Raw genomic sequence first — 121,896 nt, 5'->3', positions numbered from 1 at the left:
TCTTTTATCCACACAATTTCATTTTCCTATTCATGGTCAGACACATGCTCTTACAGTCGGTCTTTGTATATTTCAGCTGTAACCTAATGTAATATAAGTCACTTCATATCCAAAGGCCATAAAACTTATTTGGAGTGTTTAAAATAATTACATGTTTTATGTATTGACTCATTTATTTGTGTTATGAAGGCATGTGCACCAACTCACATGCACAGTATACTCACTCTTCCTGTCAAACACACATACATGCAGCCTGTCGCTCCTTTGCTGCCTCAACTCTCACTCTCTTACTGTCAAACACACACACCCATGCATGCACTCTCTTCCTCCCTGTCACACACACTCACACACACACACACACATCTAAATGTAGAGCAGCATTAATTCTGTAGCAGATGAATGAGTGTTTTCGGCGGCGCTTCCCTCCAGGGAGCTGGGAGCAAAGCGAGAGCGTTGCTATTTCAGCTGCGGTGGAAGAGAAGGGGGGAAGCCTGCCGGGGCTGACCGCAGGAAGAGGGCCGCTGCTGGGGCTGTGGCCGAGGCCCCTGCTACTGACCCAGGGAGCAGACAGTAAACCCTCGGTTTATGGAAGTTCAGAATGCGGTGGGTCCCTAATGTGAGGGCCCTTGTATCACTTTTGCAGAAGTAGGTTAGACAGCAGAGGTGCCCTGAAAAGAAGATCTTATACATGTCTGCGATGTCCAGCCCACTCTGATCTGATGCATCTCCAACAGGGGCAGTCGAATGCAATTACAGTAAGTACAAATACTCAGGTATTGTACTTTTAAGGTACTCACATTTCTGAGATTTGAGGAACTTTTTATTCTTTCCCCCTAACTTCTCAAATTGTATAATTTTAATAACTATTCAAGGCCCTGAGAGATAAACCAACCCATAATTTCACCAAATCACAGATAAGAGAGAAGTCCACAGTGTGAATACAAATTTGTGTCTCAGAATTTATCTTTTTACTTCTGTCCGTTCCCCTTTAATCATCTCACATTCCTTCTGATTTATCTTGTGACCTGTTGGAGGGGTCCGGGACACTGCTCCAGGCTAACTTTATATACAATTGTTAAAGCAACTCCACCTCAACCAGCTACATTACACATTAAAATGCTACTTATGAATCAGTATTGACAATCAAATGTCACGTATATGCAGAATGATTTAATTTACTTTTGGTCCATTTAGCTGATAATTATCAGCACAAGTGACTATGTGTACATTTTCTTGTGTATAAGTGTAAGTTCTATAAGGAACAGACAGTGTATCCCATTTACAGAGGGAAAGAGGTTACATTTTCTTAAAATGTAGACCGTATTGCCCTATATTCTCACCACCACTCCATGTTGTCCCCAGCTTCCAGAGATCATGTTGAATGATAAGTCTTACAAATCTTATTGATAGTTGAACATGTCCACAAATGGGATAGACAGAGAAAAATAGAGAAATACAAGACTTGGTTGATGTGTAAGGGCTGTGGGCCAAAAAGAAACAAAAAAACAAAACATCAGGGAGTCATGGAAACAAGGGGATTTACTGAAACATAGAGCAAAATCAATGCCGGCTTGGCCATGTTTGTCAGGTAAAATACAAGAAAATTGTGTGTCCCCCCCCCCCTGGAAAGTGTGTCTGTACAGGGGGCCACGGCCTGGGTGATTAGCTACTGTTTCCACATGTGCCACAGCTACCAGTGAAAATGACCAGATGACAAAAGACAAAACTTGCCTGTTTCCATTATGGAATTTACACTGTGTTGCAGCCGGGGAGGGGAAACAGTGACGACAGGTTCAGGGTTTGGAATTAACAGAGAGTCGGTTTGTGTTTTAATCCCCCCAAGGAGTCACCTGTGAACAGTTAGGCTCAGGAGAATGGGGCCACTTCTGCTGCAAGGCCCCACAGAGCAGGCAGATCTGGTTTAAGTTAATGTGCATGTAGCTATTGTTGACCACAGCCAGTCCCCAGGTAAGAAGAACAGTGAAACTACTATTTTTATATTATTTGAATAGAGAACCATGACAAAAATTATGATATTATGAAATAATAATCCTTTATGTAGTGTTAATATCACAGAAAATACAAATTATAACACGTAAGATTTTTGGAACATTATAGACCTAAATAGAAGATGTAGTACCATACTATAACGTACTGTAAAGTAAGTAAACAATATGTATGTACAGGAATATTGTTGGTTTGCGTGTTTTTGCTGGAGAATAGAAACTTTTTGTCCGTTTTTGTGCCAGAAAGTTTCAGATTTAACTTGCTCAAGAGAGGAAAAAAGAGGGATCCTGCTTATATTATACTGTATAGACTACACGCGCACGGTCCCGGACGCGCGCTGAAGTGTTGGAATGAGGTGAAGTGGGCCGTGTCCATCTGAGGAGAGGCGTGGCCAGGGGCGGCACTGTCGAAGCGCAGCCAAGTTGAGGATAAAATGTGGATAAGTGATGCTTTAGCAGCTTTGGTGCAAGAATCCCGAAAGAAGAAAGACCCAAGTTTCTCTTTCAAACAGATGAAAAACGGGAGTGAAGCGACCACATCACAGCTTTGAATGATATCACATGGCAGCAGCAAGCGACAGTCATCACCGCTCCACCTGAGCCCTGCAACTTTGAAGGCGGATTTTCTTCTCCTTCTTCTTCCCTTCTTCTTCTTCCTCTTCTACTTCTTCCTCTCGCTGCAGAAGTTTTCTCACAGCCAGGTCTCTGTCAGGATCTGAAACAGCGGGCTCAATTCCAATTCATTAAAGGTAAATTATTTCCAAAGTCTACATTACATCACACCACTCCATTGCTATTTCAATATGCATTACTCTTCACATTTTTCCATTAGGTATTGGCTCGTTTTACCAGCCTCTGTCAGCATTGCAGCATGCATACCAAAAAGCTGAAACTATTCATACCTAGGCTTCAATATTGTGGTGACATTAGCAACATTATGAATTATGAATCTGAGCACTGAACTACATTTGTTATTATAGCTGTACTTCTTGCTGTGATTTGAAATGCAGCGTTCTCTCTAGCAGCCCTTCCTCGCTGCCTTATGATTTAAGGGAAGAGGGGAGGGAAAAAGTTGTAAAGTATTCAAGGAAGTTCAACACTGGTAGGGATTTCTTTCATCCACTCTTGAACTAGTCATCTGCAGCCTGCCAGCTTACCCTCAGTGAACCCCATGAGCTTACCCGTGGCTCTGCACCAGACCAAGTGTCTGCAAGCCAACGCACTGTCCTCACCAAGTTCAATATTGACCCAAGTTATTCAGCAAATTTGATACAGAACACCAATTCCAGTCCGTCCAGTAATCCTGTTTTGCTCTCTCTCCCCTCGCGGCGCCATTGCCAGCCCCTGGCACGCAACTTAAACCAAGCCATCCCACTTGAATTTGAGAGGATCACCGTCAACACCATTACCAGGCATTTCCAAAAAAGATGAGGCGTGTATCCCTGCGCTGGCTGAGGGGCGTGTCCCTGCTGCTCCTGCTCCTCCACACGGCCACCGCCATGATGATGCTTCCCAACTCCACCGGCTGGCAGCAGATCCTGGACAAGTATCTGGATGAAGACGGGGACTGGTGGGAGGCCAAGCAGAGGGGGAAGAGGGCTATCACTGACAGCGACGCTCAGCTCATCCTGGACCTTCACAACAAGCTCAGAGGGCAGGTCTACCCCCCTGCTTCCAACATGGAGTATATGGTAGGTGGATTGGGAACGCTGAGATGTTGTTTGTTGTTGCAATAGTACAATACTTCATGATGTTTATATATCTTAAAAATGCTCTGACCCCCTTCTGAACTCCCTTACACTTTTTTTTTTGCACACTTGTGGGCCATATAGCTCAGTGAACTGACCCAGTCACCAGACCACTCTGGCACTCGTCCCACTTGGCTCACTCGCAAGCGGCATGCCAGCATCTAAGCACCTTCACACATGAACCCAAACACACACCCATGTGACTTTAGTTGTTTTGCCAGAAGAGAAGAATTCCACCAACTTGCCAATGATCACATTACTACTAGGTTTTTTTAACTCATGCTCAACAGATTTGTTTTACTTTATCCTTTGGCCATCACATGTGTGTACAGCGCCAGATCACTTTTCACAGTGCAATTAGAATCAGAGCACAGCAACGGGGCTTGTTTTACCAGCTGTCTCACCCCCCCACCCACCCCACTACCACCACCACTAAACACACACATACTCACACAAGGCACACCACGCCTTCTAAAAAGTTACTGCTCCACGGATCTGGAAGTTTTCCAAATACACAACATGTGTAGGCGCTGCTTGACCGCCGCAGAACATTGCCACCAAATGCACTTAGGAGGTTAAAAAATCAATACAGTGTGCAGAGGATAATGAGGGTTTATCATCCTTTCATCTCCACTTAAAGAGCTGCAGAACAAAAGGCAGCATTATTCTATGGTAAAGGCAAATAAACAGTTCATGCTGGGGACAATTGCTGGACTGTGTAATTGTATAATTGAGAGGTTGGACTTGAGGAGCCTTTATATGTGTGTGAGAGTATGATTGTGTGTGTGTGAAGCTCTGCCCGGCAGGCTTCTGGTTGAGGCACACTCTAGTGGAGAAATGCTGAGCCAGCAGTGAGCAGCTACTTTCTACTGTCTCCTGTTACAGTTGGCCGTTTTTTTTTTAGCTGCAGGGGCACCCAGGGGTGAAATATGGAGAGAGGCGTGCAACAAGAGGACGTGAGGTGAGAGACAGAGAGCGAAAGTTAGTGAGGAACACAGGAGGTAAATAAAGACGGAGAAGTCGAGGTGTGAAGATGATGAAGGAGATTTGCAAATAGAAGGGAGAGGTGATGAAAAACAGATGAGCGAGAGGGAGAAAGAGGAGAGCGAAACAGGTGTCAAAATAATTGAAAAGAAGATGAGGAGGTTGAATAAAAGTCGTGAAAATAAGGAAAATAAGAGAAGAAAAATTCAATTTGAAGGGGCGCACAGTGAGAGGAGACAAAGATTAGTTCACATACAGTACAGCACCTAAATCTTATTTGCAGGTCTGTTGATGTCAGTAGCTCTCAGGCACCAGACTGTTCAGGTCAAATGTAAAGGGAATTTTCAGTACGTTATTTTGAAAGGGGCTCCATATTTCTCAGATTTTCCCCTCTCTCTGTTGAACTGCTGTCACCTTTCAGAAACCTCACAGCTTCACTGTACTGGAAGACTTCATAGACATGCTACTCTGCTCTCTCTACACACTCATGCATGCAGATGCACACACACATACACACATATACACACACTCACACAAATCCTAGTGCAGATACATCGCCATTTGCCCATCAGCTCTGTTATTGTCTGCCATTGTATGAAACCATAACCCGAGTGACCCTCTGTGGCAATCATCACAGAGACTCAGAGATAACATCAATTCAAATCCCCCTTTTTCCTCCCCCTTCATCTGTTTCCTTTTCTTGCCCTCTCTCTCTCTCTCTCTGCCTCCCTCTCTCTTATCCCTATGGCTCCGTTCCCATTCTGTCATTATCCAACACAGAGGCCCGAAAAAATTCCCCGGATAAGCATTCACACTCTGTAGCGATCCACAAAGCTTCAGTAGTGGTGGGTAGGGGGGGGGGCAGCAGTTCTGCCTCTCACTCAAATGTTGACCCACAGGTATAAACACAGAAGTGTCAGTGTTTGAAGTCCTGTAAGACAAACAGATGGCATCTTGGGAGAAAGGGCCCCACCTGCCTTGATGTTTAACTTGGCCTTGCCGGGCTGCACTTGATGGCGGTGATGTTTGTGGTTGTACCATGAAGCTGTATTGACAGTTTTTTTCTGCACAGGATCATTCTGAGTTGTGCTTCAGATATCTGTCACTGTAATTCATCATGCTGGATAATATGACTGTTGTGATTCACAACATGTGAAGTTCAATGAGACCATAATGAAGGTTTCAACTAACAGTTAATATTATCTAAGATGTTTAATTATGGGCATGTGGACTGGCATTTTAAACAGTATTTGGGCAGTTTCACTGATTGGAAGAACTGGTTTAGACAATTAAACAGCAAAATTAATTCATTCATTTACAAAGTCATCATTAGACTCCTGTGATGAAAGATTAAGCAGAGGTCCAAACATCTTTTGTCACAGCAATTTTGTTCAGCTTCTTGTACAGATGTCTAGTGCCCTCAAGCCAAGATGGAGACTCTTCAATGTGTTCTGGGTCTACTTTATGGTCTCCACTCAGCTGGTGTCCATGGAGATACTGTATGAAACAGGTGCTCAAAATAAATCAACTTCTCTAGATGTAAAAAGCAGCAGCTGGATACTGTGGTATCTGTAGCCTCTGAGAGTGCTCCATTCACACACGGACTCGTGCTCCAGCGATACCAAACAATTATTATCCCAAATAGCAGAGATGCCACCTTAATGTCACCAGACTGGACGGTCGCCAGGCTCCGTGTGCAGTGGCTACATTGTACCCACAAATATTACAGACCGGGAAGGGCAACAAGTTGTTTGAGTGCAAAGCCCCAGCTGAACATGCAATGTAATGCCAAGAATGTAAACATAGCTGCTGTGCCAAATTCACTTACAGTAAATGTGCCTCAATAGCACCTCTCCTAAATACTTCAGGGGACATAGTCATAAAACTTTGCAGGGGCGCAAAACATATGTAGTTCAAATTAGCAAATTCCAGTGATCCCATGGATGCGTCATGCCTACATGAAGTTACGTACATCCCTTAAGTTAAGGCTTAACACTTTCCCTAATGTCTTCTTTGCCTTTCCTTGGCATACTCTCACTGGAAAACACCTCCTGGTTGCAGTGTTTTTAAAATGGGGGGCGAGTGCCCCTTTGGCCATAGATCAAATCAAAATCTTAGCTCTGCATCCTGTCCAGATGGGAATGTCTTTTGCATTTAGGAGCTCCTCAAAGTCTTGTTCTCTGCTCCTGACTCAACAACTTTATGTAAAAACCACTGTGGGAGCACTGATTCTGGAGTTGGATGTGTCAGCAAGACTGGGGAAAAGACTTCCTCCTCTTCAGCTTCTCACTGCTAGTGTCCAGCACCAGGGTCTTGGATTGCAGCAACAAGCACCAGCCACCATTATTGATTAATGAAATGTGAAAAGGAAATGTAGAAAACAGAGAGCTTTTGTGGAGCTGTAGCTTAGAGGTAGATTTTTGTACCTGATGGGCTTTTTTTATTGTTATTATTATTATTTCCAAGATAAAATAAAGCCAAATATCAGACCAAACCAAAATAGCAGGCTAACCCAACCATTTACTTGTCTGACTCACTTATGGTGCCACTAAGTGAGACAGCTTCCTGTTCACGTTCAGTCTACAATAACTGGCTGGGCTGTTCTTTGATGTGAGTTGATGTGGGCTGGAATGCACTGCACAGAAAATGGCACAGCAAACATAGGCAGCACTTTGCATTATACTCTATGGTAGTTTGGGCAGGGAAAGCACATACATATGTTTTATTGTCATATACAGTAGGCCTATTATTCTTTATTAGTTTCCTTACCTTTCAGCTTTGTATTAAATCACCCCTTTAACTCCTTGTCTTCATCCTCACACCATTCTTTTGCCTATTCTCCTCTGCTCTGTCAGACTTTTTTTTTCTCTCAGCTTCACTTTCTCCAATTCCCATATCTTTCTCCTTCTTTTCAGTACTTCTCTGCATGCACCATTGATTATGAACAGGAAACCCAAACTTGCAAAGGAAGTACCCCTCCATACCCTTCGGAATGCGACCAGATGACCAAGACAGAAGAGGGGGGGAGAAAAAAAAAGAAAAACTGGCCACAAATGAGGTGTTAAGCGAAATAAACAATGCAGCGTGCATGGTGCTGAAAGACTTTAGCAAGGGAGGTGTTTTTCTTTACAGGCCCCAGCAGAAGTGCGGTTTGGGTGGGTGGGTGGGAGGCGGGGGTGTCTTGGTTGTGAGGCCTCCCCTGCTAGGCTAACTGTACAAACAGCAGCTTGACAAGCCGGCTGAACTCTGTACCAGATTCAACAGCTGAAACATATGTAACGCGGTCGACACTTCTCTGAGCCCCGCTCTCTCTGCAGGTTGGAAGACGTTGGAGTGAATTCCTCCACTGGAAGCGTAGACTGTTTGCATTTTCATAATTTAAGACATACTCCATGGGCATCACAAATCATGTCTCTGCGATAGAACGCATAATCAGTAACATTCCTCAGCAGAGACGTCGTATAGCCAGAATCTCTGTGATTTTCCTCTGGAAACTAACTGTAGTTGTGGTTTAGATAAATGTTTTCAGACCTATAACCGTTCATTAATGGTCAAAAGCATTATTACGTTGACCCCGCTCCAGTACAGAATGTCCTATGTGCTGTGGTTAGCAGATCGTTTGGCTGTTGCCCCAGCTCAATATAATGTGTTCCACTCTGCTTATCAGTGTAAACATTGATTATTTTATAGGGCAAGGAGGTCGCTTGTCGAGAAAATCGAAGAGGAAGATTATGTGGACAGAAATCATGGTTCTCTCTGCTACTACTACTGATGATGACCAGGCTTAAATGTTTTTTTTTTTTTCTTTTGCTGTTTCTGTTTCAGCATCATTAGCTTTTTGTAGGAGCGAAAAAAGGGAGCGGTAGCTACAATGCTGACATACTGACACTGATTTGCAACTCAATGCCAACAGAGGTAATTTCTGAGCAGAGATACAGTTTCAGGTAAACAAATTCTGATTCCTCTTTTAGCCCCGGCCCTGTCAGTCATCATTTATCAATATTGTGCAAGACAGACCACAGGCAGCCACAGATGAGGTGGCGACACCGCAGATACACTCCCTCTCAGCAGGTGTCGAGATGAGTGAAAATTATACTCCACACCTCCAGCTGTTTATCTGTTCTGTGTGCTGGGTTACGTAACAGGTCTTCAAGGCTTTGTCCTGAAATCTGACATAACGCACTGTATGAGAGTCAGTCAGTATTGTGGGTGTTGTTGATTTGAACAAAACCAGAGTGAAAGAACCTGCTTAGAGGCAAGAGTTAATTTTCAGCACTGCCAGACATCCTGTTGTTAGGTGGCTGCGTGTTTCTGGTGTAATGCAGAGAACAGAAGTTGTTGCTGCTGGGACTGAAAGTGGGTGATGGACGACAGAGGAGGTGGTGGTCATAGTGAAGGAGTTATTTTAGTGTCTGTTATTGGATGAGAGTTCAGAGAGGCTAAGGTATTGCTTCCAGGCCCGATGTGTGAAATGTGGAAACTTCTGACACCTGCATTGGTATACCAGTGCATGTGCGCACACATTTATACACACACATGCAAACTAATTAAGTCTCTCGTAGAAACCTGGTGCATTAGAAATCCCGCTCCAAAGCTGAAAGTGAAGGTGTGCAATTAAAAGAACATACAGTGTCCTTCAGAAGAATTACAGCTGGTGTTATTCTAACATTTTTTATGGTAGAATTTAGGTCAGCAGAGAGGAAGGACACTCATTGCATTCCCAGAAAACCCCAGAATGGGAATATGATCCCTTAGTATCCAACCAGAGCCAAACTTGACTGAGAGGGCAATTTAGAGAGAGGTAAAGTGAAACAAAAGCTTGCACCCAGACATCTCACTAGAGACATATGGAAGGTATTACTTAAGGAAAAACAGCTTTTGCATTTTTTGAATAACACCCAATCTTACGGGGGGAAAAAACCCATCCAGAGAAGTAAGAAAGTCAGAAAGCTCTTTATATTGCAGCAGCAGCAAGAGGTCAGTATACTACAGTTTTGCATTTAGTTTATAAATCAGTGGAGTTACTTAGCCACAGCAGCTCCTAGGCTTAACTCCATGGATAAGACAGCACCTCACATCACATTGAGAGCTGAACCCCATGCAGGGGTGAGGATCTCCAGTTATCCATAGACATTCCTGTATCTTATGGCCAAATAGCAATCTAAGCGGCATTGGATTGCACTGTTTATTTCAGTTTGTTTCCTCCACTCTTCACCTATAATCCAATAACCACCTCATTTTGGTTTGCTGTCTTGTCTTCTTTGCAGGTGTGGGACAGAGAGTTGGAGCGAACAGCAGAGGAGTGGGCTGAGACCTGTTTGTGGGAGCATGGTCCTGCTGGTTTACTGCCACAGATTGGACAGAACCTGGGAGCACACTGGGGACGGTAAACAATAGCTTAAAATGTATAGACCACAGACAGTAGCCTATAACACGTTTTATCTAATAAAAGCTAAAGGGTAAACAAAAAGGTTATGTTCGGTGTTTAAAACCAGCACTTGTGTGTGACTCAACAGACATTTGCTTCAAACAAACCACATACAGCACAGTCATCGCAACTGAATATAAGATAACTAGAATCGCCAGAAATACAATAAGTCACATAGTTAGCTATTCCTCATTAGTTATTTTAAATAGTTTAAAATTATGAAAAATATTAGCTATTTGTAGCTACTGTGGGCCCCATTACCAGTGTGAAAGTGGAGCTTCCCCACAGCAAACCCTCATGGGGCCCCAAAAGGGCAAGACTTCTGCAGGCCCCGCATGGGCAAACCCATATGGCGGCCTTGGGCATTCTCTGGGCAAGCCCAAAATTGGGCTTTCCCAACCTAGGCCAACCTAGGACATATATGGGTTTAGAATTAAATTAATGAAATAAATATATTTATAATATCACATAAAACCACAGTTTGCCATTTTTGTGCAATTCTATTTGTGTATTAAAATGCTAATAAAATGTAGCCATTGCTAACAGGTGAGTTTTAGTTTAGCACAACTGCAAGCTAGCCTGACAACAGCAGGTTATGTTTTAGCTTTTATGCTGTAAAGACACTTCTTACATTTTGTAGTAGCATTTCAATACGCCAAAACACCAACAAATTCACACACACTTTATATAGCTAAGTCTGTATAGCTAAGTCTCTCATGACCTGGTTGAGCCCGGTTACATCTCGAGTAGAATGACACACTTTACAGACACTGTTACATGTTTTCATGTGTTCATTTGCTCAGTCAGCCTCCCCACCGGGCATCTGAAGACAGCGCTGCTTCACACAAGAGACTCTTGTTCCACATTTAATCATATCACTCCACAGATGAGACGTCCACTTGATTCTAATTAGATTAACCAGCAACACCTGGTGCCAAATCAGTGTCAGTCCTTGTTGCACTTTCTTTAAAGAGCACACACGCTTGACTGCCAGCTGAACAGCAGCCTCTGATGTGTTTTCATGGCTTTGCAATTACTTTCTTATACATATTCTGTATCAAACAAAGCAGATTTTGAACCTAGGACTTTGCTAGGAAAAATATTTTTATAAACTTTGTGGCTTTGGAAAGGATTTATGTGAACGTTCATTTGTTGTGTAGGTAGTTTTGCAGTAATTTAAATGTAAGCCCACGCACAAAGGTCAGATAGCATCCAGATTTCATGTATGCATATGGGTTGTTGTTAGAGGACCTTCAGTAAGCAGAAAAGAGCTTTGATGCATATTGCCGACTCCCACACCATCAGAGATGTACAGTACAGTAAGACGTAGAGATTTTGCTTTGAACATTGTTATCTTTTGTTACTCATCTCTCCAGGTATCGTCCACCCACATTCCATGTGCAGGCCTGGTATGATGAAGTGAAAGACTACACCTTCTCTTACCCTCAGGAGTGTAATCCATACTGCCCCTTCAGATGCTCTGGCCCAGTTTGTACTCATTACACACAGGTAACGACCAAAGGATCATATCATTTTGTATATTCGAAAGACTCAGGTGACTTACGGATGTACAAGCAGACATGTAATTTGTATTTCATTGTCTGTCTGGTTGTATTTCATAGCTGGTCTGGGCCACCAGCAGTCGCATTGGCTGCGCCATCAACATGTGTTACAACATGAATGTGTGGGGACAGATTTGGGCTAAAGCTGTCTATCTCGTCTGCAACTACTCACCGAAGTAAGCACATTTGTTTTGTTGTACTTTCATAGATACATGACTTAGTGTAGATACATGCTACAAAAGAACAAGTTGTCCTTGTGTCATTTTGATGCAGTGGTATCATTTTAGTTTGCAAAACATTATGCAATATCAGTTTTCTGCTCTGTTTAATAAGCCTTCATTGTCATGCGACCTGAACAGGGGAAACTGGTGGGGGCATTCTCCTTACAAACATGGCACCCCTTGCTCTGCCTGCCCCCCCAGCTATGGAGGTGGCTGCAAGGACAACCTCTGCTACAAAGGTATATATGAGTAAAAGTAGAGAAGGACAGAGTAAGAAAGCCTGCGGACATTTTTACTCATTGTACCTATTTGTGACTTCACTTTAAGATGACAGTTCCTATCCTACACAAGAGGAAACGGAAGAAAACAACTTCATTGAGCAGGAGGCCCCCCGTACGCCGCAGAAGCCCTGGTCCCGGCCCTCCAAACCAGAGCCTCCAAGTCTCCCTGCCCCAGCTCCCACCAAGCCCCCCACGGAGGACCTGCAGAAGAATGAAGTGGTCAACACACAGCAGATGTGTAAGCTGCCATTCAGCTGTTTATTCTGGATCCAGTTACATCTCAAAATGGGGGGTGCAGGATCTGGTTTTAGGGATGGGAGGTGCAGAGTGGTAAAAATTATAGGACAATATATAGTGTAAAAAAAGAAGAAAAAAAAATGGCAAAACTGCTTTCAAAATTGGGTTAAAACCAAAAGAATTGTGAATAACTGCCTGCTCAGTGTTGAACAAGCAATAATGGATAACAAGGGCAAAAAAATAGGCTTTGACCGGAAATATTTTTCTTGCAATTTATCTTAAATTGCCTTGATTTTCTGTACTCTTTAACTGTCATCTCCCTGATCAACCTTGACAGTTTCTGAAGTGTACTTAATATTGCAAGTCACTCTTTGGAGAAGGGAGGGGAGGTCTATTTTAGCATGATCCCCTGAGTGTGTGTTTGCTTTTGGCTTGGCTGAGAGGGGTTGAGGGGTGAGAGGGGCTCGCTGTGGTTTTTAAATGGCTTCCTCTCCGCAGTGCAAGGGGCCTGCACTTGAAAGCTGAGACACTTCCTCGAGTATTGCTGACCACCCTGAACCTTGCGGCAGGAATTCTTCTCTTTGGTTCTTGAAGCATCACAACAAAAGTCCTCGCTGAGCCTCACTCATCTCAGGCTTTTTAGATGTTATTCATCTGCATCGGTGCAGCCCGTTTATGCGTGTTGCTTCCTGTTATGAGGGCTCGAAAAACCTTTTATTTGTGTGTTTCAGCTCAGCTTGTGACCTGTGACACTAAGCTTCGAGATCAGTGCAAAGGAACGCCCTGCAATAGGTACAATTAAGATGAACTGTAATAAAATCATCAACATAAAATGGCGTACACAGCACATTTCACCTTATTTCTTTGTATAAATCTACAGATATGAGTGTCCTGCTGGCTGCTTAGATGCTACAGGAAAAGTAGTTGGGACAGTATACTATGAAATGGTGAGTACACACGTTGTGTTGTCAGATTTGGGTGGGTTCAGTATTACACCAATTAGGAGCTGTCAGTTGTGTTCTTGTCAAAAGTGTCTTTGGGTAAGACATCAAATGTCAAAAATCATAAATGTTCTCCTTTGCAGCAATCCAGTGTGTGCAGAGCTGGTCTACATGCTGGTGTCATAGACAATGATGGAGGATGGATGGATGTAACCAGACAAGGCAGAAAGGACTTTTTCATCAAATCCAACAAAAATGGGGTCCAGTCTTTAGGGTGAGGCAATAATAGCATTATTAAATTTATACATATAACTCAAACTGACAGTATTTGACAGCAGGATCGGTCAAATATAACGATACTAAGTGAAAATAATGTCATTTCACGTCAGTGTTGTGTGTTTTCTCTTGACAGAAAGTATCAAAGTGCTAATTCCTTCACAGTTTCCAGAGTCGCAGGTCAGTCTGACAATAATGTGACACTGTAATTACATATATGTTACATTTCACATGAAATCGCTCATTAAAAGCCATACTGCAGCTGTGTTTGTTGGCACTGACTATTTCTTTCCTACAGTCAAAGCCATCACATGTGAGACCACAGTTGCACAGCTGTGTCCATACCAAAGGCCCACAAAACACTGTCCAAGGTAAGAAACTGCAGTGTCTGGCTGCAAGTCACTCTCTTCTACAAGGTTCCCACGTTTATGTTAAAGCCAGTCATTACTAATGTGTAATTGTTTTCTTTGTAGGCTATACTGCCCCAAAAACTGTGTAGAGGAGAATCCACACATATCCAGAGTGATTGGCACAGGAATATACTCTGATGTAAGTCTTTCTTTCTTTTTGAAGTTGAAAGTAAATTTCTTCATGGTTTTTATTTATTTAAATGAATTTATGGACATAAATGAAACAACACTTCCCATGTTACCTTTCCTTTGTAGAAGTCCAGTACATGCCGGGCAGCAGTCCACTCTGGAGTCATCAGGAACGATGTGGGTGGATACATCGATGTGATGCCAGTGGACAAACGAAGACACTACACTGCCTCATACCAAAATGGCATTGTCTCAGAGAGGTATGTGATGACTCACACTGCCTAATCTGCAGTCATTGTTTGGTGTGTGTCAGGCTGTCAAGTAGCACATACTGAATTAATCTTAATTGTAATTCTTTTGTGTAATTGACATTTAAACCCACCATGCCACTTAATAGCACAGCTGAAGATACTGATAAACCTTATGTGGGGTAAATTCAATATGGCAAAACAACTTCACAGTCAACATCAGTGGGTGTGTGGTACACTATAGGATTAATTGTTTAAGGAGATTACTAGTCCTATGTCAGCATTTCTTCTCAGATATTGGGAGAAGAGTGAAGGGGTTAATTTGTTGGGGCCCACAGAGGAGGAATGAGAAATCAATGGCTCTCAGGTAGAGAGAAATCTATCCACTCTGCCCTCCCTCGTGGACCTAATCTTTTTAAGATGCAGGCAGTTCATTACATCTCCTATGCAGTGCACATGGGAGGGTGATTAGCATGCTTCTCGTTTAAGATAATTAATTGCTTGGCAATTAGAGTGGAGAAGACGAGTGCATCTCCGTGTTGTTGTGAGAGGTGTTTGTTATTTTGGTAGAAAGCCAAACGGGGGCATCAGTTGGACAAAGGTCTAAAGCTTAATATAGTGACTCAGATAAAGACAAAAAAGAAGAGGCCAAACCACATGCACTGAGAATACAGAATCTCATAAGGGATCAATATCGTATTAAATTTTAGACAGCTTTCGCATAGTCCCACTGATATGGTCGATGAATTCAAACCAGATGAGGTAACAAAGAGAGAATAGATTCTGTGTCAGACCCATTGTTTTTGTGAAGACACATATTTTAAGTCAAATGCAGTCTTTCCAAACAAAGCAACAGTGAAAATCAGGTTATATTGAACAGAAACATATTTTGCACAAACACTAGTCCTATAGTCTATAATTTTGTCGAGTTACATTTAGATGGACGTTTAGTTAACTGTCAAAATGTGATGCGGCATACTGTATATTCTCCAGGACAGAAACTTCATTTTTGATATATAAGATAAGATAAGATAAGATTACACTTTATTGTCAGATCACTCTGAAATTTGTCTTGCGTCCCATGACGTCCAAGGTTTCACACAAATAATAACAAAATACCAAAAACATACATTTACAAAAAAGCATAAATGTTACCCTCCAAAGTCACATTTAAAGAAAAACACAAACTACCTCCTATCTCCATTCACAACATAAATCCAACATTACAATGTGTCTTTGGTGCAACACCCAGTGCTCAGTCTGTACATGAACCTTAGGGTCTACTTAGAGCCCAAACTCTGATTTAACAGTTTGCCAGACTGAGGGACAAAAGAGTTCCTCAGCCTGTTCAGTCGAGCTTGTGGAACTCTAAACCTTCTGTTTGATGGCAGAAGCTGATATTCCTCAAATAACACATGAGAGGGGTCAGATGAGATATTACTTGCAAGAGACAACATTCTTTTAGTGTATGCGGCTTGAAAATGTAACTCCAAAGTTTGACCCACAATCTTTGAACAGATATGTAGCAGTCTGGTTAGTTTGGTTTTAAGTTGGACAAACAACTAAACCAGACACTAATTCCGTACTGCATAACACTCTGCACTATAGATTGAAAAAATAATAACAGGATGTGTTTGTTTGCTCCAAATGACCTCAATCCTCTCAAAAAATAAATACGTTGTTGTACCTTGCAACAAATAAAGTCTACATGTACACTCCAGGACAAGGTAGCGTCCACGTAGATGCCCAGATATCTGAGATGAGTCCTAGACATTTCTCTTCACAGGCTATTGATATTGAAGTTACCTTACGTGACTTATCCAACCAAACTCTTACACTTTTTTAGAAAAATTTATCATCAGAATAAAGGATTGAAAATAGTGAAAACATTGATGATTCTGTAGTTACAGGATGTTTTTAATATTGCATTGTCACAGTGTGGTTCCACCCTTGCACTCATACAATCACTGAGGCCATAGTGACCATGTCGGCAGTGTGCAGTTGTGTGCATTATGTGGAAAAAACAACAACATAGGATCAAGCAATTCAGTATAAAATAACAGGTTTGCAAATAGAGTGCTGCGTTGTCGGCATAGAGACATATCTTTGTTTATATCACCCCACTGTTCTTTCACATCTACTCCAAATGGGAGGGGTGAGAGTGGGCAACTTTATTTGGTCCCATGTGCTACAGTAACACAGAGTAGGAAACAAGAGACGTAATTGGTTTGTAAAGTGGCTGTTGGAATGTTAAGAAGCTTAACCCGTGCAATGAAGTACTCACCCAATTCAAATCTATGCACAGTGTGTAACCAGTAGTCATATAGCTCTTCTGCATCAAGAAGAGTGTGTATCTATCTCCTACTTCTTAAATTAGGATATGAATTAATAAAGAGAAATGTGTTGTTATTAATTAATTTTTTTTGGTCAGTTTGAATTTGTTGATAAGACTCTGCTGTTTCTAATAAAGTGAGAGCACGTGCTGAATCCATGCTGTACCAGTTTAGAACAGCATTAGGTCTGTACCAGCCTCTGTGCAAAGCTAAAAGTGACCCACATACTATAGAGTGTGTTCCTTTACAGATATTAAATTGGACCAACTTTGAATTGTTCTGTGGTTTTCAGAATGAACTATTGTCAACATGACCTGTGTAGAGGGGAGACACACACACACACACTCTGTCTCCTGGCTTTCCCTCTTTCTTCTCCTCCTCTCCTCTCCTCCCCTGTCTCTCTCCACCACATTTATCTTTGTCACTCTGGTGAGATGCCTAGCGTCTGTTATTATCTGCCCATCATTTATCTGTCTGCTTTAACTCCACAACATGTCTGTCTTTTGTTGGATTAACACGTGAAGTCCCCCCCGTGTTTGTGTAAAAATGGTCGGTTTATCTGTTTTCTCAGGGAGCGTCAGCCTCTATCTGTTTGTGTCCAATCTGTCAGCGGAGTGTCAGACAACACACTGACGCGGACGGTTCTCCGTAAAAACCCCGAAGTCTATCTGTTTGTGTGTGTCTGTCATCTACGTCTCTCCGCAAAAGGCTGGGACATGTTCTGTATCTGACACATGCCGCACCCAGGTTGACTCTCTCCTCTTGTTTCTCTCTCCCCTGCAGCCTTCAAAACCCTCCTGGAGGGAAGGCGTTCCGGGTGTTCGCTGTGATTTGAGTGCCCCAGAGGGCGGCTTCGCCAAACAGAAAGTGCACTTGTGCTGTTGAATAGGCGGTAATCAAGCCCTGTTGTCAAACTCAATGAGTGAAATGTTTCTGGCTTTGCTACACTCCAGGGGTTAGGGGTCGTCTCCATGACAGCGTAAACCCAGCAACAAAAACTTGACGCATACACAATAAGAACCTGTTAGCTCTCCCTCGCATGGAGTTTTAATTTTGTCATCCTTCGTGGGGAATTTTATAAACTGTAAATATCTCTGAATGGATTGCTACAGTAATAATTTGTTGTACATATCTGTTAATAATACTACACACATTGTGTCTTTGTGCCATTGCCTTTTTAACAAATAGCTCTGTATGAATACTGATTATAGAAGTCCTATGATATAACATTATAATGGCACTTAAGGATGAATATCATTGGGTAACACTTTATTTTAAAGGGTCCTTGTTCCTGTGTATCTACCTAATTAATTACAGTGTAATTACCTATGTAACCGTATGTAATAACATGTACTTACATTGTAAATACATAGTGTATTTTGGTGTACTTACAGGTCCTTGTTACACTTGTAATAAGAAATGCTTGTGCAAAGAGAGAGGCCACTTTGGCATTTCTTATTACAAGTGTAACAAGGACCTGTAAGTACACCAAAATACACTATGTATTTACAATGTAAGTACATGTTATTACATACGGTTACATAGGTAATTACACTGTAATTAATTAGGTAGATACACAGGAACAAGGACCCCTTAAAATAAAGTGTTACCTATCATTGTTGTTGTCTGGCACATTTTTACTGGTGCTCAGGAGAGGTGTCTTGTCATGTTTTGTACTTTTTTAATGATTGGAAAACAGATTGTTATACATATATTTTTATATGATTATGCTTTACATCGATATGATTTATAAAGTATGCTGCTATATGTTCTTTTTTTTGTATTGTTATTGTAATTACCAGTGTGATGGGTTTTGTTTTGTTTTTTTATTGTTTTTTTTTGCAGATAATGTGGTTTAGTTAAAACTCCCTGCAGGTCGGGAAGTACACTCATCCCTCAGAGTTGTCATTCTCTTTACAAAACAAAAGCTGATGTACCTGAATTCACCATGCATTGCTGGATGCAGCTACCCCAAAGTTGTTTTCAGGTCGTATCTATTCATCTCCCTTTGACACTGATAAACAGAATACAATACTATGCAACAGTTTTATTTCATGCAGTATGTCGGGGGAGTGATGATTGTAAATCAACAGATATACCTGCTCATATTTTTTACCAGCTCTCAGCTTTCTTTCAAGCTGCAGTCTTTATAATGGGCAATTCATTGTATTGTTGTCTCTGTTTCTTTGTGCATTATATATATTTTCCTACCTCAGGTTGTTAGGAAAAGTTCCTTTTGCAATAAAATACTACAATCTCCACAACTCTCTCACACATTTGCTTCTGGCAGTTTGATATTCCTCTGGTTTCAAGGCATTGTGCATCACACGTTAACCATATATAACGGATTATACTTTCATTAGGATTTATAACCCTAATCAATATCTGATGCCTTTCAATCATGAATCATCCAGGTACGATAAATAGTGTTTGCTTCAAGTATGTAGCAAATGTGTCTTCCAGACTAATGTTATTATTGGATTTCCTGCAGTAATTCTGTGGTGGCAGTGGGGGTGGTGCCGCATATTTATTTCTTTTCTTGATTTTTTTTTGGTAAGCAACATGAACATAACTCAGAAGCATGTTTACTTGTACTGATTTATCCCAGCCTTGCGCGCCACACTGCCTCAGATTATTTCTCTTAGCACAATCTTGAAAATGAAGGCGTAAATAATATTTTGTCGCTGGGGACTTTGACAGGGAAATCTTCTCTTAATAGTCCACAAATGAAAAAGCGACGCACAATGTATCTTAAACAGTGGTCCTTGAACAGCTCATCTGGTGTGGGTCAATACAGGTCGTCATGTCTTCATATTTCAAAGGACAACAATGAACTAAAACTTGAACAGCAATGACTCATTTCACATTTGCTCTAACATGCAGGCAGTGCCAAAACACCAGAGATCAAAGTGCTGCAGGGAGCCACTGAAGTGGTGGGCTTTGTGGGTTGGATGAAGACTGAACCCAATCCCCCAGACTTCCAGGTTTCATTGCACCATTTGAGGGCGAAGCCTTGCACCCCTGATGTGAAACTCTCTCAGGATGTGACGCTCACCCCCTGCTTCCCCTTACATCCATACCAGCTAGCTATTCCTTAAAAACCATGGAGAGCGGAAGCATTTGATTTCAAATGTCCCAGCTTTCCTTTTTTGGATCGTCACCAGGGAGCAGAGTCGTCACTCCTCATTTGCTTCTGAGCAGCAGTGGAGTGAAATGACTAATCCATAATAGGTTCCACCATATCGATGTCCGACAGTGTTATGATGTCTGCAGGGCTGCAATAAGTTGTGACTCAGGCTGCCAGTCTTTGTTATTCCCCAGACAAGTACCACTAAATCTTGATGGGTTGAATATACAGGAGCTGGCCCAGTGACACCATGTGAAATAATATAAATACAATCCTGTTAAATTAGTTTTCCGTGTTGTCTATTTACATTAGGAAGTGTGAGGGTAAAGTATATGCTGCATTCATGCTGAGCCTCATAATACATGAACATTAACTTACTGGTCATGAACTGTGTTATAAAGGAGATATAGTGTGTGCGTGCTCTGTTGACGCTCTGACATATCATGTTTAGATTAAAAACAGTTACAAGTGATTGGCGAAGCTGTGCAGGAGAAGGGGCTGCAGAGTGATTGATAGGCCATCTATGTGCACCCGGGCCCTGTGAGAGAAAAGAGAGGCATACATCAGACAGGTGTCAAAACTCACAGCAGGGTGTGGTGATAGGTGGCGTTCAGAGGCTCTGAGGAATGAAAGGCAAGAGGACGAGGAGGAGAGTGAAAAGGAGAAAATGCAGGAGGGAGGTAAAGGGCAAAGAGATAACCTGAAGGCTAGAGAAAACAGTGTGACATTTGGATTCTGACTCCTTCAAGAGCATGACATTGGGCTGGAATATCATGTTTAAATGTTAGAGTTTGGGAAAACAATCCAAGAATCAAGTTAACGTAAAGTTATATAGGGCCGGTTTTTGGAACATTGTTGTGTGATATTATATTGTTGGATGCTGCTGGCTTCAAATAATTAAGGCATCGGTCCAACACATCAGTTAGACGTAAACTGACAGAGCGACAGCCACAGACCCATTAGGACCAAGGAGAGTGCAGTGAAGACAGATGGGATGAAAGACAAGCTTGCAGCTAGCAGGGTCTGCATGCTGCCACCAGTGTTTTCACACTGTCGTTTAAAATAAGGAAGGCCATTAATAACCTCCTCACTGTGCCCTGCTCTGCTGCAGTCTGGCGCTCCTTGCAGAGCTAAATGTGGCGCTGCATGGCAGCAGACTGGCAGACTGTGTCAAAGAAACCATATATACCTGAGGAGAGGGACAGGGAGAGAGAAGGCACACAGTTTGTGTGTGCTTCTGCATTTTGTGTGTGTGCATCTGCCTTACATTTAGGTTTAATTGTATTTTTTCACTTACTCACCTGTTTGTTTATGTGCTGTGCCTGCGCCCGCCTGTCCTACCATGGTTGGATGGGAATCAGATAGCGGTGATGCAGTCAGGGAAGCCGTCAGCACCGAGGTGAAAAGTTATGGTTGCCAGTGGTAATGACTGTGTTCCTTCTTGTCAAACCTTTACTTTGGCAGATGAACAAAACATAAAATTTGACAGGGAGTGGGTTTTTTCCCCTCATGATCCAAAAATATTACATGTACATAGCCACACTGTGAATGTGTTTTTGCAAAGATGGAGTGGGTACTTTGGTGGAGAAAAAAATAAGTTTTTCCTGAGTGGCAAGGTGACTCATATAATTATTTAGTTATTTTAGGCCTCTGTGCTTTTAAAACAAACTCAGACAAATCTTAGACATTTGATTTATAATAACCATTCATTTCCAACGGGCTCTCGTGCGACTGAACCACCCAACTACAGGAGCAAAATTGAGAATCTTTAAGCAACAGATTCAAATTGCATTTTCAAGTGAATTTTACCAGTAGAGCAGATACTTTAAATGGGTCAAAGGAGTGTTAGTGCTGATATGTATTTAATGGTTTTTGACTTGCCTGAGCTCATGTGAGATAATTACTCCACCATGAGACAAGATGACCCCACTGAAAAACAGATCATCTTCAAATGTGTGTCCACTGTTACAATCCAGGTCTCCTTAAGGGAAAAAAAAATCATCATGGATTCGTGATTGGACTACTCTACGGAGGTGTGAGCAGTGTGACCTAATACTGTCAGAACAATGGTTCTCTTCATGGGCTATTCTGGTGTCATTTGTAATGTGAGCATAAGTGGCGCATATTGAATCCGAGGTCAGAAATAGCGCCTTTTGGTGTGTTGGATTCTCAGCAGCTACACAATGTCAGGAACTCAGGCCTTGGCCAAGTGTGTTGTAGCAGGTTAATTACAGGAGGCAGGGGGATCAAACAGTCTCTCTGTTTTTCAGTCCAACGCAAATAAAGGAGATTTTCCAGGAGAGAAGGTTCCCTTGTTTGACAGAAACCTAAGACACGTGCGCGATGATTTAGTTCATGTGAGTAAACCCAATTAAGAACATCTGGCACAGCCACTCCTTACAGATTATGCTAAACGTGTACATCTGCATATTTACATGTTATGTTGTCTCTCATTGTCTGCCTCCGTCTTGCACACAGGCATCTTTGTATGCACACATTGTCGTACGTGCATTCATCTTACTTCAGTCATGACAGAACGCCTCATTACTGAGGAAATATCACTCGATTTATTGTCAACAATTTGCACACAAAAGACGCTAACGCTGACATTTGCTCGTGTATAAATAGGTGTCAGTGAAGCAGTTTTATGCTCTGGATGCAGATGTGAGCCACATGTAAAAGCCTTTCCTAAAACAAGCACTGCGGAATAGGGAAAGTTGTGCTTACGGTACCTCTCCAGGAGGGGCTGGCTGCCTCCCAGACTGCTCTGCTGTTAGATCTGCCCCTCAGAATAAATAATGACAAGTCTGAATCAAATCTGGGCATTTAAAGAAACAAATTCAGATATTTCCTTTGGAGGAGTTTGAAGCCTTCCAGTTGTCTCCAGTTGTTTTACAGGAGACTTACTTTTACAGACGGACGTTTCTATAAGTCAGCTGCTTAGATTTCCTATGTGTCCTCCCGATGTGGATCAGCTAGGCTCGCACTAATGATAACAATAATAACAAAAGTGTTCTCAAGAATGTGGCATGCAGAGTTTTCCTATATCTGAGGGACAATCAGACGGCCTACATGTCCAACAAACACTTGTTTGCAAAGGAAAGGAAAATAACTGTTGGGAAAGAACTGGAACAGAGAAGAGATGCCTGGCAAGACAACAAGGAACAGTCTGAAAAGCTACATACAGCACTGCTGAGGGTCACGGACAAACAATAAGGCCATGCATGGCAGCCAGGCACACACACTCCTTTGCAGTCAGTCATAATACAAGAAAGAGGAAGTGGGAGAGTCTTGGGCCAAGGCCTAGAGGGCCCAGGGGTAGTGGAAGAAGAGCACAGCATGAAAAATTAAAGAACTCATGAAAAACTACAGCTCATGGTACACTACCTCAAAAGGAATCCCAAAATAACTTTATTTTTAAGTTTTTGTCAAAGTCAGCGAGAATGATTCCTTCTGTAGTTGTGTGCAACACGTGGTGCAGCGCGGCAGAGCAGCGGGCGATACACCAAACACACCTCTGTGACAGAAGTGTGTGTGAGTGCATTTATATTGGGATCATGGTCAGGGTGCACAGGGTGCAAAATATAAAGAGGTGCAACGAATCAGGCGCCGATGATGGGCCACAAAATCACGGAGGAGGCTGTCCCCGGACTCTGACGTCATCTCTGACCTTTCGTGTATTTACAGAGGAGGTTTGATTTCCACTCTTTTTCCATGCTCACACATGAGCCGTTGTGAAGTGGGCCCGGGAGGTAAAATAGTAGCTTTGTCCCGACCTGGACGGTGAGCACTGGAGTCATGTGCTTCTGCCAATCCCGACGAAGGGCCCACAAGCCATGACCATTGAGGAGAGCACAAGCATCACCTGTTTTATATTAAATCAGTCAGATTAAATAAGGAAGCCAATAACCTGCAGCTCTCAAGGTGCCATTTTAGCCAAATATGACCCTCAGGTACTGGGATCACACTTAAACCGTTCTCACACAGAGCAGAGGCTCACGGCAGATACACTTTGCAAAGAAATTCATGAATCTGCACCTGACCGTTTGATGCAGTGTCGTATTAAATGAGATGCACCATGATAAAGATCCCCCTCCTCAGTATTTCAGGACTTCACAACAACAAACTACACAATATCTCCATTTTATGCAGCAACATAAACAGCCTGATACATGGCTTATATGGCCTCATTCATCACCTTATGGAGTGTTCGAACAAGCATCTCATTATCATACAGTTGAAACATGAAGACATTTAAACAGCCCCTTCAAAGTACTCCTCCTAACGCTGCAGACAATATTGCCCTCTACAGGGCATACATATTAGTCACGCTTGTCTGTTGCCCCCACTTTTTTTTTTCTTCTTTTTTGGCCAAGAGGCTGTGATGAGTTAAAGAGCCACAGCACCACATGCGCTGATGAATGTATAATTACACAGTGTTTATAGAGAGATGGAGGATCAGGAGCTGCAGAGAGGCAGAGTGAGGGAGGGGGGAGAGTGTCCTGTGACCTTAAAGACCCTGGTTCACACCCTCTGGACTCCAGCTTCTGTCATGCTGAGGTTGCCTTTAGCATTAATCCCGCTTTAGTTTAAGTATGTGGAGCTCTGTAGTTGACCTTAGTCTGGACGGAGCGAGATAAAGAGGAAATTTACAAATCCAAAATAAAGCGAGGTCATTATGTCGGTCTTATTATGTCAAGTTAAAGTGTTGACAACAATAATAACGTTTAAATGGTGTGAAATTGAAGAATAGAAGACTCATCAGAACAACACCTCCAAAAGACCTGAATATATGAATGAATCTCAGCAACACGGGCGCCAATTTATCAAGTGTCTGTGAGTATGAATGGCGATTAAAATGAATGAGATGGTCGCATGAAGGACTTGGTCAGTGATCCAAGACCGGCCACTCCCTCACTTAGATAGTTTGATGAATCCACCCTCTGGTTTCCAAATTAGCTATCTATGTTGCATGAAAAAAAAAACAGAAAAAGCCAAAACAGGCCTCTCATCGCTCTTGTGGGTGTGTATAGTGAGGCAACTGTTTTGCTCCTCTATATCTTCCACGAGGAGCTGAGTGTGATGAACTGTGGATTCAGCCTCCCCTCCGGTCATTTTCTAAAAGAAATGCCACAGCAGCAGAACGGCTAAGTCTCCAGAGATCCACCCAAGGGTTCTGTCATACTGTGACACAAGGCGGACCCCAATTTAGGACACAAAGACTGGGTCAAAACAGCAGGAGGTATAGCCTGTCTCTGATAGTGATCCATGCCTTCTCTATTCATCGTGTCCACGTTGCTGCCTCTGTCTCTTATCCTCTTCTTTTTTTTTTTTTGCATTCTCTCCTCTGCTTCACCCTCATCTGTCCTCATCTTCCCCCTCAATCACTTTCCTTACTCTTCATCCTCCTCCAGTTCGTATAATGATAATTTGTTTACCTGCATAGTTTACCTAAAGTTCATTGTCTGACTCATGCACTGATTTGCAATTTTAAATCTTCTCTGCATGTAAATGCTGCCTCGTTTCAGATGGCTGGAATTTCAAACGGACAACCATGAAAAGGTGCATCTCCCAGATCGCCTTGTAAATTAATTTTCCCAAGCAGACACACAGCTGAAAATTAAATCTTATCCTCTTCGGATAAAAATTATTTGGTTAATTTGGTAATGCATGGGCCCCTTATAATAGGCTTATACACTCCACTCATATACTCGTCTGTGAGTGAAGTAAAGGACCCTCTCACATCGCCCACTCTCATGACTCACCTTCTGCAGAAGGACAGAGAAGCCCTCCAACCACTTCTGCTTCTCACTGTTATGGAGTAAATCACAAACATGTCATGGCCCGTTCCTCTGGGACTACACACAACCTTAACTGTCCTGAAATGTGTGACTAACCAATGTCCTCCTTGCATGGCCAAGGACCCACTGAGCCCAAATCAGCCCACATCTCTTATTCTGAGAAATTAGCTTTTTTTTCTCTCTCTCTCTCTCTCTTTCTCTCCTTCCCTGTCCATGCTCTCTTGTTTCCTCCAGGCATTGACATTTAATCAAACCCAAATCCCATTGTGCCTATTAACATATCAGGCTGATACGGGTTGCTGTAAAAAAAAAAGAAAAAGAAAAAAAAGAAGAAGCATGAGTGCAAGAACCTGCAGCAGAGCATTACCATAACTCTGCCTGTGAGATCTCTATTTTCTCTCCTCCGCCTCATGTAAAAAAATGCTTACCTGGCAAACAACTAAGCACGGAGCGGCATTTCTCTCCTCCCTACACTCATTCACCCCGCTTATCTTTTTAGAATGTGTTAATTATTTAGCTGTTTGTGCTTGCGAATGTTTGCCAAATAGCACTGAGACAAGCTGAGCATCTAATGCAAAGGCAATTTTAATATTTCACCAGACCATCAAAACAATTTAAAGTTTGCTTTTTTTTCTCTCCCTTGGCTGTAACTGAATAAACAGTTTTTTTTGGGTAGTTGGTTAGTGCCTGTAACGGATGGCATAGTTTCTCTGTGAGCAGCTCAGTCTTCCGATTATTAATCATCGCAGACATGAGGGGACTTGGATGTGAGTATGCGACCGTGAAAGATGTTGACGATTATGAGGTCAGTGCCTGGTAAACAGTTACACTGGACTAGAGCCGTTTCCCCACAGCTCAGCAGTTTCTGGCTTGCTTTTTGCTCCTGACCTTGATGAGGGTCTCCCTGCTCTTGAGCAACTCTCAACACATCTGACCCTGTTGCCAGCCGTTCAAGTATGTCAGGGCCATATGTTGGCTGGCGTGGCATCCTGCACGCTGAGCATGCAGCCTCTCTACCTGAGACCAGCCGAGACCGGGCCGGTTGTTGGTCTTGTATCACAGCAGGCAATTACTTCCCCCGAAAGTAGGACAGTTCTTGGTAATAATGACAGTCACCAGAGCACAATATTTAGTGCAATGAAAAGGCATTGTTGCTGTCAGCATTGTTTTCTTCGAGAGAGGATGACAAGGCAGTGGGAATGGAACAGGGCCATGTTGTACAAAGAGGATTATGAAGACAAAACAACTTTGACAAGTCAGGAATTTGAGGACACTTCCAGGGAGATATGAAGACTATCAAAGTCAAGCTGTTTGTTGAGGGGGGGTGGGGGGTGGCAGCTTGCTGGTGTGTGTCTGTGTGTGTGTATGCCCTTGTGAATGTGACGAACACGACGGTAAAACAGAGACGTCGAGTTTTACCTCAAAAGACTCAAAAGCTGACACTTGAGTGAAAAGCTCTTCTCAAAGTGGCAGCCATCTCTGCCACACTGAACAAAGGCCAACCTCTGTCTCTGAAGAGTTTTTTTTTTTTTTCTCGATGCGGCTCGACAAATAAATAAATTAGTGTGAGCAATAGGATGTATGTGCAGAGCTACAAAAGACAGGGTATGCTGCAACGTTCACGTACTCATTTATTAAAGGAAATCTGTTCTCTGATGCTGCAACATTAATCTATAGAGTGTAAAATAAAGGAATCGGTGAAGAGGGTACTCTGGAGGACTCTGATCTCCACTAAATCATATAGCTGTTTGCATAACTCTGTTACATAAGCAATCTCTCTTCTCCACATTTTAATCAACAAAAGTAATAGCAGCTCCTCGTATCAATATACCTGAGCCATCTGCTGTCTAATACCAAGGATTTCAATGAGTGCGGTTACACAACCCGAGCCACACTTGTCGCTCCATCCCGATCAGGATTATAGCTTTGGCAGGGATCAAAATTAGTTTCTGTGCCTGTTATTTCTAGAGCTTTTTGATTGCCAATCTGCAGCATTGTGTCTACAATATACAAGCTGCAGGCGGTGGCTGAGAGCTTTGTACAGTCTGTTTCACTTACAGTTTATTTGATCCTTTAATTGGCCACTGGACTATCTTGTTTTATTATGCAGCAAATCAAACAACATCAATTCACAGACACCTAATAATGACAAAACATGGTGCTCACACACTGGCGGTCTCAAATTGTATTTCCTTATTAGCGGCCTGTCTGGTTAAAAATATGGAAATTATATTCATACTCAGACAGGTAATAACCAAAAGGCAAGGTACAAAGTGGGCTGCAAATTAGTCTAAATACCAAGCTCTGTTATATTTGCATATTTTCTTTGAACATATTGTTGGGGGGGGAAACAAGAGGCCTGGATTTAAATGGTTGCTTCACATTTCAAAAGTTACATCAAAATTCACTAAAACATGTAGTCTTATTAAACACTGGGTGTAATTAATGATCAAGGCAAGCACCTTGATCTTGGCATTGAGAATTCACTTCTACATGATTGATGTGATCAAAAAGATCAATGACATGCATCCAAACACAGTAAAACCAAGGTTTCTGCAGGGTATGCCAAAAAACAAACAAACATCAAAATAGTAGCCTACCCGACTAGAAAATAAAGTTTTTGCCAATTCGTTCTAGAGATTCACAGTCACGATCAATGTGTCACAACATATAATATAACTATGGCTGCAATATACGATTGAAATCAATCAGTTCATCTTATTATTTTCCCTTGATATATTTCATGGTTTCCAAAGCCAAAGGTTACATTCTTAGTTCTTTCGTCCAAAACCAAAATAACATTATCACATCAGACAAAACAGCATCTCCTAACATATTTGATGTTGGAACAGTTAATATTTGTCATTATTGCATAAAGTGATTAATCGCCCACCCATTATCTATACCACTTCAGGTTGAGGCTGGAGCCATGGGGCGAGGGAACCAGCCAGCAGGTTTGAATCCAGAACCTTCTTGCTGTGACTTGATAGTGCCAACCACTGTGCCACCATGCAGGCTTTCAATTAATCAATTATTATCAAAATGGTTTCCTTTTAATTTTCTGCTAGATCAAGTCTCTAATTCTCCTCAAATACATCAATATCCACCCAGTAGTGTCTTCAATAGTCCATTATTCTACAGCCTAGCCTCCTGTAGCCTAACAGACCAACCAAATTCTTCATAAACTGCTCCTATCATAAAGTAATAGCTGAAAACTGATTTTTTTTTCTTCTAATCTGCAAAGTTGACAAAATAAATCAAGCTCATGAGTTCAGCTGAACAGCAACCATTAAGGCCATTAGTGGCTGTTAGTGACCACTGTGGGGGACAATGCTAAAAGTGTCGCTGGAAGAGAGGATTCGTAAAGTCAGAAAATGAAACCGTGTAGCCTAACTATCTGTTGTGTAAAAAACTCAATAAATAAAAAAAGAACTGATCATAAAACATGCAGTTAAGGGACAATATCCACCTAAAGTTGGCAAATGTTCCTATATAAGCCAACATGAGCATTAAGGGGCTGAGTCATTTCTCCACTCAGGGGTTAGAAAGGTCACTTTTAAGATCAAAATACATTTTTAATTGGCTATTATTTCACTCTAGATATGTGACTATGATATTATGACTGGGCTCATTTTTCACATAAATAGTGGCCCCCTCCTCCTCCTCCTCCTCTGATTTAAAGATGCCCCTCTCCCGCCCTCCTCGGTCGCCACATATCCCCACCCCCTCCGTGTTTTCGGGGATGGTGTGGTCCAGGAAGCGCGCCTCTCCTCTCCTCTCCTCTCCGCTGCTCCGCTCCGCTCTCCTCTCCTCTCCTCTCCGGCTCAAGTGAATCAGCTGACGAATGGTATCTCCCTCCCTCCTCTCTCCCGGATGGATCGCGCCGCTGAAGCCGGGCAGCCTGAGCGCTGACACAGGAGCAGGTTGCCCACCGCTCGCTCTCGTCCTGCCGGATGTCGAAACGACCGAGCCTCGCGTTTTAAAAGACTCAGCCACCTTATAATAGAGGTTACTTTGTTTCATCTTTCGCCCCGGGCAGGAAGCTGCCTGCTTCCCCTCACCATGGCTTCCAACTTCAACGACATAGTCAAACAGGGATACGTGAGGATACGGAGTAAGAAACTGGGGGTGAGTACTGTTGCACTTGCTTCTTGCGCGGCGGAGGAGACACGGGAGGAGGAGGAGGAGGAGGAGGAGGAGGAGGGGAGTGAGGTTGTTGGAGGAGGATGAAGAGGGAGAGGAGTTCCAGTTGTTTGCGGTCTTTAAGCATCAGGGGCGGCTGCTGGATTAAGAGAGAGGGGCTTTAATTTGCTCCATAGGAAGCTGCTCCCGCTGTGGAGCTCTTCTAGAGAAAAGACAGATTAGAGCAGTACGAGCAGCGGCCAAGTTTTCACTTCTGCTTTTATGCAAAGAAAGAAAGAAAAAAGAAATCTACTCATGCTGAGATGCTAAGATGATTGACAGCTGGGTGTCATGTGCGTGTCTTTGTAAATTGTAAATCACATCCCCACTAATGCTGTTTTCAGTTTCTGCCATGTAACTTTGAGAAACTTAACACCAAATGTTGTGACTTTGTGAAGCCGCAACACTTTTTTTTTTTTAACCAGAGGAATAAGTCAGAAAGAGAAAATATCATAGAGCAAATGATTCACTTTTGACTGACATGTTTTGACAGATAGAAACCACACAATAACATAGGCTACAAACATTCAATTTAGCTATCATACATCATACATCACAGTATGTATGTCATTATGAGTTATATGAGTCCCAGCAACATAATAGAAAAACTAGGAATGCTGTTTACCACCACTCATTCTGTTATCAGTCAGCGCAGCCTCACTCTACTTTAACTTTCTTTCAGCCTTGATGAATTATGCCCAGTAATGAAAAGTGTCATTGAACTCCAGCTGATTCGGTGTGATTGCGGCTCCTTGGTGCCATGATAATGGATTTCCTTTGAGATACAGCGAGTAGAAGGCACAAAAAGAAAAAAAAAAAAACGGCTTAACTGCTTATGTTGAAATGAATGATATATATTCAATTATGTGTGCCTTATTGTGTGACTCATAAAGCCATCTGCTTTTGTTCATACTTCCAGCTCATTACACTAACAGAGCGGGCACACTCCCTCTCCTCTGATGAAGTGTGATGATGGAGGCTAATGATGTCTGCCTCCTCACATCATCACCTGGTCTCATCAGCACTATTCTGCTATTGTTTACCGCTGTTGAGGCTATCTTTGATTACTCTTTGAGAGTAATCATTGTTGAGTAAGAGAAACCTCCACTGCTTCTGCGCTCAACATAATCCCAATTATAATAGATGAAAGCACAAGACACTTGTAGTCGTTAACATGCAAATGAACTCGCTCCTATACAGTCGGCTCGGTTTATTTACTTCTTGCATAATGTTATTAGCTCAATGCATTCAGAGGAACAGGACATGTGCGTTTGGAGAGGCTCTGACTTTGCGAAGCTGGTGAGGATGCACGGCACGCTGTGTTGGGCTGTGCTGGAGGTATGGATGCCATATCTCTGCCAGTTCCACATCTCATCCTGCTGTTTGTGGAGAAAAACAGTTTGTGTCCTGATCGCCCACTCCCTCAGCCCTCCACCGCTCACTGCTGTTTCATCATAGAAAAGCCATGCTGCGATGGCCTCAGAGGACCTTGGTGGGGGTAGACAGAAAATATTTATCTGTCTCTTTAGTTATTCCAGGCCAATACTCATTCTGAATCAGATACAAAAACAACAAAACTGAATAGGTGTTTGTACGCCTCATTCAACAGGCAGTGATATGCCTGTGATTATTGCTCCTGTTTGATTAGTGCTTCTGTGGAGAGAAATAGCTCGTTGGCGCTAAATGGCATAATTTCAAGTATTTTCAACAGAGATGAAAATCCAAATATGTGACAGACACACATGCGTGGGTGGACTGGAGAGATACACATCTGGATGGAGGGGAAATTATATTCGGAGTTGGCTAAAATCCAGAAAGTGTTGTTTTGTGGCCCATTTGCAACGTGAACCCAAACATCATATTTACTTCATTTTATTTCTGTCTAATTTTTTGACATTCATCGATGGCTCAATAATGTTTGTGGTTACTGAGAGAGGCATGGAGCATCATTATTCTGATTTATGCAGACCCACATTCAGGGTTTGTAACATGGAAAGCAATGTGCTCCCTTTTCCTCCTCATAATAATGCTGCCAAAAGTGCAAACCACACCTCTAATGGTCCATCCTCTCACTAGGACTGGTATCATTTCATCAAATGTTTCAGTACTCGGCAATATGATGGGAGATGGTTTCTTTACTGATACTAAAACTAAAAGATTTCTTTCAACAAACTCCCTTTTTTCATTTAAGATACTCATACAAGCTGGTCTGCAACTAGTCATATATGGATTAATCTGTTAATTATTTTCTAACGGATTAATTGTTTGGTAAACAAATGAGCCAAAGGTGACATCTTCAGATTCTTCTGAACTCGTAGACATTCAGTTTCAAAGAAAAAGGAAAATGAAAGGAGAAATCGTCACATATGCGAGGCAAAAAAAAAAAAATTGTGTTTTTGCTTTAAAAAAAAAGGTTCCTTTTTCTGTCAGTTCAGCTTCAAAACTAAAATCTTAAATGTTTAACTCATAAATGTTCAGGAATGTTGACTGAAAAACAGCCTTATTTTGATCTATCTGTACAATTAGTGTCATTACTAATCAATCTGCAGGTTATTTTCATGATATATCGGATTCATTTGTAATAAAATGAGAAAGCACTGTTTGCTTTTGTCTGTCAAATAACTCAAATATCCTGTCCACATTGTGACATGAGAATAAGAAAAGCAGCAGAGAAAAGCTGGAATCAGACAATGATTTTGCTTGCAAACAAATAATCGATAAGCAAAGTGGTGGCGTTCATTTCTTTGAATGAAAGGCTAATCATTTCATTTTTAGGTGCCACTTTCGGTTTTTGACAGTTTCTGATGATCAGTGCTACAGACACATTTCTGTTGCTACCAGTAAAGCACTAGGGTTTGACACCCCGCCCTACCTGTCAGAGTAACTAGATGTACCTTCTCAAATGGACTTTTAGGCCAGAAAGGTCCTGGCTGTTTTCATCCTCATGGGATGGTTATATCATATTTTTTTATAAAGTGTGTTTAAAGGTCTTTCAAATATCACATATCAAGACTTTGCATCACAGTTGACCTTCTAATGCTCCCATCTGGCTCTCCATTGCAATGCTGTGTCATTTAGAATGTATTATACATTATTTTTTATTAGAAAGTGGTACAGTCGAATGGTTCTCTTTATGCGATACGTATTAAAGTGGCCATGCCAACAGCAGCAGCTTTGGCTGAATTCATCAGCATCCGTCAATATGATTGGCTCATTTCCAAACCCCATCATGTGTGAAGGTTGAGGCCACGAGGTCAGGTCTGTGTTCTGCAGAGTGATCAAAATTACCGAGCGGGGCACTTTCTCTCCTTTCGCTTTCTCTTTGTTTGTCTTTCTCCCTTTCTCCTGGGACATGTGTTTTCTTTTTCCACGGACATGAATAGGAACGATTTCCTACATTAGCCAACTTCTTTGTCTCTTTGTTGGCTGAGGAGACAACAGTGCAGTGTTCTTGAATGCACAAGTAGTTTCTCTCTCTCTTTCCTCTCCTTTCTCATGTTTCCCTTCTCTCCCTCACCTTACCACCCATTCTCTCACCCCCCCCTGTCCCCCTGTCCCCCGCTCCACAACCCCGTCCCCCAGCGTCTCACCTGTACTCCCCACACTTCACAGTGTCTCTCTCATCTCCCTCTCCCCTACATTATCTCTCTTCCTTTTTTTCCCCTCTTTTCTTCCCCTTTATCTGGCTATCTCCCCTCACCTCGTCCCCCTTTCTCTCTCACCTTTCTCTCCTTCACTGGTTTGCAGACAGTTGAGAGACTGAGCACAAAAGCATCCTATTCATCACCCCACACTGCACCCTCCATAACCCCAACAGGCTATTCCCCCTGACACCGAGCAAAGGCCCATACACACACAGACGCACACAAACACACACAAATTGGCTCGGTTCAGCATTGACGAATTGGCACACACATGCACCCGACAAACAAGTAAACAATCTGCTGCCAGAGAACAGTGTGTGGATTCTCAATTAATTTTAATCCTGTGGCTTTGTACCATACAGTATTTTTTTTAACTACATGAAGACAAACTAAACGCTCACGAGAGCAAAAAATAAGTGAAATATCTCAGCAAAGAGAAAACCATAAAGTCTGGCACAGTCTGAGAAACAGCAGTATAGTGATGTTGCCATTTTGCAGATGTTATCTCTGAGATGGACTCGTCTTGAAAAGCTGAATAACATGACCTTAAGATGTGTGTCAGTCTCAGCCCAGGTGCATGTTTCCCAGGTTTAGGACCAGTGTGGTAAACAGAAAAGGTCAGATGTTTAATATTTTCCCCTCGTCTGTCCAACTTTTCTTCGAGCCTTAACAAAAATGGTCATTTAAGTTTGCTGCAGGTGAGTCTGTCTGCCATTCAGGCTCTCCATTCACAAACATGTTTTGACACTTCAAAGGAGCTGTAGATCCGATCCTGGCTCAGAGGCAGATATGTAATATTTTAGGAAAACGCGGAGCACATAGCGTGTAGACTTCACACACAGATAGGTTCTTGTTGAAATTTTATTTCTCACTACAGTAACATAACCAATATTTTCACCGAGATTAACAGCACACACAACAAACTCAACACCAACTTCTCTCAAATATGCAGTAGAAGCAGAAGATTAGAATTCAACTTGATTTCAGATATTTAAAACAGTGAGTAGCCTACATGTAAAGTGAAGGAATAATGAAGAACCCACAGCAAATGTTAATACTGAGGAATGTGTTTTTTTATTTTTCCCAAAATATTATCATTTAGTCAGAATAAATTTTCAAGTTTCTGACTTGTTTTTTGTGTTGAACTGCAACGCTGCCTAATCTCCTTTAAACATATGCCTAAATAAAATTTGAATAAACAGACTGATGAGCAAAGATCCAAAAAATTTATTTACATAATACAATGTACCGTTAATGCAGTTTGTGATGAGAAAAGTACATTTTGAAAGTTGTTCTTTACTGCCACCCAAGTGCAGCTGTGAGAGTGCGTTGGTCAAACCAGAACATTAAATGTCAAAACAGAAAACACATTAAAAATGCATTACGTCTGGCCGAGAATGAGTAGGAGTGTGAAAATACAATCAGCCCAAAGTGTGGATGTAAACAAATAATACAGGCTGAAAATTTAAGTTATTCATCATCCTAATACAAGGATATCATTTGCAAAAACGCGGTTTACAGTCCTGTTTATGGATTTACTGAAGTGATTTGGGATCTTAAAATTGCTTTTTTATGAGTGAACCATTTCACAATCTTGGGTGTGCACGCAGTTTGTTGTTAGGGCAAATAACTGTATGTAATTTACGGATTGTGTACGACGACTACTGCAGCACAGGACTTATTATAATCCCTCCATTTTTGGCCTTGAAGGAAGGTTTTAGGGAAGTTTAATGTGTGAAAGAGTGTGTGCTTTTGTTACAGTGTCCTATGCCATGATACAGCAGAAATTGACAGTAAAGAATAGTGGCAAATGTGTTGTGACTGCTTGAATACATCAAATTACATGGTTTAATACTCCTAACTCGTGGCTTTGAATGTTTAGTCCTGAAATATAAAACCCATGTAGCTAGCTACCTATCTTTGCTCGAGAAATGAAGTAGGATAGCTTAGGCTACTTGAAAAGTCATGTAACTGCATGAAACTGCTATTTGGGAATATTTTAGTCTGACACATTCAGGTAACTAAAATTATCAAAAGAATGTGGAGAAGTGTTTGATGTTAGCATGAGTTAGTAGCCTATACTAAGTAGCAACTTGGTGGTTGGTGGCAAAGGGACATGAACTACAGTAAACAGCATTGACTTTGCTTTGCATGTCTTGTTGGTGAGTCAAGGAATTAAAGCAGATATCAGTGGAATGTTTTTGTTAATATAAGTCCTAAATAGTCCTATTTTCCGTCAGCAATCACTTAGGCTACATGAAGTATTTCAGCCTAAACACGAGTCTCTCCGTCACTCTGCTCTGCTGTAACCCGAGGAGAAAATTTTCCTTGTGGGATACAAGTGTTATCCAATGAGGGGAGAGAACGGCATGAAGGGCTGTGTGTGCAGCCAAGGGATGCGCGTGAATGTGGTGACGTAGCACGAGGACCAATTGATGCCTGACAAGGGCGGGGGCTGCTAACTCATGGTGCGTTCAAGGAAACTCGTACTTTGTGTTTTTCCTTCCTGTGAAGTCATACCAGTTCGATCTGGTACGAGTTCACGGGTCGGAAGTTACGAGTGGCCGTTATAGGGAACTTTCACAGACAACAGGACGGTAAAAACACGAGCTACGGGTTACCTGGAACGCTACCAAGTGGTAGTTGTGACTTGAAGCTGTAACTTACGGTTTCAAAAGCCTGCCTTGAACACAGCATTAGCCGAAACGGCCGTGCCGCTGTTATCTGCTTTAAGTTTAATCTTTAATTGGTGGTTAGTGCTAATGTTAGCTATATAGCTACTTAGCTAAGCATCTTAAATGACAAGTTGTTGTGTCATTCGATCAATAGGAAATCTGCAACCACCCTGATAACTGACACGTTGCCTATGTGCTTTGCCAAAAACACTCCGGTTCCAGCGTCTCAGAAGTGGAAATGAGCTGTTTTTCTCAGTTAAAGATGATCATAAAATGAATATCTTTGGGTTATAGGCATAACAAGCACATTGAAAATGGCACCTTGGGCTCAAATAAATAGCGATGAGCACTTGTTTTGCTTTGTTTCTTGATTAGGCTAATTAAGAAAATAATTGTCAGGTTGGTCAATAAAGAGAACTATCAGTTGGAGCTTTCAGTCTGTTTTGTTTTATGTTTGAAATTGTTGCATAGCACAACACAAATAAATACTAGGCTATGTAATATTATATTTCAGTAGCCTACATGTGAAAACTACTTATCCACTTGCAATCAGTTTCAAGCAAAACAACTCCTAAGTCATCTACAGCAGTTGAGTCATTAAAGGTAATGCACTGCTGAACAAAAGCCAATTTTTTTGGCCTCCCCTCCTTTTCAGTGAGGAAGCCTCAACTTGGACTGAATACTATAAACAGTCAAGTGACAAGAATAAAAACTAAGATTTCATGTGGGTTTTTTTCTAACAGAAAACTTATTGAGGAGCCTCTAAAATTTGAATTGGTGGGTTCTGTCGACCTTTACGACTTGATACTCAACTGGCAGAGAAAAAGAAAGTCATTACAGTGATGATTGATCGAGACATTAACAATCAAATAACACAGTTTTGTCCTTTCGGTGATTAGATATGGGACAGAAGTACATTTTTTGACTCACTTGTGCCTTCCTCTCCGCTCTGTCTGCAATCATTCCCTCCATTATCAGTTATTATTTCTCCTTTGTCTCAGCTCTTTTTGACTTACAAGTGGGCATTTGTATTCTGCATCCAGTGGCCTTTACATGGACAGTGTGTATTGTTTTGTTGTGTGGGTATGTTCCCCCTTGTTGGTGCACAAGCAGCACCCACCAAGGCAGAGGCAAAAAGAAGGAAAAAAAGTGGAGGACAATGTGTCTATTGTCCAAGATGGCACAGCCATTTAAGATAGGATCTTGCCACTTTCATGCACTCACTATTAACAATGACAGGCCGTCTAGAACGGTGGATGTCAGGAGATCTTTCACCCCAGGAGCTGTGCTTGTCAGTGAAGTGTAGAAAAGACACAGTCAGCTGTGCTCGTCTTGTGGAAGCAATTGAGACCTCCAAACAACATGGATAAATGTGACTCCGGTTGTGCAAAAGAAATCAGATTATATCAATTAGCAAATAATTAGATTCTTTCATCCTGTGGCCACAATTAGCAACGCTCTCCACTCCATCTTTCTGATTTGCCAAATAGGAATTTAAAACGTTGCAAATGGAGGGGTTTTAACATGCTGAGGTTTGTTTATGAATGTGTGCCTTGTGGGTGCATGTAGTCCACTTGCAGTTCTTCTTTCTGTTTTGTGATAGATGTTTTTGGACTCGGTGCATTAATTCACAGATATGCAGGGCTATACATTCTGTGGTCATTTCCGTTGGTTTCCATCAGCTTCCTCCATCAGACAAAGACCTGAAGACAAATTACCAGCTCTTATTGGCCCTGATGAATTGCATCTCTAGCAGGATATGGGAACAACAGACCAATAGTCGTTATTCATTGTGAAAAATGTCCCTCTATTATATAGTTGCTTTCATAAATAAATCTCTGCCCGGACCTCACTTGAACATTTCACATCATTGATTCCCGTTGTTCCTAATTATCAAAAAAGCTTTTTGTCACGAACAGGGACAAATGTTGTTATTAGCAGTTGGTAATGTCCAAAGCCCACTTGATAAAGGAATTCACCATAAAAAGACTGGTGAGTAATAATGCCCCATTGTCTCTTTTCCTCTCCTCACTCAGTGTCTGCTCTCAGAATACCAGACAGAACTTTACTTTCAGTCCCGACCACTTTTCCTCCTCTTCTCTCTCTCTCTTGCCCTTTCCTCTTCTTCTCCTCTCTCTTGCCCTCTCAGTGTTGCTTTCTGTCCCGTTTCCTGAAATCCATTCGTAGACAGCTTGCGCTACTGGTGTTTTCTGATGAGCTGCTTTGTAAAGTGCAAAGTTCTATAATCCCATCGGGGGAGAAGTCTCTCTTCATGGCTATTTAATCTTTCCAGTCCCAGCGGACCCTGCATCCTGACAACGCACAAAACATTTGCTTCAACACCATACATTCAAGCAAAGATGGAAAAAACAGCAATCTTATACACACAGACCTTTTCTCCATCTGTTTTTGTTCTGTTCTGTTCTCCATCATTTTTTGAACCACGCTATCAGTGATTGATAGAAATGTCAGTCTATTTTTAGTCAGTTCAACACTTTCATCCAGACTGAAGAACATCTCAGAACTGGTTTTGCAAATTTTGTTTAGACAATCATGGTCCCCAGAGGATGAAAAGTACTGACTTTAATCTTTTTTTACTTTTCATTGTGTTTGTGATTCGGCACATACAGGTCCCCATCAGGATGGGTTATGATCCCTGATGATTTTCATGTTGTCACTTGTCATCATTGTGACAAAACCTTTAAGTTTGTCCATTGTTTGATTTTACCATGTTCAACTAAGATAGTCAACCTTGTGTAAACATTGCACCTGCTAAGTAGGTGAACTATGCCCAGTCTTCCACATACTCGCTGTGCACCCTGAATGACATGCACATGATGAGTGAGTATCAATGGGCCATAAAAATCCATAGCATTAGCTAAATGTAACTTTCTCTCTCTCCCCCTCAACAGGACGTTGCCACGTGATTCTACTTGATCCGTCATTTCAAATTGAAAGCCCTCTGCAGAATTGTGGAGTTTTTAACGGCACAGCAGCAACAATAAGTTCGATATAAGGGGAACTGAGTCACTTTCTTCTTTTTTTTGCCCAATTTGCTTAATTTTTTTTTTAGCTTTGTTTGATCACTTTCTTTCAAGATGATAAAATGGAAATTCAAAACTCTTTCAGACATACAAAGATGTTAAATTTTGTTGGTTAGCCAGGGGTGTGTGTCAGTTGTGTTTTACTCTCTTTCCTCTAAAAGATGTTTTTAATTAAGTTAGTAAATGACTTACTCTTACTCCTGTGTCATCTTGTGTATGTGTGTGAAAAAAGAGACCTAAAGTATTGCCATACCTAAATTAATTCCTTTAATAATGTTAGCAGGGTGATTTTTGAAAGGTGAATGTATTTCGCTCTATATTCAAGTCTTATCTGATCCACATATTTCACCTCCCACGCAGGGCTTGAGCTTTACAGATCTCTGTGGTACTGTATTGCTACATTGTGCAGATACACTGGAGACTCACCTATAAAACACCAGGCCTAGAGGAATCTATCATAGCTCCATTAACACTTCTGCTTCATCCTCTTCTCCTCGCCTTCCGCCCCTCATTAATCAACAGACCAGCCCTCGGGGCTCTACTCTGCAGCTAAGCTCACTTCAGTTTGTGTGTCTGTGTGTGTGCGTGCGTGCATGAGAACTGTGTTGGGGTGTGCACTTGCATAGGTGTTTTCATGTCTGTATGTGTGTAGATATTTGATGATGTCCAGTTTCTAGAAGGATTTTCTTTCTGTTTGAATCGTTGCCTTCAAATGTAGGACAAAAAAAATCAAGAGACCAAAAAAACTCCATCAGAGATTCCCTCAGAAGTTGTTGTCAGTTTGTATCATCTTATGATAACGGTCAGTCATCTCTCTCAAACTGCTTCCCAAGTCAATTTATTCAGCATGTGATCAGGAGAAATTTGATGAAATGAGATGTTCAGAGATGAGATGTCAGAGCTGACCTGCACGGTCGTATATATACAGTATCAGAATTGAACCGAATGAATTCATTCTAAGAACAAAATAAAAAAAGAAGTTCCTCCTACCGTTTTATATTTGAATCACGATCTATAATGAGTTCTGCTCCTGCTGTTACCTTTCATCAGCCTGCTTGCCAAGCACATTCAGTACAGTGTGTAGCCAAAGATAGCCTCAGCTGTGCTCTATGTGTGTTAAGGGGAGTTGTCTTTGTGCCTGTGCTCTGAATTCACTCATTGCGGTGCATAGGTAAATATTATTATGGTCTTGCTAAAAATAAAAAAAATATATAATTAAAATTACACCTTATCTGCTTGGAATGCAAGCAAACAGCCTTGTTGAATAATGTAAATTTGCACAAGCTGGAGACTAAACAAGGCTTTTTTAATGTGGCGCTAATTGTTAAGCGCTGTATTATTAATGCACTGTTGAGAAAACCTCGACCTTGGAGTGTTGTGTACGGAGGGAGGAGAGGGGGGTGGGGGGGCAGTTCATGTCACTGGCCTGTGTGGGAACAATGTTTGTTTGTGTTTGTTTGGAGATGAGTTTGTACCCCACTCCACCTCTCCCTCCCCCTCCCTCCCTCTCTCTTTCTTTCTCGTGGGAGTTCTTTTAATAGTAAAGAGGTGACAGTTTACCTCTGGCTGAGCACTGGGGTGACAGTGTGGTACCTGCCCAGTGCGGCATGAAACGACAGCTGACTCACTCACGCTGCCGGTTCGAAACGGCCTAGCTTTTTAAAAAAAAATTGCACTCCATTCTAATGAGCCGAATTGACCTCAAGTGCGGGGGCCAAGGCGATCCGATCCCCTTTTCTATTAGACAGCTTTTAATATTTCCACAAGAATTATTGTCCAGGGAATGAATTTTGGATAAGTTCTGCCAGGGGAAATGGAGCACACAATAGTAGCCTTGGCAGTGGCACTTTGAGCGGATCATTTAAAGGTCATAATGGGAAAAAATGGCTCCGTAGAGTCATAAAACAATTGAAAACATGGGGTTACAGGAGGGAATTCGGAGTGAAATATATGATAGGAGAAAAGAGTGAATAAGGCAAACTTTTGACCCATCATGAATCGTAGTGGGGGCTTAATATGCCAGCAGATTAGGACTTAACTAATTTAACAAAAGGAAGTTTGAAGCGAAAGCAGACATTGGGGTCAACATTAACTGGTGTAACCCCACTCTCTCCCCATTCACAAACACACCTCCCTCCCTCTTATGTTCCCAGTTGTTCGCTCCCATTTCAGAGAAATGTCTGTCGGACGAAGTGATAATTGCATTCCTCAATGATTTCACGCTGAGACACACAGTGACACTGAATCACAGCCCACTTAATCCAAGGGAGTGTGTTCTTTGGGAGGAAATGAGACAAAAACAATATGACAAACTCCATCGGACCGGCTTCTTTGACATAAAAAGTGCGCGTCCACACAGTACATCTCCCTCCCTTTCTTTTTTTTTTTTGTGCGCACATGTGTGTTTACTCCCCCGGTGTCCTCTTTGATTTGCAGACCAAATGTGGCTGAGTCAAGTTCGTTCCAGCGAGCACAAATCTCTAGCCTCTCTGCTTGTGAGGGAATAGTTGTTGCAGACACGGAGCCCGCTGCTTTCCCAGCTAACCGTATCAGAGAAGCAGCCCAGACATCAGTGAGCGAGTACCTCTTTAGAATTAATCCTTGGAGGGGGGGAGGGTGTGGAGGGTTGGGGTTGACTGTACCAATGTACGCGGATTACTGCTTTTAGGGCTTCTGATGAAATTCAAATAACAAACGCTCGCACAAAGTGTCCTGGAAAACACTCTGCGTTTCGTAATATCCTGCTAAACATGCATATATTTGCTGGAACACCGCGCAGCGCTCTTCGCCTCACTCGATTTCACAGTCTTTATTGATATGATAATCAAGTGGTCAGCTAATGGTAATTAAGAAGAAAGGGGGGTTGCGTCATGGTTGTGGGCAAGAGCTCCTTTCATCCACTTACTTTATATTCTTTTCCCACACAGGTTAGTCGGTCACTTCTGAAGCACTGTATTTAGTTTCCATGTAACAACCCCTCACCTGTTGGCCTAGATGCTAATTTTGCTCGTCTGGAAGCCGCCGGCGACTCACGCACCAACACACCCAAGTGAAAAATAAGGCTTTGCCTGCATTACAAGCTAGACCTGGAGGTTCTGCGGTTTTTGTGCATTCAGAGCGTTTTCCCCTTCATTTATGGATTTAGTAGAGTTTAACATTCATCCTGGCTAGAGGCTACACAGTGGTGGACATCTCATTCCAGTCTCATAAAGAAAATAACACCGGCCCTGTGTTGCTGCTCTGTGTCTACGGAGGTCTCAGTGTGCTTGTTGGCGTGGGTATTCTGCCATAGTCAAATCCCTCTTTGTCTGTGTGTTATTGTCTGTGAACGCTCCAGCCTTGTACATGGATTAAATGGAAATTGCTCTATGCGTGTATGCGTGTGTATGCGTGTGTATGTGTGTGTGTCTGCAGAGGATTGCTGACTAAAGCTGTAATACATAAAGAGGTTTGGATGAGGGATGGTTTAAAGAGCAGGCAATTGTCATAATGATGACTTAAAGCAAAATTGCACCTCCACCCCCCCGTAAAAATGCTTTACATGCATGCGAATCCACCGCAGCCTCGTATACCGGAGCTAACAGCGCCTGCCAACCTGTGTCACTGGAATCAATAGTGGCTAAAATATACGATGGGATAACTTTGCCAGAGTGGAGTAAGCAACATTAGAAAACTGCGTGGGTAGATTATGGGATTATGATTGTGGTTTAATCCTTTGTCCTCCTCTTTCCTGTAAAAACAGTGTTTCCTGTCCTAGGGCTTGTTCCCCGAAACGAAACGGTGCATGTATCCAAAAGCTGTGACAGGAGCGATATGCCAACCTGTTTACGCCACCCCTCCCCACCCCTCCCCTCTCCTTCCTGCTCCTTCCTCCCCTCGCTCCCTCACACCTGAGAGAGAAACTTCAATATTGACCTACATCTCCTTCAGAATAATTTGGCTGCTATTTTTGTGCTGTACTTAAAAAGAAAATGCTCTGCTACAGTAGCTGCATCCGCGCGGGTTGCACTGCTTCGTTTTAACTAATGTTTGCCTGCTCAAGGTTGTGCTGCCCAGCCCAGCATGGGTTAAACTGCCCTCAAACCCCCCACCCCCGCTGTAACAAGCAACGACTGCACTCCCTCTCTTCTCTCTGCTTGATAATTGAAAGGAGTTCTGTAAGATTGCCTGATTGTCGATTTTCCAAATATCTTATACTTCATGTTATATTTAAATTCTGGATTAAGAAGAAGAGGGATTACTTTAAGATATACAGCAGTGGTCGTCACTGTCATCTATCCTCCATGCTCTGACCACAAGTCCTATTTAAAAGTGTAATTTATCATGGATCCTAATGGAGGGCTGCAGCCAGTTCTCTCCATGGCCCTGGCCTGTTGAGACACTCTCATCACCTCATGATCATTTTCACTGCTTGAAACTTTCTTTCATCCTTTTTTTTTGCATTTTCTAAATCCCCTCCATTGCCCGCCTTTATTTCTGTTCCATCGCAAAATCATCGTGCTCTTTGTCATACTGGATGGATGGGTCCATTTCCTTTGGCGTGGAATCAGCTGGAACCTGTTGTCCATCATATTTCATGTCACATTGTGACCAGGATCTGTTTTTTCAGCTATGCATATACTCGGTGTGTAATGCCACCCAGTCACAGCCACACGGCCTTAACAAATGAAATAAGGGGTTACTAATACTATGATATTACATTTCTGGACCAGTTTAGCTCATGAATGTTTGATGAGAATGTCCAATCATGCATAGACACAAGAAAGAGATGAGGAATGGGAGAGGAGAAATTTAGAAGAGAGAGAAGGGCAAGAGGAGAGACAGAGACAAATCAGGCTTGGAGAGAAATGGAGGAGGGGGAGTGTGTGTGTGTGTGTGTGTGTGTGTGTGTGTGTGTGTGTGTGCGCGCGCGCGTGCATTAGTGCATGTGTGTGTGTGTGTGTGTGTGTGTTTGGGATGGAGTTGGGGGGTGGGGGGGGGGGGGGGGCAGTGATTACTTGCTGCTGAGGTAGCACTGCATTACACATGAGGATTTGGAATGGCCCAGATAAAGTAATCTATGATTAACTGGGGCGCGGCTGGCTCACCACCCTGCCAACAGCTGTAGTCAGGGGCGAATTACAAAATTATGGGATGTCCAAACATTTTAGATGCAGCAGGAAATATATTTCAGCAGAGGGGAGGGGTGGGTGGTGGTGGTGAGGAGTTAGGTGGGATGAGAGTTATGTATGAAGTCAAAGGTGACAGCCGGCGGTTAGGGAGGAGAGTGACAGAGGGATCACGGGCGCAATTAAGACGAACTTCTGCAGCCGTCACGTTTTGGCAGAGAGTTTGTTGAAACGGCGGAACGGTCCTGGGAGGATTTGGGGAAGGGGAGCCGGAGGCTTGGGGTCGTGGTTGTCGGAGTGATCGCTGCAATGATAGCTGTAACAACTGTCCGACGGGATAACAAATCAAATTATAAAGATGGACACAGCAGCGCAGACCTCGCCGCTGTCTGAAATTGATTGCCAGCACCGGGAGCTGATATCGCCGGGCCTGGTCTGTCATAGTCCATCAGGCGTCATTATCACCGGGGGAACAGTGTAGCTTATGCAGAGCTGAATGAGGAGGAAGACTTGATGAGCAGCACTGCAAGGAGTTTACCACAAAAAACAATGAAAAAAAAGCAAATGGAAACATTTAAAGTGGGCGAAGCTCTGTATCAGAGTGTACTCAAATCGTCTTTGAGGTCAAAAGGTTCAAAAGTCTGCAGCCGATCTATAGACGGTCTGTATTTACTTTGATGCCCCAAGCTGAAGGCTAACACATGCTCACAGTGATAAGAATCTCATGTTCTCATGTCTCAGGTTTAATGTTGACCATGTTTGCATTTATTAATTAGCAGTGAGGTTCAGGCTTCGAAGCACGTATCATATGACGCAACCGATGACGCACAAAGTCTTGCTTCCCATCTGCTTTCGATGTCCTTCCTTTCTAATCATGGAGCGACATTTCAAGAATAAGAAATGATGCATTTCCATGACTTTTAGTTAATAATACCGATTGACATTTTGCGTACGAGTGGCTCGGTTGTATCTGTGACGGATCCACCGAGGACAACGAAGACTTTGATCTTATTACTTCTGATAATTGGATGGGATTTTTTGTGTTCCTCATCTGTGTAGCCTCTGTGACAGATTGTATTCCAAGGCGTTGGAGATCAATTTAAAGAAGTAAAACAGTCTTAGTCTCAACGTGGTTTGAAGTTATTATTTCTTAATAAAAAAAGGAATAAAGTGTTTTTTTTTTCCAGAATTGTGTTCCATAATACATAATGCAGTCCTACGCCCACACTGCACATCGACTTCTCAGTTTTCACACTTCATGCATACAAAATATGCTGATTGCCTTTACAGTAATTACAGAGGTATGATCATGGTTTCCATTTGTGACATACAAACACTTGTATTTTCCTGTTTTACATTCTGGCCAGTACATGTTGCACTGTAAACATGAAACACCAAGAAATGAACCACTTTGCTGAAACGGTTCAGTGCCTCATTTCAGCATCACGGCTAATTAGCGGCAGCCCCGCTATAAGTAACAAGACGTGTTTATAATGTCGTCGGCTGTGAGGAAAATGCTTAGGATTTTTGGGGCATTATTGAGTCAGATGTGTGTCGCTTCTTTTGTTTTGTTTTGTGGATTTGGAAATCCGAATCAACGGTTCGCTTGTTTTGTTTTTGTACTGTTGTTTGTGCCTTTTGGAGGGAGCTTCAAAAGATGTGTTCAAATATCACGAAGAGCTTCCAGCCAAACTTTGTCTCGGCTGCTGTACTAGTTTTTATTATTAATTTCATTATTTTGTTAGGGGAAAAGTTTTATGTATAAAGCTGAAGGGGTGGATTCCTTGAATATCAACAGAGACTAACATTTTCTTACGCTTTGGGAGTTTCTAAATTCATTGTAGCTGAGAATTGTTAAGAAGAGTGTGTTTCTTATGAATAAATTTGTTTCTACTTCCCATCCTATTCCATATGATTTCATTATTTTGTGTCTGAAAATTAGGATTTTAGTAGTTTATTTCCTTTTTTCTAACCCTAACCCCCAGGAGGCATTTATTTCTGAGTTGAGGCCAAATCTGCTCTGTTACCATCATGCCTAAGTGTTGCAGGACTACCTTGATTGAAGTGCTCTCATGTCCTCTATTGTGGAGCAAGTGCGGCAGCAATCATCTTTAAATCGGAGTTTGTAGGACACATGACTCATCGAGAGGTTACAAACCCTTCCCACGTTCGCCCCTTTTATTTCTGATCAAATATCTCAGGAATAATAAATGCATCTGCACCTCTGAGGTATTGCGATTGTGTTTCAAGACTCACTAGTGCTCCCAGAGAATCTTACCAGACATCTATTTTTATTCCACTGTGTGATTAGTCATTTACCTGAAGCGGGCTGTCATTGGAAATCATTTTCATATCTTTAGACAGTTCCTCAGTTCATCCAAATGATGAGTGATTTAGCCTGTGGGGTGAATGGGGTCTATATTTTATTGAGAGGCGAGACAGTTCCTCGATAATGCCCAAAGTTTCATAATGCTCTGTGAAGTGAATGGACCTTGTGTTTGACCGAGACTTCAGAGCTGACTCATTACCGGGGGTCCGTGAGGTGTCTGCCTCCCTAAATTCGCCACCGGGCCTCTCAGTCATGACTCCACACTTTGTTTTATATGATATATTCTGACGAAACTACCTGTCAGGAACCCAGGCTGAACTCAGAGGCATTTATTGTTTCATTAAATGTCACCGCCCCGCAAAGCAAGGTTTAGTTTATATGTAGACAGATGTGTTTTCTCGGCGTCCTTTTGAACCTTTTGTAAGAACACCATCAAACAGTCTGCTTCCATCTGTCTCTCTGTGATCATACTTTGGCGTGACTCCCTCTTCTAGTCCTCTCGTACGACTGTCTCAGTGTGGTTGTTGTAGTGGAGCTGGTGTTGATGAACTAGCTGCACCTTGCCAAGTGCCTCCTGAAGTGTTTTCCTCACCACAGACGGACCTCCCTAAAAGTGAAGCGATTGCCCTTGAAATGTTCTCTCCACTTGGTTGCCTTTTGCTGCTGCCTATTTTTCACACCACCTTGCAATGTGTGGTGATGTTCTCATTTTCTTTTTTGATAGCATAGAATCATAGAGATGCACTTCAGAGCAAAGGGAAGAGTATCTTATTCAAATCTAGTACAAAGTGAATATATTGTTGACCTGTTGACTATTCGCACATTTTTTCCTTTTTTCTAGGTTGAATACAAAGTGGATTTCTCACATTTTTTCTCAAAAATACAACATGATGACAAAACGAAAACACACTTTTGGTACTTTTTGTCCCCCCCTGCTCAGCATTCAGATTTACACATTTTCTCAAGGTCATGGCAAACTGATTGAGAGTGCGAGTGAAAACCAATTTTCAAGCAATTCTATTATACACACTTCCAGGGGAACTCAGATCCTGGCTTATCACAGGGCCACTCTACAGACATTGTGTTGATTTCAGAGTTTCCCCGAGAGTCGTCCCAATCAAAGTTCTTCAGAGCTTTGACGCAGGTTCTCATAAGCAGTCTGTATTATATGACTCTATTCGTGCTTTCCTGTTTCCCCACAAGAGGAAGGATTTCAGTGAAACCTTACATGGATTAGCTTAGCCTGGCCTTTTCTAGTATTGCATTATGACGAACTTGGTCTGTATTTGATCTGATTACAGAATATGTTGCTTTAGGAATCCTTCACCTGCCATTTGTTTAACTTTACCAGCCTGGATTTGATGCGCTATACACTACCACATAACTTGCTGCTGTGGAATAGATATATACGTATATATATTACATATATATATTACAGATAATTCAATTTTTATTGAACTATTTAGGATATTGTTTTATTGTATTACAGTGAAGTTGCAACAGTTGTCAGATCTCTCAGCTGATATTTATCTTCAGATAGTAGCCTATACAGTAACTCTATTATTAAACAGACACACAAGGAAATCTGCTATTGAAAAAATATCTTTACATCCTGTCCAACTTTGCAAAGCTAACATAACTCCATTTCTCATTAATTATTTCTCGTCACTTGAAAACAATCACAAGAGCGATTATCAGACAAAGATTGTAAAGATTCTTGATATGCCTCGGCTGTCACCACTGCTAAGAGTGATCACTATTATTCAACGATATCTTTTGTAAATGTAATGTAGGCAATACTTATGGTCTAATAATAATTAATTGTATTCCTGCGTTAACTCACATACTTGACACAAAGATATGGACAATTTTAGCCACAAAGAAAAAGGAATGGATTGTTATTTTTTATTATCCCATTGATTTCTGGTTTTGGTCTGTTTGCTTATTAATGAAGAGGACAGAGACACACATGCACATTCACACGCCCATAATGCACAGTCATGGATAACTTGTGTTGAAAAAATAGTTTTCTTTAATAAATCATCCTAAGATTGTGTTAATGAAGTGTTAAATTTTAATGATCCAATCTCTTTTGGATACCATTGGCCCTGTGGGCTCATCCCACCTCTCAGAAATTAAATGAATACACAATAAAATGGCTGCTTTAAATCTTCATGTGAGGTTTCTCTCTCTCTCTCTTTTAATGATCCTTGCAACCTGCTGAATTTTGCTCTCCACAGAAAGTACCATTTTGACCAGTGGATCACATGAATAATTTTGTCTTCAAGAGACTTAAATATTGCAGCTATATTTGACCATGTGAAGAAGTGCTGAGATGGTGGTTACTGTGTGTGTGTGTGTGTGTGTGTGTGTGTGGGTGTGTGTGCATGCTCAGAAGAGACACCCCTCTCCGACAGACTTTCAGTAACATGCTGTCTTTCATTAATCAGACTTTAAGGCAGGACCTGCCAATCAGGCCTATGGGAAAGGTTCAGACTTTAGTGTTCATATTTAGCCTTTAAGAGGACTGTCGCTGAGAAGCTGCTTACTCTAGGTATAAAAAGGCACGTCGGTCCTACTTACTGTATTACTTATTATAATCTGTATTGAATGAATATATTCATAATATAGTGTATTCCCACACTGCTCTGAGGAAATACTTGTCAAATCACTGTCACTCAAGGGTTGTTTGTTGAATTTGGCGGATGCCACATTGGGGAGCTTGCACCGCTCATCGATCTGAGTGCTGCTGCTTTGATCCTCAAATTCTTTAAAATAATGTACATCGCCTCATGTATACTGCGTCTTTCTGGTGGAAAGAAAAGAAATAATCCTCTCTTTAAAAAATAAATGACTGTGCTGTTGCTCTGGCATCTATTTTGGGACCAACACTTTTAAAATCTGGTTTCATCCCCTGGTGCAGTTGGTAGGAAACATGGCATCTCTCTCTATGCTGATGACACGTGTCCTTAGGACAAAGGACCTACTGATGCTCTCTTAATATGTATTCTTGTGTTACATGTCATAGCACTTTTACATCTTAAACAGGCTTGCATGATAAACTGAACCATTAGTAGACTTCAAGGATTAAGGATTAAGGATTAGTATGATCTTGGACCTCAAGAGTCATGGGGAATAATCATCAAATCTGCTTCTGTATGATTAGAAAAATAAGAAAAGTTCTGTGAATTCTTATTCCTTGTAGTTCTCCATCGCCTGATCTGCCCAACAAACTAAACATAGAAGAGGAATTGCTGTATAGTTTCAGAGTCATATTCCTTCTAAGATGAGACAAGGCCTCATGCCTATTGGTGCGGAAGTCATAGCCAGATGGAGGCATATAAAAGGAACAAGAAAATAACAATACAACTCCATTGGAATTACTACAGCAATGATAAGTTATAGTAAAAGTAAAACATTTGAAACACCAAAAGAATAATACCACTAAAATCAACTTATCTAGTGACTGACTAAAAATGAAACAAAAAACGTACAAACTCCTCATTAATGATAATATAGTCAGATGTTATGAAGCGTGCATCACACAAACAGTGTGACCTAACCCGTGAACACGTGCGCTGAAACGAAGATCACACGTTAGGCATCTGACACACTCGTGCCATCCAGTGCGATCCCGGCCTCAAAGAGCCAGTAGCTGCTCACTGTAGGAATCAAAGCCAGAGGCGTTGTTGTTTTTTTGTCACAAGTCTGCCATCTTTCTTATGTACACATTCCAAATTCAATTTTGTTTCTTGTTTTCTTTATGTATGTAGGATTTTTTTTTATGTCAGGCTCTGTGTAATGACAGCTCTGTCATAGCCAGTCTGTGTAATTGACCACAGGGATACCACAGGTGGGCGGGTGGAGGAGGAACGGTTCAAAGAAAAAAAAAACTAAGATGATTTCATCTTCCCCAGAAGCGTCCTTTGTTTTCTTCCTGGAAGCGGTGAATTTGTTTTCGGAGCCAAGTAGTGTATTCTCAACTGTTCTGCCATTAAATGAGTCACACCAAACCAGCAGAGAGTCTCATTCATGTCTGTGTAATTACAATCAGTGTAAGAGTGTCTGAATAAGACCCAACAGCAGCCCAAGAATAGGACCGCCTCGACAAAACATTGTCAACTATGGAACAGGCAAAATTAAGCCCTCTCCATTCATACCCCCTAGTTCTTATTATGCACAAGCTATCTCACTGAGCTTGCTTTTGTGCTGGTATAATTACTTAATCTGAGCACTCCTAGGGTGAATTACTTTGTGTGCGGCAAGCAGGCAGCATTGCTTTGACTCAAGCTCCCAAAGGGGAATTGAGGCTCGCTTTAATTTCAGAGTTTTAAGGGCACAAATGTGGTAATGGCCATTGTCAAAGGGGATTCATATCTACTCTTGTGTTTCCATCACAAACTCGCAGTCATGTTGCATTTTTAAAAAATACATGTAATGGATCTAAATACAACTGTGTTCAATCTGGAGAAAGTCTTTATCACCACCTCGTCTCTTTACTTCTTTAAAACATTTTATGGGCGGTGTAAAAGATCATCCACAGTGCATTAGCGAGTGTGTGTGGCACACATATCCCGTGTTGTTTGCTGTTTATAATGTTCCTGGGCAACACTTAACTAGAATGGGGGCCCATCAAGGCAGACCGATAAGGACCTGGGGATCCACTCTAGTCAATTACTGCAAAGTGCCAAGTTCAACTCAGTGGGCCTTTTATGAAGCACACCAGCTGAGTAAACAAATTAATCGTACATCCATGGTTCCCCAACACAACCATGCGGCCCAGGGCAATCATACATCAGGCAGAGTGATAGCAGCTGTCTCCACCAGGAAATAGAAGGGTCCTACTATTAAAGATAGGCACCCACATAGGACTCATAAGCTACCAGCCATCACACTTATTCTCCATCTCAATAGCACTGTTCTGTCTGTATTGGACTTTTTATACCTTGACACCAGCTGTGTTAAGAGGGATGCTGTGGGTTTTTTTTTTTTTTTTTTTCAAATTCATATACTGGATGCACAAATTAGTACTGTATCAGTTATTAAATGATTGACACAATGGAGCAAAGTGGAGAAAGAATAACAGGCTCTGCATATCAATAAAGGTGTGAATTTGCATCTTCTTTGTATTGTGTGTATAAAGGTGGGAGTGTGTTTACATGAGTGCACTTGTGTGTTCCTTTTCTTGATTTGACCTTGAGGTAGTCCGACACACAACACCCCTTGTTTGTGTCTTTTTCTGCCGGTGGATGGGCCAGACTGTGGTCCAGTAATCAATATACTGTACAGTCATTTGCTGCACCAGAGCGAGTGAGAGAAAGGCGGGAGAGTGTGCGCATGTCTACATATGGTGTGGCAAGAGAAAAGCGAAAGTGTGTTCACAATGGAAATGGAGCAACATTATTTCAGGTTGAGTCTAAGATACAGAGTTGTTAAGCTTATGTTCAGTTTGTTCAGTGGTTTTTTGCTCTAGTTTGAATTCTGGAACATATTCTGAAATGTTTAATGCCTGCCATGAGGCCTTTGATAAATAAACTAGTCAATGCAGTAAGCAGCTGGGAAATAAATGAACAAATTAACAGCTTAGTATTATTAATTGATAACTATAAAAGTTATTAATAAGACATTTAACCTACATTCACTCCGAGGAAAAGACTTTTACAAATTCAGTATCTATTTCTCTAATGCACGTTTTATATTTAAAATTCATCTTGTGTTGCTGTGAGGCAGTTTTGGCAGGCACGATTTTAAGATTTAACATTCAGGACTAATTCTGAATAACACAAATCATTGGTGAGAGGCTGCTTTGCTCTATTTAATTCAATTTATAAAGCTGGTTTCACGCATTCCATTGTTTTTTTTACCTTGCATGTTTGAAATTTGTTTCTGTTTAATGATCTGGTTAATTTATTTAATTCATTTTTGTTAGTCCTTTATACTCCAGTATTTTGAATTCCATGCATGGTATCAAAGAAAGAGTGAGTGAAGTTGCCACAATGAAAGCATTTTTTGCACATCAGTTGTCACGGTCGTCTCAGTATATTATCTAAAGGCCCGAGATAATGAGATTAAAACATTTTGAATTAAATATATTCCAAAAATGATTTGATTCACGAGGTCTAATAGTTTAATTTCCTTCCACAATCTTCAGTGTGGTGTTTAAAGTCTCCCAGAAAATGTCATTCTCTAGGAATCATCTTGCTTAAGTACATAACCAGGATACAAATCAATGTTATCTACTTTATGTCAGTGCCTCCCAATCGTAAACGACAGGAACAAACCCAAAGGCCAATCTATATTTTAAAAAGGCATGCACAGCTCCTCCGATGTGCTCACTTGCTTTGATGTTTGGACATTTTGCTGAGGTGGATTTTAGGGGTTAATGGCGAGCTTGAATTTTTGATGGGAGCTGGCGCTGATTTCTCTTCTTTGCAGAAGCAGAAGTAGATTTTTCTGTCTTTGTTTAATTTGATCTCGACCTCTCTGGACAGCAGGTTTGTGTTCTGCTGTAGTTTGTATCTGCAGTCGCTATAATGTGTTTCTTCTTCTGCTTCAGGGAGGTTGTGTTTCTGTAACTACCATCGCTCTCTGTTGTCAGATCTTCCGGAGGTGTTGGCTGGTGTTCAAGAAAGCCTCCAGTAAAGGACCCCGCCGGTTAGAGAAGTACCCAGATGAGAAGGCAGCCTATTTCAGGAGCTTCCACAAGGTAACTGCACCAAACACATTATATATTTCATCATGATCACTCATTGTCATTCAGTATCTATAAATCTATGTTGTCTTTATTATACCCAAATGTCAGAAAATGCTGAAAACATTTTCCCATAATCCTATAATGATCTTTGTTTGTGTAAAATTACTTGAAACAGTTGACTAACAAGAAAAATTGAGCCATTCCTTAGTTTTTAAACCTTCTATGATCACACACTCATTATATTTCAACAAATGTATTTTGAAAACTTAACCTTGGCTGTGGGGAATTGTGAAATTGTTCACTATATTCTGACATTATTCTTTATTTGATTAATTAAACGAGTAATCAAGTAACTAATGTAAGCTGCAGATTAAGTGGATAAAAACATAATTTTATTCAGCTCAAAACATTAAATCACTTTGTAAAGCTTTGTGCATCTTTATGAATTTTCCATTTTCGTGTGGTAAAGCAATGCTAATCACTCGACCTCATCGATTAAAGTCATTCAACAAGATCAGATAACCATGAAATCAATGAATCATATCCAGAGTATGATTTATGAAGTTTTGGTGAACCCATTTTTCTAAGACCAGCATCACACAACACATTTATAATCCTCGTGTTAATTAAAACGATATATGATATGACTTGATCAAATCAGTCCTCATGAGATTAAGTTGTTAAATGTGGGCGATTTTGACACTGAATTAAACCTATGAATAAATGCTGTCAAAGCAGTATTATACAGACCTGCCCAGCACCTTGTTCATCTTCGTATAAAAAGTTATGTCTGCTGGCCACAGATGATGGCCCTTTTCTTCCATTTTGAAAGTAATAATCCAGAATAATATGTCTCTCCCTGCCTCTTAAGCCCTTTGAAATACTCTAATTATGGCTCATTATCACGGTGAGGGGAGATGATGTTAAAGGAGCAGCACTCTGAACAGTGTGTTACAGTAATGAGAGGAGATAACGGACGACGATAGGGGACTTTGACACCAGGTTTCTTATGTTTGACAGTTGATTTAGTAGATTTTTTACTACTTTGTGATTATGAATTTTGTATTTTCTGTAAATCCCTCGATTTCACAGAGTGAGAGTGTGCAAGGCAGCACAGGCTCATGCCCTAGAGATGAGATAGGTACTGTAGATGCTTTTATCCACTTTGTTAGAATCCCTTTCTACTACAGTCCCAGCCATGCATCGTGAATGAAGTATCTCCCAGCCTACTACATCATGCTGTCACACGGGGCGTCCTGTGTGTGGCTGTACCCCCTCCCCACCCACCACCTCCACCAGAGACATCTCACACACCCAGCGCCGGACTGAGCGATGAGCGCACACATGCACCAGTGCATCTGGTAATGCATCGCCACAAAGATCAAGAAAGGTCCCGTCTGAGGGCTTCATTCAACGCTGCAGTGCTTTGGGAGGAAATAGGCTGCACTGGTGGCTGATTTACAGAATCAACACAAAGGGGATTGGTTTTTTTTCTCCCCCACTTTTTTCTGTCTGTCCCCCCCACCACCACCACCACCACCACTCCTCTCCCTGTGCAGCTTTCTCTGTCTGAGGAGCGCTGGTCCCTGAATATTTTTAGCAATATTTTTAGCCCTGTGAAAAGTTGTTTTTCTGTGTGCTACATTTCTCGAGCTCTCCTGAGCCTCTGACAGAAACAGTTAAAGTGGAAAGATGGTTTTGCATTTAAATATCTAAGTACAGATATGCAAGTAGAAGTGGAAACAATATGTTTTTAGCTGCATTCATAGGCAAAACCTGCGCAACTATGGCACCTTTTACCTCTACATTATTGGACTATTGAATGGGTTTCCATGAAAATTTTTTCAAACAAAAATATCCCCCTAAGTATAAATAAATAAGATACAATTACTACTTCTATTTATGACAAATGTATTCAAATACAGTACATGCAAAAACGACATGCAATAGCTCATGAGCCTTGTCTGTTTCTGTTTAGGTGCTAATTAGCTAATGTTGGTGCAGTACACACATTACACCTACTAAAGATCTGCACATCTATGTTGATGTTTGCATACAACGCTTAGTGCTTGTGTCCTTTATGCTGTAATGGCAGCAGAATGGGAGGAACAAGAAAATCTGCCATTTTTTCCAAGATGGTTTGCCTTCATGCTAACATTGTTGTAGCACCAGATGAATAGTCGAAATTAGCTGCTTTTGTCGTGTTATGCATGAGTAGCAGTTTGTTAGCTATTGAAACTGGAGGAATCTTGTGTGTATCTCCTGTAAAAGGAGCTGAATTGCTTGTGTAAGTGTGACGTTGGCTGGTGTTAATATTAGACTTCTTGTTGATGCAACTGCCAGTGGTGATGCCTTCGGAGCCGTTCTGCAACAGTTTGACGTTCCGTGTTCATGGTGCTTCTCACAAACTGGGACATATCGTTGTCAGACATTTCTGATATCTCTGACTCACAATTGCAAGTCGTTCCTGCACAGCTGCTTGCAAAGTGGTTTAAACGATATGACGTGAGCGTGGCGTAAGTACAGCTTCAGAGAGTCGCCGGCCCGGCTGTCGACTGCTGGTCCTCGTAATATCGGTACTTAAGTTACACCTTCGAATAAAGAGGAAGATGGAGAGGAAAGAAGAGGAGAGGAGATTCACTTTGCTCAGACTCTGGCGCCTTAGGCTGGGAATGCACCCAAATCTCTCCCTTACACACAGCTTCATACACACGCACACACACACACACACACACACACACACACACACATAAAGGGTGGATAAAAAATGCACACTTACACACTAAACACAAACAGAGAAAGAGATGAGAAGCTGGTGGAATTCACGGCTCAGAAAGTCCCACAGTTGATGCTTACTTTGTGTCACTTATGTGTATGAATAGCCTGCCTGAGGACAAATAAATAGCAAATCTTCACAGAAAAAAACATCTCATCTCATATGAAATATTTAAATACTATCTTTGAAGGGGCTACCAAACAACAAATGCAACATATCTCCAATCATTCAATATAAATAGCCTCCTCTTTCCTCTCTGGTCTTCTTTTGCTTTGTTGTCGAAAATACTACACCGACTCAGTGAGCAGGGGATACCTGACAATAGAGGGGAAATTTATTATACATGATGTTATCAAGCAAAGAAATCTGTAGTCCACATATGTTATTAGGTCTGCTCTTTTAACCTCAAACAGTCAAGCTTTACTATACGGGCAGTGAGCCCAGCTAATTCATTCCCAACAGTCTGGCAAAGGGCCCACAGTTAGCACACAATGGACTACAATAATGTAATGGGCCTTATCTCCCAGGCATAGTGAACACAGAGAGGACTGTTGAACAAAATGGCCTGTAAATGCGGGTTATATTCAATTAAATGTAATCTTCTCTTTTTTTTCATTCACGATCAATCTCCTGGTAAAGTGATTTAGATGCTTTTGATTGCAGTCCTCCCTATTATCTGCAAAAGCAGCTTGAAGGAGAGACACTCGAGCAGTGTATGCACAGTGTATAGTGTGAGCCTCAGGTCACATTTGTACATAAAATGCCTTTAAAAGAAATAGCAATCCATCACATGTTACATGCTACATTGCAGCAGGCGTCACTAGTGATGCCATGTGTGATTTCTTATGTTTTGAAAAGAGTTCTTTGTAATCAAAAGAATCATGGATCCCTTAAGATCCCCCACATTTCTGCAAAGCCGTTAACTACTATTGCACTTTCAGCAAAGCAGTGCAAGATGGTAATTCAGCCTCACTGCTGCTGCTGCTGCTACTGCTGCTGCTGCTGCTGATGGCTGTGTTCATTCATGTAATGTGCAGTTGCCACTCTCCCCTTCCTCCTTAGATCACTGAGCTCCATAACATCAAGAACATTACCCGAATGCCGCGGGAGACAAAAAAGCATGCGGTGGCGATTATCTTCTGTGATGACACTTCCAAGACGTTTGCCTGTGATTCAGGTAAGTTTCTTTTTCCTCCATTTAGAAATTTCAAATTGTCTTTTTCAATGAGGCAGGAAAACATTCTCTAGGACTGGACGGCTGGTTTGTGTAAAGTCTGGCAAGAAGTGGACGAAGAATCAGAACCAAAAGGGAGAAAAGGAAAGAAAGGGGTGACAGAGACAGGAGAAAATTGGGAGTTTGACCAAGTGATACTCATTTGCCGCTATATTAAGAAGTGGGAGGATCTGTTCCGAAATATTGATTTTCATATTGCAGGTATGAAAAAAGATATTGGGCATCGCTTGCAGTGTGTTTCAACCCAATTATCGACTGTAACAACAGAGATTGCTTCTTATACGTGGACAGGAAACCAGATGATGTGCGCGGTGGCGAGGTTGGCGGAGATGCAGCAGTTGATGCTTAAGCTGCAAACACCGGATGTGAGGAGGGTTAGACGAGGTGGATGAACCTTAATGTGCAAACCACTAAACAGACAAGGACGAACATCTCAATCTTCACTCCAGCCTTATGTGTGAGTGTGTGTGTGTGTGTGTGTGTGTGTGTGTGTGTGTGTGTGTGTGTGTGCACATATGTGATGATGAAATACTTGTTGATGGAGAGAAGCATCAATAAACCTCAGGGGGAAGATTATTGAGCTTAAAGTGGTGAAGACTCTTTTACTCTGTTACATGCGGTTGCTCACACTCTCTCTTTCTCTTCCTCCCTCTCTCTCTCATGTCCATGATCCATCCAGATTGTTTTCCTCTCACACCACCATATGGATGCCTTTATCATCCCATGTCCACTGACCTCCCATAGTCCTTCACTTCCTGCATCCTCCTTACATTTCACCCCTCGCTTCCCACTCCCCTCCTGTGGGAATTCACACACCAATAATAATAAATAATGTAATAATGGTATTCATAAAATACATAGAATGTTCTTTTTTGTCTAATAGATGTATATACTGTATATCACAGGAAAAAATTGTAAAAAAATAAATAAATAAAATGAGCTCTTATTGCCTGGTTCATCTGGGTCATGTTGGATGAGATCTTATACATCGGATGCCAATTTGGCATATAGCCTTTCTACTGCAGTGCGATGTCAATGGGAGTTTGGATCTGAAAACTGATCCTGGCAATCAAAAAGTGAGCTGGTTTGCGGAGCTATATACAGATATGCCAAAGAATATCATAAGTGTTGACTGTTTTTTAAAAGAAAGAAAGGTAATTAGGCCTCATGAAGAGCTCTCGATATTTTATTTTTAAAAATAACTTCTTGACGCCTCCACCCGAGAAGTGTCATGTTGTTTAGCGTGCTGTCATTGAAAACAAGGCACTGAAGAGAAGATGATAACGGATCTTACACTTTTTTGACACTCCTGCGCTTTGGCTGCGTCTGTCAAACATGAACCATAAAGAGACACGAGAGTGTGACCTGCAGATCTGAGAGAGATGAGATATGAATAGCACCGAATGAGTCAACTCCTTAAATTCCTCCGCTGAATCAGATGCGCGAAATTATGAGGACAACTGAGAACATACGTCGCATTTGTCTGTCAAACCTCAGCCTGCAGAAAGCAGAGACCTTGAATCTCATTATTGGATTCTCACATATACGCTCTTATTCCATCCTCATTTTATTCCTCTTCTTTTTTCTTTTCTCATCTGCTCTTTGCTAACATTAACTGCCTGTCTGTCCTCTTCTATCACACACCTACACCTCCTCACAGACAGAGGGACATCCTCCCACCATATTTCGTCATGCGTGGCACATAGACTCGCGCGGCTGCCTCGGTGCTGATGAAGTGTTTGTTTAGCCGATTTTCCACTCAGTGGCCTTAAAAGTGTGGGAGTTTAGAGACACTTAAAGGCCATAGTAACTGAATGAGGGGCGGTGAATCTAGGAAGGCATGGACAGGGAGCTAAAGTGCAGAGCTGCTGTAGCTGTGCCTGTGTATGTGTGTATGTGTGTGTTCATATTTCTGTATTCGGTTGTGTGTGAATGAAGTGCTCCGGGCTGCAGCAGACCTTTCTTTCACCCTGCAATGTTGTGTGGATCTGTCCCATTGGACACTCGAGTTGATCTGACAAACAGCCTGTCTCTCCATGCCAGCGATTACACAAGCAAGTCTGAAGTGAATGAAGTGAGAATACCTCTCCTCGCACATCTTACACAAGCATAATGACAATTTTTGATTAATAGACACGGAAATCGTTCCCACACTTGGCGGCGTGGCGTTCCCACACTTTCATGTGTCTCTGTACACATCACTGGCCACATATCCCAGAATTCCACAGGGCCTGGAGTTAAGGAGCTTCACAAAGATAAACAACTCTAGCGTTTGCCTCATTTCATACCTCAGTAGCTCTCACCAAAAGCTCACATAAGACAATTGGAAGTGTTCTCCATTGTAAACACTATTTTTTTTCCTGACTTAACAAGAAGGAAAATTGGTATTCACAAAGACTTCCAAATTTGATTCATGAAATTGTCTCCAATTAAAAAAAAATCAGTCTTTCAGTGAAAGCCCTCTCTGGTTTTAGTGCCAGCTGTGTGTGTCACGTGTGGTAGATATAACTTAGCACACAAAGCTCAAACTACTTCTTTAAAAAGAGCCAGTAATCGTAATTGTCATGATTTTATCCAATCTTTAACAGAATGACCGCTCCTATAAAGATTTAAAGGAACTTTTATTGAGACATATATACTGTGTTTGCTTACTTGCCAAGACTTGAAAGATACCATTTACATGCCTGTGTGCTGAATTTGTTGCAAGTCACCTGTAAAATGTCAATGTTCTGTTAATATTTCTAAAATAAGTAATGTTATTTATGTGTTTGTTACATTTGGAAAGAGCAGGCTAACTGTTTCATTGTTTACAGTCTTACTAAGCCAGTACCATTTTTTTTAATGTTAAGCATACTTTTTCTGATGTAATTTTATTTCAATATTTATTTTGTTTCACAGGTGCATTTCCTGTTTCACAAGCTAATGCTAAAGCCCGCTGTTCAATTTGTAAAATAGCTTATTGACTGAACAGATGATCACTAGTTTAGCAGAGAGACTTATATTGTAGAGCCTTGGAGCTGGTGTATTGGCAAAGGAGGGAAGAGAAATTCAGCATTCATCTGTCATTGGCTGTTGCTGAGCCCACTGCCTCTTTTAATCTACAGCAAATCGATCAGATTGATTTTTCTCCCCCCCTGGTTACTGTGAGCTGTACTTATGTCCTGTGTACTGTATGTAGCATTTTATTTTGAAATTCCTAAACTGATTTATCTACTGTATGTATGTGCACAACACACTGCAGGCAGCACAGTCATGCTAGTATAATCTGCACAACATGTTTGATTACGTCCACAGTGTTGTGATACGAGGTAGGTGTGTGTGTGTTTTGAGGGTGGACTTGCCTTAACGCCGTGCTGCTGTGTGACTGTGTGCAGAGCTGGATGCGGAGGAATGGTGTAAGCTGCTGTGCATGGAGTGCCTGGTCAGCCGTCTCAACGACATCAGCCTGGGAGAGCCAGACCTGTTAGCAGCGGGGGTGCAGCGGGAGCAGAACGGTGAGTGCCCAATTAGTCCCTGCTAACACAGACAGCCATTCAGGGTCAATCTCTCTCACTCAGCCCGCCACCATGCAGTTAGTGCTTACAGTCCAGGACCGTATGTGTTAATGCAACTGAGCCCTCAGTGGGTTAGGGGAGCAGAACAGTCACTGTCCAATTAGGCCTGGCTAATAGGGGCCATTTTTGCCAATATCTGATCATCCGAAGTCCCCTGTAAGTGTCTTTGGTAACATTAGTACGTTTGTTCTACTTCAGATGTACATTTGGATGTGAGTGTGTGTGTGTGTGTGTGTGTGTGTGTGTGTGTGTGTGTGTGTTGAAAGAAACCTGTGTGTGTGTGAGTTAGAGCACAGGTCACAGGCTGTGGTTGGGGCTCTGTTCCAGGCCTAATGAGAAGTGCTGTGCATCACTGGCTTCCCTCATAATGAAGCTTGTCACAGAGATGGATGAGATTATGGCTCCTAAAGCCATGTGAAATAAATGTGCTTTCCCACATATTCCACTCACAGGAAATGGAAATGGAAAAGAGATGAGACAACAGGGCGCAGCTATCACAGTGGAGCTCATTCTCTGTAATTTGTAAACTCGCGGAGGAAATCGAAAAGGCAACAGGCAAAGAAGAGCAGTTTAAAGTTGTAAAAGGGCGAGTAATTGAAAAGAATGTGCCATCATTTCAACCCATTTCATTTCACTGCAGCGGTAAAGTGAAATTGTATTCTTCAACATAACTTGGCCTCATTTTTTTTAAAGGTATCAATACACAAGTTTGTGACTGTGCTGCGGTGAGCCAGCCGAACTGTAACAACACAATTTCTCCTACCTCTTCTTGTGGCTGAAGCCCTGCTGTTTGCTGCTCATTGAAAACTTTCAGCGGTGTGTTATGGAGACAAACTGAGCCACCAGCTCTCTGCTGCCTGTAATGAATGGAACGAGAGGCTTGGGCCTGCAACCACGTTTCAATTAGTAACCCTCCCCAAACAGCAGGGGCTGATAATTAGATCAGAGTTCATTTTCACTGTCCCTAAAAATATGCCACACTATGACATTGCCATTTTCTATCCACTGCAGACACATGGCTTATTTTGAATCATTAAGCATAATTAGTGAGAACTAATTTAGATTATGGAGTACTCTTTTCCTCTCTATCTCTCTCCCACTCCCTTTGTCTGCCACAAAGAGTTAGTTTTAAGTGAACAAGCAGATGTGGTTCCTTGATCCCAGTCCAGCTCAGTGGATGGGTAGTTAGTTAGACCCACTGGAGGGGAAGTCAAGTCAAGTGCTATTTAATATCACTATTACCATTAGCATAACAGCTGTTTACCTACAACTCCAGCCAAAAGTGTCAGCCTTGTTTTGCACTAAAAATGCAGTATGTTATAATACATCTGAACTATGACACTTATTCAGGGTAGCTAGGATGCTACAGTGACTCGGTATCGGAAAATGGCAAGATGGACCGACTTGGCCAGGACTAGCTTAGTGCTAGATATAGAATCGAAACGTGGGTTGTTTTTTCTCGCTGCTGGAGACAGCTTGGCTCTGGGTGAATGAATGTTGAATATTTATTCCAGACTGATAATAAATTGAGATAGATGAGATGATACTGTTGGCTACCTAGCAACAGCAACATTTACAAATAGCTCCTTTAAGTGTTGAGTTACTCTGTTATTATCAGATAAAAAAACACAAAGAAAAGAGTGAGCCATTGGTAAATACTACAAGTAGAAATCAAGTATATATAAAGTTAACATGCATTAGTATGTCAGAGGCTTTAGAAAGTGGAGTCACATACAAAGGATTTGATTTTTTGCACGCACAGTATTGACATCGTATAAAAACTACAGTACATTTTGCCGCAGTATGTGCCACGTATTTCATTCTTTCAGCCTCAGAAAGTGAAATCTAACCTCCCCATCCTTCTAATACTGCATATATCTTAGATGCACACAGCAGAGAGTGAAGAGTAATCCATCACTTGATAAGAGCAGATCCCTTATCTTAATCAGGCTCTGCCGCAACCCTTTTTAAGATTTAAAATAAAGCTACATCCCAAACTGTTCAATTTAAACAACTTGATTTAAACTTTTATCCGTCTTTGTCCTGTATTACAAATGCAACTGTGTTTTCTTTCTTTTTTTCCGAGGGATTTTGTGAATACTTCCCCTTTGTAGTATCGGTCTATAGCCTCTATTTAGGTAGGTAATGTAAGAGTGCTCACAGAAACATGTTCAATTTGGCTTATTCAAAGATCCTCAAAGTCTAAAATTCTGTCTGTTAAAGCTTGAAAGATCAGTTCGACGTTTCCTCAGAAACACATTTAACCTGCTGAGAATTAAATGGAAAGACTGATAACACTAAATTCTAAACTGTATTTTATCTTTATTCATTCATTAATCTAGAATTTATCTTTACATATTTAGACTTAGAATAACCCATTCACCTCCATTAAATTGGGAAAAGGAGAAATGTTGAAACCATTAGAAGTGAATAAGAAAATATGTTTATTGAACGTGTGAATCTTTGCAGAACGTTTCAACGTGTACCTAATGCCCACCCCAAACCTGGACATCTACGGGGAGTGCACCATGCAGATCACTCACGAAAACATCTACCTGTGGGACATTCACAACGCTCGCCTCAAACTCATCATGTGGCCTCTCAGCTCCCTGCGCAGATACGGTCGAGACTCCACCTGGTTTACCTTCGAGTCGGGGAGGTGTGTATACGCATGCAGATTTGTGCTTGTGTTTTCTTTTCTGCATTTGTGTGTCTGTGTGATTGAAATGTTGTCAGTGGGAGGGAAAACCAACTTAGTTGTGAAAATGTCATAAAACTTTAACAAAGCGACTTCGGATTACCACAACATCCCAGGATATCAACATTTGCCGCAGAGCCCTTCAGGCAATGATGTGACAGGTTGCCTCCGTGTGAATGTGTGTGTGTCTTTTTGTTTGTCTACTGTATCTACCGGCTCATGTGTGTGTGTGTGTTCAGTGTATCTATGTCTCTCTCTCTCTCTGTCTGTAACATTCAACCGTACATATTTGTAAATCAACAATCCAAAGAGTGAGCGCGATCAAAGTGTGTGTACTTCTTCCCTGTCTCTGTGTGTGTGTTCCTGGCGCAGGATGTGTGACACAGGAGAGGGTTTGTTCACGTTCCAGACGCGGGAGGGGGAGATGATCTACCAGCGGGTCCACTCGGCCACGCTGGCCATCGCCCAGCAGCATGAGAGGATGATGGAGGAGATGGAGAAGAGCTCCCAGGTCCATATTTACATATTTGGTTGTTTATCAGATACCCAACTGGTGGTTCACAGTGAGGCCATACAGTTGTATTAGCACACTTGTACTGCTTATATTAGCAGCAGCTGACAATGAGCGCAAAAGTGTTAACATATCACGTGTCTAAGAATAGATATATCTATATATATATATACTGTATATGTTAAATGTGAAGATGCTCTGCGTCACTTTCACACAGAATCTAAAATATCTTGTCGCAACGGAAGCGCTGTGAGAAGTGTTTATACAAAGATGACATCTGTATTAACGCACGCACGGCATGTCAGTTTGAAAAAATACCTCGCGTCTCTTGTGTTTCTTCTTCACTGTCTTTTGATTTAAGCAGATCAAACAAGCATTTCATTGAGGCTGTTCGCAGAATTATTTTTAGAAACCAATGAGCGCAAAAGCAATAAATCATGGTTTCACACAAAGATGTTCACACACGCACACAACAAAAACACACAATCCTATTGTTGCCTGGTAAAGTCTCATTGGCCCACGAGCCCTCTGACACCCCGCGGTCTCGGTGTCCGCTCCCGCCTTCCATCACAACACCCCTCCGTCCCTTCCTTCCTCCCTCCCTCCCTCCTTCCTTCCTTCCGTCCTTCCTTCCTTCCTCCCCTGCTCCCCGCCATCATCTTTATTCTTTATTTATGTAGGCCTGCCCAGTGTTTGATGAGCCGTGACCATATGGCCTTGCTCTTGGACCCCACCATTTGGGAACATTTCCAAATGCAGCATTTACACTCGGCTCTATAAATCACACCACGGATAGCTACGCAAAACTCAGCAGAATGGGTGAAATAACATGTTTACTGCTGATTAAGTGGAGTTTTTTTTTTTTTTTTCAGTAAAATATTGACAGATTTCATACGTTTCTAGTTATTTACCGACTTGAGGAGGAAATGATTGCTTTCCAAACAAAAATGATTCCAAATGAATCCTCTCACCTGCGAAACAAAAGTCATTCACGGTGGAAAAACGCCATTCAACCAGCAATATACAGTACAACAGTATATACGGAGAGCAATTTCCCCTGCTGTGAGTGAGTGACAGGAAGTGCAACACACTGGAAGCTTTCTCTCTTTTGTTTCAGATCCACTCCAGAGAGACACTAACCAAGTCCATCTCCCTGCCACGCAGCGCCTACTGGCAGCACATCACGCGTCAAAACAGCGTGGGAGATCTCTACAGTTACCAAGGTACAGGCATGGACTCACTAATTATCATACACACGCTGATGCTATTTCTTTATCTGCTTGTGTCAGTGGTGAAGTGCGGATGAGGTGAAGACAGGAGGATGGAGAGAGAGAGAGAGAGAGAGGGAGGAAATATAATATGTCGCACCTGAGGAATTTCACAAGTAAATTGTCACTTACCGTAAATGTCACCAAGTTTCTTAACCTCTATCTGTGGCTGTAATGGGTGATAGGAATTATTGAATAATGTTAACTATTTAATTGCATTCACTATCATCTTTCACCACTTACTCAACCAAAAAAACGCATTTCTATTTTTCCATTTATTATATTAAGGATGTTTCCTTTCAATTAATCTTTTATTCATTCCACATCTTTATGCCTTGCTTTCTGCAGCCTATAGCTCTTGTTATTTAATATTGTGAGTTTAATGCCTCACAAAGATCCATATCTAAAACTTTGTATTGATAATTAAGTTCTGGCAATGTGCAAGAACTATTTCTTAAATCTATGTTTGGCCTGAAAATACTTCAAACGTATTAAATGCTGTTGCAATAAAGCTCAGTCTTAAACAAATAAGCAAAGTTTTGAACCTTTCCTCAATAAATTAATCCTAAATGAGAACCCTGCATTCATGCATATGAAACACAAAACCCACTGAGTTCTAAGATAAATGTGTTTTTATCTCTAAGGTCAACCTATAATAGTCCAGCACACACTCTTATTGAGTTTAAAGAGAAATGGATCTGCTGTGAAATTGTTGTGAGCTGAGTCAGACTGCTATTTGTTTTCTGTTTTACACATTTTTACATTATTAAACATTGTGTGTTCTTTAAAATCAATGTATATGCAGGTGAGGGGGAGATAAATGTCATCCCAAAACACATTAATACCACAGGAGGTTCTTTATGTCATTCAGGCTCAGCACAGTGTGTGGACTTAATGTAGATGTGTGTGTTTTTATATATTTAAATATAAGAAAGAGTGTTTGTGTGGGTGCTTGTGTGCTAATGCCGAGACGTGGACCAGAGGCAGAAAGGTGCTTAGAGAGCTGATGAGATTACGCTCTGTCCATGGTATTAGTTGATTAGTAGACTTATCTGAGGATTATGGGCCTTTTGGCTTTCACTGATAGAGCAAAACAGAAAGCCAGGCAAAGATGAAAGTCGCTCTGACGTCGTAATTTTCTTTTGAAAAGCGAAGGCTGGATTTTTTTTGTCATTATCATTTAATTGTGGCCTGATAAGCTTAAAAGCAAAATGCGAGTCTTCCATTCCAAACATCAACATTTTTTTTTTTTTTTACTCATATACACTAAACAGTGAGGCGTCCACCTCAGGTTCGTTATTTATAGGCCCGGTCTCTGTAAACTCTCCTTTTTTAAACTCCTCCTCTCCAAACTCTGGTGAGCAGAGGAGCTTCTCTCTCATCCATCACCCTGGCATCTCCACCGGTCCTCCCACACGTTCTCTGTGTGTCTGTCCGATTCGCAGCAGCCCTCCACCTTCTCTTGCTCATACACGTTCAACGCTACTATTATCTCCCCTCCTTCGCCATGAATAAATTGAACGCATCAGTGTGTTTGAGGACGCCGGCCTCGTCAGACAAGAAGGACGACAAGGTGATTCTAGGTAGTGACAGGAGTTTAACACGGGCTGTTTGGACTGTGAAAGGCATGTCAGCAGGACCTCGCCAACGTCAGGTGCCGCTCTCAGCTCAGGACAGCCGTAACCGTAACGCAATGATCGCATTGATTCCACATTGGCAGAGGGTCTCCACAGTGTAGACCACACATCATATTCCAAATATTCATGATATTACAATGGAGATATTATGAGTTACATCAAGCTTTTCATTTGGAGTGGCAGAAGCTGTGCATTTTCACCATTTATTTACATTTTCTCTTTCAATTTTCCGTTCACCCCTTAGTTTTAACTTTCAACTTTTAACTGGTTTCACCTGCTTATGCTTCATGCATTTTTAAATATGCATATTACTTTTGGCTAATTATTTTAGATATATATTCATTAATTTTACATTTTTTAGCTAAATATTTCAGCTGTTGATCCATGAATTTTAACAACCTCTTCTAATTATTTATCAGTAACTATTTCAACCATTTATCCATTACTTACACTATATTTTTCTCTTATTCATAACATTAATGCCACTATTTGACCTGTTTATTCAATACTTTGATAAAGCAAACCTGTTTAGACTACACTCTCCATGAACTAGTTATATTATATGTTCATTGTGCTGCAGGTGACACTGTTAGTTTAATCAATTTTAATTCAATTGCAATTTCTATTTTGTCAAAGTGGCTGATGGACAGTATCTTTAAGTATCCCCTGGCAACTGTAGAAACACCCCCTGGGGTGCAAGTACACCTGATTGGGAATCACTGCCTGCATATATATTAGACACAGAGGTCACAGCTGCAGGTCACCTGGTTATAAAATGATTTCTCCATAATAATGATTCTATTAGTCTCTGAAATGATGGTTTGGTGTAAATAGAGGTAAGAAATCAGGAATTTGGACCACGATGGCTGGCTCAGTTTGCTTGGCTGTATCGCTGCGTGCATGACGAATATCCAATCAGCACAGTCAATTTGCTGAGTCATGCTCGGGTTGCTTTCAAATACCCTGCGGGTGCGGGGGAATAATTAAGGAACACAGTTTCCTGTCCCGTTGAGGTTTATTCACCTATTTGTTTATTTCTTTCCCTCAGTTAATGTGGGACCTGGCAAGTGAAAGACTGTAACTCCTCTATTTTAATGTACCTCACATCTGCTTTTTATTTAACTGGAAATGCCTCAAAAATACATCCCAGAGGCCTTGTTTGCCACAACTTAAAGTAATAATTGTCAAATGTGTTTTGTTTTAAGGAAGAAAAGGGATATGCTGTGGAAAAAAAAACACATTCAGCCTTGATCATCTCCAATATGAAATAAAATTCACCCTCCAGAGAGCTCTCCTTTTAATAAAACCTAAGATAGATGGTTTAATCTCCAGAAGCTATACAGTAAGACAATGTTCTCCCTGCTGCCTTCCACCCCTCCTCTCCTAATGTTATTCACTCTTTTGCATTTCAGTGAAACTGTTGTGTTCTGCGAGTTTGCTGATGCATAGAAATAAGTGCAGTTTAAAGTTTTCAAGTTGCAAAACCAAGGTGCCACGCCTGTCGGAAATGGTTCAATTACCAGCTATAATACTGGAGAGGAAAAGCTACAAGAATGCTTCGATTTTTTTTTCTCCTTTGGACTCATTTTTATGTATTTTTTTCTTGTTTTGTTTTTTTGCCATTCTCCCCACACACCCACACTGTGTCTTCCTCTCTCTCTCTCTCTCTCTCTCTACTCTCCCTGTATTTCATTGTGCACCACAGTTTAGTGGCCTAGTATTAGCAATTCTAATGGAATGAAGCACCGTGCTTAGGCCTGATCGGGTGGGAGTGATATGAGGGGATTTTACAGAGAGGGAGCAAGTATCAAAGGCATGGGGACAAGATGATAGAGGAGCGGGATGATAACACTATCTTATCTGCAACAGGCGACATGGAATATAGTAGATGTAGATGCAACAACTGAATCCCATGAAAAATTCATTATAGGGCAGGTAAAACTGAGTTCAAGCGTTTCAGTCTCTCTTTCTGCACAGAAAGTATTTGAATCTGAATTTAAATTAACTAACTCAATCTTTAGGATGCATTGGATTGATTTTTTTTGTTTGTTTTGTGGCTGGTTTACTCCACACACACTAAAAAAAAAGGAGCCTGTCAGCAGTCTTGCATAACCCAGTGTTGGTGGTACACTAGGCACCTTCTCTTTCTCTGGTTACAGCTGTTACTAGGAAGCTGTTTGAGTTATCGCACAGTGAGGAAGGAAGGTGCAGACAGGTGTGTGTGTATGTCAGCATGTATGCATGAATAGGTCCTTGTGTGTCTAGGGCCACCATTGTGTCTGTCACTGTGTGTGTGTATGTATGTGTGTGTGTGTGTGTGTGCCCGGCCCAGCAGCTGCCACGCCAGGCCAGATAGGATGACATGACCTTCCTCAGTAATGAAAAGGCACTGACAAATCACTGTCTGCTTCTCATAGGGATCAGAGAGGAGGAGAGATGCTGACACTGTCTTCTCACTCTGTGTTTTTTTTATCTTTTTTTTTTTTTTTTTGAGTGTGTCTGTGTGTGTGTGTCCAAGTGTGTCTATATCTGTGTGTCATGTCCAAAAGCGTGGCTCTCGTCAGGGGTCTGGCACCACACAACAAACACTGCTGTTTATGACCAAAGAGATGATGAGATCTGCTTCACCCTCTCTGTCTGCACTCGGCTCCCTGCCTCCTTTTTTCCAGCCCAAATTGGCCTTGGTTGAGGAGAGGGATTGTCTTGGCAAAGATGTGAAAAGGATATGCCTGGTTGCGCACCAGTCGTTTCAGCAATCTATTAAGTACAGCAGGGAGGGGAGAGAAATGCCCCCCACACCCCCCTCCTGACTTTTTTTTTTTTTTTTAACCTGCAGTGTTTTTTTTTTTTATATTTTTTTATAGCGACTGGACTGAGCTGCATTTAAAACCTAAAGCTGGAGTCTTTTTTTTTCTTCTCATTTTTCTTTATTTCAGGGAGTGGTGGTAAGAAAAGACTAGCGAACAGAGAGGTGTGTGTGAGACTGTGTGTATGTGTGTGTGTGTATATGACTCACCTGTTATGGCTGGTACTGTTTTGGTCTCATCCTCACTCCCACACCGGCCCCTCTGAGCTTCCTCCTGCAAGCTGTTCACACAGGAAAACGCTCTTTTTGTGTTTTTCCTGTCCTGTGTCTTTCTTTTTACTTGTGCATCATTTCTCTTCACACTTTTTTTTCTACTAGACTCAGTCTGTTGCTCTGACACACACACACAAACCACTTGACATTGATTGCCAGGCTGACTGGGTCATGTTTTCTATTCTACGTTGTGGTGAGTTGGCAGTGCGTCTCACTGATTCCCTGTGGTGGCATCATGACTGGTGCTGTGGGGTACACACACACAAGAAAGGCATTGTGTGTGTGTGTGTGTGTGTGTGTGTCTGTGTGTGTTCACTATATTATGAATGATTTGCTAATAAGCATTTCAGCACCAACAGCAGAAGAGAAAATTATCTCTCTGTCAATGTTGTCGGTACAGCCCTGGAAGAAAACAAAGTCAAATTTTAATTTGTTAATCAAATTTCAATTAACCTCTGTGCGTGAATTGATTTGAAATGTATGAAACGTATTGACATGCAGCAACCTCTCCTGCAAAGCCGCATTAGTACGTACCACATATGCTATAGGAATAGGTTAGAGTTGATTACAGTGTTGTGTAAGGTTTTGCGCCTCCTGAAATATTGATCACTGGCCACTTCCTCCTTGTTCGGTGCATGATCAGCAGCTTGCCAGCCACTTTATTCCCAACCTACCTCAGCGTGCACGTCTCCAAACAGCATCCTAATATATTATTAATGGTCTCGCAGTTGCACAGAACAGTCCTCCACCCACAAGTATCCATTACTCCCACTCAGTGCAGTTAACCAATATGCTCTGCAGAACAAATTGGACCAATTAATTTAAATTAAGGTGCAGAGGGAGAGAGCAGGGAACGAGAAAACGGCAGACAGTCCAAGAAAATGAAGTTGTGTATTGTGAGGTGAAAGGTTGATTTCCAATCGCATCCGTTACTACTGTACGACTTCAAGTTTATATTTTTATATTATCTGAGAACTGCCTATGACAAATGGCTTTAAAAGATCATTTCACCTTAAGTGAGAATGCCACTAGTAGCTATTGTGTGATCTTTATTTCTTTATAAAGATATCAGCATGGTCAGTAGCTAAGCAACGGTTATATGCCAGGAGTGGCTTCAGAAAAAGAAAGAAAGAAAAACAGGAAACATTGTCTGAATGCAAAATCCAGTTAAATGAAATAGATGAACTTAAAAAAGGGAGTACTCTGTTAACTGTCCCTCTACTTTTTCTTTCCACAGGATCTGGCCTGACAATGACTTTTATCCCCCGAGCACAGACATTTCCCAGCTTTCTGTCTGATGAGGCAGAACAGGAAGAGAGGCAGCGCCAGGAAGAGGCACCATCGCCCTCTAGTGGCTGTGAATCCAGTTGCAGCCTGAGACCCCTTCAATGACAGAGAGTTGCTCGACCAAAACTGGACACTTTACCCACTACTGTAGAGAGGATGTAGAAATATGTATAGTGACATGTGTAATATATCATTTCCTGGTGATACTTTAACAATAGTGTCAACTGTAGAGCGAGTGGTACATGAAGAGTTGTCCTAAAAAAAAAGATGTTTTTTTCGTTCGTTGTGTGACAGCAGTAGTAGCTTCAAAGATCGCACCAAAAATCCTTTAAGTGTAGCTTTAAAGTGTTTTATGTTGCCATCAAGCCAGCATGACCCCCACTTTATTTTTAAAGTCACTGCACTACACCACACATAAATATAAAAATACTAACACACCAAGGTCTGCTGTAAAACAGTGTTTGGAAAAAAAATAGAAAAGGCTTTCTGAAATTGACAAAATCATATCAGGCTCATTTCAATAATGTGCAGCCTCAGCAATCGTTTCAAGAAAAAAAAAAAAAAATCCACAATTTTGACATATAATCCTCCAACTTTTTACCTTACACTGTCCTCTCTCAAGAATGTGAAATTGATCAATGCCTTACACAAAAAACTTTTGACTTTGATGGCAGTGATGAATCAGCGAAAACCCCAAATCGGTTACAACCAGCAAAAAGGAAAAAGTCATTGAGAAATGTGCTCCAAGGATATAGAAGTGGACTGCCATGTCAGAAATGATAGAATGCAACCTTCTCACAGCCATCTTCCCCTATAAACTGCCAACCTTACATTACACTAGCAGTGCAATTTGATTTTAATAGCTTCCTAGCTCTTCCCCCCAGTCTCATATGCGCCATCTGATAACTGGTTCATTAATAAAAGGAGAGATGTGAAATGTTGGTGACCTGATGGGGTGGGATGTGCAAGGCAATAAAACATCGTGGTAATTTTTAGCCTTTTGGATGTCATGTTCATACAAGATTGAAACTACGAAAAATAACCATCAGTCACTATTTTTTTCACTGACAGATACTGAAATAGGACAATAACAATCATAAAATCATTAACTTATTTGTTTGATGTCAATGGAATGCACTTATTCACTGTCATGAGTTAAATGAGTAAATATTGATACCACTTTCATGACTGTGTCCTAAACATGAAGCTGCACCCAGACAACTGTTAGCTTAGCCTAGAAAGGAAAACAGGGGTCAGCCGCTGGCTATGACCAACACCCCACACAACTGTGACTATTCAGTTTTACAGTTTATTTGGTTTAATTATTGTATAGATTGAATGTGTTTAGTGGTTAAATTTATACATATAAGTAGAGCCAAGCTCTGTTTGCTTTGCTGTTGCAAGTATTGGCTATTAAACCTAAACAGCTGTTGGTTTTAGTTAACTCTTGTCAAGAAAACAAGTAAATTTCCTTAAACTCAAACTGTTCCTTTATGAAATAATAAAACATCTAATCACAGGTCAAAATTTTGATTAAAAAAAAAAGGAAAACAGCATAAAAAGATGTCTATGGATATTCTCATTCATCCAGGTCATTGTTATCTCTGGGCAACAAGTTTAATCAAAGGCAACTGGACCTGTATTTGTCTAGGAAGACGTCACTAGTCAGACTAGTGAGGATTAGTCAGACTGATGCGTTGCGAAATGATGAAGCACTTTGGATAAGAGACGAAGCGTCTGCTTAGACAAATAGTCCAAGTCCAGTTGCCTTCGATTCAATTTGTTGCCCAGAGATAGGATAAAAAAATGTTAGATTTGTTGATGCTATCTTCTTTTACATCCATTAGCAGATTAATTACACTAATGTCATTAAAATTTACAACATCAGCAGAACATATTTTCATTAAATTCATAGCATGTGAGCAAAATGTATCACAGAATATGTTGCAGCTGTGATGAAAATGTTTAAGAAGTGCCTTCCGCCACAGACCACATGTGTTAAATCTAACCCAAGCAGCGTCTTCACATACAGTAGATATATATATATCTATGGCGTCTTCAGGCCTTGACGTTAGCTACCCATGTGCAGAGAACAGCTAGCTCTGTACAGTACCTCCTATAACAGTTTTGAGAAGTCTAAAGTTTCTCTTTAATAGTGTAGACCCAACTTTGCACTGAAAAACAAAACTGAACCAGAGACCTTTTTAACACTTTTTTTTTTTGCCTGTTGCGGGTTTTCAGTCGAGACGGATTAATCTCTTCAAATACTGTGGGCCTATATGTGGCAGAGGTGTCTTTAGACAACCTTGACACATATAAAAACGAGAAGCTTTTTTGTGGCATCAAAGTGACAGACATTACAGCAACAAGTAACACTGAAAAAAAAGAAAAACGATACCAACGACAATCACTTTGAGGCAGCAAAGCAGTCCCTCACCGTCAAACTTAATTACTTTTTTGTTGATTTTGCTTTCTCTTGGGTTTATGTTTAGAAGTATAGTAGGTAGATTCCTGGAGAAGTGGATATAAATGTACATGCACTAATGTTGTGTTGAAGTTGAATTTGAATTTTGCAGTCACTTTATTTTGTATATTGTTTTTAGGAGAACTCAACTTTCATATCAATTTGAGCCTAAAGCAAAGTGCCCATCTTTAAAAGAAAACAGGTGTCAGTCTGTATCACAGTGTAGAGTCTGTAGGGAGGTAAGACAGTTGACATATCTGACTGGCCACATTGCTCTAGTTGTCTTGAGTCTCTCAGTAACTCAAGTGTGGTTAATAAATGTATGTACAATAGTTCCACTATGTTTGGGGCAATAGAGCTACACTGACTGGAAAGAGTTAGTTGACAGTGTTTATCATTTTTGAATTTTTTGTTGTTTACTGTAGCCATTCACTTGTTTGTAGGTACGACATGTCATCATAATTTCTGTTATTGTTACTATATGATCGTGTTAGTGTCCACCACAGTTTGTGTTCTGTTTCTGTCAGATTATATGTTAAAAGCACTTTGAATACATTGAGTGTAGGACTACAGTTTTCACTAAATGTACATATGTAATGTTTTTGATGATAAAATGGTAATAAATTGAATGTTCTATCATGTTTAAGCAATTTTATTTCAGTCAACAGACATTTAGAGTACAAGGTAAGTAAAATATAAAAGGAATTTCGCTTGTACGATCAGGCTGACATCAAAAAGCAACACCTCACTGTGGTGTGGGGTGTGTTAACCAGAGAGCTTCAGAGGTGCTGGTAGAAAAGGAAAATCATTTTCTGTAAATTTTTTGGTTTCCTACACATAGTTCTCATTTTACAGTTCGTTTTTATTTCAGTTTAGTTTCCCACTGTCATACACCCACATAACAGGAAAAAAGGGGGCTTTAGTGGCTTTGGTACTATGTTTTATTCATAGCATTGCATGCCATCAACAGTCACATTATCAGCAGTAATGTTCATCACACACACATTTCAAAAGTATCACATAGGAGTCACATGTACACTTGCAGGTTCTACCGTTTTGTCAGGAACAGCAAGATGAGAAAATGAAGGTAAAATCTTGTGATTCCAAAACTATATTGTCCGTTTATGTTCCACATTTCTACCCCGTCCACATTTGTGTTGTTTGCTTGCGGAATAGCCCGCATATCCATTACTGCCTCTGCCACTGCCTCCATTTCTATGGAGATAAATGAATCACATTACATAAACAACACACAGTTTAGCAGTACTACCACAATCCTTAAATATTGATTTACATTAGCATACAGGCAAGCTTAAAAAAAACAAAAAAAAACAACAATAAATCCAACTTGGAAAACTTGTGATAGCTTACAGTACCATCAAATAAAATGTGTTTGAGAAAAAGATAGACAAAGTATAAGGAGCTATAAACTGAAGCACAGGATTAGCTAATTAGAGTTTAGCTTTCATAATAAGAGCTTGTTGCAACTAGAATGCAGCCATCCTAAACGGAGAGCCCTTAGGGGAAAGCAAGAGTCTCAAGTGATGGTACAGTGCTGAGTGACTGCTTTTCTTTTCCGTTAGATGATTAGACACCATTGTCAAGCTCTGAATGGAAACCAGGAGGGATGAAAGTAAAAGGAGAGCAATTACACGAGCTTTTGTCAATTATTTTACTCAGGGGTTAGGGAAGTGAAAGGAATGATTATACAGGCTTTTTGTCTGCTCTCTCTGCATGATTGTTACTGTCAAATATTGTTTTGCCCAAAACAAATATTTTCCCAACAGTAATTATGCAGCACATGCTACATTTAATTACGGACCGGACCCAACTACACTTGTCAGCTTTCTGAGACTTACATGAGCACCAGCTTGTTAATGCTTTTCAAACTACAGCCTGAATATTAATTGGTGTCAGCGCCATCCCTGCATCTCATTAAAAAAAAAAAGAAAAAGAAAAAAGAAACTCAAATAAATTAAACTCATAACTTGTCAACTTACGTTTATTTTTGTTCATATACATGATTTATTTGTACAAAAAAAAAAAAAAGCTGGTGCGCACTGACATCTGTGGCAGATAAAAACTGCGCATTCGTGTTACACAGTACATCATAGTTATGTGTGCTCATTTATCACGAGGCTGACGTCTGGTTGTCTGTGATTTCACAGTTTGAAGGTTTGCGTACACGGGGCAAGTTCTTATCTGTCTGGACTTCTTTGTAATCCTCGGGCACATGGGGATGTTCTCGTAGTAGTTGGGCTGTGAATATGTGGTAAACGTTGGGGTCGTTAGAGGTGTTATACGAGGACATGTGGCAGGTGGTGAGCCTGATCGTGATAGTGCAGCAGCTTGGCAAAAAGTAATAAAATGTCATGCTAAATGGGCTCATATCTGAAATATGAGAGAAACTGCATTCAGTATTTTCACACTAAATACATTTATAGATAATACAGAACAGTTATTCAATAAAAATGGCTATAAGGAAATGAGGATTACTGAATTACTTGAATCTTTACATCATTAATCAGCACTATTATTGTTACACAAATTCATATCCACATTACCAAGTCATTTAAAAGATTAAATTACATTTTCAACCAACTCCTCCCACATTTTGACAAGCTGCTGTTTTAGATTATCCAGAAGCTGTTACACTGACAGTAACTGTAAAGCAGCATTAGTTTGCATTAGTCTGAATGCACTTGTTGCAGTGCATCAAGTTGCATGATCATGGGGCCGTGAGATGTGCTGTAGTAAATCAGATTAATAGTGAAGTGTAATGGGGTCGTAATGAAGAGCATGTCTGATAAGTAGGTTGGGGAGAGTCTTAAGGGTGTCAAGTGTAAACACACAAGTAGATATAATGAAGAGTCCAACACTTACCTGTCTCTGGGATGGGTGCAGTTTGACTCTGTATTCCTCTCTCCTGCTCTTCTTCCTGTGGTCATTGGACACAAATAACCAGCTCTTGAGGTGCTACCAAACACCAAGAATGTAGGTTGCAATAGTTTTAACCAAAAGTTTTAATGGAGAAATATCAGATGTAAAGTCCCACTACACTAAAAATATTTTCTTATCAATATGTGTTTATTTCTGAACATCCGTCAGTCCAACACTTTGGTTCAGATTCAAATATCTCAACAGCTACTTGAATTTTTAACTAACATTCTTGATCCCCTTGAGATGAATCCTACTGAATATTTCTCTTGCACCACAATGACGTTGGATGAAGGATAAAATGTCACTGCAACTATTTGATGCCTCTATAAATACCCTGAGGATGATCGTTATTTTGATTATGACAGCATTTGTTTATTTCATTGCAATTTACTCTAATTAGCAAATATTAGCATGCTAACACACTAAAACAAAAGGATGAAACTGCATTTAAGTATGTCACTCAGCCCTGGGATTACAACTGCAAAGATCACAGCACTTCATGTCAGCAAATAGACAGATTCATATTTAACTATCATGATGAATGTTTATGTTTTGTTTGTAAAAGAGACAGAGAAAGATAGTGAGATCTTACCTTTGCCTAAATGCCAGTATGATGATGACAATGACTAGAACAAGGCAAGCAGTTCCAGCCCCGATGTAAATGTACATCATGTACAGAGAAAGGCTGAATCCACCTGGTTATAGAGTGAGAATAAATAATGAAACAAGGGTCAAAACAAGCTTATAACAATGTTTTTTTCTCTTTAAGATCGTGTTTGTTGTTATTCTTGTCATGATTTGATAGCAATAGTGTCAATACAGACAGCCAAAAGATTCACACTTATGTGAACACTAACACCCACAGACCCTCACACCCACGTACAGCTAGCACAATACTCAGGGACAGACCACGGGATGTTGTGGTTTCAGCATTGTGAATGTTTGCAAAGCTGACACGACTGAAAAATATGACATTATTCTTTTCCCTTGTATGAGGAGCATGAATTATTCTAGAGAAATGATTTGAATGATGTCTGCATGATGTCTGTTTGTGTACCTGGAATGGCCACTGTGAGCAGCACGGTGTAGACCTGCACGCCCACGTCCGTGTTGAAGGTACAGCGGTAGTAACCACCGTCGTCTGGCACCACGCCTGTCAGGTGCAGACTGACGTCCAGGCTGTCGGCACAGCTCACGCTTCCCCTTTCGCTGTAGTCCTCACTCACCAGGCCCATCTCCACCTTCTTACACACACCGATGATGCCCCAGGGCTGGTTGTGCGGCATCCTCTCCAGAATGACTTGATGAATGGTGCCGTTGTGCATGTGGTTACAGTTGATGGTCAGGTTGTTGTTCTGCTCTGCCACCAGCTCTGCGTCTGCTACAGTCACCTCAGGGGTCACAGTGGTATGGGTCTTTGTGATAACTTCTTCTGATTCTTCAGGGGGCTCATCTGCAAACACAGGAAACAGTTTGTTATAGAAAGAAAGAAAGAAACTTAATTGCGTGGTGGAAATGAAAACATTGCTATCTGTTAAGTTTCATTTCCAACAGTGCGAGGTTGGGGATCTGAGACCGACTCATAGTTTCCACTTCCACTACTGAAAAGTCCAGATTGTGAGTCAAATCAAACATTTTTCATGTCAATAAATCACCACAGTAATACTCTCCGTCTGCTGCTTTACCTAAATCCTCCACTTCAATGTTCCTGGTCCACGGTCCTTGAGGGAAGGTCTGAACAGAGCAGTGGTAAGACCCGATATCCTGATGGGTGACGTTCCTGATGGAGATACTTCCATCCATAGGCGTGGTCCTCAGGAACTCTACCCTGTCCATGTGATGGGGAGAAAAGGACACGCCATACTCTGGATGGAAAACCGCTAACGGGAACTTGTCTGGCAATTTAGTCCAGGACACCATGCTGAGGTTTCCATCCCATGGACACAAGCAGTCAAGAATCATCCCCTCCTGCAGTCGCACTGTAACAACCTCTTTCTGGACAGCAACTGGACAGAGTGCATAGAAATAACATTAATCAATTTTCATATTCATCCTAATTCAGTCTCATCAAATAAAAATCAGTACATTGCCAATTATATGTGGTACACCATAATTAAACATCTACATTTATTAGTTTAGGAACTCTCTATTTGAGAGAAAGTGTGGTTACGACTATGTAATGTGGCATAAAAGACCAAGTTCCCCCCCATAAAATCCTTTACTCGAGGACTCCCACAGCCATTCACAGCTTTGAGGCCATCCCTTGGGTAATGGTAATTAGGCTAATTTGAGCCAGTACATATAAACATGTCTAACAATAGCCGGTGATCAAGCCTCCAAGTTTTCAAAGCCTCTTTTTTTCCCCCCGAGCTGAATGACAGCTGATTTCAAGTTCAGTGATGCTCCAGGGAGAATTACGGCAGGTTTGGAATAATAATGTCTCAGAGTATTGCAAAACTTATAACAATAACAGGCTTTGCTGCCATCATCTACCAGCGAGAAACTATGGCATAAAGGATCCTTTAAATTACTGATTGTGATTTAAACATAGTAAACAATGTAAAACATCATAAATTTATTAAAATAAATTAGATACAGTTTTCAGACTATCGAGAAAGACAAAAGGACAACACTTTCAGCAAAGTAAATAAAAGTTTTATCATGTGTCTGCTCTAAGATAAATTTACTGAAAACATAGAAGCATAGAAAATATATATCAACTCCATACCTTTAAGAAAAGGGAGAAAGATGAGTACCACAAAGTACCAGTGGTCCTTTTGTACAGCTTCCATCTTGCCCCACCGAGGGAGAATGAAAGCAGCATTGATGAGACGAGTGGAGAGGCACACAAGTTGCACTTCCTGCTAGCTCTCTGGCTACAGAGACACACTTGAGCTAGTGGGGCACACTTGATGGTAGCCCACTGTTCGCTCTCTCCACACAGAGGGGCACTTTACCACCAGGACTGGGAGTGGGAGGCAAGCTCATGGAGAAATGCTGCATGGTGGGATACATACTGAAGTTTTCTCAATTGTAGAGCTGCCTGAAATTCTGCAACTACAAATGTTTTTCAGCTTTTATGCAATCATTTTTTAATAGTTCTGTTTGGTCTTTTTCAAATATAAAAGTACATTTTAAATGAAATAAAATTCAGTTTATGAGGTGGTATTTAGCCATGCTGTATCTACTATTGTACAGACATTCCTTGTCCCCTGGAGATGAAGCCTATGGACCTGAGTGATTCCCAACTTTTTCTCTAGTGCCATCATGAGGTGGACATGTGCAATTCAGAGAAAAATTATCAGAAGATGTTCGATGTCCTGTTTGAATGAAGTCTAATGACTTCTCTCTCCTCTCACTTTAGCATGTTTTTGTAAAAGAATTTTGATAGACTTTCATGGTCCGCACATGATTTACCACAAGTTTGCCGACCATTCCTTCATTAATTTCAATGTTAATTTACAAATATTAATGGATACACTTGCTTAAGTTATATGGTGACACATCAGCTAAACATCAACATCATAGCATTTCCATTGAACATGCTAGCATGCTGATATTAGCAATTACGTCATAGCACTGCACAACCTGGCATATACAGAGATTAGCATGGAGAAATGTCTTGTTTAAAATAGACCATAAAACACTGTCTAAAATCTGCCACTTGGCACTTTAATATTAAAATTAATACAACAATATGAAACATGATACAAAACCAACAAAGTAAACATATAAATACAATCAGCTATTTAACAGCTGGGAAAGGTTTTCAAGGCACTTCAACAGGTAGGTACTTGTAGGCTGCTGCTTGTTCTCAGCATCTGCAAGGTAATGAAAAAAAACTGTAAACAATGAAGTTATAATGTTCAGATGAAGTGTCAGGTCAGATGTTTATATTAATTTATATTTATATTAATTAACGCTTACCTTTCTTAGACATGGTTTGTGCCTCCTCAACTCTCAATCGTACAGAGGGACACTTCAAAGTAGCTTTGGCCTTTAGAGGAAATTTAAAAAACGAATTAGGAAGAGTTATGGCAATGAGCCTAAAACCAGGAGAACATATTTTTTCAGATTTATAATCAAGAGATAAATAAGGTCGGCCATGTGTATGAGAGTAAAATGCAGATTTCAGGCAGATTTATTTATGTCTAACAGGCATAGAAGCAGATCCCATGACAACTCCTCAGAATTTAATTTGACATATCACCAATACACAACAATCCAGCCAGTATATGCAGTCATTAAAACAAACTTTAAGAGCTTGGGTGCATGTGTGTGTGTTTGTGTATGTACCTTTTGATTGTTATGGAGCAACGCCCAAAGTGCAGAAGCCCCCATACTGCGCGTCTCGAGCTCTTTACTTTCCAGACAGCACAACAATGCCTTCATGGCTTGGTCTGAAGGAGAGATGTGCAGATTATCAGAGGCGTTCATCAAGACGAAAAAAAAAAGTAAAATATTTCTTAATTTAGAAAGTTAAGAGTGATATCCTTTAAAAGGATTGTAATTATCAAAATCCATATTACATAGTAGCCTGTAGTGTAAAAAGCAGTTGACCTGAATAAAAACAACAGAGGAAAATAGCACACTGTCACTATCTGGGTCACATTCTCAAACTTCACAGCAACATTAAGTTTGACTTTTTTTTTTACTAGTCCATGTGGGGAAAAATAAACTTTCTTTTTTAAGATGATTGATTCAACATAAGCAGGAAATGTGATCTTTGCACAGGAAACACAAATAATGTCACAACAGATTACACCCACCTGGGCCCCAACTCCCACCTGCAGTCTGCATAGCATGTGGGGGGGACACATTGTGTCTCTTAATCTCCTGCACAACTTCCTCTACGTGCTTCTCCACACACTGTACACCCGCTGCATCCTTTCTACTTTACTCGACATAATTGATACTTAACTGATCACACCCTTCTCAGTATTTCCCTCATGAAAATGTTTAATGGCTAGATTCCTTTTTTAAATTTAATTTAGTATTTCTTTTTTTTTGCCTTTATTATGACAGTACAGCAGAGAGAGACAGGAAGGTTAAGGGGAGAGCGAGGGGGGATGAGATGCAGTAAAGGGCTGCAGGTCAGATTCAAACAAATGGCCGCTGCATTTAGGAATAAGCTTATGTGGTACACGCTCTGCCAGGTGAGCCATCACACTGTATTAATTTACATCTTGAAATAATTCATTTCAAATAATAGTTTGGGTTTATGATAAATATGCTTGTTTGCTTTCTTGTAGTTACAGTTGAGAAGAGGTATAGATTGCAATGCTGTGCTTTCAGCAGGATGTGGTTAACTTACCATAAAGTCACCAAAGCAGAGGGAAACATGTAATCTACTGTATGCTACAGTTCACATGAGCGCAATATCTATCTTTTAATAAAACACACAGCAAAGAAGAAAATGTGTTTTCCAGAACTATTTGTTTCATATCAAAGGCTATGACTTCCTCTGTCATCAATGAGAGGAACCACAGAGCAGCTCATATTTGAAACAGTGATTTTATCAGACAATGACACACTGACATATCAAAAACAAATCGTCGTTCCATTTCTTTTTCTGTTCAAATGCTTTCATATTTGCTTTCATATTTCTGTGTGAGATTGTTAAATCAAACCGCTGCTTTCATTTCATACCATTAGCGATGATGTGCGGCTTGTTGCCAGGGCAGAAGCAGAGGTTGTGGAGGGTGAGCAGCGCGTGGCGCCGGTGTGGTGCCAGGTCTGCCAAAAGTTCCAGGGCTCCGGTCACCCTAAGGATGCTCTGCTGGATGTCCTCTGCGAACGAGAGACTGACCAGCAGCCTCAGCCACAGGCCCAGTAGGCTACCACCTCCGCCTGCAGATGTGGCTTTAACACCTCCTGCCTTTGGCATTGGCACCGAGGGGAAGGCTTGCAGAAAGTTATTCTGACAGTCACAGAAAAGAAGGAAGTGAAATCTGATGAGTTTCAGTGTGAACAGTTGATAAGAAACATCTCACTTTAGTGGCTCATCTATATTCAGGAATAGGAACTGATACTGACTTTCACATCCTTCTTAGAAAAAACAAATGTTAGCACTTTATATACTTAAATTATCAGTAATGCATTTGTCTTGCCCATACTGTCATGTCTACAAAATTGCGTCGTATGAACCTTTTGCAGGAGGCCTCTGCAGTCGCGGGACACAGCGAGGTTAGCCAAGAGAGAGAAAGCTAGCTTCTGGGTAGAGCTGTTGTCTGGGGCAACCCCTGAGGCCAGCTTCATGACAGCGTGCATCAGAGAGTTACTGGAGGTGCCTTTCGACCCTGGTGGAATACCTGGGCCGCTGCCACAAAGAGAACTGCATGCTGGGAGAGAGGAAGTACATTAATATCACCTTATTAATCATCAAAATGTGTCTGTGGATGTCTAACAGTCTACAACGATCAATCGCCAGTGGACACATGCTCGTCCACAAACATGCTCCCTGTCACTAGGGCAGCCTATCATGAGTCCTGCTGATCTGATTGACATCTGTAAGTACATTTACAAAAACAGTGGCCTCAGTTACTCAGGAAGTATTAAAGGGATAGTTCAACATTTTGGCAAATTGGCCCATTGCCATAATCCCTATAATCATAGGAGTAGGTTTGTAAATTCATGCAGAACCACTGATCCCGTCGGGGGGCATTTATTCGGCAAGCAGTCTCCGCATTTTCCCCCCAAAACAACTCCCGCTTGTAAAGTTCCATTATTATCTCATAGCGTGGTGAATGTGCAGGTCACAACTTGTCCACGAGAGCGTTTTGGAGTTGTTGGATTGTGTATTTGATGAGTTTGATGGGGGAAACCAAGAAATCCCATCAGCCTCCGTAGCGTAGCTCTGAGCAGCTTGCGGCTCTGCTCTGCCGTTCTAAAAATAGCTTGCACCGACAGTTAAAGGTAACAAACCCAAACCCTGCTATGAGTATAGGGATTATGGCAATAGGCCAGTTTGCCAAAAATATTGAACTATCCCTTTAATCAACAGTAACCATCCTTATAGTCCTTCTATAGTGCACTGAATTCCTACCTCCAGATATCCTAGCATCAACAAAAGTCAGCTACAAACACAGTGAAACACTTTTCTTATTGTTGATGGAACTGGTTGCTTCTGTTTATCTTTAAGCTGGCTAGGTGGGCAGCAAGCACCAGTGGCTGCAAAAAAGAAAAAAAAAAATCCTGACCTGCATGGTTGTCTGCCCACTACACCAAAACATCTCTGCACGGCTGCATGCACAGCTTGTTTTGATGTAAAATCTGTCTAGCCAAATGACAAAAATGATGAAGAGGAGTGGAAGCCCCTCCGCAGTCAGAGTTTGAAAGCGAGGCTTGAATCAGCCGCTTTAAAACACCTCTGAAAGTTTTTTTTTTTTCATCTTTTAACTGGCTTTTAATCTTCATTCACCATGAAAGCACTCTGACTGATGATGACAACCCTCTGACTCTGGGAGGGAGGGAAATTATTTGGCCCCAGGCTGTTGCTACAATTTATTCTATTACAAGGCCATTCAGAAATGTAAACACAAATGGATAACACACAAATAAGTAATGCGAATAAACCATCTCTCTTTTGGCACCTTATTAACATCCGTATAACTGACATGGCTAATTGCTGCAGCAGTAAACACACAAAAAAAATGACATAGTCTGACACTGATTGATGTTGCTTATTGGAGAGCATGACAGCTAGTTGGTTATGCTAATCCCTAAAATGATACCATACAGCAACAGGCGCATGCTGATGTTTGCCTGAGGTTATCTCAATACCTGTCAAGAAAGCTTGTGTATCGTGTAATTGACAAGAGGGTAAGCTTTATAATGGATCTACTTCACTGATTTGAGTCAAAGTCGTTCCCACTGCAGCCTCAAATCTGACTTATTTACTAAAACATGCAACATATGGAGCTGATCATTCTGTAGAAGTAAAGAAAAAGAGATGTTTTCTTTTTTGTTTTTTTACTTTTTGTGTGTCAGGGGGAGCCAGTTTTGAGGCTGCTACAAAAATATCTATATGTGATGGAGATGAAAACAACAATCTGACTTGAACTAGCAGTGCAAACAAAGCCTTGGATGAAGGAGGTAGACTGGAGATGAAACATTCAGTGGAAATGTTGCAGTCTCAGGAGATGAAATGGTAGCCTGAGGCTGGATGGTGTAATACTAAGCCTGGCTGCATGCAGCCTGAACACAACCTGCTGTTCAGTTAACCTTTAGGGAAATACTGTGCCTGACTTCACTGATTTCTGGTGCTTCACAGCTTGAGCTTATGGGGGGGTCTAAAGCGAGTGAGTTTAGATCAGAGCACACACACCTACTCAGGAACCAGTGCCAATCAAACAGGGGCGTGCGCGCACACACACAAACGTTCATAAGTGTTGCACATGCAACACTTCCTTCCCTTACTGCTAAACTGATTTCCATTGCACAACTACATCAGTCACTCATGCATGCACGCGCGCGCACACACACACACACACACACACACACACACACACACACACACACAAAGATATCAAAGGGACCTTGAGCCGTTTATCAAAGTAAAAATCACCCCACTGTTTCCTCCCCATGAATCTCGCCTTTCACCAATCAAAAAGCTTTTTTTTAATTCTAAGTCGTTTGCTGTTCTGATTTCCACATGGACAGCTCTTACATTTGCATGATGGAATACCAATAACTTAGGCAGCACAGAGATGCTCTGTCATTCCCCACATCATCTCTCACTGGCCTGAAACCCGTTGCCATACACACAGCGGGACAACCATGCAGCTTGATCCCAAGCTCCTGACACTGTGCCCATTGTGACTGGCAGGCAAGCAGGCACTGGTCTTATACAGTGAGACACAATGTTGTTCAGTGGTCACTGGAGAGGACAATGGGGCTCTTAGTGCGAAGTGTGTGTGACTCAGATGGATCGCTAGCCGCAGACAGAGGCGATGGGTTGGCACGGGCCAGGCACAGTGCCTGCACAAACACATAGACATACAGACAGACCAAACAGACGCACACATACAGACCTGTGGTGCAGTTGGCCGTATAGACGCACAGCAGCTCCAGCGCTGCTTCCATGGTGGGGTCGTCCAATAGGAACCAAGGCCAAAGAGCATAGAGGGCCAGTGTTAGGCGAGCATCTGTGGCCACCCCCTACACACACATGCAAATGGATATATATCACATCCCAGAGAACACATGGACATACAAGCATGTATGGTTACAGATGCAGAGCTGGTTTAAGTAATAATAACATATCAGAGAGACACTGATTTACACAATGGGACAGATACAAATGGCAGTAATCAACATAAATGCCTCAATATTTTTATAAACATGCAAAGAAAACATGCTGAGAGGGAAATAATGGCACGGTGAGCACTGCCGTCGAGTCTCTCCAGCTATTTAGTCTGAGGTAACCACCAGTGACTGAGCAGCCACTTAGAAAATGAAAACTGGCTAATATGCTTTGTAAGTAATGCCATTACAGGGTCTAAAAAGCTAAACTTGCTGAGATGTTAGCAGGGCCATGCACATTTAGGCGGATCTCATTTACAGGCACAGCATTGGTTCTCTGAGGTTCCATTAAAAAACAATTAGCAGTGGGGAATTAAAAGGCAGACACTGAGGCTCACTTTGCATTCATCGTTGCAGTAAAGAGCGCTCCGCAGGATCTCCACAGTCAGCTTGACTTCCTTTAAATAGCCCTCTTCCTGATGATATAGAAAACACAACACAAAAATCAATAATTATTCCATGTCAAAACACACCCTTTACTACACATTTGCTCCTCGAGAAGAGTAAAACGATGTTCATAATGTTTATCTAAAAACTCATCCATGTTGAACACAGATTGTTATTCTACCTGACGGAAAAAAACAGTGGCGGCATAGAAAAAGCTGAGACTGGAAATTTCCAGCTGGTCTCTGCTCACCTTTTTGCGGTGTGAAGCCTTGCTGCGGCGGACTGACTCCAGGTGCAGCTGGGAGTGAGTCTGCTTCATTTGCTCCACATAGCTGTCAATTAAACCAGCTGCAACACAACGAAGTCAGAGGTTCAGAATAAGATGAAATGATACAGATTTAACGCTGTTAATTATTTCCAGATTGACAACAAGATATGCACTGTTATTGCCAAAAAAAGCCCTCTAATTAATGGTGGAAAACTGAGCACTTGGTTGAGAGATGTGATGAGGATAATAGTAATTCTTATGTAGTATTTTTGGAAGCTTGCATGACAGGGTTTAATAATTTTGGTTAACATGGAGAAACCATTATGTGGGTCTTTTGGGGATCTACAAAAGGCTGGTGAGTCATTTTTTATTTAAAGGAGTAAAAGAAAAAGAAGTAAAAAAGAAAAACAGGTGACAGACTAATGCTTTCCTGAGGTTTGGGAATTACCTTTGGCTGCATGGTTCTGAGCTGTGGGACTGCAAGCGAGCAGAGTCATCAGAGCTCTGGCTGTCAGCTTCTTTAAAGGGTCTTGAAAGGTCCTCTTATCCAAACTCTGGCATCAACAGAGGGACAGGGTGACCATTGCACATAATTACAAACTCCAACAATACCATCAAAGCTACCGCAACTTTGCCATGAGCACACGAGGAAATACCACATGCCACCTCTGCCTACCTGCAGCAACAGCTCACACAGCTGGCTGGCCGAGGGGCCGTTCACAATGTCAGACAAAGCAGCTGCATACTTGGAGTTGGGAGTCGTGGCCTCTTCGCTCCGACTCTTTGCCTCCTCTGTGAAAATTGTACAGAGGAACTGCAGAGCAACTGTGTGGAGGAGAGGCTCTGCAAACTTCTCAGTCACACACACTGATAAAGTTCCTGTAGGCACACAGGGGAAAAAAAAGAAAAGTAAGTTGGAAGAACAGCTTCTTTTTATTGAATGACAAGGCAGTACATGCTGAATCACATCAAGACAAAATGGCAAATGCACTGTTTAAATCCCTTGACAGCTGGTTATTTGTCCATGACTGAGGCAGTATGTGCAAGTGAAGAACACACAAATCATTTGAATGTGTATGCCAACACCCAGATATCGTAAACATGTACACATCGACATAAAACATGGACAAAGGCTCAGCATTCATCTTTTACTGGACTCATCACTTCTCCCTGCTCCACCATTAATCACAGAAGAAGATGAGTGGGAGGAGTAGAGGTAGTATAAGGACAGGATGCAATTATCTTATCCGAGCATCTGTTCAGGGAAGTTAATATACGCAGTAATGATGCATCAAATGTGTTATTATGATAAAAACTCCTTTTGTCTGAACCAGAATTAAGGCTGCACAAAAGCTAAAATGCTAATCTTGATGATTTAGTGAGTTGCTGCAAACAGCATAATTACCCTAATCATGATTATTAGCCTTTATGAATTGAGCAAAAAATGATTTTACAGCCCAATTTCATCATGTGTCAAGATCTTGATTCTTTATGTACAGTGGCTAATTCAAATTCAATGAAACACCTAAATGTTACCGAAGTAAACAATCATCTATTTTTGCATATTGTGAATAATAATCTATATTGCAAGATTAGAATTAATCAAATGGTGCAAGTAATCAAATAAATTATACATTTTGTCATGTTTACTCACTCACTTTAACACATACACACGCAATCTGAAACCGAGTATCTGTGTACCTGCGAATGTCCGCCAGCGTCTCCCCAGCGCAGCAGAGACAGATGGGTACACTGCTGAGCTGTCCCTCCTCACCAGAGTAGCCAGGAGCATAAACGCGTCTGCCCAGCATGCACAAACCGTGTCCCGGGTACCTGCATCTGAAGAGGGGAAAGAGTGAGTCACACATTTTATGACATGAGAACAGCCAACAAAGTCACACTCACACAGATCACACTGTGGGACACACTGCAGAGGGAGCGGGGATACATACAGGATAGTGTGTAGATATACAGTATATAAATGGGATATTGGACACTATTCATACTAACTTTTCGATCTAACTTTTTTATTTAAATCCAAACTGATTATAAAGTCTGACCTAATCCTTTGATGTCCAGCATGAGCACTGCAACCAGCGTGGTCAACAGCTGTTTCAGGAAGTCCAGTTCAGGAATCAGCTCCTGGCTCACCGTGACACATGACTGCAGCAGCTTAGAGAAGCTGGACAGGAACTGAAGCAGGGTCACAAACTAGAAACACACACACACACAGGCAGGAATTAATACAGACAACAAGCATGCATGCCCAACTTTATTTATACGATAAGTTTATACTACAGGTGAAAATTAATGTAGACTAAAAAAAAGAGTTAAAGTGAGAAAGTAAAAGCTAATCTTTCTAGCTGTAACAGCAGTGGTATGAGATTGTTGAATATTCCACCCACACTAAAACCTGGAGATAGCCTGAGACAGCTTTGCACTGCTGAAACTGACACTGACACTGAAACTGAAACTGAAACTGAAACGTACCAGCACATGTTCTTAGTGATTAGTCACGATAATGGGAAAAAAAAACTTCTTCAGATCTGCCTGTCCGAGTGTTTCTTACCTGACTCTTGATGTCCTCTCTCACTCCTGGTAGGACGTTGGGTGTCCTCAGTTCAGTCAGACATTTCTCAATGGGCCTGATATCCACCAGACTGAGGAAGAAAAGAAAAGAAGTGTGTATTTGCAAAAGAGTGGATAGAGGTGATTACAGCTATGAGAGAGAGAATATGCACATATTTGTTCATGTTTTTTTTTATTATTATTGGGGTTAAAGTGTTAATCTTATAATCAATTTACACTGAGAAAAGCTTTATTTCTATTGAAAACAACAACAATGAATGTGTTATAAGTAATAAGTAATGAACTGTTGAAACTGTTATATTTTTGTTTGTATTATACTGTGTTTATGTGTAATGAGCATGTGGCCTTTTACCTGGCCAAGGCTTGGAGGAGCCGGTTGTGTCGGATGGCAGTGAGGGTAAAATCTGGCAGGATGGCCAGCAGATTAGTCAGCAGGCCACAGTGGGCCGTCAGAAGGTCGGGAGTTACCATGACAACGGGCTCCACGGCCGAGGGCTCGCCCTGTCGGGAGTCTTGGGAGGTAACTGACTCGCTGGTGTCTGTGTCACTCTGGCCTATGAGACACATCAATAGACAACTAATAGAGAAGCCCGTCCCAACGGTACAGACACTGTGTGAATCACGTCTCGGTCTGTGACTGGAGATACTCTGACCACATAATCAACAACATCAAACTGAGGGAGAATATCAGAGGACAACTCTTTAAACTGTTTATGTAAGAGGAAATACAAACAGTGCGGCTTTAGTTTAGTTTAACAGACCACAATGAGGCTCACTTCTTCAAAAGGAAAATGTGAAGATCTATGTGGTGTGAAGACTAAACCATGCAGTGTTACTATGACTGTGAACGCACGTGTGCACACACACGTACACACACTCTCTTTGTAGTACCTTGAGCCATCAGTCTGCTGGCAGGGGCGTCTTCGGAGATGCTCAATGAGGAGAGAGCCGGAGGGGTGTGTGGCCCTGAGCCTCTCATCTGTAATGGAAAACATTAAGAAGTGAGAATCCACTTGACTTTAAGTGTAGCTGTTTATTTGCTGGTGCGTCTATCAGAAGGTACAAGTGGCTTGCTGACCACGGTGCTGGATGTAGAGAGGGAGCTGGAGGGTCTGCTAGAGATGGTGGTCGGCGCTGGTGGGTCACATCTCCAGAACCACAGAGAGTTCTCTGAATCTACAGAGGCAGGTTCACAAAATGATTGGGTAGAAAAAAAAAAGTAAATTTCAACAACACAAGTGATGGTTGTAGATTTCCGGATTCATATAATCAAAACTGAAAAGTGGGCTCTCTTTCTGTACTCCATCATGAGGGTGGTATTTTGACATAAAAACAAGCAGCACAGCTTACCCAGTGAATCACTGTCCTGAGGACTGGCGCCACTGTTGGCTCCAGCACGAGGCTGTAGGTGGAACGTGTACCTGCCTCTGTAACAAATGGAGGCAGAGAGAGCCACATGCTGGAAGTACTGACAGTGGTAGAGCAGAGCCTGCAGTGCCGGAAGACCCACCAAAGAGACAGCAGTCACCTCATCATGGACACACGGGTGCTGGAAGCGGAGAGGGGGTGGATATGTGAAAGATGCAGAGATGAGAGCACAGAAAAACGGATGCATTATCTCCACAAACCTTTCATTATAATAAGAACAGAGTAGAAGAAGCAGAAATAACAAGGATAAGAATAGGAGTTAACACAGAGGGGTTAATTTCACCTGAACCTCTGTCACTAGATCTGTATTTTCCACAACAAATGTGTGACTGAAATTCACCCTGTAAAGTTTAGTTGTGGCAGTGATGTGACTGGCATTTCACATCTACTGGATGACATTTTGTGTCCTAGTTTTTTGTTGTTTTTTTTCTCCCCTAAAAGTCCCTGCATGGCAATTGCTGGATCTCAGAGTTTTGTTTTGTTTTTTTCTTCGTTTTCTCTGTGGCCTGATTTGTGCTATGAATATCTCTCTTGATAAACATTTCTCTGGCACTTACAACTAGATCAGATTTTGTAAACTGCAAGCCTTGCTTTTAAAAGATAAGAAGATTTTATCACCTCTGACATGCAGCTCCCTTCACAAGTAATGACATCCAAAATTAAGATGCTGTTGGTGTTTAAACTTAATTATTTTGGATGCGAGTGCTGGAAGCCTGCACCCCAGTAGAGCCTCCATTCTAGAAACACCCCTGGTTTGAACCCTGCAGGGCTCAATAAGAGAGGAGTTAGGAACAGGAGGGAGGGAGATAGAAACAGAAAGAGAAGCAGAGAGAAAACAGTTCATGGTCTATAAAAGCTTTTTAACTGGCTGGCAGAGCTGCTGACCTGCCAGTGGGAGTCCTTGGCCTCCTCTGCGTTGGCAGGCATGGGCATCACCAGCAAGTTCTGCAGGATAAATGCAGCCTGGGTACACAAACCGAAAGAGGAGAGACGCGAACACACACACACACTGGGTCAAGTTAAGACTGCATCAGCAACACTGCCATCTGCCTGTGTTTGGCTGGTAATACATAAGAGGCCAACAACATTTTCTGACCATTCATTTAGTCAAAGTGAAATATGCCTTGCTTTCACTGTGTCTCATGGTTGTGTTAACCACACTTGAGAGTAATTCTGGGAAAAAGCGCCAACAGTGGGTGTTGAGTTTTAACAATCTGCCAGAGATGAGGGTCATTTTTTTAAACTGCAAATGTGAAAATAAACAGTCCAACGATCTAGATTTTGGCCTGGAATTAAAAAAAAAAGAAAAAAGAAAAAAAAAAGGGTTGTACAGACAATTACAGAGCACAGTTGCAGCTCGAACATCCTTACCTCCCTGCGGACCATGCTGCTCTCCTGCTGATCCAGGAGGATGTTGAGCAATGTGCCCCACAGACCTCCGCTGATGTTCTGACAGCTAGCACACAGAGCCTGGCACCCGCTGGGCAGCGAGGACAGAGCTCCACCTAAACCCAAACTGGCAAACCTCACCTGACATGAGAGAGAGGGGGAGACACAGATTTAAGTGGATGTTTGAGGACGGAGAGAAAAATAAGAAGAGATGGATGTAGGGCAATAACCTCAAAACAAGGTGGAAGCTGCTAATGTTATGAGAGATCTATCTATAGCAATATTAAATGTGCATTTGGCTACAGTGTCTATTCATAACACTAGACAAGCATTTAAATTGATGATGGCAAAGACAGAGTCTACCTTGTCAAGGGCGCCTGCTCGACTCACTTATGTGGGGAGTTATTTTTGGAGACAGAGAATTTGGTATGACTGTCTGTCATGTGCTTCTTTTTGTCTGAGAGTTTTTATGCATCTCTTATGAGGTTTGTTTTGTTGCAAAAGCCAAGCATCTACAAACTTCACTTCATGAGAGAAAGAGTTCATAAAGTTAAGCTGTAAAATCAATAGGAAATCCCTGAATATTTAGACAGATATTGTCCTGTATTGTAAATGTTTAAGTGTACAAATGAGTTTATGATCAATTAAATGAGAAAACAGAGGAGATTGTCTGTACCTCTTGATCGCGGTCCACCCATAGTGGGATGAGCCAGGACAATCCCAGATGAGAGGCATTAGCCTCTTCAACAGCTGCCTCATTTCCCAAAGACCACTGGGAAATGAAGTCCTGATGCAGAACCAAATGAAGGGGAAAACATGATTTTGGGTGCAATCCAAAAGCGTTTAATATTGTGTTATCCATTGTCTGCTTAAAGAGTAAATCCCTCAGTCTGTAGCACACAGTGTGGACGCAGTCAGTCCGGTACCAGCGTCCTTGCAGCACAATCTGAGCATAGACACTTGCCTTGTCCTTGTTTTCAGCCAACATCTCATGGGACAGGTGAAGCAAGCAGATGACAGCATTCTTTGTCACACCTTTCCCCATGAAAGACATGGAGTTGCCTCCCCACTCAACATAAAATGAGGAGATCACCTGCACAAAAGACAGAGATTATACTGGGAATACTGAAATGACAGACAGCGCAGTGTAATCATGTGTTTTCATTGTTTCCCATCCAAAATGCATCATCCTACAAAAACATGGCTGCCAGAACTGCATGTTTTCTGGGTTTGGTGAATGGTTGTTATCACATGTTGCTCCCAGTTTCTGCCATTGCACAACAAAGACAAAGTCAGTTGATTGAACAAAGAGCACTTGTTTTCTGAGTTACTGAGTGAGTACTGTATACTTGTCATGCAACTCACTACATCCAAAATGCTAAATACAACAGGGACTAATTATTTTGCTTTGATGTGCCATCAGGATGTGGGACTGCACTGAAGAGCAGCTGAAGTGAGAGGAGCCTAAGGCCTGCTGAGCTTTAGGGCCCTACAGTGCCAGGAGTTCTGGGTGAGAGGTGGGTCAGAGGGGCTGAGGAGGTCGAGGTGAAAAAGTTCGATATCTGGTTGTTATACAGCAGCTACTGGAGATGCTGACTGAAAAAGAAATTAGCCTCCCCTCCTCATCTAATACATGCTGCTCATTGTGTAAACAGAATAGTCTATTCCACAGGGGGCTTCATTCCCAAGCAAAAATAAAAGTTTGGACACCTCTGTGCTGAGGACTGCTGTGCAAGCTGGTCTACACTGTGTTGCACTATTGTTTTATGGACTGTTGAACAACTGAACAGATGGAATAGGCAAGGTTGATTAATCTCATCAGCATCTTCACAGTGTGGCATATCTAATCAATGAGATTTTTTCCTATTGTGATTCATGTCCCACAACCATATTTTTTCTTAATTTTAATTAATTCCTCAGAAAGTACTGTGCTTTTTGTTTTATTCATTTCTGTAGGCAGCCTCATCTCTGGTGAGACCTGCTTGCATATGTGTATGTAACACATGAACATATGCACAACGGTGTGCAGAAAGGGAGCTGAACACATGTGCCGTTCACAAGCACACACACATGCTCACAACATGCAAGCACATACCTCTAATAGCCCACTGAGATACTTGGAGCAGAGGGAGACAGGCTCCAGGTCGGGGCAGTGGGAGCTCCAGCCAGGCTGGGCAGTCAGGCTGACCATGCCCTGCAGTGTCCTCTCTAGGCTGGGAAGGCCATAGAAACGCGGGGCGTCAGACACCCGCAGGCTGCGAAGCAAACATACTGCCAGCTGGCTCTTGAAGGGGCCTGCTAATGCCAGACATAGCCTGGACAGACAGGAAAGGACAGAGAGAGAGACAGAGAGAGAGAAATACCAAGCACATCAGACAAGACAGGAGGGAAGAAGAAAAGACAATGAAGGCAACCGGCATACCAATTCCTAATCATAAATGTGTGACTTTTTATGTGTTTAGCATTCACTGTCATGTTGTAAATGATTAAGTTCGTAGCATTTCCATCACAGATCAACTGAAATAAGCATTTCCCCTACAGTGGCAGAAGTCATCATTATCTTTTTACATGCGGATGTTAATCAATTTCCCAGCCCCATAGGAAGGCTGAGCAGCATTACCTAAGAGTATAGTTCAATACATTACACTAACAGGAAAATAATTTGTTTTTTTGAAAAAGAGATTGATGCTGAAAATATTCTGGTATATTGCAAGAGGAAGAAGGGTCTTTGAAGGTCAGCTATGCCTCCGTAATATCATTACTTCATAATATTTGATAAGCAAATAAAAACTAAATTAATTCCTATTGCAGTATGATAATGTAGGAAGTGAGTTTATCATAGAGCTTTCATTTGCAGCTTTACAACTAATACCTCAATTGTAATGAAGACAAAGCAAAGGACCTTTTCAACTGCCCTCAGTTTGACTCTGCAATGAAACCCTGGTACCTGTCAGTGGTGTATGTCAGGCAGAGGAGCAAGGTATTAAAGAAGCTGGTGAGCTCTCGCTGCAGTCTCTGGCTGATGTGGTTCTTCGCTTCATCTGGGTCCCCTGGGCTCTGGGTTGAGGTCTGGGTCTCCACAACAAGCAGCAAATTAAGGAGGGACGCTGTCTCCTGCAGTAAATGGACATCAATTTTTAATTGGTATGTTTGTTTGTTTCCATGTAATTATTTTGGACTGACATCATCCTCACAACTTTTTTGCTTGTTATTAACTTGATTTTACTTCATTTTGCATGCTTAGTTTTGAGTTATGAATGCCTTATTAGCTTTTGTATTCTTTGTATTCCCTCTTGTGCTCTGCATGCACAGAAGATACACACATGTGCAGACGGGTTATTAACTTCAGCGGATTAATAGTTAAACAAAAGGTATCTGACAGCCCCTCAGTTCAAACAAACTGACCCGTGGAGGGAAGATGTGGAGGAAGCTGACAAGTGTATTCCTGCTCTCCTTTCAAAACTCAGATGCAGAATCTCTTACTGAGCGGTGCATGCTGAGCAGATAGTTAATGCAAGTGTAGGGAGCGACAGATGTTCCTGAAACAGCTCAGTAATTACAGGAAAGTTGGAGCAGAGCTGCTCACCCCTACCAGGCATTCAATCCGAGTCTGCTTTAGCTGCCAGGGGAGGGCTTATTGTTTACACACACATTAATGAGAAAGCCAAGGTGATACTGATTAAATCCTAAAAGCAGCTCTCCCCACTACAACAGTGTGGTGATTCTTCTCCTCAGGCAATAGTATGATTCCAACTTTGTTTTAAGAGCTCAGGAAATAATCTGTGCCGCAGGTACGAGGTGATACGCTGTGATACTGCCTTTCTCTTGTTATGAGAGAGTAATATGTTTGGCTTGTCTGACGGTGTGTGATTTATTAAAGCTTTGATTACAGGTGTATACCCCTCTGAGTGTCTAACCAGATTACTAGCTAACAGTGACGCACACACATACATGCACATATTCTACAGCCACACAATACACACACCAAAGGTGAGCTACTGCAGTGTGTATGAATATGATTAAATAATACAAATTGATAAGACAGCTCCTGGCTACCTGGGGAGTTTTCAACCTCTGGATTCAATGTAATGCCAGTGTAAAAAAAAATCAAATATCCCTTTAAACTATGTACAACCACACACACACAAAAAAAAACAATACAGCTCTGCTCTATGGGGTTTTCCTCTCAGGCTTGTCCAGAGAGCGGAAATTGTCTGTACCTGGTTGAGAAGCAGCTCCAGTATCCAGCGCAGGTCCTTGTCCTCTGGGCCAGATGTGAACTCGGTGTGCATCTGTCTGAAGTAGGCATTCAAAAATGCAACAATGCCCACAAGCAACCTCTCATCCTCAACACAGGCTGGACGCACCTGAAGAAACCTGCAGGGATGAAGAGACAAAGACCATGTCAACAAGACGGAGAGAAAAGGTTCGGAAAATAACATGTAATAACATATTCTGAAGTGCACTGACAAAGACACTAAGATTTTATCCACTTATCTTTCCCAATGTTTCTTCTTTTGTTTTCTTTATCTTATTTTCTTATTTCATTGTCAAACATCAATGCATAATGGAAATGATAGAAGAGACAGACATACCTACACAAAACAATATATGGCAAACCTTTACTTTGAGAGAGAGATAATAAGATAATTAATACTTAAAAGTTCTTTCATGGAGGCAGTGATAGATATCAATTGTTCAAAATGTTGAGGTGAAGCTAAAAGATTGGAGCAGATCATTTTTTAGCCAATAATTGTAATAGTTTTATAAAGAAAAACTACATTTTTTATTGTTGAGTGGTTTAAAACTTGAGAAATATGTGGATCAATCAAAGTTGAAAAATTAAATAATAATGTATCACACTTTAATCATTATTAGAGTGCACAGTAAACAGACAAAGAATTTAATGCCATTGATACATGCCAATTTTGCAAAATGAGACAAAAGAAGGAGTCATACTGTGCTCACTGAGCCGTGGAAAACATTTGGTTCACAGCAAGTACTGTTTTGTTCTTCCACAGCAGTGATAATAATGGCAGCTATAAAACCCTCCCATTATTCTCTTAATTCATAAACCTTAACAAGATATATTTACTGACTTGGTTATTAGCATGTGAAACTGCTGCACATGAATCTTTAGATTTGTGTGCTAAGTACCTGGTCATTGCTGCCTGCCAAGTGAGGGAGCTCAGGGTGTCTCTGCAGCTGTGGGTGGGGATGTGAGGGAGAGCCAATCTGTCAATCAGCAAGTAGAGGCCGAGCCTGGAGAGCGCAGAGGTCACAGAGCTGTGTCCTGCTGCCGTGACGATGGTCTGGATGCAGTCCTGCAGCGCAGCAGGAAGGTGCATCGCCTTTAGCGACAGAGCCTGGGCCGCCGATAGTTTCAAGTCAGGATGAAAACTGTGGTGAACAAAATGTAAATGGTTTAAAAAATATATTCAAAAATCAGATTACATGGCTATTGATGTGCTGACAAGTATGTTGCATAAGCAGCAGCCTCTGAAGCATACTAATGACTGCATTAACAAACATATTTGATCACCAATCTGGGGGGGATGAGACATTTATGAGTCATCCTTAGAGAGATGTTTTCTGAGAATCACTTGCAACTGAAACTAAGCAGGGGAAGCAGTGATCATACCAGTTCAAACCCAGAGGTATTTCTCAAGAAAACTGTCAAAACTATGTCAAAAATAAGGGGAAAAACATTAAATTATACATTTTAATGAGGCACAACAATAACATCAAAGGTTGAACTTGTGCACGGAGCTGTACTTAGAACACAGAATGATAAGCCGTAGGAAGATACCTCTCAGGTTTCAATGACAAACCTGTCCTGAAGATGTACAAAATGTAGCTTCAGACAGATTGATCCATCTACAGTGTGCTTTAAACATCTTTGCTGTAATCAAGCTGGATGAATGTGTGAGAGACATTCTCATCTGTTTGAATTAGGTCACATTAGAAGTAAATGAAGACAGATGAAACACAAGATGCCAAGCCTCTGAGAATAATTCTTCCTTACAATTGTCTAGAAGAGAGAACAATGTGTTACTGTGATATGTAGCAGACTCTTTCTTTAGTGTGAAAAAAAACTGTCTGGGAATTGTTGTTCTGGTCAGTTTCTCTAAAACCCAAAATGTTTCGCTTAAAACAAACTAAAATATAATAATTTAACTGCACAAATAACTATAGTCACTGTCATATTAAGTATTAGTAATATTACTGACATGTATTATTGCATTATGTAGAGAGACGCTGGTCTGCCTTGGTCTCCAATCTATTTTCTGTCATAGTCTTCACATATCAACTCAAAATCAGACTTTCTGCTAATAAGAAGAGAAAGCATTAAGGTTCTCACTCAGGAGCTGTGGCAGAGGTCTCACACTGCTCCTCGATGAGGTTGTCTATCCCAGAATACCATGCGGTGTTCCAGGCCACCTGCAGGGCTTGGCGGGCGGGGGCCAGGGTCAGGAGGCCAGAGGATGAGGGCAGGATACAACAGTACGGACTGACGGCGTGATGACTCGCTGCCTGGAACGGGATGTTATACCTGGGAGACAAGTAAAAAGAAGAGTTAAATATTTTTAATATTGAGTATAAGGCATTTTTAATAAGCAAGGAGGCAGCCCGTATTGAAACGGTTAGGCTTCATAACTTAATGGCTCGCTTTACCTGCGTATTACTGTCAGTGGTAGGGAGAACGGCGCTAAAGTCACATCTGTGCTGGATTTGTCCGACCTAATGTGACAAGAAGGAACCTTGTCAAACAAACTGCTGCACGGGCGTATACATTGTTATTAGAGCGTGGGTTTACATCAAAGAGAGGGGAAAACAACTTACCATATTTCCATGCTAGCAATCTCATCGAATAGCAGTAAACTCATTAGGACAGCAATCTCATTCCCACTGCTTTTGTTCTCCTTTAATATCAAAGAGGCTAAAATGGAGACACAACATATACAATATACATAAAAACCACAGACTAAACTTTATCTCTGTGCCTCGTGAATAAACATACAGGAATTTTACATTTGTAATTTCATTAGAGACAAACATTGTCCCCTTTCTTTCCCCCTTTACTCATATCAGTATGACTCTGAACTTAGGCACCTAAAGTCTTAATGCAACAAGTGAGAGCTTTAAAATCAGCTGTGCAAACGTTAATGTATAAAAGCCTGGTCCAGCCTAGCTAGAATTATAAAGTGGTTATAAGACTTAGACCAAACTTTATATGTATAAAATCACCATAATGCTCCAAATATACAGGTTGTCACAATCATGATTTTGTAATTTAAATGCAATGAAATGAAGGGCTGACAAGCAACAGTATTGCAAATAAATGAGCTCCACAGCAACCAGTTGCATCATTGTAATCTGCCACTTACTACAGTGTGACAACATGGTTAAAAGCTATGCATCAATGGATAACTTGTCATCTTTTTTGAGAATGTGCCCTGGAGCTACACAACACAACGTGTATGGCTGTTACTTAATGAGCTGTCTTGTGAATGTACCCCTGAGCAATGTGAGGAGCAGGAGGTTGCGTTGTGCCAGGCTGTGCCTCAGAGATGGATCAGCATACACCAGCTTCCTCAGGATACATATACAAGGCTCCAGCAGGCAATCCATGCTCTGGGGAAAACAGCAACATATGCACTTGATGTTTAATTGCAGGGAAAACACAAACAAACACACAGATTTTCTCTCTGTCTCCGACTGCTCTGTCTCACACATACAAATGTGCAGGATCTCTTTACTGTCACTTCGCATAAGCAAAATCCAAATTTAGTGACTGTGCAGGTTGGCGGCGATGGTGGGTTGGGACAAATACAACCTGCAGGCATCCCTCTTATACACCCTTGTTAGCTCAGACAAGTCATTCTCTGTGGCCCTGTTCTTCCACCTTCATGTGGCCAGACATGCTGGACAATTACCCCTGTTAGCAGCTTCTGATTCAAGGCCTGGGAATGATCAGCAGACTGTAGTGACTAGAGGGCAAAAATCCCTGCTGACCAGGGCCTGTCTGACACTATTAATACAGGCCATTTCATCCTTCCATCATGCACGCCTCAGTGGTTTTCCTGCACATCTTCTGGCAGCACATGTACTTAGATGAACACATAAGGAAATGGACATAAACGGAAGCAGTTGTGATCGCATGTCTGAGACACAGGGTTTGTTTTATTTGGCTTCAATGGCGATTCCCTCAGTAAACAACCTTTTATCACTTTGCAAAATCAAGTATTATTTATTTATTCACTTCATTATTTATTATTTTACCTTGTTGCCGTTGATGCTCCCCATAATGAAAGAAATGACTTTGTCTGTTATTCCAAGATTCTTCAGCACCGGGTGCATTGTTGTGTCTGCAGGGAAGACAGAGAACAACTCAACAAACAGTGGAAAAATAAGAATATAATAACAATAATCTTAATATAAATAAAGGGTTAGCTTGTTTGCTTTTCCTTTCTGTCTATTACTGTACCTGGTGGTGTAAAGGCAAACACTTTGTAGTTATTTTCACAAGAGAGAGATTTTTTACTTATGTATCACACAAACCTCTGAAGTAGTGTTTTAAATCAAGTACATACACTGACTCTCTACTTTTTGAATATCAAGCTCAATTTCATTCTCAACACAACTGTTATAGTATAGGATGTGGATGCTGGCAATTGCACTGTGCTTGTCCATTTTGCTGTGACACAGGCTTCCAGGTACTTGTAGAGTGCAACAATACAAAACATAGAGGATGTTTTGTGGGAAGTGTAACCAGTCACTGGTTGAAATACACTTCTTTGTTTTTGACAGGTGACTCACCTTGCAGCACCACAGACAGCTGCTCCGCCGCCGATCTTCTCAGAGAGATGTCAACAGTGTCTGAGGACAGGATACAAAACAGCTTCTCCACAGATTCCACCTGTATACCATCAAACACACCAAGTCAGCACTTATTTCTGTTTGTATGCAAGTAGATGCAAGTACATTCTTCTCACTCTGTAGATTCATACCTTGAGGACAGACTTGTTGCTTGTATCCAGTGAAATGTCTAAAGGGTTTCTGAGACAGTAGAGGTTGGGCAGTGTGGAGATCACAGCTTGATCGAGGTCTGGTCTGGCTGTTCCAGCTTCATCCGTGCTGGAGAGGTGTGGAAGGATTTGTTGCACTGCCGCTATTCTCACCCTGTTTGAAGTTGAGAATTTCGTTCAAAATCATACTGATGTAATAACATTATTAACAGCATTAAACTACAATTTGAGGTGATAAACCAGTGTTATATCTTCGACAGAGCAGTGATACACAGTGTTCAAGCCGTTCATGTTTTTTTCAATACAGCATCCAAATGACAATTAGTTGTCAAAAAAGTGGCTGGCAGGGAAGACAAATCTATTAGCTGTTGCCAAAATTTCTGAGAGCTTGTCTCTTGGCCAGTGTCTGGTGTTAATTTCTATCGCCATTAATATTCATAGACTGGGACTGAATAGCTGTTTTACACAGGCCTCACAGAGCATTGAGATGACTTGATGAGTTTGTCACCTGACAGCATCAGACAGTGGTAATATGTCTGTCACAAGTGTTATTAAGCAAAATATTCAGACACGTGGGAGTTTGAGTCATTAACATCAAACTCAAAAAAATAAATTAAATAAAATGACTTCACACAGAATAGATACTATCAGAGCGCAATACCTAAAACAAACAGAGACACTCATAAATCCAAACATTGACAAAACAAAGACCCAGAGGCTTGACTCACGCTGGCTGTTTACTGAAAAGGAGTCGGAGCGCTGCTTTTAGTTTGGTGGTACTTGAAAACGCATTGTCTCTTGCCACGTCCGACATGTCACTTATCAGCAGGACACAGTTTCCCAGTGACTCTTCAGTGCCTGCGTAACCCTGCCACAAACAAACACACACACACACACAGAAATACACACAATGCTCAGACTGCCTTGCCAGACAATGGGGCTAACAATGGGGAATTCCAGCTAAGCAGCACAACAGTAAATAAAATATGCATCGCTTTGATTACGGGTGGTTTCATTTCGTCTCTTGTTGACATGGCGGGCCCATCTCTGAATGGCCTCCTTGAATTAAATCACACTTGACAGCCTAGTCAAAATCTCATGTATATTCATGAAGAATTTCCAGGCTTTCTGTTGCCTGAAACTGAACAATTAATAAAAGCTTGTTTTTTTCACCCAAAAAGGAAACAATATAACACAGAATATGTAAATGAGAGAACAGCTAAATTTTTCTCACTGGCAGCTCAATATGCAGGCTTTGTGGCCCAAGAGTGCTAAAATTGCACTTTTGATCATAGCTTTTTTGATTGTGGAGAACATACACCACTCCCCCGCCCGACTCCATAAATATAATTTAATAAGTTCCTAACATGATGCTGCTTTACGAGCTCTGTAGTACAAATATAACACAGCCTCCGTAGGGAGCACAACACCTGTAATATGGGCATGACCGGGTAAAGTGCCTCATTGAATCTGTCCCAGGTTGACGCTGTCATCATCAATCGTCCCTTGAGCAGGAATAGCAGGATATCCTTGGCAGCAACATTCACCTATAGATCACAGGTAAACTGCTGACTTCACAAAAGCACAGCTGATGAAACATTTACTAGCAGGTACTGTAAATGACAGACTTTTACACATCTAAATCACATGATACCAATGAGTCCTGATATTTTAGCATGACCTCACAGTAAAGTACAATAAATATGAATTTAAAAAAAACACAACAATACGCACACCTTTACTCTCTTGACTACCTGTATGTGACTCTTGTTACTCCTTTAAGCCCCGACACAGAAGTGGCCAGACTGACCTCACTCTGAAGTGCCAAATAGGTTCTAATGTACAAGCACAGGTGCCAAGAACACCTACCTTTTCTGCAGAGTCCTGGAGTCCAAAAGCGATTATTTCGTAGAGCACCCTGTGGTGGAGAAGGAAGTTGACTCCACCACAGGCTCCTGGTTCCTGACGTGACACATTCTGGATGCCAAGGCAGTCCTAGGGGTGTATGTAATCACACCAAAGCACATCATGAAGTGTCGCTGTCCTCTCGCTTGCGCATGCATACAAGAGCTTCAATTCACTTTAAATGTAGCCATGCACTCCAGACGGTGCTTGGTGAAATGAAAAGGAAGAGCGACTTCAAATGTCAAGTGGTATTTTTATAGAGTACTGTCAAAGAAGCGTGATTCATCCATCTTCATCCTACTTATTTACATATTGGTGCCCCATTGAACCAACCCACATTATACCTCTGGCACATTATTTATTGCTCTAGTCTGTGCTCATATCTAAACACTGACCGCCTATATAAGATGACTTGCTCTGACCTGGACCAGGTTGAGAGTGCATGTGTATGTTTCCGTCTTGACAGGCAGTAAGGGATGAGAGAGCAGCTTGAGGAGAAGTTTCTGACTCTCTGTTTGGAGGAAGGGACTGGGCTCATCAAACTTCCACCTTGTGATGGACAAACAAAAGAATGTAGCATAAATATATTTAATATCTAAACATGTAAATTAACAATGCAAGAAACTATTATTTTTAAAGTATCTTACAGGTAGGAGCAGATGTGAACACATTCCTTGACGATGGGTAAATGCTGGTGGAACGGGAGGCCATGTATGGCATGGTCTGCCAGCTCCAGTGCCTCCAGCCAGTTCTTTTCTCCCTTGTTGAAGGAATAAATCAAGAAATGTTATGTATGGTGCATATTTAAATCACAGGATAAACAGTTTTTCTTACAACTTAACCAAAAGACAGTTCATACCTCAGCCTGTGCTTCCCTGAGAAAGCTGCAGGTTGACTCCATCCAGATGGCAGCACGGGTCACCTGCCTGTAGAGGTCATGGCTGTCAGAGTTCACCTGCTCCAAATAGGCGACTGCTGTCTCCTGAACGCTAGGTAATAACGCCCCCAGCGATGTGTCCAAGCATAGGTGGAAAAGAGCCGTCGCTGTGTTTTCTGGGAGATTGTCACAAGCCTGTGTGAGGGAAAAAAAGGCTTAATTTCAGTTTTTTATGAAATCAAATGATTTTTTTAAAACCGGAACACATAAGCACAAACCTTCTCAGGGGGGAGGATGGTCTGTAGGAGTCTAATGGTGAATATGGCGGTGCCTGTGTAGGCCATTCTGTGGTGAACCAGAGAGCTGTGTGGAGCATCTTCTGGGTAGCACTGATGGTAGCTCAGGATATCCCCTAATAGTTCCAAGAAGGCTTTCAGCTTCTCCCTCTAAAAAAAACACACACACACACACACACACAGAAATGTAGCCAAAGGAGCACATGCCACTCAAATACACCAACATACGCACACGCGTTCACATTGTGCGCATGTTCACATTCACAGACACACTCTGACGCACAGCTACTGGCTGACAGCCAAGAGAAAAATGGTTTGTTCCAGGGGTTAGGAATTGAATGTAATCAGATTTCAGGGTTATTTTGGGACGAGATACAGATCCACCCTATCTCAGTATGAATAAATTGGGACAATCTATTCTCAGCCACTTTGTTCTAGGAGCAGAATTTGAACAATGGATGACAAATACCAGCAGGGGGCAGTAGATACCCTGTGCATTGCTGTGGCTGGGATAAACAGTTCGGCCCATTCCCATAGGAAAAACCTAGAGGTCTGGCACAGAAAAGCTGCTCTCCACATAAAGATGACAAAACAGTTCTCAGGCTGCAAGGCTCTGGGCATGTATTAAACAGCAGAGGGCCAGAGGGGCCTGGGCTTGACAAGTGTATAAGTCCCCCTGCAGAGGAACATACTCTTTAAACAGTCAGGGAGGATAACAAATGATCCTGCATGGTAAAAACACACACACAAGTTTAACACAATCCATTGTGTGGACTTCATACACATAATAAATGAAGACATTTACTAACCCAACAATACTGTGCTCAGATACACCCATGGGTACCGACGAGAGGTGTGTGTGTGTGAGAGGCTCTTTGTATCCAGCAGAAAGCCTTTGTAACCTTATATAATTCATTCAGCTCAATCACATGCCTACACTTCTCCTTGACAGTTCAGTACCGTATGCCTTGTGTGTCTGTGGCAAATTGTCTGGTGGCCAACCCACTTCCCCTTTTCAGTGTAGTGTATCCATTCATCTACATAAGAGGCTGTCATGAGCCGCGTTTTGACTTGCCAGCTCCATTCCCACCAGGCTGCGATCATCCCAGACCAGCTCACAAACACTGTCCCCGAGCAGGAGGACGGCGTCGCAGAGTAGCTCCAGAACACGATGGAACACATGTGAACCCTCTGAGAAACAGGAGAAGGAGAGCAAGAGCAAATTTTTTTGATAAGAACTGATAGCACACTGTCAGGTATGGAAGCAGATGAGTGGGAATTTGCAATATTCAAACAAAAAAGAGAGTGAGTGATCCCAGATTTATATATTTTAGAGACTTTCTTTCTCCCTTCACACCTCTATTTTAAGAAACTGCAAAGGTTCCTACCTGTCTTTAGGAGTGGTATGGCATGGTCCATGATGGCAACTGTGAACTGGGCCAAAGTGAGCTGTTGTAACTGCAGCTCCAGGACATCTTCTGCTCCCAGGTCAGGAAGCTCCAAATGGGCCACGTCTGCAGGCGACTGAGGCGTCTGCCTGGGGGCTTGGACTGCTGCTCCACCTCTGTGCGAACTGCCACTGGATGAATCGCAGACAAGAGAGGGAGACAACTGTAAATTCATGATCTGTGCTAGGACCACTCAAATACAAGGAATGACGTATGAGCTGCATAGGGATGGATCATAAAAACTGAATATGCCATCACGGGAATCAGAAGTGATTTTTCAACACAGCAGACTAGCCGCTAGAGGGCTCCTCATGTTATTCATATTTATGAAGAGGAATAAAATCCCTCCAGCCTTCCTCACATAGTTTTATCTTCTTTTGTGGGTTCCTGGTGTCAATAGCAATTTTGTCATTATCAAAGCCATGGAAAATCCTACTGTGCACAAATCTCCGACAAACACCCCCCTTAAGGTCTGATGAACAGAATAGACTACGATGCCAAATCATATCAAAAAAGTTATTTATACAAGCAGGGGAGACATACAGTTCTGACACAACATCACTAATGCCTCAGAAGTGCAACTGAAGCCAAACTGAGTGAATCTCTGGCCTCACTCAACATGATTATTTCAGACATGCAGAGAAAGTTATGCTTCTTTTTTCTTTTCTTTTTTTTTTACTCATTTGCACACACACCTGTCGGAAGCTGCATCCCCGTCTTGGCCATCTCCGCGGGCTCTCTGACCAGTTCGGCCCACTACGGAGGGCCGGGGAGAGCATTCTGCCGCCGGGGACGAGGCCTGCGAACGCTGGGCTACCCGAACGTCCTGGGAGTGGGAGAAGGAGGAGTTCTGGGACACTGGATCTAAAAGTTCAAAGTTGTATGATAAAGCAGAAAATAAGAAATTATTTGGTCATGTTGTCCTTTTTATAGTAGAAAATAGTTTAACATCTATTTAAATGAGAAGAAATATAATGCTATGATATTGATTAGCTATATATACATATATATAAGATTTCTTTATGTTTATACTTGAACAAATGAAGGTCTTGCTGCAGCCTGGTATATAGTGTGTACACAAACAAGATACGCATTTAAAAATAACTACTGAGACCAACTGCTATCAGGAATAGAAAAAAAAATCTGTATATCTGCCTAACTCATGAGGCATTCTACCTTGCTTTGTAGAGTAGAAGCTTGGATCTTGATAAAAGCGCAGTCTCCTCCGTAGCCCTGCACAAAGCTGCCGCAGGCAGGAAAGAGCCTGCAAGTGGAGGTAGCTCGCCTCACCTTTACCTGAACCCACCCTTAATAGGGACAGGAGGTTCTGAAAACAGAAGTGGATATCATAAGTATTACATTACCATGAGGGAAATAGAGGAGTTTTCAAAGGAAAAATTATTAAGCACTAATAGCCATTTAGGATATTGATGTCTCTGGGTAAATGTTGGCTAGATTACAAAAAGAGAAAAAACAGCAAGAGTTGAAACAAACACGTACAAAAAAATCTGTGTAAATGGGACCGAAAAATCAGACAGTGACAGAAAAGTCATAATAAAGTCCCCTGCATAAAAAGGGTAAGTGGGATTGAATTATTGAAACAGCAATTTGTTCCAAGTTGAGATTTCCGACCCTCCGTAGCTAATGATGTCATGTCTCTAAATCCAAGTCTTTTAATTTAGCTTAATAGCTCCAGTAACTCAAAGGAGGGACAAGTAAAGCCACAAGAAGAAAAGTACTCCCCAATAATGATTTGTTTTTGATGATGAGACTGCTGGGTGACAGTGTGCTAACACTGCCCTGAGACCAATGTAATGTAATGCACCACTTTATTAACAAAACAGTAATGTTCACAGTGGCTCAGTGGGGCAAAATGATGTCTCCTCCAACACTCACTCTATTCCAATGAAATGAAGACTCTGACAAAAGATGCACTTTGTCATTGACCTGAAGCTGGTAAATACAGCAGAAAGAGCACAGCACATTTTACACAGATGGAGAGAGTGTAGTTACAGGACACACTAACTTGACACTTCACATTTAGATGGCAGCTCCATTATAGCCAACAAGACCAGAATGAGGGCAGTTCAAATGCCTCTTTTTTTCACACAATCTGATATTCAAGAGGGCCTGTGGAGGAAAGAAGCAAAAATATCCCACCAAGGACCTTCACACCACACCAGAGGTATATCAAGACCAAACCATCCTCACAGCAATCTGGTGCCTGCTCAAGCAGAGTAAGTCTCCAGAGACTTCCACAACCTCCAACAAGATCAGGGACACAGAATTATGAATTGATGTTTTGTTCAAGGGCAATATTTGACAGGATATTATGTTGACAATGGCGAGTGTGACCATCTCATAAATGCATTATGAGGTGTTCATGCAATTCCCGCAAGACCACACACTGCATCTAATCGATGTGAATAAAAAAGAATAAATGTAATATGAACAAGAGTTGTAATAAAACTAGCAGCAAATAAATTCTTCAGTGGCATCTTTACTTTGTCCCTTTGGTTGCTCTTACTGAATGAGCGATTCAGAGCAATATTTTAAGCTTAGTTGGTGTAAATTTTCCTTCAATCGAAGGGATTTTTCTTGAACATGGCCCCCAAGAGTTGCTACAATTGAAGCCGACATAAAAGAGCTTTAAAAGAGCACCAAACAGTAACTCTAATGCACAGCTACAAGGTAATGACACAATTAAAAATTCAAGATTTTAATTAATGACATACACTCATCAATGCGATGTGATTGCATCACTAACCCTGTTCCCACTGCAGCCTCAGATTTTTATTCTTAGCTGACAAGAGTGTAACGTGGCATTAAGTTCTGCTGTCGGAGCTCATCCACCTCAAGGCTCAATGTGTTGTGGAGATGCATTTTGCTCACCGAAGTTGTAAAGAGTCATTTTCTGAATTACTGTAAGCTCTATGTCTACTCCAACCAGCCTGTCCATATCCAGTGTGACCTCTCTCATCAATGACACATTTCCAATCTGCAGAATTGCAGCTCAAAACTGTATTTTTTTTTTTTTTTTTGCATCATTCTGTGTAAAAACTCTAGAGACTCTGTTTTGGGAGAAAATCCCAGGAGATCAGCAGTTTCAGAAGCACTCAAACCAAACCATCTGGTACCAACAATCACTCCACAATCAAAGTCACCGAGATCACATCACAGATTTTTTTTTTTCCCCCCAATTCTGATATTTGATGTGAACATTAACTGAAGCTCCCGCCCCTTATCTGCCTGATTTTATAAACTGCACTACTGCCATATGGATGATTTAATAATTATATGAATAATCAAGTGTGGAAGTGTTCCTGAAATCAGTATAACCTGATACCAAAACATTAAAATAAAAAGTAGCTATTCCCACAGGACCTATTATAACTTGGTATCCTACCTGTGACTTTTTATGAGAGAAACTGCCTCGATTGAAGAGCAGCGTGTGTCTGGTATAGTTTCATGTTTGTTCTTTCCATTCGTATCTTTCATGTTTTCACAAGACTGTTAATGATGGTACCTTTACAATGCTTGGCCTCTGCAGGAAGATCTCCGAAGGAAAGTCTTGCATGATGACATCGCACAAAAGATCACAGGTGGTCCGTACCAGGTTTGGGTTGCTGCTCCTTAGAGAACTATTTCAGAAGAATTACAGAAGGTATGTTAAATATTCAGGCATTTAGCAAGCCTGCACACTTGTGAAATTGATTACCGAATCATTATTTTTGTTGATTTTACACTGCATATTAAAAAGGCACATATTACAATATTAGTTAGAGATGCTCTGTCTCTCACCTCTCATTTGACGAAAGAATGTGTCTGTCTGTGTTTGTTAAAGTCAGCCAAGGGAACACAGAAAACTTCAGACATATCACAGACTCATGCACTGTAAAACAAAAGGAAGATTCTCAGAGACAGGAATGATTGGGGAAAATGTGAAGGAAATTTTCAAATCACATTACAACATTTGAGATTATATTTACAGAATAGTGGACTGGTACCCGCTATCTTGTGAGGTGGCACATCTGTGGTGTCTGGTAAACTCTTGTGGAAATAGCCCATTTTAGGAAAATCCTCTTCAGGAGGAATAACTGCAGGGACTAGAGCAGAGACACCGTATTTGTTAAAATTACATTTCACAACAGTTTGATCAAATGCGTTTAAGAAAAATCGCAACCTACACCACCATCTCCCACCTCTCTCCATTATGAGCATTCAGTAATTTTCAGATGACAGGCTCTAAACACAAACATGTTTTTGGCTTAATGTGCAACACCTGTTGGAGCTGTACTACGCGGTCCATGTGAGTAAACTATTATTTTACTGGGGAGTAGATCAGGTAGCTGGAACAGCTGGTCCAGGGTACCACTGATGACAGCTCGCAGTCTGGGCTCCACATTAGGAGACAGTTGGGTGAGGAAGTCCACCGCCCCAACGTCTCTCAGCATCTGGGCTGCACTCGGATGCTTGAAAAGAAAAAACGACAGAGCAAATAGTCACAAAAAAAGAAGAAAAAGATAAACTTCAGTGAAATGTTAGCTGCAGTGCTGCTGAAAGAAGACTTGGCATCAAAATGTCACCGGGCAGAGCTCACTGCATTTAAGTCTCTGCTAATATTTCTTACAAAGTAAACTGTGTTTGTGGTTTGAGGACAGTCGAAACTTCCATGAAAGCTGTTTGTGCTGTATATTGGAAAAGGCAAAGAAAGAATAATCCTCTTTTGATTGACTGAAGTCTGGTCAGATGCTGAACAGATCAGCTGCTTCCCGGAGGTCACTGTCGCTTTCAGAATTATCTTCTTGTTGTAAGACATTTAGCTATTTACCTTTGATAAAGTTGTGAGCAACTCAAGGACCTCCTCTTGCATCGGCACCTCGGGGAAATTAAACCACTCCAGAAGATACACAAACAGCATCTTCTCCTGGACAATGTCAGAGACGGATATCAGGGAATGGTCCAGCTTTGATATGATGCTCTTCAATGCCCGGACTCTTATCTCCACCAAAGAGTGACCTACGTTTTGTAGAAAGAAAGAAAAAAAACTGTGGTAAAGCTGCGAGGAAACAGTAACAGCAGAAATAACGACGGTTTGTTTTTAATTACGTTAGCAAGTTGCTAACAGTGAGTGGAAGTAAAGGAAACTAAAGCTAACGTTAGCGACATCAATACGCTACAAATATATGCATTTTTAATAACACTATACGTTAACAAAAGAGACATATACTGTAGCTGTTAGCAAGCATGAAAGCGGGTCGTTTAAGTAGTTAAAGTAAAGTCAGCATCCTGGTCCTCAGCTACACTGGCGTAGCTTCAAAATTAGCCTACCTATTTTCTTTATAAGGGCGGATAACTCCATGTCCGGTGTGTGTATTGCGTTTCCCCTCGTAAGAAAAACTGATGAAAACGGTTCATCGGTTGTAACAGCTTGTTAGTTTAGTTTAGTTGGTGGTTGCCTGCCTGTCATTGTCATGTCAACAACGTCTGCCCGGTTTTGTTTTCAACAACCGCGCCAGCGTCACTGCACTTCCGGTAGTGGACCAGGGTGCGTTCAAGAGGTGCAACTTTAGACACTGTTGCTAATCCACCTCCTACAGTTAGATACATAGGCTACACATATGCACATGTAGCAACGATAATACGAGCACCTAAAGGGAAATTACTTTTTTTTAAAAACTTGATTATATTTACATTTGATTATTTTTTTAATTTATTTTTTTCAAATTACAGCATCTTTCACAGAGCTGCTAATTAGCACTTAAAACCATTATGCAGAAACACCACAAATCACCTGGGGCCAATTTTCAGCTACATAGACTATAGGTAAACTAAACTAAAAAAAAGAAAAAGTAACTGCTTATATATCTGCAATTACATTAACAAAGCTGAACAACAGCAAATTCTGTTAGAAGTGATATGATAGCAGCATTAGTTATGAGTGCTAGATATAAAATGTACAGTATGTAGGCCTAAATCTGTTTTCAGATCAAGGACAAAACATCTATTTGGAAAGAAACACAGTATTTGCAGTAGATCACAATCGATCAGATGATGTCTCTAGTTGGCTTCCCTTTCATCTGACTCATATGATATGCCACATACTGGGACCACTCTTGTCTGATCTTTGAAATGTTATGTAAACATGTAAGGGCTATTTCTCTTGCTAGGATCATTAGTGTTTCCATGCATACTTCAAATCATTGAAGGCTTTCGCTTTCCTGACATATTGAGTGAAGTTTTGACAGCAGCCACATTATCCTGTCATTAAACTAATCTTCTCAAACATTGATGCTCTAAAAAATCAAAGGTGATGTGCCTTGCCTTTTAACACTATAGTGCAGATATAAATTCTTTTCATACTCTGCGTGTAAGTTAATCTAATTGCATCAGCTCTCACACTTGAGATGTGATGTGAATATGATCATCCGACAGGGTGATAATTAACTAACTTAGCAAATGGTAATTTGCTATGACAATAATATGATCTAGCAGCTTTTGTGAATTCTGGTGGGATATCAGCCCATAATTAATTCGGCGTTGTACTGTACTATTCCCTGGATTTTTAGGAGTTTGAGGAGGTAGAAGCTAAAATGCTTATTTATACTAATCATAATCAACGTAGGTACATTTATCAACATTGAACTTTAGTGTCCTCTTAAGTTACTACAAATTTAAATGCAGCACTTTATTTAGAGTCTTTGAACACACCACATCTATTCTTGCTCTTCAGCTTCATTTATCTTATTTAAAGCACAGTGAGTCAGATATACCAATCCAAGAAGCTGTTTATATATGGCTGCACTATTACACTAAATTGAAAATCATTTTATTCACACATCCTTTCACTTTTGTATGACGTGTGGTAGTATTTGTTGTCTATGCATCTTGCCCAGAATTTAAAGTGAAGTTTTGTGGGTTGGAACAGAGGTTGTCTTGCACAACATGAGTCATATTGATGGACCTGCCAAAGGGTCCATTGACCAGTGGAGGTTAAAAAATTTATTCCAGTTCCCCCAGCCTCTCATACAGTATGAGTTTTATGGATGTTTTCTATATTCTACAGATGTACAGTGAGAGCAGGAGTGAAAGCTCTGACATCCAAACAGCTGAGCAGGCCTTCTTTACCTGGAGGAAAAATACATCGCTCTAGGTCAGGCTAGGAGTTCGCAATAGCTGTTCAGTCTGCTCCAAACTGTGCATCACATCATTTTTATTTGACAACTACTGTGTGTCTTGGATCATTTGTTAACATCAGCAGCAGACAAGAAACAAAATGTCACTTTAAATAAATGAACCAAGGTGTAAGTCATTTAGCCCTGCACAATTGTTCATCTGGGATAAGCTTTTCCCACAGATGTGGTTTCAGATGTTTTTTTCTTTAGTTTTCTGTAATTTCCCAAAACTCCCGATCTTCATATTTTTTGGAAACATTTTTGTGGCTGTGAGCTACATATTTAGCTCAAAAATAGTGTTTTGTATTTTAAACCTTTAATTGCCTTTGTTTAAATGCGATTTGAGGGTTTCATATAATAATATTTCATATGCAAAGTCTGCCAGTTGTTTAACATCAGTTTAGATTACTCACATGCCAGAAAACACCTCGGGCTGTTCATGAATGTAAGTCTGATCGCTCAGTGGAAATCATGCCAGTTTGAATACTTTGAAGCCAGATTTACAAGCAACGCATCTCAGTCTCTGGACTCTCACCACATATAAAACTGATTCTGAGTTAGCCAACCTGGACAGAAATTGTGGACCACTAAACTATTGATGTGCATTGCTTGGAGATGTTTGAAGGACGCTATATGCTTTGGCTGCAAAAGTAGTAAAAATGTATAGCTTTTTTTTTCAGCACACTTAACACATGGGGAAAAAATCACAACACATTAGGGACTGTAAATAAAAAACTTTGGTAGGGAAGTTAGTTGAAACTTACATTTTAGATTTTTTAAAAAGCAAGATGCCCGATTGTCTAAAAAGATTAAGTCCAATCAAAGATTTCTTGTACTGGGAGTCAGAAATATAAATTTGGGATGACTCTTGGTGTGCCAAAAACACACAATAAACAAAAACATATGATCGTCTTCAATTTCTAACCTCTTCTCTTCCCCTCATATTTTTTGTGCAGTCCTTTCAAGCAGAGTCATCGGACAGGTAAAATGAGAAGAAGCCAAATTAAAATAAATCACGTATCACCAAATGTTTCACAAGAGCTGCCAGAGACTACAGAAAAACATTGGTTGTTACCCTTATGGCTTTTCTTATGTAAAACAAGGTCAAATCAGCTAATTAATCATATCATTATTGTAATTGTCCAGAATCCAGCACCCCATATGGCAACAAAATACAAGGAGCTAGCAGAATTAATGATGTGAAGTCAAGGGTGACGTTATAACAGACTCAGAGAACAGGAGCGACAAAGTTATTCATTGTTGTAACAGTGCAGCCATTTGGACTGATTTCAAGTCTCTGTCGCTGAGTCATTACATTGTATGTGCACAAAGCTGGTGTAGCTTTAGATTAATGAATCTATGAAGACGCCTTATCTATGGATATGAATGACCGATTTAGCCACTTAGGTTCTAAACAAAGCATAAAAGGGATCTGTGAGACAGAGACAGTGAAAGAATGAGGCAGAGGTGTGGACATCATCCTCACCATAAATGCTCAGCCTGCATTTTAAGGCTAAACCCTTCCTATGTTATTCCACAGTCACTTCTGAAACAAAACCCAAATGGTCCCACTGGCCCTGTCACTGTTTGACATGCCTGCTGTACCCGTCTTCCGCTCCACTGCAAGTGTTGAGGATATGAGGGTGGGCACCGAGGGGCCCCCGACAATCCCCCATCGGCAAAGGAGTCAAGTCAAAGGACTGAGTCAAACTGAAGCAAGCGCAGACATATTGTGCAAATAATTTATGGTTGATGCAGCATTCATTTGAAATTAAGATGAAACGCGAGGAGCTTCCCCACATGTAGAGGTATCTCATTAAACAGTGCAGCCGGCTTCATGTGTATACAATGTTGCATCTTGAGATTCAGTGTCATGAGTTGCATTTATAAATAAATTCAAATTATTTTGGAATTATCGATCCTGAGACACAGAGAGAGGCTGGAGGTGCTCTGCTGTGTTTGACAAACTTGTGCTCAATTCCAATCAACCTATGAGAGAAAGATTTATCTTTTGTAAAACCTAAACCACCTGTTATTATTAACTATTTGATCTGTTTATCCTGTCATAACAAAACAGACTGGGTAACTTATGACCACAGCTGAATATTAACTTGTTTTTACTGTCTGGCAACAAATATCAACCACACTAAAGTTTGTTTGTCAGGTCTAATTTAGCTTGTACAGACACTGCATCCTTGCTTCCCAATGTCCTTGGTTCTATATCTAAGAGCTGCCATCCCTCCTTCCTCCCCCTCCACCAGCCCTCCCCTCCTGTGCCAACACATCAAGTGAAGGCAGCCTGATCAACCCTAATAGGGCCTGGTAATTAGAGTCTTTGCATAGAGCCTGTCTGCACGCAGCTGCCCTAAGCAGGTTGGGGAAAGACTGCCATACACTTGACAGTGTGGAAAAAACAATGTAATGTTCAGTATATGGGCCAAATTAGCCTGGCAGTGGTAAACACAATCTACTTTAAAACAATACTGACACTAATTAGGCAACCAATGTATCATTTCAGGGTTCAAGTTTTAGTTGCTGTATCAAATACTTGAAAATACTTGGAGAGCCAATTTGATGTTTCTAGAATACAAATTAGGAAGACCTTCCCACATAAAGGCTAAGCACAGCCGGCATTAAGAGGGAAAAAGTGTAATGGATGCTATTTCTCCACTTATCTGGTGTGGAAAATGGAATCCAGATTATTATGTTGGGGTAATAGTATATTGTTGATATAAACTATACAGTGTAAATTACAATAAAACAAGCAGAAAACAAACGAATCAGAAAGACAGACCTAATTGTTTTTGCAATAGCTTAGTTTTAAGCTTGGTTTCCCTTTTATGTACATTAACATAAAGAAAGTATTTTCGATCTATTAGCTGTCACATTTCTCAAAAGACACAATGACAGCTATAGACAGAAGTGATTATGGCATTCGTAATTTAGGACGATTAAGAAAAAAACCTGCAATGGATTTCTTATAAAAAGTCCAAATAACTTTGAAGGTGCATTTAAAAATAACTGTCTGAAGAGGTGTAGTCACTACCTTCAGACAAATAATCTTCAGTAATCTGTAAAAAAAAAAAAAAAAAAAAAAGCCAGCAATTTCCTCTGTCATAGAAAGCAAACTGAATAGGTGATTTTCTTTCAGTCTTTTTTATATTCTTTTCCAGTCGTCTTTCAGAAGTGCTACAATAATTTCAATGTCAAATATAACAGTTTGAATGTTAAAGCAGAAGTAAGTGGTCCGGTCGTTTTCGCTAATGCTGCGTTCCAGTCAGGCTTTTGAAATCGTAAATTACAGCTTCAAGTCACAACTTACGACTTTATAGCGTTTCAGGCAACCCACTCGTGTTTTTCCGACCTGTTTTACCGGTGAAAGTCACTATAACGGCCACTCGTAACTTCCGACCGGTGAACTCGTACCAGATCGAACTGGTACCACTTCACGGTCGGAAAAATACGAGTTTCCTTGAACGCACCATAACAGTCCTCGTCCCTACGTCACCACATTCACGGCGTCCCTTGGCTGCACACACAGCCCTGCATGCCGTTCTCTCTCCTCATTGGATAAAAACTGTAGGATACGATAAATGTTTTCTCCTCGGCTCAGAGCAGAGCAGAGTGACTGACAGACCCGTGTTTCAGACCAAACACTCTATGTAAGTGATTGCTGTCGGAAGATATAACTATTTAAGACTTATATTAACACAAATATATCACTTACTTCTGCTTTAATGGGAGCATGCTCAAAGTAGTAGTCCATAAATGTCCTTTAAATTGACCTATTGTAAATGTGCTGCAATCTAATCTGTTGGTAGCCCGTTATACATCTTTACAGTTTCTTTTTTGTATCTTATCCAAACCAAAGTGGGAAACATTTATGGCCACATGTGGTTTAGGTTGTATGTCTTTATAATATCTTTATTCTACTCTACTGTCTTTAGGCCTATTTCTATTTATTCAGTTTTTATTGTGATGCTGTAGTGTGCATTGATGGCAAACCTAATTTCAGTGCATAGAAATAGGCCTACATAATGACAAAAGTCTCTCCTCTCTCTCTCTTATGTCTAAAACTTCAAAACTTATTTTTATTTTGTTTTAGGGGGGATGGAGCATGAAGTTTTTTTTTGTTTTTTTAACATACCAGGGAGCTGCCCAGTGCAACCACATCCCTCTACTTTTGGGCAACTGAGCAGCCCCAGTAGAGCAATTATATTGGAATTTTTGTGTCAATGGTGATTATTATTTATTTACTTGCATTTCCCTTTACTGCCCCCGAAATGTTGTTCTTTTTTTTAATCTGTTTTATCAAAATCTCCTTCTCCAACCCCAAGTTGTTCCCAACCACACGTTTCCATATAATAACATTAAACGGGTGTCAAAGGTCTTTTTTTCTGTCATAATTTTTTTGCATAATCTTATAGAACAATTTTTTCCCCCTCATTTGAAGACAAATGTGTTCATTTGCAATATGAATATTTTATAATTCCGAGATTTGGGAAATCATTTTTGAATAATTTGTTTATTATGGTAATTCCCCCCCTCCATATACCATGCACATGCTTTGTCAGGGTCGGGTTGTGTCTGTCTGTCTGCCTCTGGGATGTAAAAACTTGCTGGAGCTGCTTTGAGTCTGATTCGCTGCATCTGAATCTGCTCCCACAATTCAACAGGCAACAAAGGAAGAAAGGAAGAAGAGGCCGAAAGCTAGAAAGTGCTAGCCAACCCCAGGCAGAAAGATAGATGACAACCTTATTGTGTAATTTAAATTCGGCAATGTAAACCGTACATGTTTAGAGAAGTGTTGAATCCGGCCGTACACACTGCGCTTTATGCTTTGGTTTGGGCGCAGGAGCTGAGGAGGAGGAAGAAAAGCGGTGATGTTTTCGACAGTAAACGCTAACAAAGCTAGCCGATAGTGCTAAGGTGTCAAGCTAACATTAGCCAACAAACGTCAAGGAGCGCACCTTTTAATGAACGTGTTTCACAGGACACATGGGTTATTCTGCCCTGTAAGACAAGCAGGTAAGATATAACAATAACGGGAATATTGAACTAATATATTGATAGATTACAAATCGACTCTTTGAGAGTAGATATGCTAAGCTAACAAACTAACTGGTTGGTACCTGCATCATGTTAGCATACAAGCAAGCTAGCGTCTTATAAATTGTCAAGCTAAATCGGATATGTTTATTTTCATTTCGTATTCTTTTCAAGCAAATTAATATTAATAAATCGTAGTTGTTGAGTTAAGGTTGACCGTTTTGTCGTGAAAAGGCGCATGCTAACTAGCCGAGCTAAGCTAAAGGCATGCTGTTGTGTCCGTAGGCCTTGTCAGGTCAGGACAAACCTTGCTAAGGTTGGTTTAAATTATGACCCGCCGTGTGTTTTTATGTGGTTGGATATAAAGTGCTGCTTGGGTATTATTTTCCTCGTTTTGAAATCACGTGCAAACTTTAAAGGGTACGGAGTTTACAGATGGTCTTTCCTTGTTTTTTCACAGCATCAAATGAAAGGTGGTGGAAGTGGAACTTGACCCATCCAACTGAGTCACCATTTTCCTGCACATAATGGTGAGTAATCAGATTGCAGCTGTCTTGATTATCAAGCAGCTTTGTTTATGCGTTTCAAGTGACACATGTCTCCACATACTGTCTGTTTTTAGTCTTGTTTGGCAGGGCTGTCAGAGTTTTTGTAAAATGAAAAGGCAATGATAGGTATTTATTTCACAAAACCATGACATCTATGCATTGTGGTCAGTGAGAATAATGACAGTGACATTTTCTATCGTTGCCATGGCATTAAAGTAAAAAATAATGATCTGATGTGCAAATGATTGCTTTTAGCTGTACGGTTGTTTGAAGTTGGTCACATCTCTTTTGGTGCTGCAGTGTATACATGGTCCATGGTAGTAAACAATGCAGCAGGACACTGATCCTGAACACAGTCAAAGCAAGCACCGGGCTTTAGAGGCAAACGAGCGACAGCAGCACTGACAGATAGGGAAAATACTATCTATTTCTCTGTGGGTCATAAACACAGGCATTAATACAAGTGATTTATAATTTGATGTACACAATACACAAACCTAATGATTTTAATTGTATTAATTAAATAGGTTTGTTTAAATTTGTTTTTGTTTTGTTTAATGGTTACAACAGTATGGATGTAAAGCGTTCAAACCAAAGATGAAGTCACTGAGCCATTCATCCTGGTATTTTGATAAAATAAGTAAAAATCTAGAAGCTACATATTCTCAGTGTGAGAATTTACTGTCTGTTTTTATGTTAGGTCAATTGATAACTTTTGTCAGAGAAAACAAGATATTAATAACATTACACTGGGCTTCAGGGAAACTGTAATAGGGTTATTTTTTGAATACTGAACTAATTGAGGAACTGTTTTTATTATTAGTTTGTGCTGAAAATTATTGCTAGTTGTGACACTGTGTTAATACAATAAAGATATTCACTTTTGTCCAAATAGAAAATACCCAGCGATTGCTTTAATTTACTATCACATGCTGCACTGTTATTGTGTTATTTTTTTCCATTGTGATGTGCATGGTATTTTCAAATATTTGCATTGTACTGTTAATGGATATAATGTGATATTATGGTAGTTATGTAACCCTGTTTTTTTTTTTCTTTTTTTCTTCTTTCAGGGTTTGATGGCTTCACTGTATGCATGACTTGTTTTGCGTGGCGTGATGGGAGGACACTGTGGATAGTACTTTCATCAGGATACCAGGAGAGCCATCCCATGCCGCCACTTTGGAGGGCCTGTAAGAATGAAGAAGATAAGCCTTAAGACCATCCGCAAGTCCCTCAGCATAAAGGGCAAAGAGGAGGGTGACTTTGTCATGCTCCAGCAGCCCTCGGTGACTACAGAGTTTTCTAAGGAAGAGTCACTTTTTGGGGGCTGCTACACCAAAGAGCTCTCCGGCTGTGACCTTGGTGGAGAAGACGACAAAGCGGGGCAGAATAAGGGCCGCTCAAAGAGTGAGAGTCTGATGGGATCACTAAAGCGGAGGCTGTCTGCCAAGCAAAAGGCAAAAGTGAAAGGAGGCTCATCTGCCATAGGCTCTGTGGATGATGATGACACCTTTTCATCTTCTTCTGTACCCATCAGTTTCAACGAGGTGAAAGCCCAGAGACCCCTTAGATCTGCATCACTACGCAGTCACCATTACAGCCCTTCACCATGGCCTCTGCGATCAGTCAATTCTGATGATTCATGTATTAAGATGGAGGTAAAAGTTAAAGCCATGGTTCACTCTCCCAGCCCCAGCCCCAGCTTAAATGGTGTCCGGAAAGAATTTCATGATTTCCAGATGGAAGGGCTCTTTCAGGACCAAGCAGAATCCTTAAAGAATCTCCAGCAGCCACAAAATGGTGAGCTGCATCTAAATATTGATGAAAATGACGTGCCTGTGGTGCTGGGGTTGACACCCCAGGACTACATCCAGTACACAATGCCTTTAGATGAGGGAATGTACCCGGAAGGGTCCCACTCTTTCTGCCTGGACAGCTCCTCTCCTATGGAGGTGGTGACTGAAGCAGACAATGGGTCCCTCCACACAGACCAGGGACAAGAGGAACACGAACTGGTTAGTGGTTTGCCTCCGGATCTCTTCATGGAAACCTCAGTGAATAGTCTTCTCATCGGTTCTGCTGGTGTGATGCTCCAAAGCTCTAGAGTAGAGGTCCCGCCTCCCCTCTCTCCACTCCTGCCACCCATGATAAGTAATGGACATATCCCCAGGACTTTTTCGGGATTCAGCTCTTCAGACAGTCAGGTAGCTGAGAGGGTAAGACACCACCTCAACTTTGACCCAAATTCAGCTCCCGGGGTCAGCCGAGTGTATGACTCGGTGCAGAGCAGCGGACCGATGGTGGTGACCAGCCTGACGGAGGAGCTGAAGAAGCTGGCGAGGCAGGGCTGGTACTGGGGCCCCATCACACGCTGGGAGGCAGAGGAGAAGCTGGTCAACTTGGCCGACGGCTCGTTCCTAGTCCGAGACAGCTCAGACGACCGGTACCTGCTCAGCCTGAGTTTCAGGTCACAGGGCAAAACCCTCCACACCCGCATCGAACACTCCAACGGACGCTTCAGCTTCTACGAGCAGCCAGATGTGGAGGGACACACGTCCATTGTTGACTTAATTGAACACTCTATCAAAGACTCAGAGAATGGAGCGTTTTGCTATTCCAGGTCTCGCTTACCAGGGTCTGCAACCTACCCTGTCAGACTAACCAACCCAGTATCTCGGTTTATGCAAGTGCGCTCCCTGCAGTACCTTTGTCGCTTTGTCATTAGACAATACACAAGAATAGACCTAATCCAGAAACTGCCCTTACCTAACAAGATGAAAGATTACCTGCAGGAGAAGCACTACTGAGGACACAGACAGGACAGTGGTAGCAATTTGCACTTTTGTGTTCAGTTGAGAGATTTAAACAAGGTTTACAGACAACTACAGTTTTGAGATGATTGGTTCTGGTTCTGGTGGCTCTTGATTTGTGTCCAGGTGACTCTGTTGCTGTTTAGTCCTCCATTCCACTGTTCTGGGATTTTTGCTGGTTTTAGGAGCCTCTACTTCCAGAAACACAGGCCAGCATATAATCTATCGCAAAAATATAGCAGAGGTTTACAGCCAAGTTCCATACATTAAGTGCAGACATTAGGCATGCTTTGTGATGTGTTGTTAAGTGTAACATCCAGCTGTGCAAGTAGACCAGATTTTCTAAAATTTGTCGTCTGCATTGAAGTTGGGCCAGTGAGAAAAAAGAAATTCTACTTCCAATTAATTAAATTTTATCCACTAAATTGTACATTTAAGAGATTATTGCAAGGATGGAATTGTTTTCCTATAGTAAGTTAAAAATCAAATTTCAAGCTTTGGGCTGACTGACCAACTTTGATCATCTTTTGCATTTA

General features: G+C 41.3%; 5 protein-coding genes across 10 annotated transcripts in view; 3 read left to right on the top strand and 2 right to left on the bottom strand.

The window, feature by feature from the left end:
• Nucleotides 1-3,352: 3,352 nt before the first annotated feature.
• LOC146966522 (cysteine-rich secretory protein LCCL domain-containing 1-like) lies at nt 3,353-18,065 on the top strand. The gene is made up of 14 exons (XM_085763042.1): nt 3,353-3,697; nt 10,006-10,124; nt 11,543-11,675; nt 11,789-11,904; nt 12,088-12,188; nt 12,277-12,468; nt 13,199-13,259; nt 13,348-13,414; nt 13,552-13,682; nt 13,821-13,864; nt 13,983-14,055; nt 14,158-14,233; nt 14,350-14,483; nt 17,588-18,065. Exons 1-14 carry the CDS (start codon nt 3,434-3,436, stop codon nt 17,637-17,639), a joined length of 1,563 nt encoding a protein of 520 aa, XP_085619168.1. The 5' UTR covers nt 3,353-3,433; the 3' UTR covers nt 17,640-18,065.
• An 11,401-nt stretch (nt 18,066-29,466) lies between these two features.
• On the top strand, nt 29,467-71,914 carry dok6 (docking protein 6). Its single transcript, XM_085763639.1, has 8 exons — nt 29,467-29,860; nt 53,313-53,420; nt 57,247-57,361; nt 60,793-60,912; nt 63,442-63,631; nt 64,043-64,181; nt 65,299-65,404; nt 71,403-71,914. Exons 1-8 carry the CDS (start codon nt 29,795-29,797, stop codon nt 71,555-71,557), a joined length of 999 nt encoding a protein of 332 aa, XP_085619765.1. The 5' UTR covers nt 29,467-29,794; the 3' UTR covers nt 71,558-71,914.
• Nucleotides 71,915-74,840: 2,926 nt separating this feature from the next.
• Nucleotides 74,841-79,800, bottom strand: cd226 (CD226 molecule). 2 transcript variants are annotated; one of them, XM_085763463.1, is made up of 6 exons: nt 79,585-79,800; nt 78,542-78,862; nt 77,914-78,309; nt 77,449-77,551; nt 76,800-76,854; nt 74,841-76,175 (listed from the first exon to the last, which is right to left on the bottom strand). In XM_085763463.1, the coding sequence occupies exons 1-6, from the start codon at nt 79,646-79,648 to the stop codon at nt 76,041-76,043; spliced, it is 1,074 nt and encodes a 357-aa protein (XP_085619589.1). In that variant the 5' UTR covers nt 79,649-79,800; the 3' UTR covers nt 74,841-76,040. The 2 variants fall into 2 exon arrangements, with proteins under 2 accessions (XP_085619589.1, XP_085619590.1); XM_085763464.1 differs by having other exon boundaries at nt 74,884-75,131.
• A 707-nt stretch (nt 79,801-80,507) lies between these two features.
• rttn (rotatin) lies at nt 80,508-111,308 on the bottom strand. 4 transcript variants are annotated; one of them, XM_085762614.1, is made up of 49 exons: nt 111,107-111,308; nt 110,607-110,794; nt 110,058-110,247; nt 109,783-109,881; nt 109,577-109,667; nt 109,302-109,416; nt 106,952-107,102; nt 106,471-106,639; nt 105,716-105,906; nt 105,403-105,518; nt 104,310-104,477; nt 104,014-104,226; nt 103,802-103,914; nt 103,577-103,703; nt 103,119-103,244; nt 102,680-102,796; nt 101,978-102,117; nt 101,232-101,403; nt 101,041-101,140; nt 100,504-100,589; nt 99,738-99,855; nt 99,064-99,160; nt 98,896-98,961; nt 98,582-98,773; nt 97,378-97,620; nt 96,441-96,597; nt 95,168-95,334; nt 94,316-94,535; nt 93,185-93,313; nt 92,897-93,007; nt 92,203-92,361; nt 91,717-91,794; nt 90,754-90,952; nt 90,482-90,579; nt 90,295-90,382; nt 89,756-89,957; nt 89,384-89,474; nt 88,875-89,025; nt 88,516-88,653; nt 87,491-87,693; nt 87,263-87,368; nt 86,797-86,894; nt 86,498-86,575; nt 85,889-86,015; nt 83,004-83,197; nt 82,506-82,776; nt 81,153-81,256; nt 80,784-80,853; nt 80,508-80,677 (listed from the first exon to the last, which is right to left on the bottom strand). In XM_085762614.1, the coding sequence occupies exons 1-49, from the start codon at nt 111,135-111,137 to the stop codon at nt 80,598-80,600; spliced, it is 6,738 nt and encodes a 2,245-aa protein (XP_085618740.1). In that variant the 5' UTR covers nt 111,138-111,308; the 3' UTR covers nt 80,508-80,597. The 4 variants fall into 4 exon arrangements, with proteins under 4 accessions (XP_085618740.1, XP_085618743.1, XP_085618741.1 ...); XM_085762617.1 differs by having other exon boundaries at nt 110,106-110,247; nt 111,107-111,289; XM_085762615.1 differs by having other exon boundaries at nt 90,482-90,573; nt 111,107-111,275.
• A 6,308-nt stretch (nt 111,309-117,616) lies between these two features.
• The window catches only part of socs6a (suppressor of cytokine signaling 6a), a 7,264-nt gene continuing 2,984 nt past the window's right edge, over nt 117,617-121,896 (top strand). The window contains exons 1-3 of one of the 2 annotated variants that reach the window (XM_085762621.1): nt 117,617-117,978; nt 118,460-118,529; nt 119,621-121,896. The exon at nt 119,621-121,896 is cut by the window's right edge and continues 2,984 nt beyond it. In XM_085762621.1, coding sequence (XP_085618747.1) covers nt 119,747-121,357 — 1,611 coding nt within the window. In that variant the 5' untranslated portion in view covers nt 117,617-117,978; nt 118,460-118,529; nt 119,621-119,746 and the 3' untranslated portion in view covers nt 121,358-121,896. Of the gene's footprint in view, nt 117,979-118,238; nt 118,316-118,459; nt 118,530-119,620 lie in introns of those variants that run through there. The other variant, XM_085762623.1, reaches the window with a different exon arrangement.

The sequence above is a fragment of the Trachurus japonicus genome, chromosome 20, assembly GCF_045865225.1.
Source record: "Trachurus japonicus isolate A0001 chromosome 20, Traja_1.0".
NCBI classification, from domain to species: Eukaryota; Metazoa; Chordata; class Actinopteri; order Carangiformes; family Carangidae; genus Trachurus; species Trachurus japonicus.
Note: the sequence above shows the minus strand (reverse complement) of the source record. Positions and strands in the feature narration are given on the sequence as shown.

What these genes read in the sequence shown, in the direction of transcription:
- LOC146966522 (XM_085763042.1), top strand. Translation starts at nt 3,434, where the DNA reads ATGAGGCGTGTATCCCTGCGCTGGCTGAGGGGCGTGTCCCTGCTGCTC. An exon ending in GTCTGCAACTACTCACCGAA is followed by an intron (nt 11,905 to 12,087) that starts GTAAGCACATTT and finishes CGACCTGAACAG; the next exon opens with GGGAAACTGGTGGGGGCATT. An exon ending in GGTCAACACACAGCAGATGT is followed by an intron (nt 12,469 to 13,198) that starts GTAAGCTGCCAT and finishes TGTGTGTTTCAG; the next exon opens with CTCAGCTTGTGACCTGTGAC.
- cd226 (XM_085763463.1), bottom strand. Translation starts at nt 79,648, where the DNA reads ATGGAAGCTGTACAAAAGGACCACTGGTACTTTGTGGTACTCATCTTT. An exon ending in ATACTGGCATTTAGGCAAAG is followed by an intron (nt 76,855 to 77,448) that starts GTAAGATCTCAC and finishes CAATGACCACAG; the next exon opens with GAAGAAGAGCAGGAGAGAGG. An exon ending in TGCACCCATCCCAGAGACAG is followed by an intron (nt 76,176 to 76,799) that starts GTAAGTGTTGGA and finishes ACATATTCACAG; the next exon opens with CCCAACTACTACGAGAACAT.
- rttn (XM_085762614.1), bottom strand. Translation starts at nt 111,137, where the DNA reads ATGGAGTTATCCGCCCTTATAAAGAAAATAG. An exon ending in ATTCTTTCGTCAAATGAGAG is followed by an intron (nt 109,417 to 109,576) that starts GTGAGAGACAGA and finishes CTTCTGAAATAG; the next exon opens with TTCTCTAAGGAGCAGCAACC. An exon ending in CCATCCTCCCCCCTGAGAAG is followed by an intron (nt 104,227 to 104,309) that starts GTTTGTGCTTAT and finishes TCCCTCACACAG; the next exon opens with GCTTGTGACAATCTCCCAGA.
- dok6 (XM_085763639.1), top strand. Translation starts at nt 29,795, where the DNA reads ATGGCTTCCAACTTCAACGACATAGTCAAACAGGGATACGTGAGGATA. An exon ending in TTTACCTTCGAGTCGGGGAG is followed by an intron (nt 63,632 to 64,042) that starts GTGTGTATACGC and finishes TTCCTGGCGCAG; the next exon opens with GATGTGTGACACAGGAGAGG. An exon ending in AGATCTCTACAGTTACCAAG is followed by an intron (nt 65,405 to 71,402) that starts GTACAGGCATGG and finishes TTCTTTCCACAG; the next exon opens with GATCTGGCCTGACAATGACT.